The sequence below is a fragment of the Emys orbicularis genome, chromosome 11 (assembly GCF_028017835.1).
Source record: "Emys orbicularis isolate rEmyOrb1 chromosome 11, rEmyOrb1.hap1, whole genome shotgun sequence".
Taxonomy (NCBI): domain Eukaryota; kingdom Metazoa; phylum Chordata; order Testudines; family Emydidae; genus Emys; species Emys orbicularis.
In genome coordinates, this window is record NC_088693.1 from 5,700,809 (window position 1) to 5,844,987 (window position 144,179).

Sequence of the window (144,179 nt, forward strand, 5' to 3'; positions counted from 1 at the left end):
ACTCTCTGTTCTGTGTAGGTGTCAAGTAGGTGGAAAAGGACTTGGAGATCCTCACAGGAAAGTTGCTGTTCAGATATAGCACATAGTTCAAATAAGATGGTAATAGTGCTCGGAAATTCTTAGATGGATTGCAAGGTATACTATTATTGATATTCACAAAGCACTGCACACGGGGCTTTTTTTTTTTTTTTTTTTTTTTTTTTTGATATTGCTTCACCTTGTTCATCATTTGTAGTTCCTTTTTTCCAACTGCATATCAGCTGAATTCACACTGTGACTAAAATATTAACCCCGCTAGCTACAGACCGGTGGATATGAGGGAAGAAAGGAGAAGGCAGAAATGAGAGAGCGCTCCATATCTGTGTATATTGCTGGCCTTTGTCTGAGCAGTAGTAGATGTCCAGGGCCTCACAAACTGGCTCCCCTGTGATGTGGAGTCTGGGTATATGAGTGTAACTTGTTTTATTTGCACGTATGCACGAGTCGTGGGACAGAAACGGTCACAAACAGCATGCTGGTAATTCTTTTTTTTAGGAATCGCAAATGAACACCAATGTCTGGTTTCCACGGTGCAACTCCGCCTCGGGAATTTACTCCAATCTGAGAAAAAAGGCAGACAGCAAATTCTCTGGCTGCTCACACAGCTCCATCTACCTAGAACCTTGCATAAAAAAATAGCAACACACAACATGTCTTCCCAAGACCGAACGTTTGCTCGCATGCTACAAAAAAGAAACGTGGGAAACTGTGTGTAACAGCACCATCTGGTGAAACGTACTATGACAGTATGTAAATTCTTATTTAATAGGGAAGTTGTCAAAGATGGTGCTCAAGTCTACGTAGGATAGCTCCCGGGGTTAGTAGGACAATGCAACCTGCTGTTGCTATGAACAGCAAATGGTTTCCTCTGTGCAGCTCTTTGCATCAGCTCCCAACAAGAGCCTCATTGGGTCCTCACAGCACAGTACCCGTCTGCATTGTGTCTCGCCTCTGATGGTTTCTGGGCAATCGGCACTGAGCCTTTCATTTAATTCATCATCAGCGATTCATTTCCACAGTGCCACAGCTTGCTGCTTTCTGACCCAGGTATAAGCTCCCCTCAGGGCACCAGGGGATGCTTGCAGATACCCATTAGCAAGTAGTTGGATTTCTGCTTAGTGGGGTTTATCTCAAATAATTGATATTTAAATAATAGATGCAAATATCATAACCTGCCACAACTATGTGTTTAACATTCTGTCACTAGCTACACATTTGGTAAGAGGAAATCCTGTTAATACATCCTTCAGTCTCTGCTTTCTGAAACATAGGCAATACCCCAAATCTTCAGGAAGAAGGAGAAATTTAGACTGGAAACTTTTTGAGGCTCTGGCTGTCTTTAATAGATGTTTATACCAGTGTTTCTCAAACTGGGGTCGCTGCTTGTGTAGGGAAAGCCCCTGGCAGGCCAGGCCGGTTTGTTTACCTGCCCCGTCCGTAGGTCTGGCCGATCGCGGCTCCCACTGGCTGCGGTTCGCTGCTCCAAGCCAATGGGAGCTGCTGGAAGCGGTGCGGGCCGAGGGACTTACTGGCTGCCGCTTTCAGCAGCCCCCATTGGCCTGCAGCGACGAACCTATGCCAGTGGGAGCCGCGATCTGCCGGACCTGAGGACGGGGCAGGTAAACAAACCGGCCTGGCCCGCCAGGGGCTTTCCCTACACAAGCAGCGACCCCAGTTTGAGAAACACTGGTTTATACGGTGCCAAGCACTGATCCTGACTTGGGCTGCTGGGTAGTATTGTAATCCAGTTAATAACAATACTAATCAACTGGGTTTCTTAGTAGGACTGTGGTCTGGTGGTCAAACTAAGAGGGACTGAGGGAGGACGACCCCTGGGTTCTACCATCAGCTGACTCAGTGTTTGAATCGTGAAGGCCCAGATTCTCAAAAGTATGTGAGGACCTGAGTCTAACTGCTCTATGCTTCTTTTTACCCAACTGTAAAATGGGCATAAGAGCCACACATAACTACTATAGTGTTGTGGAGCTGCATTAACATTTGTAGCATAGTAGCTGGATGAAAGATACAATATAAGTGCAAAGTATTACTATTGTTGTAGCAAAATCACAGTGCCGGTGATATAACGCTCCAAGGGATGGCTAAATCTGATGCACTCTACACTGCAAAAGTCATTTTCCTTTTTTAAATTTTTCTTTGAAAAACCCATATGAATTTTATTCAGGGTTTCATACAGAACAGAATTCTCCAGGGAGAAAAACCCCAGAGTCCTTGGTACATATTTCAGATACAGATGGCAGCTTTATAGCACATAGTTTGTGGGGGAAAAAACATATTGACGAGACAAGCAAAACATCCCATGCACTCAAATACACTTAAACAAAACCAGATGAAAAACAAAGCAACAACTTCCTGGGACCGTGTAGGATACTAATGAATATTATCGATCAAAGTGCTAGGGGTAGATGTTCTCTCTGTTTGACAGAATCTGCATGGTAGACTTACATCCCTTATTCATGGCAGCTATGGGATTACTGCAAAGAAATAGAAGCACAATTTTTAGAGAGACCTGCACTAACGTGAGTTGTGCTCATATATTGTAGTTATAGGAGGCTAAATAGTGCTGAACCACTAAACTTTTCTGTGGCAGCAAGATTTATCTGGTTTAGGTTGTTTTTATTAGCCTAATACCCACAGATACCCACTGAAGTTAATAGGGACCTCATCTTCCAACATGGGTGAAGAGAGGTAATAACCAGTTTTTCTATCTTTAACCAAAGCTTCCTAAACATCTGGGAGAGTCAACCTGGTCCCCATGTCCCTTGGGCTGAACTGGACTCAAAGGTCCCATTGAACTGAGGATGCAGACCTAGCTGCCTACCATCTAATAAAGGCACTTCAATATTTGCCTCTCCTCAGTTTGAGGGGCAAGGGCGTGGGGACAAGGTGCAGAGAGCTCTTCCTCTTACCTTGTTCAGGGGAGTTAGCCAGGATGCCGGTGCTTGGACTCCAATGGTGCTTGGACTCCAATAGTGCTAGACACCCTGAAAAGTGGGTGTGGTGGGGTGAGACACCTAGAAGAGATAGGAATTACCTGACCAGCTTATAGTCCAGTCAGGGTTGGGGTTGCAATATTCTTAGCATGCTTTGTCTGTAGTTCGTGCAGATCCCAGTGAGAGCCTCATTAAAGAAATGGACCAGGATTGTATGCAATATTCCTTTAGTGCGTTAATTAGTTGTTTAAGAAGCAGTCATCTATGACCTGCATGGGTTACGGATTTTACAATATAACATGCGCTGACAAAAGCAAAGTAACGCAAGGGACAGCAATGAGCCGTTGACATAAAGAGGAGAGTTTAAGAATGTTACTGTAATGGAGAATGTTATGAAGGCTGAAATGCCCAAAGCGGTTACCATGCCAGTTCCATCCCAGCTATTTATGATAAATCCTTTGTGGTGGTATGTGTGTAGGGTCTGATTCAAGCTTCAGAAACAACAGCAAAAAGACTCAATCTACAAGAGCAAGGAAATTCTGAGATCTGCTGCTTCTGGTTTGAGCATTGGCCTGCTAAACCCAGGGTTGTGAGTTCAATCCTTGAGGGGGCCATTTAGGGAACTGGGGTAAAAATCTGTCTGGGGATTGGTCCTGCTTTGAGCAGGGGGTTGGACTAGATGACCTCCTGAGTTCCCTTCCAACCCTGATATTCTATGATTCTATGATACCCGTTGGGTACAGACTTTGCAGAACATGCACTCTTCTCTGTCAACCCTTCTCAGAATTCTAGCCCATAATCCCCTGCATGGATCTGCATAGAATAAAGTCCTATAAGATCAAGGTACAAAACCAGTATGTAAATTCTTATTTAATAGGGAAGTTGTCAAAGATGGTGCTCAGGTCTACGTAGGATAGCTCCCGGGGTTAGTAGGACCAATGCAACCTGCTGTTGCTATGAACCCTAACCCTTTCCCTTGGTAGGTTGTCCCAGTGGCGTCAAGCACACAGCTAATCCTCCAGCCAGGTGGCTTGTTTAGTTGCAAATACTTTCTTTGCATCATCTGAAAATTTTATCGGCAGTGATTTTATATTTACTTCCAGATCATTAACGGCAGCCTATAAAGTCTATGGGAAGATTGACTAGCCTCAGTGGGACAATAGGGACAGGGGGCAGACATTGAGAAAGAAAGAATAACAAATACTGTGTATAGGCCAAAGCTGGAACGTTTAGATTTGCACATCCTCAATTCTGGTGCAGAGCCATTTCACATGGGATGAGTCTGAAAAGCTGGAGGGCTCTTCTAAGTTAATACCAGCTGCTAATGGCCCCAAGGTCCTGAAATGGTCGCTGGTGGACAATGTAGTGTCTTGACCATAGTCCCTATGCTTCGGCACCTCAATGGCTAGAATTCACATATCATTCCAGGCACCGGCCCTGTATGTTTTGGGCTTGGGATGGAAGATTCTTTGATGTGTCTAGGCTTCATAATGCAGTCCCTCCAAGATAAAAAGTTGTAGGGCCCAATCCTGTGAGGTACCAACAAGATTTTGCCTTTCTAATTACTTCTGGATTGATACAATACATTGTGATAGAACAGCTTGTTAATATCTAGAGATATTAAAAGGGTAAAAGCCAAACATCTATTTTTAAAAGTACATTCTCCACATTGGGACGTTCTAGGAATTCCTCTGGTGGCCTGTGCAAACATGAAGATTTAAATGCAGCATCTCACATTAAACTGTGGAGTGCACACAGTTATTTTGTTGAATCAAATTTCTTATACGTCCATTAATGTCTTGTTGCCTATTTATACAACTTAGCTGTCAAGCCTAAAAAGCATGTCATTTATTAGCACACAATTTCTGAACAAAAAGTAAAAATATCCAATCAAAAGTATTTTCCTGCCAAATTTATTCTCCCTTGGTCTGATGTATCTATTGTGGTTTCATACCTAAAGTACCAGTTCGTGTTACACTGTTTCATTTGGAACAAATAGATTCTCAGAACTGAATTGGCATTTATGGTTACATGCTTTCATTAGGACACTCAGGGCCAAACCCTGTTTGCTTCACACCTGCACGTGGCATGGGTTTCATTGGGACTACTCATGTGAGTAAGGCAAGGAGGACTGCTTAGCTGGAACCAACTGGTGATGGGATAGGTTGAAAGACAAGCCACATACACAGTTTATGGGTCCAGGAATTGAACCTTGTGTTAGTCAGCAAGAGGCAGATATTGTAGTAGCACGAATCATGGGACTGGAAGGGACCTTGAGAGGTCATCTAGTTCAGTCCCCTGCACTCATGGCAGGACAAAGTATTATCTAAACCAGACTGACAGCTGTTTGTCTAATCTCCTCTTTAAAATCTCCAATGACAGAGATTCCACAATCTTCCTAAGCAATTTATTCCAGTGCTTAACCACCCTGACAGTTATGAAGATTTTCCCAAAGTCCAAACTAAACCTCCCTTGCTGCAATTTAAGTCCATGGCTTCTTGTCCTATCCTCAGAGTTTAAGGAGAACACTTTTTCTCCCTCCTTCTTGTAACAACCTTTTATGTACTTGAAAACTGTTATCATGTCCCCTCTCAATCTTCTCTTTTCCAGACTAAACAAACCCAGTTTTTTCAATCTTCCCTCAGAGGTTATGTTTTCTAGACCTTTCATCATTTTTGTTGCTCTTCTCTGGACTTTCTCTAGTTTGTCCACATCTTTCCTGAAATGTGGTGGCCAGAACTGGACACAATACTCCAGTTGAGGCCTAATCAGCATGGAGTAGAGGAGAAGAATTACGTCTCATGTCTTGCTTACAACATTCCCACTAATACATCCCAGAATGACATTTGCTTTTTTTGCAACAGTGTTGCTTAGTTGACTCATATTTAGCTTGTGATCCACTATGACCCCCAAATCCCTTTCTGTAGTACTCCTTCCTAGGCAGTCATTTCCCATTTTGTATTATGTGCAACTGATGTTTCCTTCCTAAGTGAAGCACTTTGCATTTATCCTTATTGAATTTCATCCTATTTACTTAAGACCATTTCTCTGAAATGCTCATACAGCTACAAAATTTTTCCTATATCAGGGAACATTTCTCATTAGATTTTTTTAATTACCTTTCCCTAAATTAACTTAAGGCATTTCCCTCTCTAGTCTGTGTGCATGTGTTTGAGTAGCATTTTCTTTTTCTCAATCCCCTTTTACTTGGGGTAGCAATGCAGCTACTAAATCTGTTTTCCTCTCCCTTATCAGAGCCAAATAGCTGGGAAGACAACCCCCTTTTTGAAAGCTTCTCCCCAGCTGAGGCTGTTTGCTAAACAGGAAAGTATTCACAGCTAAACAAGTCACCAGGCTGGAGGATTAGCTGTGTGTGTGCTGGAAGCCTGCACAGGGAGTTAAGTCCAGGTGCATTTTAGATTGCAAACCACAGGTGAGCTGTAGGAGTCTTGCTTTTCTGATGATAGCAATATTCTGGGGAATGCAGTTCAGGTGTCTAGAAACTGGGTTGGATTTAAGAAGCAGGACATGCTGGGTGTTGAGGACCATATATAAAAAGCTTCACTCAAGCTAGGCGCTAGTCTTTTAGGCCCAAAATAACTCTGAAGGAATATTGATTGTCTTTAGCCTAGTGTGTTTTAGATATAAATGAATTTGTTTTGTCTGAGGAGGTTGGTGATTGAAAAGTCCCTTTGTCAGTTTCAACTGTAAAACATAAACCCCTTGTTATCATTAGCCCTACTTGGTAGTGAATATAGACTTTCTTGCTTTTCTCTAGATCTCCCAAGTGTATATACTTAGCTCCTGAAAGCAATGCCTTATACAATGCTTGTTAAATGCACTGGCTAGTTCTGACTCATTAATCAGCAGCTACTGACAGGAGTAGTCCCATGACCTTCAAAGACAGGGCCCAGTTCTGCCCTGGGATGTAATGATCAATGCAGGGATCTTTGGCTTGATTCTGTTCTCAATTATACCAATATAAAGTGGGAGTCACTCTGTCAGAGTCAATTGAGCTATCACAGCATGAGACCAGAATCATGTCCTTTGTGCATCAGAAGACCGAATTGGGCTCTAAGGCATTTTCTCTTCTAAATAACCTTCCCCAAATCACCTTTGGGCTGCAATCTGAAAATCACTTTCACTAAGAAGTGGAAGATAAGCCTATTTTAGGGGAGCTCTGCTGTCTGGTGGCTTATTCATTATCAAATTTAATTTTTGAAAGGAGAAAAAAAACCAGTAGAAAATGAATTCAATGATCTATGTAGTGACTGAGCCTGGTACTTCATCAATACACAGATTGCAAAATGCAGGGGGAAAGATGTTAGTAGAAGACTCTCAAATGTAAAATAGGCTTAAAAGTAACGTCTCAGCCCTGAGGCATTCAGGTTATGGATGAGAAGTTGGACCAAATTTTATTTTCTAATCTCTCGTGGCTAGCATCACATTTTACTAGCTTTTTTTTTAAATCTGCCTGACACAATCCCTGTCTCTGCCATGCAAACACTGGTAAGGATTTCCAAGCATTATAGACCCATCTAATAATTCATAGATCTCATGACTTCAGAAACAGAGTTAAATTACATTGGACCCTTTGTACTTGGCAGCAAGTTAAATGACATTGGATTTTTAATACTGTTGTTTTCCAAAATAATGACCGTGGCAGGAGTTTGGAGTCAAAATAATTTGATTTATAAAACCTGCAATTTTTTTTCTTTATCATTTATATTTCTGGTTTTCCATTACTGGAAGTAAGTTGTTGCTCTTTGTGCCAAAGATCGACTTCAAAACAAGACTGGATGCCTTTCTACAGGATGTTCCCCATTTGGGCTTAATGCAGCAATGGATGCATGAGATTCTAGGGCCTGTGTAATGTGGGAGGTCAGTCTAGAGGACCACAGTGATTCCCTTCAGGCTTTAAAATCTATGACACAAAGCTCTCAAGGGCTTGATCCAAAGCTCTCCAGATCTGCTCATGCTCCAGAGACTTCCAGTGCCTTCCACTACCTTTGGATCAGGCTTCGAAGGGTAAATAGCGCATCAATAAATCATCCCTTTCCAATGGGCCCAAGAAGCCCACGCAAAATATTTTCTATCTAAAGAAGTATTTTCCACTTCATAAACTTTCACAGGCTGATAGGCTCTGGCAATGCAGTTACCATCTCATAGAGCTGGGAGGGACCCTGAAAAGTCATCAAGTCCAGCCCCCTGCCTTCACTAGCAGGACCAAGTACTGATTTTTGCCCCAGATTCCTAAGTGGCCCCCTTAAGGATTGAACTCATAACGCTGAGTTTAGCGGGCCAATGCGCAAACCACTGAGCTATCCCCCATCTTCAGACAACAACAGCCAGCCTGTTACATATGCAAAACTAAAATTACATATATCAAGGGCTTATGTGAAAATTGCTTTGAGTGTTCATTGCCCAAATGATTCAGCTTTATGAGAACCTTTCTTATGCAGTCAGGTATGTCTCATAGCTCCCAGCCTGACTAGAGAGCAAGCTGTGCTGTCTTCCCAGATGTTTGAAGATGATTTCCCCTCTCCCTTCCAAAAACAAGAAACCCTTAAGAAAGTGTTTAATGAAGTAATTCATGCACAATAGTCGATTCTTTCATTCATTCCACTAAAAAGAAAAAAATCTCAACAGAATGCGTGAAAGTTTGTTTTGGCTCTTAATTACCGGAGCAGTTTGTCAGATTAACCGTGCCCAAGAAAGATAAAACAAAAGCCAGAGTTTCGGCAGGTTTAAGACTCTCTGCCAAATATAATTTAGAAAGGGTCCAATGATCTCTGCGTTCAATGGATGTTGTTTACTTGCTGTGCTTGACAGGGGCAGCTCTAGCTTTTTTGCCGCCCCAAGCACGGCAGGCAGGCTGCCTTCGGCGGCGTGCCTGCGGGAGGTCCACCGGTCCCGCGGCTTCGGCATACCCGCCGCCAAATCCGCGGGACCGGCGGACCTCCCGCAGGCAAGCCACCGAAGGCTGCCTGACTGCCGTCCTCGCAGGGACCAGCAGGGTGCCTCCCGCAGCTTGCCGCCCCAGGTACACGCTTGGAGCGCTGGTACCTGAAGCCACCGCTGGTGCTTGAGGCCACCTAACCCTCCAGCCCACCCTTTGCAACCAAAACTGTTGGTGGAAACAGCCATAATCACGTTCAGCCTAAACCCCTAGGTTCAAATACCCCCAAGCTTTATTTATGTTCTGATCCAGAGCTGAATTTTGCAGTAGACTTATGGGGCCGATCCTGAGCAGGAGTAAATCGGTGCAGTGCTTTTGAAGTCAGGGGAGCTCTGTTGAAGTAATGGAGTTATGCCAATTTACACCAGCTGAGGCTCTGGCTCCACATTTCTATAAAGGGCTGAACCAAAGCCCTGCATCTGAACAACAAAGCCCTGCATCTGAACATGCAGTGGAAATCCTCTCTTGCCCTCTAGTTGTAGAAGTGCTAAGTTGGGAAATGTAAAAGGGGAGATTTTCTAGACTGGTGGGGATAAAATGTTTGAGAGCCACAGTTTCGTCTTCACGGAGTATGTCTACACTACGGAACCTATGCCAGCATACCTAAACCGGTATAGCCCCCTAGGATAGATGAACCTACAGTGGCAGAAGGCATTTTTCTGTTAATGTAGGAACTAGTTATACTCTTATAGAATCTGTGTGTAGACAAAGGCCTCGCTCATAGGACAGAATCCCTAGCCCCTGCATTTGCAATGTCTCAGGGCCGTCTACACTTATTAGCGCTGCAGCGGCGTAGCTGTGCCTCAGTAATGCTTAGTGAAGATGCTTCTTATGTTGATGGAAGAGCTTCTCCCATCGGCACAGGTTCTCCATCTCCCTGTGCAGTGGTAGCTATGTCAGCAGGAGAAGCCCTCCCAAGGACATAGCACTGACTACACTGGAAGCTCGGTCAGTATAGCGGTGTTGCTGAGGGGTGTGGATTTGCCCCACCCTTGAACGATGTAGTTATGCTGACATACGTTTGTAGTGTAGACCAGGGGTCATTAACCCTGTTAGTTGTGGCTTCCTGGGTGGCCTTATGAATCTGGGACATTCGGCTCACAATCCTTCTTTAAGGACTGTCTGGGTGTATCCAATATTTCTATGGAGGATTCCACCTACCTCAACAACTCTTCGTGATTGGCCATTGCATAGCCCCTCTGCAGAGCGATGAACTTGATTTGGTAAATGGGAGTCTATGGGGTCTATTCATAAACTTAGGTCGACCTAATGACATTGCTCAGGGCTGTGAAAAATCTCTCGCCCGAACTGTAAAACATTTTGAGAGTCAACCACCTGGGCGGACAATTCCTCTGTGATGAGAATTCTCTCTCTGCTTGCCGAGGTGCTGCTTCTATATTTCAAGTATGCTTCACAAATATTAGGAGGCTTTTCTCCTGGGAAATACTGTTTACTATAAATCAGGATTCTTTGATTTATAGGGAGACAATGGGGAATGGAGCAAATGCTCCAGAGATGGAATGGCAGATTCTTTCATAATGATTTTGCCCAGAGTCGCCAAGGCAACCTCTTTGCTGGAAAATGCTCACCTCCAACACACTTTTCTTATACTTCTCCGTGAAGTGCATCTTCTTTTAATCACAAAGGGCTTTATTGAGCAGACAGGATCTGCGTGAAAGGCAGCATGACAATAAAGCACAGGCTAGCAAAGGTCTCGCATCTGCAAAGGCAGCCATGGTGTTTTCCCTGTCCTCCGAGCTGGGTAAGGGCTGTGTTGGGTTCATGCAATTTCCCGAGCACATTATGCAGCTGGGTGGAGCCTCTCAAAGATGATTTTCTAGCTTCATTGGAATGAAAATTGTTATTTATTAATTAATTAACCCCTGTGGGTAGGAAGGGAGAGCAGAAGGTTCAAATTCTTATTTTAACACTGCTCATTGGCAGAGGAAATTGCCTTAGTGTTTTTAAGAGGGCTGTGTTCTGTTGGGCAAAGATTTGCATTTGTGTATGAAGTGTCTCTTTGCTCCTGACCAATACAGCCTGCGACTGGCTCCTCACCAGAGTATTTAGCCCTTTAGCTCTGTCTGTAAAAGCTCTTGCTCTGAGCTCGTTGGTTCTTCATTCAGGCCTCTGTGCATGGTGGGGGGGGGGAAAGATTGCTTGAGCCCTGAGCGTCACTCACAGTACAATGGTCTGTGCTCCTTTGCCAGTCAGCAGCGAGATATAATCATCTACTTGACTCTTCGCTTTCTGTGTTTGAAACTAAGTTGTGCTGGTGATGGACTGAATAGATGTTAGCTGAGCAGAGTTTCCGAGCCCATCACTGTATTTAAACATAATATTCAGGGAATATTAGAAAAAGCTATGGATAGCCCCAGGCATCACGCTTCGGTTTATAAAACGAGAATTTATGAATGGAAAAGAAAGAGGATATAGGCACTATAAAGAATGTTGTTTGCAGTGTTGTCGTAGCCAAGTTGGTCCCAGGATATTAGAGAGACAAAGCACCAACTTCCTAAAGAAGAGCTCTGTGTGAGCTCAGAAGCGTATCTCTATCACCAACAGAAGTTGGTCCAATACAAGCAATACAAAAAATCTTGTCACTGTAAAAGTGGCAGGAGGTACAGTTTAATAGAAATACAATATAAAGTGCAATTTGGATTAAACTTGACCATTGTAAAAATGCCATTGATCACTCTATTCGGTGCTAGAGGGGGAACGGGTAATCTTTCCTGGTAACATAGAGCATAGTATTGGGTTGCATTTTGTCGGCATGTGTTAAATTGGGAAGGATTCCAACTGATCCTGCTAGCAATTCCCTTGGGAGATTAGATTCTTTCTTTCTAAGATACTGGAAAGCTGAAAGATCCGTTACATCTTGCTGATCATTATCCAGCCGTCAGGAAGTAGTGTACTTCCACTCAGCCAGCTCCGACAAGACCATCTGCGGGAGATTTTTTTTGGTTGTGTTTTTTTAGCTGAAATAGAAACATTAATCAAAAGCTTTCCTGGAAGCAGGTTGATTATTATAAGGTCTGGACCATTTTCTTATCCAATGCAGCCAGAACTTTCCACCCTAAGCCCCCGTCCCAGCCCTAGTGATAGAAGCAGTGTGACGTAGATCACATTCATGTATTAGATGTCTCTTCCGAATTAGCTCCGGGCTGGTGGGAAATCCAGAAGTTGCATTTATTCTGGAGAAGAATACATTTTGCAGAGTTGAATTCTGTTGCTACAGGGGGCCACATATTGTTGCAAAGAGCGGTTTTCAGTTCCTTTCCTTTTGATATTTTTCTTCTGCTTTGTTGTACAAGCCTGGGGTAAGCTTGTGAAAATCAATGGGGTTAAAAAAGGGATGAATTTGGTCCAATGGACCTTTTATACAGTTCCTGGCATACAAGCCACAAACAAGGGGCCAGACTCTGTGTTGACTTACTCTCCCTGCAATCAGGGCCGGCTCCAGGCACCAGCACAGTAAGCTGGTGCTTGGGGCGGCCCATGGAAGGGGGCGGCACATCCAGGTCTTCAGCGGCGAGTCCCTCAGTCCCTCTCGGCGGGTCCCTCAGTCCCTTCCCTTCGCTGCTTGGGGCAGCAAAAAAGCTGGAGCCGGCCCTGCCTGCAATCTCTCTGGTTTCAGTACAAGTCAACACAGAATTTGGCTCCTTGTGCATCTCCAGGTGTAAATTAGGTACCATGAAGATGAGTGATATACTTCAGTCCTATGGGCAGGTACACCCATGGGTAGACGGGGCTTGGTTTGCACACTGGGCTTGCATGTCAACGGAGCATCCAATGGCCACTCTTTGGTAGGAACACTGTTCTTGCACTCTACCAGTCCTGCACTTAGTGGGCAGTGCCTGGAGGTGAATGTCTGGCTGAAGCTAGCGTCATCACACCTTCCCCACTGACTCAAGGGATGCTGCAACATATTGACACCCAGATCTTTCAGACACCACAGCCCACGGAGCGTGACTTCTCCACCTTACCCAGCACAGCTGTGCCTGTGAAGGGCCATCATTTGGCCCAATTAATCTATCCCATGGAGCGATGTGTTGGAGAGAGAGGGGCTCAAAATAAGCAGAGGGCAAACAGAACATATGGTTATGTAATTTCAATAATGTGAACACTGAAGGAAACTAGATAGGCAGACAATACCAAAAATGCAGTTTCAAGTATCTGGGTTCCAGAATCTGGGAAAATGGAGGATGAAATTAGAGCTCAGATTAAAACATTCCTGGCTCAAATGGAGAGAGAGAAGTGGTGTCGTATAGGGCAGGAAAATAGCAGTAAGACTGAAAAGGAAATGTCTATAAAATGGGGGTCTGTCCAGTTTCAATGTCTGACATTGTGTGTTGGGCAACAAAGAAGAAAGATGAGCAAATGATCTTTTCCACAGAGATGCCAATGTTGAGTTGGGTGTAGGTGGGTAAGCAAGAAAGACCACGTGAGGAAAGTGTATGTTAGAGACATGCTCCCAAGAACACCCATAAATGCAAAAATGAGGGTGTGCAGGCTCTGATGGTTTGGTCATGTGAAGTGCAGTCCTGAAAACTATGTGTGAAAGGGAGTCCAGCAGATCAAGACTGAAGGAAAAAGATAGAAGCTGACCCAAGAAGAAGTTATGGAAGGTCATAAAGGACAACATGTTAGCATGTGGTGTGATAGAGGAGGATATGGTATTGAATAGTGCACTTTGGAGAGAGAGTCTCAAAGAGCAGACCACATTTGATGGGAATAATGAGGGGAAGATGAAGAAAGTACCCATGAAATGCCTGTTAGATTCAGTGGGAGTCTTTCCATTAACCACACCAGTCGTTGCATTAAGCCACCTATTAAAGAAGACTTGCATAAAGAAGGCTAAAGTATGTCTCATTACAGATGCATCCTCCTATTAGCCTTTACTTAAGGATATTGCAAATTCACCTTGATATTTTACATAAGGCAGAAAGAACAAAGCAGACACCTTCAGACCTGGTATGGTTTGAGTGGACGGCATGTTGTCCACCACTAATAATCAGTCAGTCACCTTTATAAGCCTGTCTCAGTTGGAGTCTCTTCACAAACTTTTTCAGAATACCTGAGCTTTAGTAAATATGCCAGCATGAATATCCACAGTGACGACATCAGAAAGGTTGTGTTCTTTCTGGTGGCATTATTGGTTGATTTTTGATTTGAAGATTGAATCCTGCTTTAGTCTAAAAGCTTCTATTGCACCAGTACACCACCTCACTCCCCAGCATTCTGTCTCTTGAGTTTGCTCACCTTATTAAAGAGGAAGGCTGTCTTAACTAGAGTTCCTTTCTTGGACTCATAAGAAAACAACATAATTGGCAATTCTGCTTTAGCAACAAACTCATTCTTCCCCAAAGAGTTGCAGATATATATTAAAAAGAGAACAGAAATGTGGAAACACACTCCTTAGATACAGAAAGTGACAATTTTAATTAAAAAGTATACTCTTCGTTTTAAATTTTTTCCCCATTCAAAATATAGTAGATTAATACCAGCAGTTGATTAATAGCTTTGTTGACTAAAAACATAATAGTCTACTTTAACATAAGTATCAGAGATAGCCATGAAGCAGAGGCATATATCAATTAACTTAGATTGTTCTATGATCTTCTTTGTCAGGTTAAAGTAAGGTTTGAATTGCAAACATTTATGTAGATACCACTTCAAACCCTTGCCAGCAGATATATATTCTTGAAACAAAAAAGAGCAATGAAAGAAAACACTAAAATGTCCTGAGTGCTGAGTCGTTATTGTGGTGTTTAGATGCTGCTTGTAATTATTAGAACTGGGAGCACTGGCTGTTGGGAGTCTGAAAGGACGGGGAACAGGAAGGAGGGGGGAGGAGTTGAGGAGGCTGAGTGAGAGTTACCGAGGGTGCAGCAGCCGCTTGGTAAAGAGGTTTCCACTTTAAAAATCAAGTCCTGTTGAAGTTTGTTAGTACCTTGCCTGGTTGATACAACAGTTATAAGGGTTTATCCTTTGATTTAGTGTATTCTTACTGAGATATATAAGGACTATAATTCACTTCCCCAAGAATAATAAACAGAATGGGTGAAATTCTGGCCAGGGACGGATCCCTCTGGGACTCCACTAGAAACACTCCCATAGAATGATGATTCCCCATTTACAATTATTTTTTGTAATCTATCCGTTAACCAGTTTTTAATCCATTTAATATGGGCTACAATCATTTTGTATAGTGCTATTTTTTTTTTTTAATCAAAATGTCATATGGGACTAGGGCAAATGCCTTGCAGAAGTCAAAGCATATTATGTCATCAAAGTTACCTTCATCAATCGTACTTGTAATGTTATCGAAACACAGTAGTATTTGCTTGACAAGACTTGTTTTCCATAAAACCATCTTGACTGGCATTAATTATGCTAACACCTTTAATTCTTTACTGATTGCATCCCATAGCAGCATTTTGATTGATGTCAGGCTAACCAGCCTATAGTTACCAAGTCATCCTCTTTAGCTTTCCTAAATATTGGCATAACATTAACTTTTCCCAGTCTTATTGAGTTTCCTGAGTGTTCCCAGAGTTCCTTGGCCAATGCTTTTAATTGTCTTGGGTGCAAGTTACTTGGTCCTGCTGATTTAAAAACATTTAATTTGAGTAGTTGCTGGTTAACATCCTCTCTAGATATTAATGGAATAGAAAGTATTTCTCTATCACTATAAGACATGAATATATCATTCTGCTTCTTTTCAAATATGGAACAGAAATATTTATTTAATACTTCTTCCTTTTCTCCATCATGATTGACACTTTTTTACTATCCTTTACTAGTATTGGACCTACAGCATTGTTTGGATTTCATTTGCTCCTAATATGATTAAAGAATTATTTTTCATTGTCCTTAACCCTACTGGACATAGATTTTTCATTGATACCTTTAGCTTTTCTTATCAATTGTCTGTGTTTCCTGTCAATTCATACTCATTGCTCTCAGCTTCCCAATTTTTTTCATCCATGCAAATTAATACTGAAGTCAAGGGGAACCTGGAAGGGTTGAAGGACTGGGCCCTTAACTCTTTTTTTAATATGATAACACTTCCCTCTAAGGATCTGCAACATGCTCTGTTTGAAACCCACAGCGCTAATGAAACCTTATTGCTGTGGGTGAAAGGTGATGGGTTCATGCTAACTGAACACACAGCTGCTTATTCCCGAGGGCTAGCTGGGATTCAGATAGCTGTTTGTTTTTTTCTGTGTAAACTTACTTCACTAGATTTTCCTGTGAGTAAATAAATGAAATGTCTATTTTCAGTGACCTGAGCTCTCCTGTAAGGGGGATATAAGCTTAGGAGTGCATTTTAGTACATATGGTTCTGCATATATACCCATTTCAGCTCGGAGGGCTGGTCTTCGTTATTGCACTCAAGTTATTCCACCTATGCTAGACTAGAGCGAGGGAGAGTTACCACATTGGGAAACAACACTCAGGATAGGCGGAGGGCTTGGATTAGTGGCACAGAGTCACTTGATTGGCACTTGATGAGTAGTTGTAAATGTAGATGCTGCATTCCCACCTCATCAGCGGCAGCACTCAAGGGTCAATCCATCCTGCCGGACGGGCCAGCTAGCTCCAGCTTAAAGCACCATTGAACTCAAGCTAGAGGTTTGTGTGTGTGGACAGGAGTTGGTTAAGGGGTTAACTTGACTTATTATAGCTTGAGCTAACAATGCAGTGAAGACAAAACCTTAGATATTGTGGTGATGGGTGCCAGTACCAGCCCTGAAGAAAGACACAAAGGTGATTTATCATTGTTTGTTTTATAAGACCTTGACATTATTGAGCAAGATCCTCCACATGTGTAAATCAATGCAAGTCTACAGAAGTCATTGGAGCGATGCTGATTTACATCCACTGAGGATCTGGGCCCTTCGTTATTTATTTATTCTTTGCAGTTTGTTTTGAAGGAGGGGGAGGTGTGTTGGGAAAAAATATACTATTTGTGCCAGCCATTCAAGACTATCTATGCAATATTTGCCTACATGTTCCATGGTCATGCAGTTAATTAACACTCCAGAAGTCCAGGCTTCTGAATGAAGAAAGCTGCATAAGGTTGGACATTCATCTGCTTCCTTGTTGATCTCATTCAGCAGTCTGGGATATGCACAGGTATCTTGGGTGCTTGGTACCAGCAAGAAGACAATAGGCCGTATCCCTGGCTTGGTACAGTGAGTATAGAGAGAGCTCATTCTTGGCTGGTTCCCCCTCCTTTTTAAAATCTATTTTAACCACTGGTAAATTCAGAGGAACTCCATTAAGTCAATGGAGACCCTGAAGTTAATGGAGTGCCAAGCTGTGTAAATCAGGAGTGAGTGAGAGCAAATGTGGCCAGATGTTTCTCTATGTTGCCATAAAAATACACAGCCTAATCGAGAGTGACAGGCTGCAGGGTTGGTCCCAGAGACGCTTGCAGATATACCATTAAAACAGAGCTAAATTGCACAGAAATCAAATTCAGGGTCTGTAATGAAAGATGAAAAGATCTAAGCAGCAGCAGGTTTTCGTTTTCTAATGTAAATGGCAGGGTGGTATTTAAGCTATGACTGATCTCCAGCTTTTGGCAAGCTTGCAGTTTTCACTCCACTATGATAAAAAATATAGCTAATAGGGTAAATGTGATTAAGTGACTCTGACAAGCAATTCACAGTTATCTCACATGGAGAAGCACAAGCAGGATCCAGTGAGCATTATTTCTGAATCTACAATACAAAGGCTTTCCAGCCTTGTTTATGCCACAGACCAAATTCTGCTCCGTTTACTCTGGTGTAATCCCAAGTAACTGTTGAAATTGGTAGAATAATGGTGGATTTAAATTCATAGATTTTGAGGCCAGAAGGGACGGTTGGTATCAGCTGGTCTAACCTCCTGTATAACACAAGCCATAGAACTTCAAGACTATGGAAGAACCCAACAACTTCGTCACCGAACCCATAACATTACACACTAAGCCCATCTGGAACATAGGAATTGCCATACTATCTGTGAACTGTCTGGTCCAGTGTCCTGTATCCGGTTTGGCCAGCACCACAGATAAGTATAATTTGCCACGTTTATTTGAAACTAGATAAAGGAATGAAGAAAATGGCCGAAAGGTGGCCCAATGACCCAATGGTGCCCTTCTACACTGGAGGCTGGTGACACTGGAGATTGGGTAGGGATAAATAGACACAACACTGCCATTCACACTCACTTTACAACAGTGGATGATGCATGAGTCAAAACAGGGTAGAGATGAAATTCTTCCTTTGTCTGTCCTGAGGCAGCTCCGCTGGCATTTAGTACTGCAGCTATTAACACCTGGATTCTGGAACCTTTTGTGAGTCTTCCAGCTCCCAGGTACTGGACAGGAAAATGTCACAGGCTTTGTCCCTGGCTGGAGACAGTCTGCTTTGCATTCTCCTCCTAATGATTTTGCCTCAGAAGGCATCTCTGGGCTTGTGTGTCTATTTGGCCAGATTGACAATACTGCCCCTGAAGTCAATAGAATTGCATGGGGCGGGAGATGTGGCAGAAATTGACCAACTGCCTAGAAAGAGAATGGGATGCATTCATCTCGGTTGTTACTCCCTCACGTTCACTGATGAAAGTGGGCCAAGGTGCTGGGAACATGAACTATGTAATGAAAGGGTAGGGCACAGCTTCAGTGACAAAATGCTGGCAGATTGTCCCACATTGGCACCGATAGTGGTTGGCATCTGGAAATGCTTAGGTAAGCATTCCCATCAACAGGGGAAGGCAGGGCCGCTAGTTGGACTGAATGCTTATATGGAAAATTCTGTTCTCAGTAGCACCGGTGTAACGCCACTGCTGGTAATGGGGTTACACCATTGTAGCTAAGCACCTGTAATGTTTGCACAGCCCTAGACTAAACACTAGTACAGGGGTCAGCAACCTTTCAGAAGTGGTGTGCTGAGTCTTCATTTATTCACTCTAATTTAAGGTTTCGCGTGCCAGTAAGACATTTTAACGTTTTTAGAAGGTCTCTTTCTATAAGTCTATGATATATAACTAAACTATTGTTGTATGTAAAGTAAATAAGGTTTATAAAATGTTTAAGAAGCTTCATTTAAAATTAAATTAAAATGCAGAGCCCCCCGGACTGGTGGCCAGGACCCGGGCAGTGTGAGTGCCACTGAAAATCAGCTTGCGTGCTGCCTTCGGCATGCGTGCCATAGGTTGCCTACCCCTGCACTAGTATAAGATCAGGTGTTGGTGCCATGTAAATCCAGTAGAGCAACAGATGTCCACGTAACTCACTTTAATCTAGACTAGAGGATGGATTTTGAAAATAGCTTTATTTTTCTTCACAAACAACACAGTGTTTCAATGAGACCTGTTTAAATCTCCAGGGCCCAATCTGAAGCCCACTGACATCAACAGGAATCTTTCCAGACAAGTTTTTCTAATTAAGTTATGAGCCTCATTTCTTAACACTAGCTATTATCTTATTTTTAAAAAAAGCCTTAATGTGTCCACAACAGCATCAGTTTGAAAAATAGCAAATAGTTGAGGATTCGATGCAAAGTTTCAAAAGCACTGAAAATGCATTTTGAAGACCGACTGGTGCTTCCGAACAGAGGCGTTATGTACAAAGTGGTTCCTGCTGGACCAATGACTGTCAGTTATTATAGAGCACTACACCAGGAGTATCTGTACCAAACTAGAGCTGGGCGTGAAATGGTTTTCCTATCCTGTGGAAATTTTTGAGATTTCTAAAAATTTCCCATTTTGCACTGGGATGAAACCAAGACTGTTCTGATTTTTTTTTTGGGGGGGGGGGGGGGACCCAGAAGAAAGCGAACTAGATTCCCCTGCCCCAGAATAGCCTGGTGGTTTAGTCACAGCTCAGGTGTGTGAGACTCAGGTTCAGAAGGACTGTGCTCTGACTGATTTGGAGTAAGGACTTGAACCCAGGTGAATTCAAGCAGCAGAGTATTCTGGAGTGTCTCTGGTTTGGACCAGAAATTCCATCCCGGACCCGAGAAAACTTCCTAACAAAAGTTTTTTGTTAAAACCAACCCTTTCCCACAAAAAGTTTGTTTTGACAAAGCGGCATTTTATGACAGAAAGCCATTTTGTCAAAAAAATTCCCACCCAGCTCTATACCAAATGTATAGTTGGCATTTGCTCATACAAAATGTGTCCTATTTCCTGAGTTGGTGGCTACAGAATAATGGGAGTAAGTAGCTAACTGAAAACTTTTAGTGCTATTTTAAAAAATCTATCAGCTCTTTTTGATCCAAAGTTACAGCCACCCGCCGAGGCACCTCTGTATTGCAAACTGTGTTCTGTTTAGCACAGCAGGTGGCTTACAGAGAGGGAAGTTTTGCAAATTAGCCCTAAAAGTTATGAGAATTTTGTAATGCACTGATTTAAGGCCAAACTGATTGAAGACAGTGGGACTATTGTGTGGGTAGAGGATGAGCGATTGGGCCCTTAGAGCTCTGCCAGTCTCATGATACTGTTAAATGTTGCTCTTTCTTTACAAAGCAACCTTTGATTCCTAAAAAGTCAAACAAAAAAACCCCTCACATCCCTGCTCTGCTCTCTGTTCTGGGTGCGCGAGTCAAAATCGCTGAACTTGAAAGAACACTGAGAAAACAACAACTGAAAACATGACTAGTGCCAAAGTTACTGTTCTAAAATATTCTAAAAGGCTCATTGGTGATGGGTAGACGATGTAGTTATTGTATACTTGGATTGTTCAGCTGGCTGCGTGAATGTGGGGAAAATGGCATACAGAAATGAAGTAACCTACTAAGGAGGGCCATAGCCAAAGATTTGGGGCCTAAATAGTCACATACGGGGCCAGATTTTCAATTGATGTAAATCAGCATAACTCCATTGAAGCCAATTTACCCCACTCCTTTATGACTAACAGCTACCTGATGGCCATCAGTCCCACAACTGGAGATGACTCTCAGACTTGGTTGGCTTGGTCCATCCACCCCATTAATAAATAAAAACACATTCTGGGGTACCTTGTGCAGCTGTTCAGGTATCCCATGGTTCCTTAGTAGCTTAGTAACAATCCTTAGCCTTGAAAAACGATTTGTTCCTTGCAACCTCAGTGGACCTCCCACCACCACCTCATTTCTGCTGTGCGTCCGTCCAGAAGATGGCTGCTCAGATGAGAATTTACTACCGTTCCAGTCAGCTACTAGAAAGGCTTCAAACAAACCTTTATTGAGTAAGTTCTTCTTAGCAGCCATAGCTGGCTGGTGTGGGGCTGGATAGATGCAAGGTAGAAATAAGGGCATATAAGGTTCAGGAAGTTTGCTTTAAGGAAAAGGCTTAATAGGGCCTGGCCCACTAGGCCTCCTGGAAGGTTGTTTTTTTTGCGGGGGGGAGGGGGTTCCCTGGTCTCATGTATGACATGGGGTGTATGTTCCACCCACCCTCACATCCATAGGGAATGTATACATTGTTTCCAGACTGGGTTCCTGAGCCTATCCAGGGCGTAAGCTTATGTATTTTTTTAGGTCGATGAAGAATTTAACTTCATAGTAGATATGTGAATTCTGCACCTTCAAGAAGAGGATGTCCCTTTCCTTCTCCTCCCCCCAGCTCCTTTTCTGGGGATCCAGGCACAGAAGTGTACTCCCGCTGCTAAGATTAATCAATTTCCTCCACCCAAAACAATCACACAAGTTTATTCCTATTTCACAAGCAGTGGTGAAAGGATTCAAATGGTAACACGAATAAAAAAATCAAGTACATAACACCATAACATTTGAATTGTGTTAGTGCTGGACTATTGGATTTTAGTATCATGTGGGCTGATGTATATGATATGGCTATACAATGGTCTGTGGAATTTGGTCCCAAGCTTTTAGTAAGTTGGCATGGTTTTGATTTTCTTTGGTTAAAAGCATACAGCGCAAAGATTCAACATTAGCCAACATTCAATCTTTAGGACTCTCCTCCTACAAAGTCCGGCTCCTGTAGGTACTGAGCGGCCTTGAGGACTTAATTAAAGAGACAAAACTGTCCCCTTCCTTCACCAAATCTACTTGATTCCTCAAGTATTTTCTCCTGGAGATCTAGTCTCCTCTAGTAGTTGTATGGCCAACGCTGGTGAATTAAGCTGGTCTCTAGGAGCCAGTGTCATAAAATGAAGATCTTTGGAGAAGATGAAGCCACCAAGTTGTGAAAGCACAATTATAGATGTTTCTCTATAATATTTTTTAAACAGGAAAACATAGAAAACTATTGATTTAAAACAGGGTAGTTGATCGAAGGCACATTTATTATTAATTGTTCCCTCCCCCCCCCCCCCCCACACACACTCATTTGGGATAATTAAGGGCATAAACCTAGCTGGTGATAAACAGGTGCAGAGGACAATTAATACTATTTCCAGGACTACCTGTTGGTTTCCGTGAGACAGAGAGCTTGCTGTAGTGAAGAAATTCATCACAGTGAATTCTTATGTGATGAACAGGATCTTTCATTTTACAGATCACGTCCATTTTATTTTTTTAAAGAGGTGATGCTCAGTGGAATTTTTTGTATCTGAGGCTGCATGAAAAGCAAGATATATTTAAAAGCTGGGAGGGGCACAAAAGAGAGAAAGATCAATACAACAGAATGGGATTCAAATGGACAAACTGCTCCAGGGTAGCATTACAGTTACATTTCTAACTGTTATTTATGTCTGCGTTCTGACTCAATACCCCCAAATGTCAGCAGGTTTTTGAAAGACTTCTCCAATGTGAAATAAATAAATAAACACCAGGGCCAGAGTTCTCATTCCAAATCTAGTGGAGAGCATTTGTTTCAGAAGGCCTGCACTAGCCAATAACTATTGACTTACGTATGCATGAAAGGAGCCAAATAGCTATTTGGGATCATTTTCTTAAGTCTAGTGGTTATTACCTACTATATACTGTAAATTCTAACACTTTGCATTCCTCAAGTCACCATGCAGAGCTAGCTAAAAATCCTTCACTCTTAAGTGTTCCATATTTTTCCTATAGGGTTTGTGTGTGTCGTGTCCTTGACTTAAAAACAAAGTGGGGAGGGAAGGAAGAGGGCTGGGAAGGAAAAAATCACACCTGGCAAAGTGCACATTTAAAGGGGGGAGGGGAAATTCTGGACTATAGACCAATTTTTGTTCCACTAACCTCAGCTTTTATCTGGTTTAACACTTGTTCTATTACCTCTGAAAATGCATTTTCAGGTAGTTCTGTATAATATCGATGTAGGGGGCATCATTAACGCTAAGAGGATGTTTTCCATTGGCATCTGCTGTTTTGACCAAATGTCAAGGTTTGACATTTGATATCATTAGCTGGTATCGGTTTATCGTTCAGACTGAGATTTTATTTCTTCTGATCTGATACTGAATTCAACTGTGACCAGCTGTGTGGCTAATAAAATCAACAGCCAGGTATCTGGTGTTCCGTTCTTCATGGGGAGTGGGGGGAGGGGGGGTGAGTAGCAGTTCAGTTAGGATGCTTGCTTCTGTCCTTGCCATATCCATATCTTAGTGCTTTCGTTGATGTAGCATTTCTGACCGATTCCCTTGGGGGAAAGAACGACTAAGGCAGTCTTAGTGTGGCTTCCCTTTGCTCTCAGATGAAATACTCCTTTTTGCTCTCATCCACAGCCTCCTGGAGAGCCGGGTCATTTTTCAGCGCAGCGTCTGCACTTTCGGCAAATTCAGTTCCCTTTGCTTCATTCGTGTGGTAGGTGCCCTTGTGCCTGTACATGTATCGGAGCATCACGATCAACAGGCAAATTAGGACAATAGCCACCGCTGCAATGACACCTAGGAGGGAAGAACCGCTTGAATTGCTTAGTGAGTAATCGTATACAGTCTACATTTTACACGGGGACATAATGTAACCGGGGGTATTCAGTACAGGGGAATATGCTCAATATTACAGAAGTCCATAACAAAACCATGAGAGTTGGCAATACTAAGGCATAAGCACGCTTAGTGGGTCTATGAACAATGCAGACCCACGGGGCAATTCCCAAGCAGAGAGGGTGCAGCCCACGTGGCTGTGTCTGTCCCACATTCCAGATCCAAGGCAAGGGGCAGGAATTGGCCTCTCCTGACTTCTGTGCTCATCGCCCCATGCAAAGCTCATTTTTAACCATATTTAGACTGTGTACGCAATGAATGAGCTGTATGAAATCTGTACAACAAACACGAGAAAAGCCTGTCCTGCTAGACCAGTGGTCTCCAAACTTTTTTGATCGCGCACCCCTATCAGTAAAAAATTTTTGAGTACGCACCCCCACTATATGTATATTTATTTATGTATACATTATATACATGTACTACTATACTAATATATTATGTACAATATAAAACATACCAAAAAATAGAAATTAAAAACGGATGAGATAAAGATGAACAATATTTTTAAAATAATTTTGATTGTATTTTATTTATTAACGGTACAAAAAACCTTTTTGCTCTCACAAAAAAAATATTAATAATGTTTTTTAGTGAGAGCAATGTGATTGAATATGCTTCATTATTTCTGAAAATCTTGGTTTAACCCTTTGTGATACAGCGATTCGAAGGTCTGGATTAGGGTTAGGGTGCAGGAGGGCGCTGGGGGTGCGGGGTCTGGGAGGGAGTTAGGGTGCGGGAGGGCGCTCAGGGTGGGGGTGCAGGGTCTGGGAGGGAGTTAGGGTGTGGGAGGGCACTCAGGGTGGGGGTGCAGGGTCTGGGAGGGAGTTAGGGTGCGGGAGGGCACTCGGTGGGGGTGCAGGGTCTGGGAGGGAGTTAGGGTGCGGGAGGGCGCTCAGGGTGGGGGTGCAGGGTCTGGGAGGGAGTTAGGGTGCAGGAGGGCACTGGGGTTGCAGGGTCTGGGAGGGAGTTAGGGTGCAGGAGGGCACTCAGGGTGGGGGTGCGGGAGGAGGCTCAGGGCTGGGGCAGGCAGGAGGTGCAGAGCACTTACCTGGAGCAGCTCCTGTTTGGTGCAAGGGGTGTGCAGGTGGCTCTGCGCAGCGCGGCACCGCCCCCATGGCCACAATTCTGGGAGCTGCACCCCCCGGGCAGGCAGGGCCACCCAGAATGCAGGGGCTTTAGGGGCTGCAGGGCCCTGGGCTAAGGGGGCCCCGGCCTGCAGCTCTAAAGCCCCTTTCGGAATGCGGCCCTGCGAGCACGGGCCGGAGGACTCAGGAGGAGCAGGGGCAGCCGCACAGCCAGCGACCGGAGAAAAGCGGCGCTTTCCTTCTCTCCAGCCGGCTTTGAAGGGGAAAGCGCCGCTTCTTTCCGGCCGCTGGCTGCGTGGCTGCCCCTGCTCCTCCACGGGCCGGAGGACTCAGGGCCGCATTCCAAAAGGGGCTTCAGAGCTGTAGGCCAGGGTCCCGGGACCCCCTTAGCCCAGGGCCCTGCAGCCCCTAAAGCCCCTGCGTTCCGGGTGGCCCTGCCTGTGGGGGGAGGGGGCAGCTTTCCCGCTCGTTCATTCCCTCCCTCCTCCAGCCACCCTTTTTTTCCCCCCCTCCGGCAGCGCTCCTCCTGCCGCGCCCCCCAATGGATCGTCTTGCGCACCCCCCACTTTGGAGACTACTGTGCTAGACAAGCAATCAGGTCATATCTACACAGAGACTTAATATGTGGTAAGCCAGGGAGGAAATCTGCCACACGCTAAGTGCCTGTCTGGGCCCTGCTACCGTGGAGTAAAAGTTTCATAGTGCTCTTTGATATACTGCAGCAGTACGACAAACAGCAATATGTCAAAGCGCACTATGGGATTTTTAGTGTGTGGCCACTTAGTACATGGCAAGCAAGTCTGCTGTAGATTTACATGCTGACTTGCCACACATTGAGTCTCCAAGTAGCCCTAAGATAAGGATATAAGCAGCATTGATTGTCTTAACTCGGGGTGGCGGGGGGAGGGAGACCCTGTCATACTTACAAATTTTATTTAAGCTAATGTTAAAATATTTTATAATATATAGGTTGAGAAAAGCGTCTGTACATCTGGGTATAGTGCTTAGATCAGGGGTTGGCAACCTTTCAGAAGTGGTGTGCCCAGTCTTCATTTATTCACTCTAATTTAAGATTTCGCGTGCCAGTAATACATTTGAACGTTTTTAGAAGGTCTCTTTCTATAAGTCTATAATATATAACTAAACTATTGTTGTATGTAAAGTAAATAAGGTTTTTAAAATGTTTAAGAAGCTTCATTTAAAATTAAATTAAAATGCAGAGCCCCCCCGGACCGGTGACAAGGACCCGGGCAGTGAGTGCCACTGAAAATCAGCTCGTGTGCCACCTTCGGCACGTGTGCCATAGGTTGCCTACCCCTGGCTTAGATTATCCATTCATACAAAGTTTGTTTTTAAAAAGTCATAGGATACATATAGTGCATAATGCCAAAGTAGCAAAAGGATGGATGGACTTTACAAGGGTATCTCATCATTGCAGAGTGAGCCTGAGCTCACTTGTAGGGACATGAGAATGGGGGCGAGTAATACGAGACTATTGGCATGAAAACAATGGTGAGGGGAGAATTTTGGCAACACTTCCAGGATTAAGGAAGAAGACCATTTTAGTTGTACCTAATTATGTTAACTAGCTCCTCCAGCTTTTATGGTGACTGAAGTACTGCTCTCAGAAAGAGAATTGCTCATGTAAAGAAGTTGAGGTTACAATAATAATTTGATTCCACCAGAGGCGCTCTCAATTTTTTAGGACTACATTGGTATCCCTTGACACAATGGGCTTTAATAGGCTTTAGATATGGCACAGTATTAATAAGTCTAAGAGACGAAGCACAATTCAATTTACCTTCCACTGGTTCGCAGGAAACTGAAATTAAAGTTACAGGAGCTAGAACCGGAGGGAAATACATCAGAACCTCTCTAATTTGCACTAATGATTGGGATACCCCTGGTGAATTACTGAAATGAGAGAGTGAGCAGGGAAGTGAACAAACATAATGAAAATCAAATGCCAGGATAATGCATTTCTCCATGTACAGTGCTTTGCGCATTGAGCTTGACAACTGTAGTTCGTTTAAATGTATGCGAGCGCTTGAATAGAACTCTAGGAAATGTGCTGCCGTATATTTTGTAAAAATAATGGGCCACATCACCAGCTGGTATAAATTGGCGTAGCTCTAATCAATGAAGCTACCCTGATTTACACCAGCAGATGAGCTGTCTCAATGAGGTAAGAGTTCACTAGAGTGCCCGACTATTGGTTCTTTGAGCTGTGGGGCGAGCGTCATCATTTGTGGGACGATAACGTGTGTAACTCAGCAAAGAGCCGATTACTGAGGTTCTGACATGATCTGGAATCTAGACACAGATGGATGTGGAAGGTAATAGAGCAGTTCCTTTCGGAGACAAGAGAGGGAAATGGTTGCCTCGTGGCCATACATATCCCTTCCAGATGCACAGGGCCGGTGAAAGACATATAGATACCGGTCGGGGGAAGGCTAAACATCACCGTTTCCACCTCCTCCTCTGCTTCCCAGGGATGGATTTGGGGGTACAGGTGAGGTTGTGCTGGAGCACAAGCAGGGAATTGCCGGCTCAATGGCATTATCCCGCTTCAAGACTGCGGAAATTCTGCCCACATATTGTGCCGAAGCAAATACAAGGCCAGAAGGGACCTTTGCGATCATCTAGTCTGATCTGTATAAGAAAGGCCAGAGAACTGCCCCAACATAATCCCTAGAGCAGATCTTTTAGAAAAACATCTCGATTTAAAAATTGTCAGCGATGGAGAATCCACCACGACCCTTGATAAATTGTTCCAATGGTTAATTACTCTCACTGGTAAAAAATCTACACCTTATTGCCAGTCTGAGTTTGTCTAGCTATAGAAGAGCGGGGTGCTATCATTATCATTAACATATGGACAGCCCCTGTGCATCGAAACCCTAACATCCAGGCAGATCCTGGAATATTTGATTCCTTCCCAGGAAGCATGGCCATCTATTTAAAATTCCCCCTAATTCTGCACCTGAAACGTGATCTCTGTCATAAATTACACACAGGCAATGGCAGGTGAAGTAATTGCCGGTGCAAATGTTGGATTTAAGTGTTCTAATTCTGTTCTCATGCCAGTCTCACACTGGTGTAACTCCATTCACCTCAATGGGGAGTCACTCCTGCTTCCCCCGGCATAAATGAGATCAGAATCAGGCCCCAGGCCGTTAGATGTCTAAATTCTATCACTTTTCTCCTCGGTTGGCCAGAGGTAAAAAATTAGAGGCTGGGCTGAAGCTTCTTGGAAGATTTAACCCTTCAAGTCCTGCTGGGTGGAGAGTGACTCTGTAGAACATAGTAACACCCTGTGTCCTGAGAGAGAGAGAGAGAGCGCGCGCACACTCTGGGGCCCTAATTCAGCCATGTATTTAAGCACATGTTTTACTTTACGCGTGTGAATACTACAGAAGATTTAAAATTAAGCATTAAACATCCAAATTAAGTCTGTGCTTAAGGGTTTTGCTGGATTGGGACTTTTCTGATTTCATTTTTGAATACCGCATAGTATCTGCACAGCGATGTCTATAAAAGGCTGACCAAGCATGGGATTTTATAAGATGACAAGAGCTCTGTTTTCTTTCCTTCTAATGCAGAGGATCTCAAACTTTAGCAACCCGAGGACACCCCATTTTGATTTAAAAATTTTCACGGACCCCTAAACCCCCCACTCAGCCCCAGGCTCCACCCCCACTCCACCTCTTCCCCCAAGACCCCACCCCTGCCCCACCTCTTCCCTGCCTCTCTGCCCCCTCCCCCGAGCGCCTCGTCCCCACTTCTCCCCCTCCCTCCCAGCATCTCCCGCACACCGCTGAAAAGCTGTTCCTCGGCATGCAGGAGGCACTGGGAGGGAGGGGGAGGAGTTAAGGGAGGGAAGAGGTGGAGTTGATCAGCGGGGTCGGTGGACCCCCGGAATACCCTCACGGACCCTCAGCGGTCCACGGACCCCAGTTTGAGAAACGCTGTTCTAATCAAACTTTCAAATACAGTCTAATACTTACCTCCAATGACTGCCACATCTACTGCCGCTGAAGAACCCCCGTGATCTCCAGCTACAAATAGAGAAGAATATAGAAAAGTTAAGTAGATGAAATGGCTTGCATGATGTGTGACTACAGCTCCCCTACTGAAGGGTGCGATAGTATTTTAACCTCTGTAACATGAAATGTAGAACTTAAATGAGATCTCTGATTTAGCATCCATAAAATATCTAATTAAAACTGGGTGCATGGTAGTGGTATTGTATCAATATAATGCTTGGGAAAGAAACAGCCAACACATAGTGCAAATTCTCTTGGCCATCAGGGAAACACACCTACTGTTTCTTATGATCACTTACCTGTAACATCCTCTGATGAATGATGAAATTAAGAGTATCTGGGCAGTGTGATTAGTCTTGGAAAGTCAGTATGGGGGACAAAAAAGCGGTGCCTATTTTGGACAGGATTCTCGTTTGGTATAAATTAGTTTAGTTCCATTGACTTTAATTACCATTATGTCTCAGCATCATCATCGTGTTTTATTTTTTAAATGTATATTTGGAGGAAAGCCAGACCTGGTGTGAATACGGTATAAGTTCAACACTTTCTTGCACCACATCTGAATGTGGCCCTTCGAAGCTAAATTATAGCTTATAACTTCTAAGCAGATAATCTTAGAATTTAAAAGCATAAGAAGATGATGACCATGGCCTTTTAAGTATCTGAGATCAGGAATTTGGTTGAAAAAGTCATAAGCTGCTGGGGGAAAAAAATAGCATTTACTAAAAAATTCAAACCAACAAAAAAACGAAAAATAAACCAAAACACAAAACCACAGGGAGAAAAAAACAACGAATGAAAAGCTGTAGTGTTTGGAGAAAATACAAAACAATGAAGTTTTTCCCTCCTTATCATCTAATACAGGGGTGGGCAAACTTTTTGGCCCGAGGGCCACATTGGGGTTGCAAAACTGGATGGAGGGCCAGGTAGGGAAGGCTGTGCCTCCCCAAACAGCCTGTCCCCCGCCCCCTATCCATCCCCTCCACTTCCTGCCCCCTGACTGCCCCCCTCAGGACCCCCAACCCATCCAACCCCCCCCCGCTCCTTGTCCCCTGACTACCCCCACCCCTAACCGCCCTCTCCCGGGACCCCCCACCTCTAACCGCCCCCCGGGACCCCACCACTTATCCAATCCCCCTGCTCCCAGTCCCCTGACTGCCCCAATCCCTATCCACACCCCCACCCCCTGACAGGCCCCCCGGGACCCCACATCTATCCAACCCCCCCCTGTTCCCCGTCCCCTGACCCCTATCCACACCCCCATCCCCTGAGACTCCCACACTTATCCAACCCCCCACCATGTTACCCATCCCCTGACTGCCCCCCAGAACCTCCACCCCATCCAACCACCCCCTGCTCCCTGTCCCCTGACTGCCCCCTGGGACCTCCCACCCCTTATTCAACCCCCTGGCCCCCTTACCATGCCGCTCAGAGCAGCATGTCTGGCAGCCGTGCTGCTCGGCTGGAGCCAGACATGCTGCCACGCTGCTCGGCAGGAGCATGCAACCCCGCCGCCCAGAGCGCTGCCCGTGCGGCGGCATGGCTACGGGGAGCGGGGGGGGGGCAGCGCGGGAGGGGCCGGGAGCTCAAGGGCCGGGCAGGATGGTCCCACAGGCCGGATGTGGCCCGCGGACCGTAGTTTGCCCACCTCTGATCTAATATGATACTTAATTCAACAGTAAAGTGAGATGAAACTGATATTTCCCCATTGGGTTCCCTGGTTGGACATAAGCCAACGTTACCAGGTATGATTCTGTGCTCCCTTCTACTGTTTTTTACTCTGGTGTAACCCCACTGACTTCAACTGAATTATTCCTGATATTTTACTCGGCTCAACCTGTGTTTATTCTCAGAAGGAAATTATTACCGTGCAGGCCTAATAATTAATTTTGGAGGTAAATTTGTAGCAAGCATTTGACTAGCAGCTTCTACAGTCAAGAAAGATAAGGCAGATGGTAGTAGGTTTTAAGGCCAGCAGGGAGCACTGTGATCATAGAATCATAGAATATCAGGGTTGGAAGGGACCTCAGGAGGTCATCTCATCCAACCCCCTGCTCAAAGCAGGACCTAATCCCAACTAAATCATCCCAGCCAGGGCTTTGTCAAGCCTGACCTTAAAAACCTCTATGGAAGGAGATTCCACCACCTCCCTAGGTAACCCATTCCAGTGCTTCACCACCCTCCTAGTGGGACCCCTAATTCCTAATATCCAACCTAAACCTCCCCCACTGCAACTTGAGACCATTACTCCTTGTTCTGTCATCTGGTACCACTGAGAACAGTCTAGATCCATCCTCTTTGGAACCCCCTTTCAGGTAGTTGAAAGCAGCTATCAAATCCCCCCTCATTCTTCTCTTCTGCAGACTAAACAATCCCAGTTCCCTCAGCCTCTCCTCATAACTCATATGCTCCAGCCCCCTAATCATTTTTGTTGCCCTCCGTTGGACTCTTTCCAATTTTTCCAGATCCTTCTTGTAGTGTGGGGCCCAAAACTGGACACAGTACTCCAGGTGAGGCCTCACCAAAGTCGAATAGAGGGGAACGATCACATCCCTCGATCTGCTGGCAATGCCCCTACTTATACAGCCCAAAATGCCGTTAGCCTTCTTGGCAACAAGGGCACACTGTTGACTCATATCCAGCTTCTCGTCCACTGTAACCCTTAAGTCCTTTTCTGCAGAACTGCTGCCTAGCCACTCGGTCCCTAGTCTGTAGCAGTGCATAGGATTCTTCCGTCCTAAGTGCAGGACTCTGCACTTGTCCTTGTTGAACCTCATCAGGTTTCTTTTGGCCCAATCCTCTAATTTGTCTACGTCCCTCTGTATCCTATCCCTACCCTCCAGCATATCTACCACTCCTCCCAGTTTAGTGTCATCTGCAAACTTGCTGAGAGTGCAGTCCAAGCCATCCTCCAGATCATTAATGAAGATATTGAACAAAACTGGCCCCAGGACCGACCCTTGGGGCACTCTGCTTGAAACCGGCTGCCAACCAGACATGGAGCCATTGATCACTACCCGTTGAGCCCGACAATCTAGCCAGCTTTGTATCCACCTTATAGTCCATTCATCCAGCCCATACTTTAACTTGCCGGCAAGAATACTGTGGGAGACCGTATCAAAAGCTCTGCTAAAGTCAAGGAATAACACATCCACTGCTTTCCCCTCATCTACAGACCCAGTTATCTCCTCATAGAAGGCAATTAGGTTAGTCAGGCATGACTTGCCCTTGGTGAATCCATGCTGACTGTTCCTGATCACTTTCCTCTCCTCTAAGTGCTTTAGAATTGATTCCTTGAGGACCTGCTCCATGATTTTTCCAGGGACCGAGGTGAGGCTGACTGGCCTGTAGTTCCCTGGATCCTCCTTCTTCCCTTTTTTAAAGATGGGCACTACATTAGCCTTTTTCCAGTCATCCGGGACCTCCCCCGATCGCCATGAGTTTTCAAAGATAATGGCCAATGGCTCTGCAATCACATCCGCCAACTCCTTTAGCACCCTTGGATGCAGTGCATCCAGCCCCATGGACTTGTGCTCGTCCAGTTTTTCTAAGTCAGTTAGGGCTTGTCTACATTACCTGCTGGATTGACAGGCACCGATCGATCCAGCGGGGGTCGATTTATCGCGTCTAGTCTAGATGCGATAAATCGACCGCCGAGCGCTTTCCCGTCAACTCCGGTACTCCACCAGGGCAAAAGGCGGAGGCAGAGTCGACCGGGGGTGGGTGGTTATCCCCCCCTTGCGTAGACCAGGCCTAAGTCTGCCCTCCTGCATACCACAGGCCATAGAACTTCCCTGAAAGAATTCTTGCTTTGAACTATAGCAGATCTTTTAGAGCAACGAACAAGGTGATTGACTTTTGGAGGTTTCCCAGGCTTTGTATAGTACAGAGGCTCCCTTCACCTGGAGTGTTGTTGTATTGTTTATATAATTACAAATTCTGTTGGTTGACTAATAAGACAAATTGTATAGGATGGGGGATATCGGTCCATCAGGGTACAACCCGAGTAGCTGGGAAGAGTCTGTTTATGCGGAGAAGGAAGACACCCAAAGCCCAGGTCCTCCTACAGAAGCACCAAGACTATGATAGTTCCCAGAACATCCCAGACCTGTGAAAGGCAATGGTAACGCATTGGCAGGCCCACTGCTTCCAGCCCCTCTCTGTAGCCCACACCTGGCCCCTCTATATCAGAGCACAGTAACCTCACTGGAGCGGAGGCACATACCCCCACAGCCTCAGATCCTGCCCTCCCATGGAGTTGCACCATTGGGGGGGCGGTTTCCAAAGTATCTGCAGGAAGGTCTAGGAATAGGATTCTTCCGAACACACCCTTCCCCGATCCTGTTCAAGCTGTGCGCTGATGAAGGGTTTACCCCATTCCATGCAATCTGCACACTTTTATTACAACCAGGTCCACTCCAAATCCTCATGGCTCAGAATAGATCAATTCCCTGTAGTAGCCTAGCATCGGGGTTCCTCTCCGTCTGGGTCTGTGGGAGGCCACACCACCTCCCTACACACCAGTCCATCGCCCACCATGGGGAATTAGCGGGGCGACAAGTGTCCTTAGCTCAGGCCTGTTTTCAGGGGGCGAGCAACAAACACAGTTAAATAGCCCGGGCCCTCAATCAGGGCAATAGGAGTCTAGGGTTCGGGCCTGTGGTCAGGCCCCAGGAGCACACACAGTTAGATGGCCCAGACCCTGAGTCAGGGCAGGGCAATAGAGGTCTATGGCTTGGACCTATGGTCAGGGCTGAGCAGCAGGGAGCCCGGACCCTTAGTCAGGGTGGGGCACTAAGAATCAATATCTCGGGCCTGTAGTCAGGGCCGAGCAGCAAAGGGTTCGAGCATCCTATCTCCTGCAGATGGCCGACAAACCCTGGCTTCATGGCCTGGAGAGGGGGAGACTGGCACCCCAGGATTGGGGTGGCAGGGGGGACACAGGCCCACCTGCTCCGCTGCATCCTGGCCCAGGGCCCTACCAGTGGCAGATCGCTCTGCCACTGGGTCAGCGGGGATCCTGACCACAACACGCTGACCTACTCTCTGGCAGCACTGCAGCCAGACTAGGGTCGGCTGTCCCTGGGCCATTTCCTAACTCCCCCTCAGGGTGCACCTAGATCAGTAGGGGGTCCTCCAAATCGTCCGGGTAGAAGGCCTGTAATAGTGCTGGCCACTCCTCCGCGGTCGGATCAGCAGGCGGCTCTGGCCAGTACTCGGTTCCACAGGGGCCTGCGGCAGTCTCTCAGCTCGGGAGCAAGCAGGAGGCATCTGACTCCTCCAGCGGCTGCCGCCCAACTGAGCTCCCAGGCCCATCTTTTATACTTCCTGTCCTGCCCACTGACTTCCGGTGGGAGGGGTGAGCATGACCTGGCTCCACCCACCAGGGCTCAGTGAGGGGTTGCTCTCCCTTTGTGTCCATGAGAGGCCACACCGCCTCACTACATTCCCCCCAAGCTCAAACTGTATTGGCCTTCTTTCTGCCTGATGCACACTGACAAAGAAAACTCTTCCATTATATAGCAGGCACCTAAACGTGTGAATCCTGAAACGTTTCCTTAGGTTATTGCAATATCAAGCTACAAAGGGATGCTTCCAAATATTAATTCCAGTTCAAATCCTCCTCGCTTTAATTATAAAAGTATATGAGTAGCTCTCCATCATTCCTGGCATTCCCAAGGGCCCTTCTGATTCAGATAACAAGCAGATGCCTTATCTCCAGCCCTTGACACAGAAGTGCTTTTTGATAAAGTATCTCCGCGTTAAGATTTAATTTTGACACTGGACTTTTTAAGCTTTTGGAAGAATGTGGGCCAGATCCTCCATTGGTGGAAATCGGCATTGCTCTGCTGAAGTCAGTGGAACTATGCCAGTGAACATGGTTATGTGTCTATAATCACCACAGCTCTCAATGATTGCCAATAGGAGAGACTCCACTTTTGCATTAACATGTCCTCCTCCCACAGTGAGCTGGAGTTGTGGGAGGGATAGTTCAGTGGTTTGAGCATTGGCCTGCTAAACCCAAGGTTGTAAGTTCAATCCTTGAGGGGGCCACTTAGGGATCTGGAGCAAAATCAGTATTGGTCCTGCTAGTGAACGCAGGGGGCTGGACTTGATGACCTTGCAGGGTCCCTTCCAGCTCTATGAGATAGGTATATCTCCATATTATCCTTTCATTGGGTAAACTGGAGGTGTGCCAATTTATACAGCAGTAGAAGATCAGAAATTTGGCCCACTTCCCTCCTCACTTTCACTGATGTAAATCAAAAGTAACTTAATTGTGAGGCCACTTCTTCAGCTGCGGATCTCAGCTGGCAGCTCAGCGAACAAGCGTGTGAGGGAACTACCAGACTTGCTATATTAATAGGACTGAGGGCATTATACAAAGTTACCATGACTGGTCAAAGTGTTGGGGCTGATGAGCCCAGTGAGTTTGCACTTATGAAATGAGATGACCTGCTCTGAGTCTGAAAGAGAGGTGACCGCCATCATCTGGAGCAGATGTAGAATTCTAAACCTCCAGAAGTATAATCTGTTAGTTTTGGGCTGAATTCCCTACAGTGGCAAAGACTCCCATGCTCTTCCAGGAGTTTTTGCCTGGGTAAGGACTACAAGGTGTGACACTCTATGAATTCTTTATTCCATTCATCTGCAGAGGACTCAAATGCCTGTGTTTCGTGAGTCTTTTTGTCGTGTCCATTTGGTTATTTTCCTGTGTTTCACAGGGGAGACATTTTCAGGTATTGCCTATTAAATTGCCCCTGCAAAAATGCCTCCCACAGTTACGCTGGCTTGCATGTCTGTTAGGCGCAATCTGGCCCGTTATGTGTTATATAGCACTGTAACTCAAAGACTGCATCTGGGCACTGTACAGCAGCATTGGTTATTAAAACATACAGAAATGAAGAGAGCTGGAAAAGCTCCTGTTCTTCATAAAATTCCTACCCACACCAATGTATTAAACAAATCAAGACAACAATAAACAAACCAAACAGCCAAACTAAATGTTCAGCCAAAAGCCAGTATCTTTGTTGCATTATATGAAACTCATCAAATTCCAGCTCTGAGGGATCAAGTTTCAGAAGATCAAGTTTTGCAACAGATAATGCTTTGCTACCAATCTCATCAAGCCATGTCCCAGAGACGGACAGAGGCTTTGTCCCAGCAGACCTCAAATATCATCATGGAACATAGGGGAAGGGAGTGACTTTCTGAAATATCTGGAGTAAGATAGTGGGAAATGGATCCCAGTACATGGAGCAAGATTATACCAGTCCATAAATACAATTCAGTGATTATATTTTAATCCATGCACTGATTAGGGGTCCCAAAAATCTACAGGGAATGTTGCAAGTCCACATAATGCTCCTGAGGGCTAGATATTGCAATTGGATCTTTTGTTTAGCAGTGTCAAATTGCTGAATACTTTCTAATATATCAAAGTTTGCTCTTCCAATAAGGAAACAGAAACAATCCCATGTGACTTGTGTCCAATCACACAGCTCACAGAACAAATTCCAAATATCAAATAAATGATTGTGCAGACATGTTTCAACCTATGGATTCCTTGCACGCTTTTTGCTGCAAAGTATCAAACAAATGAGATTGATTCATAGATATCATGATCTGTTTAGGTGGACAGGAGAGAGGGCCAAACTGAATGGATTAGTGGCTTGAAGTGAATAATTCAACCAGCTCTGAATGTAAATGAAAGCAGGATTTTCCCATTCTTAATACATGGATCCCTGTCTCCCATTTAAGCCTTTTATAGATTCTTAGGTTGGAAGGCCAGAGCATTTAATCTGAACCTCCAGCATAATACAAGACATCAAATGGAAGCTACTAATACTGCATCAAGCCCAATAACTTAAAAGACTAGAACAAAATGGGAGGTCATATTAAAAAGATATAAAGACTTTGCCTGGGATTTTCAAAAGTGCTCAGCATTCGCCTAACTTTGCGACCATAGAAGTCAATGGTAAAGTACCTCATTGGCTTCAATGAGAACACGTTAGTGAGGCCAACATTGAGTGCTCTAGAAAATTCCTCCATCAAGTGAGGAAGAATCTATCCCTGGTCCAATGGGTAATGACTCTTGGTTATTATTATAATCTTTCTTCTGCCATGAACTCTTCTTCTCTTGTGTACCTTCCTGCATTCAACAATCGCTTGAGCTCCAAAAGTAAGTCCCTCAGTTAGCAGGACTCTATCATCACCAATGCAAAATCCATCCTACCAGATACTTAAGACCCAAGAAGTAACATAGTCTTAACGTATATAACAACCCATTGTTTATGCAATTGCTGTACACCCTTCTTGCCCTTCATGTTTGTGTCTTGCCAATACATCACATTCATGAGAAAATCATTAATCTATTAACCTTAGTTTACTGATGTAATTTGCAAGCTACAGTTAAATCTGGTTTACTGAGGTTCTATGTGTAAGAATGAACAGAGCAAACTTCCTTTAAAAATCTCTCCAAGCAGCCTCTGGACTTGTTTTGTGAAATATCTGTTACATTAGATACATGCCTTTCGAGAGTTAAAAATCTTTATCCAGCATGTGTTTAAATACTTTCTACTAAGCATGTGCTGCCCCACTGGAGCCGGCATCTCCTTTCATGAAGGGTCATCAGTCTAAACTCATCAATCTGACATTCTCCGTTGAAAAACCCATCACCATCTCCCATTAGATAGTAAAAGTCATCAGTGCTGCTCTTTGAAAATTAAGGAACAGTTTCTCATCTGTCAATCTGGACAGGAGACAGAATAATTTGGCTTCCATTTATATGCTAAATTATTACAAAGATAATAGCGGGGTGGGGGAAAAAAAACAAAAACTGCATGATCGTTTAGGTGGTGAAATGGGTTGCATTTAGAATTCACGATAAAAATGTAGATAAGCATGTGATTTGTTCTAAAATTAAAACACAGACAGCCCAATCTTGTACCCTGCCAACTCAATGGGTGTTTTGTCATTGACTCTGAAGGGAACAGGATCAGACCTTTAAATGTTTGGGGATGTAAATGCTTAATCGGAACAATACCAAAATGAAACAGGAAGGAGCTGGCTATGTGAGAATGTTTTCTCAGCTAATGTAGTACAATGAAGCGACGGGGTGTTTGCAGAATTAGTATAATTATGTTAATTGAGTCCATACAATCTCAGCAGTTCACCTTTTGAATCTGAATTGCAGTGGAAATGTCTGAATTTATTTCCTACCCCCCAAAACAAGGTCTTTTAGACTAAATATCCTCACATTTTATAGATTAAAAGAGAGCTCGCAACAACTAAAGGCAGCCAAGACTGCCCGGGTGTCAAAGAACTCATTATCCATCTGGGATCATCTATTGATTGTGAAGGTGAGGCAAACTTGGTTCTTTGCCCCCTGAATGTAGACGTGGAGAGTAATTTTTAAGTACTTGTGCTATTTAGTGGAGGCTGGCTGCACACCAAGAGTGCTAATTCTGGTCACAGTGAAGAAAAGAGCAGCCATTGGGAACAGCAAAATAATACCACTTCCTTAATAACTTTATGGAAAGGAACAGTATGAAAGCCAGATTCAGCATGATCCTTAAGCATGGTCATAACTCAAAGCCTGTGAGTATCCCCATTGACCTCAGTGGGACAACCAATGTTTTTCAAGTGAAGTATGTCTGGGTATTTGATTAGTTGGGACCTACGCGTGTCATCCGGCACCTGTTGAAGTCAGTGGTAAAGGACCAGGCAGAAAATTGGCAACACTGAGAATTTAGGATCCATAAATGTCCTTAGTACAGCTGGGTGACAATTTTGACATTTTTTAATTAAGAAAAGAGATAAATTGTTCACAACACTTTTTCCCATTTATCAACCCATTCTACTCATTAGATACCTGTGCTCAAGGGACATTCCTGAGCATTGTCCTAGGACATTGGTCAAAATAAACCCACAAAGAGCCAATCTCTGCTACCATGTTACCAGGAACTTTATTAGAATAAGACAAATAGTCATATCCCTAAAGCCATTGTGTCTGGCTGTGTCACAGTAGAATTTCTGCTAGAACCAACCCCAGCTGCCCTCCTGCTACGGGTATAAAGAAATTGCAGAGTTATCTTCATCGTCATCTGAATGTCAGAAACAATAACATTAGGAAAAGAGGCTGCCTGTACATAGAACTGGAAGCTTCGTCTCTCCGCATTGCCTGATATTTGCAGTGTGCTTACCACGTCCTTCCAGGTACTGAGAGCCCTCCCATTGCTGTGGCATCTGCTATGTTATTTCCATACAGTGTTATGCTTATGTTTTCTCAGAATATTATCCTAAACTCTGCTGGACTCCTGTGCAACATGAGGTGGGGCTGTGGGGACAATGAATTGCCAGTGACGTTGGATTTTGTCCAGCTGTTATAACATATCGTGTGCTTTTTGCTCCATAGGGCAGGTCCACACTGGGGCGGGGGATCGATATAGGAAACGCAACTTCAGCTACGAGAATAGCGTAGCTGAAGTCGACGTTTCCTATATCGAACTAAATTTACTTACTGCGGGTCCACGCGGCGCAGGCAGGCTCCCCCGTCGACAGCGCTTCCTCCTCTCGTCTAGCTGGAGTACCGCAGTCGACGGCGAGCACTTCCTGGTTTGACTTATTGCGTCCAGACAAGACGCGATAAGTCGAACCCAGAAGTTCGATCGCTCGCCACCGAACTACCGGGTAAGTGTAGACCTACCCTTAGGGTACGTCTTCACTCAAGGGGAGGGTCGATTTAAGATACGCAAATTCAGCTACGCGAATAGCGTAGCTGAATTCGACGTATCGCAGCCGACTTACCCTGCTGTAGGGACGGCGGCAAAATCGACCTCTGCGGCTTCCCGTCGACAGCGCTTACTCCCACCTTCGCTGGTGGAGTAAGAGCGTCGATTCGGGGATCGATTGTCGCATCCCGACGGGACGCGATAAATCGATCCCGGAGAGGTCGATTTCTACCCGCCGATTCAGGCGGGTAGTGTAGACCTAGCCTCAGACTGGTGCTGTGAATGCTAATCCCAGAAGTGCTACAGTGGCCTGACACTTGAGAGTGGCGGTGAGCACCTGTTCAGGATTGCTGGGTACTCTCAACCACATTGGCTTCAATGGGAGTTAAAGATACGTTGAACCTCACAGGTTTGGGTATGTTTCATGCACCCAGTCCTGAATTCCGACCTAAAAGCCTATCCAATGCCCAGTGAAGGACTTCCATTGACTTCAGTGGACTTTAGATCAGGCCTTAAATTCTGAACACTCAGGAAGATCTCCTGTTGACATCTATGGGTGTTCTGCGAGAGTAAGGGAATGGCTCAACATATGGGGTGTGTGTGTGTATATACTTCACAGCCTATATGACTATCGCCTATAGATAAAACAGGGGTGCTGTGGAAAAAATAGTATGTGATCGTGTAATTAAAGACTGTTTCATAATGCATACACAGTGGGAGCAGAATTGAGGTTGCACAGGCAACCTTTAATTCTGGCATTTCCTAACTTTTAAGTACATGTCTTTGCAACTTTAACATTCTTTTAACACAGGGTTTGGTTTTTGTTTGGTTTAGTTTTTGGTTTTTGTTTTATGTAATGTATCCTTGGGGGACTAGTATAAAGAACGAGAATTGTGAAGATGACATCAAAAGAAGACTCGGTGTAGCTTCTACTACATTCGGAAAACTCTGCAAGATCTGGAAAGCTAACGACATTTCAATAAAAGCAGAACCCCATGTATATGAGACAACTGTCATGCAGCTACTTCTGTCTAGGTCAGAATGCTAGAGTATGAAGAAAGCCGATGACCAAAAGATTTTGACTGCAGAAATGAGCTGGCTGAGAGGAATGCTGAGAGTTTCAAGGCTGCAGAAAATAAATAAAATAAAGAGATAAGAAAACAGGCAAGACATAATGCTGTTATAGGAGATTCAAGAAAGAGGGACACATGTCAAGAGTGGACCCCTAAGGGGATACCATAAATAGCGATGCATGCCAGAGTGCAAGGAACAAGAAATAGAGGAAGACTGAAGATGTGTTGGGTAAACATGGTGAAAAATGACATGGAACAAAAATGTTTAAAGATCAATGAAGCCATGAAGCTAGTACAAGATAGAAAGTGGTGGAAAAGCTTCATTTGTTACTGTTGCTGCTGAGCTGACGGATGGGGATCAAAGAGAAGAGGATAGGATACCCTTCTTTTGTTCTTCCAGCTTATTTAAAATGCATCAGCTCTCAAATGGTCAGGACAGGAAAGATTTTAAATAATTCCAGCAAATGCATTTAGCAGCATCTTTAAAAGTAACATTGACAATCAAGGAAATAAAGCATATGAAGGCTACTTTAGCAAAGGGTGATGAATAAAAATACAGAACTTGTCCTTGTGCTCAACTTACAGGTGAGCCCTGGAAAAACCTAGAACCTGATTGAACACTTGTATACATGTATTCCTATAGACATGTATGAGAATCTTTCTATTAGACTTCAATGGGCATTGGATCAGGCTGCTAGTGTGTATATATAAAGCACAGTAGCTGCTTTGCTAAAATATGCACTTTGGTTCACCCCCATAGTTTGTAGCGGAGCTGACCCATAGGTGATAACTCTTGGAAACAGGAATTTCCCCCCCTCCGTGTTTATTTTAGATGAAATTGCATTCAACTACTCCCATGTCCTGTTCCAATTCTCGCCTCAGGCCATGTCTACTAAAAGCATCACAAGTTGAAATATCAGGATGTCTAGCACATGCTCATTAGGGACACGAAATCCTGTCCTGGGGTGCTGACAAGCATAATATTATTAATGAAGAGATCTGTTGTGGAAATAGAAGCTTCTGAATTTTTCAATGTTGAACATATGAAAAGGAAAATAAGACATTCCGAGACACATTGGAAACTTACAAGGCAAATAACAGCTTGAAGCAACAACATTCTCATTCTCCAAGGCTTTCGTAAAGAATGTGCAGATTTCATTTGAATATCTGCTGCATTTGAAAATTGCTTTTATAATCTGAACGGCATTAAAAAGAAAAAAAAAAAAAGAAACCTTTTATTTGACCTTTCTTAGCAAAACTTCTTTAACATCTAGCATTTATTCGAATCATCATATTCAGATTGTGTGATAATTATTATAAAAGAAAGGCCAACTCTAATATTTTTCTTGGACAACTGTCTGGTACTAGCTGTTGAAAACATTAGCAGTGCTGACCTTAAAATCCTGCATCAGCAGCATATATTGGAAGATTTTCAGTGATGGCCTTGAATTGTTGTGAGCACTGTTTTACACCCACAAATAATTTCCCACCCGCAACAATTTGCAAGTGTGAATGGTAGCACTTCGATAGCTAATTACCACGTACTTCAAACACCCATTGAAGTCAGTGGGAGCCTCTCCATTGATTTCAATGTTCATTCATTCTGGCCTTTGTTTGGGTGGTTACATAGATAGACTTGGGTGCCTAAATCTGGCTTAAAAAATTAAAGTGGTATTTATTGGGGGGAGGGATAGCTCAGTGGTTTGAGCATTGGCCTACTAAACCCAGGGTTGTAAATTCAATCCTTGAGAGGGGCATTTAGGGATCTGGGGCAAATTTCAGTCTGGGGATTAGTACTGCTTTGAGCAGGGGGTTGGACTAGCTGAGGTCCCTTCCAACCCTGATAGTCTATGATTATGGAGGCAAAATTATGCCTTGAAAATTAGAGGATGGGTAGCGTCCTAGCTGGAAATGAGCTCCTAAAGTTTAAAAAATCTGAGCAAAGAGAGATTTAGGGAAGTCGATTCCTGTTTCAAAGGAGGGTAGATTCAAGTGCACTGGGAAACTTTTTGTATGCAGCAGCAGGATCCATACAAATAGTGTGGCAGGCTTGGTAGGGAACTTGCCACAAACTTAAGTGTTCGTCTAGATAAGCCCCAGGAATCGTCTGGGAGTGCACAGAACTCACAGCATTCTAAACTATTCACTCCGGAGTAGGTGGTGGTCATGCACTGAATGGTGAAACAAGTTACATCACTGCCTTCAACTGCAGCTGTTTGGGAAAAGAATTCAGAAAATTTTCAGCCACTTTTACTCATGTGGGGAGTGCCTTACTCTGTGAATAGTCTAATTGGGACGCAGTGCAAGAGTGGCAGAATCTGGTCTTTTGTTCCTTTTTGTCCAAGTAATTCACAAAATATAACAAAATTAGCAGCTGTAGTAGGGAAAGGGGTTGCGTGAATGTGCATCTATTCTTTCTTTGACAGTAGATCAGCCTTGTTGATTTCAATGGGGTTCTAATCGAGTAACTTTGGGGAGAATATGCTCTAGTATTTTTTGATAACAAATGCTTGCTAAGGCACTTCTCTCACGAGCATATTGTATAATGCCCAGTGCTGAAAGCCATTGCTTCTTTTCTAAAAGTATTAAACAACCAACATACGATAAAACTGGATAACCAGGGCCCCAGTGAAAAAAATCGAAGAGTTCCTCAACAAGAGTTCCTCTCTACCAAAAATAATAACACAAAATAAAATACTACAAGTTGCTGAATTCATTTGGAATATGGAAACAGAGTGGAATTCTGCCTGTCACATGACTGAATAAGACCAGGCATCATTGATCTCCATTTGTGCTGGTATTACGAAGGGCACTGTTTCAGCACCATTCAGTGGACAAAATGAAATAAATACCAATGTTGTACATGGAAGGTGGGATTTTCCAAAGCATTTTGTGTAGAACTGGTCTTGCTCCCATTGAAAGCAAAGGCTAAACTGCCACTGTCTTGCATGTAGAGCTGGTCAGGGATTTTTCAGTAATTCCCCCCCCCTGAAAAATGCCAATTCATCAACATGGAAACTGTTTGCTAGAAACAGTTGGTTTCAACAAATTTTCCAACCTGAAAAAATGTTGAGACTTTTTTGTTTGTTTGCTTGTTTGTTTGTTTTTTGCAATGAAAAGGTCTGGGTTTTTTGTTTCAAAATGACTTTTCATTTCAAAATTTATGCTAAAACAAGCATGAACCAAAGAAAAAATGTCAAAATTGGAACAAAAAAGTCTCAAAATTATGGGATTTTTTTTTTTGTTAACCCTAGCTGAATTTTTTTCAGTTTGTCTCTTCACCAAAGTTTTTGAGATTTTGACTTTCCATCTCACTGGGAGGCAGGAAAAATTGTCTAAACCTCAACATTTTTCATGGGACAGAAAAATTGTTTCCAGCCCAGCTTCAGTTTAATGTAAGTAAAGTTAGGTCAATGTTGAGGGCTTTTCACAATCCCAGCTGGAAAGATGGCAGAGAGGGGACAGAACTAATGACCAGAAAGCGGATTCTTTGCTAGAGTCGCTAGACTCGGACACTCCCGGTAGTTCTCGCTGACTCTCCAACTCACAGACTAATGGAACACAGCTTGTTCTACCTAATGTTACCACACTGGGTCTCTCTAATCCTAACCATCCATGGAAGAGACTGCACATTTTTCATCTCACTTTGTATCTTGAAACCATTACCATTGCCTCCAAAGAGGACTGCTTTGGAACAGTGTCAGCAGGTTAAGTTATCCCAATGAAACATCTGCTGGGGTGTGGGCGGGGAACACACAGGGCTGCCACAGCTCTGGAAAATATGAAGTCAACTTAGAGTTCAGCCATGCCGTACTGACATTAAAGCTTGTTTACGAGCCAAATTCCACCCTCCGACATGCGTGTGCAACTCCTGTTTACTTCAGTGGTAGCTGTGCTGTGCTTATCTAAGGGCACAGCTTGAGCTAAAGTATTTATCCATTGTGAGTCAGGGTCAAGAACAAACACCACACACCCGCATACCATTTTAAAGCCACATTTTTAGCTCCTTTTACAAGCCTGCCTGATGCTACACCCCCAGGCCTGAATTACAGACCGGGACACTGGGAAGCAGAAGACAAGGTGGTCCCTTTCTGCATGAGGAATGTTCTCTGTGTTTGGGGCTCATTGGTTCCATCCCCCACCCTCTTCTGGTTTTTCGTTGTGTGGGGCTGTTTTCTTACCACAGGCTGCTGCTTTCTAGTTTGCTGCCTGGCTGGTGCACACCACCAAAACCTCCAAGAATTAAGCACAGAGAGAGAGAGAGGCTAGACCCCCGCCCAAATCATGCCATTTATTGAGCGTTTGTGTGTGTGTGGGGGGGTCTCTCTTCTGAGTTATTCACCTGAAGCATTCCCCTGGATTTGCAGAAGTGTTTCGTAATAATGATGGACATAATCATCGTTAATAAGCACCTAGACGGGCATTACATCTTTAGAGCCCTTTCCAAGATGCTTCTATGAGAGTGTTAAGGGTTCAGCGAAGGTGGACAGCTCTAAGCCCCTGCGGGCTGTGTTGATGGGGCCATTCCTCCACCCTGCACAGCTGGCAGAGCGGACCTTCCAGTGTAGAGTGGAGGAGGAGCTGCAGCCCCTGCAAGGGTGTAGCAGTGTCTGTGTCACTGCTCAACTCCTGGGGGCCTCGTGGCTGCACGAGGCTTGCACTGACGGGGCAATGCGCCTCCAAGATACCCCCATCACAAGCTGTGATTCAGAGCCACTGAGAGCGGTAAAGAATGAATTACTGCAATTCCAGGGGGAAAGTGCATATACAAAAATGGGGCAAGCGGGAAGAAGGGGCTGAGGGCTCAGTCCTGCTTTAACTTTAAGCCCTACTGAATCTAATGGGACTGTACGCATGCGTAAAATTAAGCATGTGCTTAAGTGCTTTGTTGGACCAACCCAAACCGCTTGGCACCTTGCAGGATTGAGGCGATGCTGCCAGACCCTGCTCATTGTCATACTCTGCAGAAGAACGGGGTGGCAGGTGTCTTTGGCAAAGGAAGCTGCTGTTCCTGATGGATTGGACAGGAAAATGGAAACAGTCCAGAGACGTATGGGGACGAGAAGGAACATTCCTTTGCCCCTTGTCACCTGAGATGTGTAAATCGTACCACACCAACAGCCAGGTAAAACCCTGCAGGTACGCTGGGAGAGGCGAGGGAATGGAGCAAAGGAAGCGTCTTTCTTCACCCAATGTCCCCACTCAATAGCTGAGCAGGATTCCAGCCTAGTGCTCTCTTGACCAATAAGTTGAGGGTGTATGACCAATTTACCAGCTGGCATACCAGGGCTGCACAGGGGTATGATTTAGTGCATCAGGGATAAGGTTAGGCATCTAGCATAGAGAGCCACATTTGCATAGAGAGCCACATTTCTAGCTGGTGCAAATTGGTCTATAGCTGCCAGGAGAAGGAGGATCCAGCTGAGGGACAGGCCTGTGTTTTCTTTAGCAGCAGACACTGTAGGGAACTCTGGAGCATATTATCCGCGCCCCTTTCCCCCCCCCCCCCCCCGCCCCCGCTGTAAGAATGGCCATACTGGATCAGACCAAAGGTCCATCTAGCCCAGTATCCTGTCTTCTGACAGTGACCAAAGCTATGTGCCCCAGAGGGAATGAACAGAACAGGCAATCATTGAGTGATCCAACCCCCTGTCGCTCATTCCCAGCTTCTGGCAAACAGAGACTAGGGACACCATCCCTGCCCATCCTGGCTAATAGCCATTTATGGACCTATCCTCCGTGAATTTATGTAATTCTGTTTTGAACCCTGTTATAGTATAGTTGAACCAAAGTCATTCTACTTTGTAGCAGTGGGATGACTCAGAGACCCTCCATACAACCATTCCCCCCGTGTCATAAGAGCAGGATTTTCCCCTTGGTTAAAACGACCACATCTGATGCACTAGTAACAGAGGACTATTCAGGTAGGGGCTGAAGTGGCACGTCACGGTTTGTGTGGGCCCTCTGCGCTGGAGTGAATTTCACCCGTAACAAGTAAGGGTCAGCTTTCATCTCACAATCCAAGCCGCTATGAAAGAGCAATCTCACCCTTTGACTTTGAAAATCAGGTCATTTGCATCTGCATCTCAGTTAGGTGACCGACGGTATGTTCAAGGGGCCACAGCTCTCAACCCAAGTACCTGGGCTGGGAGCCGGGGAACGTCCTTTGGGGGGCTCAGGAGAGACAGGGGACTTCATGCCCTTGACAGCAGAGGGAGAGTGGATCCCATCTGTAACTGCTGCTCTGGCCTCAGTTCTGGAATAGTCTTTATGGGGCTTGTGATCCCTGTGCTCTGAGGGCAGGGCCCGGAGAGCCGGTTCTGCATGGCGGTGGGTCCTTTGGCCCTATATCACTTTGCACCCAAAGAGCTGTTGCATATGGCCATGCAGGAAGTCCGCCAAGGAGCAGTGCTCCAGGTTGCACTGGCGCCCTGCCCTCCCCACTAGGCGGCGCTGTTGCAAGGGTTTGTTTCACGAGCCTCCGCTCACACTGAAGTCGGCGGCAGAACTCCCAATAGGGTTAAGCTCAGGCAGTTGAATTGCTCTCACAGTAAATACCTACCGTGTGTGGCTGTACCTTACTGAGATGCCTCCCTTGGAAATTTTATCAACAAAGCTTAAAGGTGCTATTTGGCATCAAGGCAATTGTTACACTCTTAAGACCTACTTCTACTCCCACTGAAGCCAGGGGTAGTCCTTTCCCGTCCCTCCCCCCACCTTATTTCAGTAGCAACAAGATCTGATCCCTTGTTTTTGCTGAGCAAAGGAGGCGCTGGGCCAGATCCTCAGCTGCTGTACATCAGCATAGTTCCTACACCGACATACAAACCAGCAAAGGCTCTATCCCATCATCCTACGCTATCTGCAGTAGAGACTTCAAACACCCTGAGCTCAGCCTCTACACCGAGAAACTGCAAACGGTGGAAAAGAAAATCAGTTGTCAAGCTGGGTAGAAGCTGTCATTAGGAAGGCTCTTGTCAGCCATCCTGCAAACCTCTTCCTTTGCTGTTTGCTGCTGAGTCAGCTAAAAGCTGCAGACTAATAGCATACGTCAACTTTTCTCAAATCTTCCTCCGGTGCGAGCTTTAAAGGAAAGCTACATGGGAAATATGTGCTGGGCTGCTATCCTTTACACAGAGATGCCTTGTACGCTGTCACTTCTAGATACACCCTGGTTGGAATAACTCCACGATGGGCTAGGGAACAGACGTGATGAATGTATGATTAAGGGAGGTAGCGTTGGGTGCAGTTACAGTATCTGCTATATGCAGTTTGGAGTATATTCCCTGTAAGAGAGAGGAAGTTATACACTTAGGTGGATATTTCAAAAGTCACCTGTGGAATTTGGATGCTTATTTCCCATTAAAATGAGTAAGAACAGGCCATCCAAGTCTCCATAGCATCTTTGAAAATCTCCGCCTTAAGGAAGAGGGGCTTGATCCAAAACCAGGGAAATCAATGGCTCTGGGTCAGCCCAAGTTTAGCAAGCGGAGCTGGTTTACTGTAAAAGTTCTATTTTTACTGCATCCTTGAGATTAGAGAGACAAGGTGGGGGAGGTAATGTCTTTTATTGGACCAACTGCTGCTGGTGAGAGAGACAAGCTTTTGAGCCACACAGAGTTCTTCCTCGGGTCTGGGACAGTTCCTCAGAGTGTCTCAGCTAAATGCAAGATCAAACAGATAGTTTCGCATTAGTAGTTAATCCTTGAGATTTGTCCACCAAGGCACGACTTCATTAGATATCCAGTGGTCTTCCACTTTGCACCCACATTGTTGTGCATGTAATCAGCATCAGAATAAATGACACATTTCCACCCAGTGTTGTTTGCACCCGCAAACCAGTTAGCTAAATGCCTCTATTCTTTTGCCTGCACCTGCAAATGACTACATCTTCGAGATTGTGTTCACAGTTGAGTTCACCTGCAAAATTGCAGGTGTAATATTATTTTCTAAATGGACAACCAACCTAATTCTCAATTGCTGAGGGACAATCTCCACTCATTGATATATTTTGCTTTCCACAACCAAATCTCTGCACTTTTCCTGAGTGATGTACCCGAGTATTCAGATTCTAATGTCTAAACTGTATTGTTAAATCTAAACACCTCTATTTGGGTTATTGCTGATTATGTCCTCTATGTATCATATGACTTTTAAAAACTAACTTTATATTTGTGGCTAATCTAAGCACTATACCCAGATGTACAGACACTCTTTTCCCAACCTTTGTATTATATTATTTTTTTAAACATTAACTTTCATATTTTTTTAAAATCTATTAGAAGCCACGTTAAAGATCCTCTGAAAAGAGCGCTGTTAACACAGAATTTTGTTGAGAGCAGCTAGGCACAATCTTGTTCATTTTTAAATTCTCCAGTGGCAGAGGAGTGACTGGTCTGGTTTTATCAGATGCACATCTGTTGTACACAAGGAGTGCTTGCAAGGCTCAGCAGTGGGGGTTGGATGTCAGGAGATCTGAGATTTAATCCCATCTCAGCCATGGGTTTGCTGCATGATCTTGGGTCCTTTTTTGCATCTGGATTTCTCCATCTGTAGAATGGGGTGAATTATATGTATCCAGTATGTTTAAAGAACTAGGAGTAAAAGGTGCCATGTGAATAGAGAAAAAAGTGTCAGAGTAGTTACATATCTGACTCTCCTTCCCGTTGATTAAAAAAAAAAAAAACTACAAAAGAAAAGGTCCTTTTTTGGTGACGAGGACTGGTCTTGTAGTAGGCTGGAACTCAGGCTACATCTACACTACAGGGGGGGGTCGATTTAAGATACGCAAATTCAGCTACGCGAATAGCGTAGCTGAATTCGACGTATCAGATCCGACTTACCCTGTTGTGAGGACGGCGGCAAAATCGACTGCCGCGGCTCCCAGTCGACGGCGCTTACTCCCACCTCCGCTGGTGGAGTAAGCGCGTCGATTCGGGGATCGATTGTCGCGTCCTGACGAGACGCAATAAGTCGATCCCCAAGAGATCGATTTCTACCCGCCGATTCAGGCGGGTAGTGTAGACCTAGCCTCAGAAGAGATGGCTCCAGTTCCTGGCTGTGCCACAGACCTCCTGTGGGTATGTCTACACTGCATTGTAAAGTCAGGCTCAGACTCAGGTTTGAGCCCAAAGCCCTCTTCCATCCACACCAGAAATCAGTCTGACTCAGGCCAGAACCCCTCTGGATTTGAGCTTGCAGATCCTGCTGAGGGGGGTGGGTCAGAGTCCCTGTCTCATTGAGACACCGCTCCACGCCCTGTGTGGATGCAGCTCAAGCCACAGACCTGAACCAGAAGGTCTGCATAGGGCAGTGTGGACATGTTAGCAAGGCTGTGAGACCCAAGTCCAGCAACTGTAAACCCAGGTATACAATGCAGTATGGCCACTCAAGGACAGGCCTTGGTCTCTGTCGTGGCTCAAAGCTCTGAGGTTTTACTACCCATAGGCATCTCGTGCCTGTGTTATACTCCGCAACATACCCATTCACTGATTCATGCTGATGCCTTTCTATTCCTGTTTTCAAAGTTACTTCTGACTTACAAGGACACTATGCGCGACTCCTGTGGAATTAATCATGAACACAATCTTTAAGTACAGGCCATGTGCTGTGGGTACCCAGCTATGGTTGCAATTACACCCCTGACAAAAATAGTCCTGTAGAAATGCAAAGAGACGGCTAGGATTTCACCTCTGCGGGCTGCGATTGGCCACCTCTGGGTAGCTGCCACCATGTGTAAGCCGCGGTGCTTATCGGCAGACCGGTTAAAGAGAGGGCATTCGGTGGTGCTGCCTCATTTATTTGGGAGACGGTCCGCTGAAAAGCAGCACAGTTGAGCAGACACATGGAATCCATGCTCCCATCTGCTCAGTTAGTGCCTATAGGGGAAAACATGACACAGGGTCCACTTCCTGCATAGATAATGTTGTTAACAACCCAAGGCAGAATGTATGACCCTCCTCTTAAAGGAAATGTAAGCCAGGAAGCGGGGAGGGGGCGTTTTTTTTTTTTTTTTAAACCAGCACTGCACAATGGAACTCAATCTATTCCTCTGCCTCTCCCCCATCCCCCAGCATTCATCCATTCTGTATTGACTCAGCGAAGCAGCTCTCCAAGCAGCCACCAAGCCCCCTCCTTGTTGCTCCAGCCAGGCACGAGTCCTATGACCTGAGTCGGAGGCTATCAGATCAAAGGCTGTATTCATCGAGAGCGAAGCTGATTCGGGGAGGTAACCAAAGCGCAGAGGGACTTGGCAAGCAGTTTTGTCCTCGGGTGTGTGTGTGTGTGTGTGTGTGTGTGTGTGTGCAGAGTTCAAGAAAGTCCTGAAGAGCGTGGGAGGAGGAAGACAAGCCTTTGACACAGTTTCAAGCAGCATGATGGGTTCCAGAAGGGAACGCAAGGGTCTTTTACAAACGGGAGGTAGTGACGTGCAGGAGGAATCTAAAATCATTCATCTCCTAAGTGCCATTCATTCCGGCTGATCCAGGGAGGTGAGATTTGCTCCTCCATGCCCCGGCCTGGGCTGCAGGGAACATTCACCCACAGGGAGAGCTGGCTGGGGTACCAGAGCCATCCTCTCTCAGTGGGGAAGCATCTCTAAATCTCTGTCAGAGCCTCCCCCTCTTGGACTGTGCTGGCCCCTGGCATGTCCCCCACAGCAGAAGAACAGCCCCAGTTAGCCTCCAGAACTCTTTCTGTCTCAGCCAGGGCCTGGCGGAAGGCAAGTAGGCCTTGAGCTGAATCTAGCCCTCTGAAGCAAGCTAACATTAAAAGGGAACCAAGATTCCAAATCAGCCAGACCCTGATCCAAAGCCATTGGGAGTCAGCTCAGAGTCCAGGAGCTGATCCTCAGCTGGTGGGAACTGTTATAACTGCACTGACGTCAATGGAGTTGTAACAATTCCCCAAGTGAACATCTGTGTAGACTTAAAGGTTCGACCCTCTCTAAGCTCGAAAGCTCGTCTCGCTCACCAACAGAAGTTGGTCCAATAAAAGATATTACCTCCCCCACCTTGTCTCTCCAATATCCTGGGACCGACACAGCTACAACAACATGGCATAACCCTCCCTAATGCCTTTATTTACCTGCCAAGACCTCAGGATAATGAGCCTAAGCTTTCCCTGGTGGAGACAGAGCTGTGCGGAGAACGGGACTTCCGTTTTGCAGAGGATTTTGATATTTTGAAATTTGGTTTTGTTCCAATTCACAGTGAAAAACACTAAAAATGACTGTAATCAAGTCAACCCTTAACCTTCTCTTTGGCCTGGTCCACACTACCCCCCCACTTCGGACTAAGGTACGCAAATTCAGCTACGTTAATAACGTAGCTGAATTCGAAGTACCTTAGTCCGAACTTACCGCGGGTCCAGACGCTGCAGGCAGGCTCTCCCGTCGATGCCGCGTACTCCTCTCGCCAAGCTGGAGTACCGGCGTCGACGGCGAGCACTTCCGGGATCGATCCCAGAACATCGATTGCCTGCCGTCGGACCCGGAGGTAAGTGTAGACGTACCCTTTGCTAAGCTAAATTGAGCTCCTTGAGCCTATATTATCTATATGGTCTAGGAAATATTTAGCCCTGCCATGAGTGCAGGTGGTTGGACTAGATGACCTCTTGAGGTCCCTTGCAGTCCGACGATTCTATTGGCATAAGGCATGATTTCTAATCCTTTAATCGTTGTCAGGGCCCTGCTCTGAACCCTCTCCACTTTATCAACATCATTTTTGAATTGTGGGCACCAGAACTGGACACAGGGTTCCAGCAGTGGTCACACCAGTGCCAAATACAGAAGTAAAATAACCTCTCTGCTCCTACTGGAGAGTCCCCTGTTTATGTATCCAGGGATCCCATCAGCCCGTTTGGCCACAACATCACCCTGGGTACTCATATCCACCATGACTCCCACATCTTTTCTAGAGTTACTGCTTCCCAGCATAGGGTCCCCCATTCTGTAAGCATGGCCTACATTCTTTGTTCCCGGATCAAACCTTTACATTTAGCCATATTTAAATGCATATTGTTTGCTTGCGCCCCGTGTACCACGTAATCTAGATAACGTTTTTAACCCATTTACTGTGTGCCGAGTTGATTTTATCCTGTTCCAGTTATTTAAACAAAATGTCACGTAGCTCCAAGTCAAACACTTTCCAGAAGTCTACGTATATAACATCAGCACTATTACCTTTATCATGCAAACTGGTAATCTCTTCAAAAAAAGATAGCAGGTTAGTTTGACAGGGTCGATTTTCCATAAACCCATCTTGCTTTGTTTTAATTAAATGACCCTTCTTTAGTTCGTTATTAATTGAGGCCCATATCAGCTGCTCCATTATCTTGTCTGGGATTGATGTCAATCTGACAGGCCTATAATTACCCAGGTTATCCCAATTACCCTTTTTAAAAATTGGCACATTAGCTTTCTTCCAGTCTTCTGGGTCAACATCTGGGAACCACACCTGGACCGACATAGCTAGGCAGACCTACCCCCATGTAGACGCAGCTATGTCGATTGAAAAAATGCTTTAATCGATGTAACTACCTTAGTTCAGGGAGACGGTGTTCTTACAGTGCTGGAAAAACCCCTTCCATCACTGTATGTGTCTACACTAAGCGGTTAAGCCAGCATAGCTACACCGATGTAGCCAAGCTGGTGTATTCTCCTTAGTGTAGACACTGAATCACAATTTGTTTCCGGGTCAGTTCTGGGGTGATGCAGCTACTTACCACTCTTTACTCAGCACAGACTGTAGTTACAGTCGAATCCTACATGTATACTGCAATATGCAGTACTATAGAACTTCTGCCTCCATATGCTTATTTACCAGAATGTCAATACCTTACTGCAGCATGGCTGTGTGGCCTCATGGTTAGAGCCCTGGATGGGGGCTCCAGAGACCTGGGTTCTAATCCCAGCAATTTCACTACCTTGCTGGGTGACTTTGGACAAATTAACTCTCCCCCGTGCCTCAGTTTCCCCATCTGTAAAATGGAGTTAATGATTCTTTGTAAACTACTTTGAGAGCTGCTGATGAACAATGCAATAAGAAAGCTAGGTATTATTCTTATTTAAAATAACTAAGCGTGATGAGACTAGGAAAAGCAAACTAGCTCAAAGTGCCGTTTAGAATCCCGAATCCAAAAGCAAAACCCGCTGGCAGGCAGTGAAAATGAAAGGGAGCCTGGTCAAGATGAACTCTGTTAGTCCTGCAACACAGGGAGTAAAAAATGCCCCAGAATGCAAAGGAGAACTCCTACCTTACTGCAGGAAGAAAGTGGAGATGGAGAGATTTTCTGCTGTAGAGTAAACTCCAGAGACCAAGACAGAAATCTTTGGAGAAGGGAATGGAGGCAGGAGAACTCCCAAATGAAAAGAAATTCTAGGCTGAAAAAGGAAGATTTATGTCTTCCCAGCATCTGGTCTTGGCTTCCCTTCCTTTCTTCTCACTTCTGAACCTATGGAATGCCCTTGAAGGACAGGAAGAAACAATTCTTCATTAACAGTTATGATCTTCACAAGAGCCCCCAGTTTGGATGTGGCAGAAGTTCCCTAGGAGCTAAGAGAGGATGAGATTAGAAAAAATGGGAGGCTTACAGGGGAGCAACAAACCTCAGTCGACTGGACAGGCAAATCAGTGGTAGGGCTAAATCAGGAAACAGATGGTTCAGAGATCACTTGAAACTCCATGTGGTCACTCCATGATGAACACGATGAAAAATTAATCCTCTGCTGCCCTCAGCCTGCTATGCAATGGCCAACCAATTGGGGAGCAGTAATAATGCCAGCTGACATAGGTGACCAATCACAGCCTGAAGAACAAATCCTGATATTCTAGTTTATTCTGGTCATTACAACGTTTCCAACTCATGATTTTATTGCAAGGCTTGCAAGCACCAGCTCCTGGAATAAACAGATTGCAGAAGAACCTCAGCTTTCATTAAAAAATGAATTTCTAGCCCTCCTGGTTGCCAAGAAAAGCTTGAACGTGGGCCTCAGCTGAACCCTAAAGACTCCAGAAGGAAAACCGGCAGGAAAATAAAAATAATTCAACATTTATTTTTCGAAAAAAGTCTCATGATTTTCAAGCCAATCTCCTAATTTGTTGAAGCCTGACTCCTAATATTTGACTGCTTGGAGTTGGTAATATTATTCTTATATCAGGGGGTAGCCGTGTTAGTCTGTGTCCACAAAAACAGCGAGGAGTCTGGTGGCACGTTAAAGACTAACAGATTTATTTGGGCATAAGCTTTCGTGGGTAAAAAAAACCCACTTCGTCAGATGCATCTGAAGAAGTGGGTTTTACCCATGAAAGCTTATGCCCAAATAAATCTGTTAGTCTTTAAGGTGCCACCAGACTCCTCACTGTTTTTATTGTTCTTGTAATGTGCTTTTTGTCAATGAGCTCATATAGTAACTTCGGGACCTGCTTCAATTATCTGGCATGAGTTGTTCAGCCACAAAGCGAAGCTATTAATCATATGTAACCTTTCAACAAATATTTAGACATGCACATTTCAGATGCTAAGTTGTTCATAGACTGTACACCTGGACTACTCATTATTTGCTTTATGTGATAGTTGGTCACATGGTATTGCTCCTGCTTCTTGATTGGATAACTGAAAGTTTTGAATAAGTAACAGAAAACAAGCATTCATATTTGCATGAAAATACAGATGTTGGCATGGACAACACAACCCCATTTGTGCAAATATTTGTGAATAGGGAATAAGGCCTTGTCTACACAAGGGAAACTGACTGACAGATATTCTGGAATAACTATTCTGCTATAGCTATTCTGGTATAATTTACCTTTTCTGGAATAACTTCCCTATGTCGATACTCTATACCAGAATGAAAGTGATTTCATTCCAGAATAAGTATTTTGCTTCCAAAGCAATTATGCTGGAGTAAAGTCAGCTTTATTTCAGAACAGAGTTTCCAGATGGGAGTTATTCCAGAATAGTTATTCTGGAATAGTTATGCTGGTCAGTTTCCCCATACAGACAAGAAGCAGCATGAATTTGGTTGACATAAACAGCTGTTTGAGATATCCATGTTCAGAAATGCTCTGTGTTCCATGGTTTGTAATAGCTCTCTAGGGGTCATAACACAAGCTGGCGATCACTAGAGTGCCGCATGGTCAAGCCACACCGTCTCCAACCACTGATGCAGCCGTGGTGGTCACCAGTCTTGTGACTGGTCCACAAACAATTTCCATTAACTTCATTCAGAGTCAAGCATGAGCGTGACCAGCACTTTCTAATCCATAATCCTGGTCTTTGACTTCTGCTGAGGAAGAAATTATTTAGTCTTCCTCAAGTCATTTCCATTTATTGCTCTTCCTGAGGCCTTTTTGTTTGGAGGCCTAGAGACTGTGCTATTAAGGATGCTAATATACAACTGGCTCATATAAAAATGTTTAATATTTCCATGTTATTTTCTACTGTCTTCTTTACACAGCCTAGAATCTGATTTCCTTCTTGCTGATTTTTTTTTAAGTGACTGTTCATTGACCAGATGACATCTTCTTATTTTTTACCGTTTTTTAGAGGCATCTAAGCTATAAAAGGGAAAGGTGTGAGCATGTGGACGTTGGGTGGCAAATAGTGTCATGAATAGGGAAATAAAACATGAGAATTGAGAAGGATACACACATACATTGAAATAACAGGAGTACTTGTGGCACCTTAGAGACTAACAAATTTATTAGAGCATAAGCTTTCGTGGGCTACAACCCACTTCTTCGGCCATTTGGTAGGTTCCATGTACTAAGTGACTAAAAGATATTCTCTGTTTAAAATCAGTATCTATATCAGAAGGCTTTGTAGGTCTTCTAGCTTAGAGGGAATACACACACACACAAGAGCTGGTATTGACTCTGCAATATACGGCCTGTCACATGTTCTCTTTTATAATGTGGACTGTCCCATAAAGTAGGACATTTTAAACATGAGCGCTGCCATTAAGAAACTGAAACAGTCGCTTATCAGTCACAGGATGTCATGGAGCTGTCTCAGGGTCTGCTTGAAAGCCCCCCTGCAACTTACTGATAAAAAGCTTAACTCCATCTCAGGGCTTATCTGAAGAAGAAAGAATTAGACCCTCATGAAATAACAGGGTTTTTTATAAGCTAAAAATAAGAGAGCAAGAGAGAGAGAAATCACTTAAAAACTTTATAATACAGCCGAACGAGTTTAACCCATTTGCGATTTTCAGCTAAGTTTTCTGCTTCATCAGGAAAGAACCCCATTGTGAAACAGATGTCAAAAGAGAAAAGATGTGAGAGGCTGGTCTCTTTCGTAGATTAGAAGATTAATTAAAACAAAATCACTTAGTCAAATGTCTTACTGGCGAAAACACACACAAGGCATACCACTGCGTGTATGCAATATGAGAGTATGAAATGGATAATCACTTTCGATCGGACTCTGGTGTGAGCTGGATGATGCTGATTCTTGGAGAAACTCACGGAATATGGATCTTATTTCTGCCACACAATGCGATCTGCCAGCCAGCTGTTTTTGCACTGCAATATCATTGCTGAACGTGGTTGAATTATTGGTTGCAAATAAATTATCCAGCATAGCCTTTAATTTTTTCTATTCATAAATCATTTGCAAACCAATCCTGATTTCTGCAAATGTCATCATTCCACTACCAGATAGTTTGCAGGAACAGCTATCAGCCTGCGGGTAAAATTTTCAAAAGTACTTAAGTGACTTAGATAGATAGATAGATCCTATCTATCTAAGTCCTCTTTTCCAAAGTTTCATGGGACTTAGGAGCCTAAGTGCCTAACTCACTTTTGAAAATGGGACCTCAATTTCTATCTATCTATCATCTGAGCAGTGATGGATACACAGTATTCCATGAGAGCCCAGACGGAAAGATGCAGTGATAACAGCTATGTGACAAGGTTACGATGTGCCATGCAGTAGTGCTAATAGGCCTATGAATTTAGCTAGTTATAACCTGGATCATTCAAATCTGCTGTATAATATTTGTTTTAATTGTCGGGTGGCAGAGTGATCCCGATAAATGTCAAGGGTCATGCACTTTAAAAAAAGCAGAGTGTTATTTGCATGGGTATTTTTTAACCTACATTTGTGTGTCCAATTACTGCAATTTCGTACATATATCAAGTCTTTGCATTTGCACATTTCCATATAGATACCTATGAAAATGGGCACAATATAAGAGCCTACATAGAATGGACTAGGTATATCCAATTTACATGCAGAGTCATGATAATCATAGAATCATAGAAGATTAGGGTTGGAAGAGACCTCAGGAGGTCATCTAGTCCAACCCATTGCTCAAAGCAGGACCAACAAAATCATCCCAGCCAGGGCTCTGTCAATCTGGGCCTTAAAAACCTCAAAGGATGGAGATTCCACCACGTCCTTAGGTAACCCATTCCAGTGCTTCACCACCTTCCTAGTGAAATAGTGTTTCCTAATATCCAGCCTAGACCTCCCGCACTGCAACTTGAGACCATTGCTCCTTGTTCTGTCATCTGCCACCACTGAGAACAGCCGAGCTCCATCCTCTTTGCAACCCTCCTTCAGGTAGTTGAAGGCTGCTATCAAATCCCTCCTCACTCTTCTCTTCTGCACACAAACTCAGGCACTCAATTTCACATGCAGTTGTGGGTGCATTTTGGGCCTTCTCTTTTAAAAAATGGGGTCAGTGTAATCCTCCACGGTTCCTGACTCATTAAATACTTGGTGCTTAGCAGAGAAGTACCAGGGGGTAGCCGTGTTAGTCTGTATCCACAAAAACAACAAGGAGTCCGGTGGCACCTTAAAGACTAACAGATTTATTTGGGCATAAGCTTTCGTGGGTAAAAAACCTCACTTCTTCAGATGCATGGAATGAAGTATGTTTCCTTACTCAATAGCCTCCATTCTTATTTAGAACTTACTGTTCCAGACAGGGCCTCCACTGATGAGAGGCAACAAAATCAAGTGTAGGTCCAAGTCAGCAGATTGTCCAATGAAGGTTCGTCAGGGACTGACTGTGGCTTTGCCAGAAGCCCCGAGTGAAGGGCAAGAGACCAGCTGGTGACTCTGGTCCTTGAGTTTCCCCTGGCTCCAGAAGGGAGTTCAGGCACTAGCCCTTTGCCTAGCACTTCCCCCTCCAATCTGTGCTGGATGGTGCCTTGCATGGCAGCACCAAGGCTCCAATCACTCTACACTCAGCACAGGATAGGAAATAGCCTCATGGAAGTTGTTCTCCCCTTTCTGCTGCTCCACACAGCCAACGTGGGGCATTAGAGGCTGCACCCTTAGAAGCATACACCAGGCTGGTGCTCAAGGGCCTGTCCCTGCTGAACACCTTCAGCTCCCGGTGAAGGAGATGGGACCGGACAGAGTTCAGCAGCTTCCAGGATTGATCCCCCATTCTGCAAACCCTTACTCCTGCGAGTAATCCTCACTCACACGAGCAGTCATAGAATCATAGACTATCAGGGTTGGAAGGGACCTCAGGAGGTCATCTAGTCTAACCCGCTGCTCAAAGCAGGACCAACCCCAACTAAATTATCCCACCCAGGGCTTTGTCCTTCAACTCCCCTGAAAAAGTTTAGCAGGCCCGGGCTCTACCGTGGAACTGGACATCTCCAGAGTCCAGGTTAGGTTTTCTAACAACAATCCACATGGTGACTGTCTACACCCACTGCCTTCTTGGGGGGTGGGGGAGGGATATGGGGAAATCTCATGGGCTGAGTATAATAAAAATAAGCATAAGATAACCAATAAACCGATGCAGATGAAATACACCGTTGCAGGGATGTTCACAGCAGTTCAATAATGGCTTCACCACGTGGCACGTAAAGGAGCCATGATCAGAAGAAGAGAGGTAGAGGAATATGGGAGGAAAATAAATTCTCTACGTTCATAAAGCTGGGAATTTTAAAATGGAAACATTCCTCTTTCTGTTATGCTCTTTCAGGACCATCAAGAATATACTTGTATACAAAGAAAGAGTGAGTAAAAATCCTGTATCATTCATCAGTAAATGCAAGAGGATCACCAGAGCACCCTAATAATTAGGTTACCCAACACCATTCTAGCAACCTCACAAAACAGCTGTTACCTGGCATCCCCAGCCAGTATCAAAAAATTAGTATAAGATTAGTCGGATGTATTGCTGGTGCTTTATGGATATTTGCACCAGCTTCAGTACTTTTTATTTTGCTTATCAAGCCATACAACTTTGCTTTGCCAGACACAGTCCCTCTCTGCTAAACATCTGTTGTCTGTGCTGTACAGGACCTCTCAACACATTGAACTTTAACGTCTCCTTGATTAGAAACTGACTGGTGCCAACGCTACTGGATTTGTGCCAGGAAAACAAAACAGGCCTGCATGGAAATAATGCACTGAACTTGCATATGTAGTCACCAGAAGGCTTCCCCTTTAATTGAATTTGGTTCCTATTTTGTTTTTTAAACAATGTGGATCACATTTACCATGATGCAAACTGAAACAGGATACAGGAACATCCTGTCTGAATCTGCAGGAGAAATTGCATTCAGAGAGTTGGAAAGCAGACAGCGACATTATTTCAATTCAACACTAGGTAAAGGGGCGCAAGTTTTGTATGTAACCATCTATAGTGTATGGTTGTAAAAATGGTTTGCAGAGTCTGACATGGTCAAAAACTGAGAACTCCTTCCTAGATGTTACCGAAAACTAAATGATTTGATGTATACAGTTGTTTTCTCATTCTATACTGTTGTGAGATGCTGACACACCGAATTAACGCTTTAGATAAGTCAAATGTCAGGCCTGATTCTTGAGTTCACTTTCGCCACTTTTAAACTGGTGTCACTCCTGATCTACACTAGCACAAGTGAGATCTGAATCATGGCCTGAGAGTCCACTCCTGAACGCCTTAAGCAGGCAAAACTCCAGAGTTAAGCTTGGGCCTTGGGGTTTCTACATAAGCAACAACACTGCCCAATCAATAATGTGCATTTCAGCTAATAAGTGTAACTCCGCCATCCCACAAGACATTTGAGGGCAATAGTTATAAGTCAAAAAGAACAGGAGTACTTGTGGCACCTTAGAGACTAACAAATTTATTAGAGCTCTAATAAATTTGTTAGTCTCTAAGGTGCCACAAGTACTCCTGTTCTTTTTGAGGATACAGACTAACACGGCTGCTACTCTGAAACCAGTTATAAGTCATTTACATGTCTGAAAATAAGTGTACAGAAGCTCCCAGTCACCGTAGTGTCTTCTAAAGTGCCAATCTTTGTTTTTTCCTTCTACTAGCAGTGAATAGGCTTAAATCTGGTCAAAATTACTGGAACCAAAAAAAAAAGATGGAGGTGATTTTTCAGCCTTTAAGTTGGTTTCTACTTGTAAAAAGACCCCGGGGCCAATAAAAATCTTTGGCTAAAATTCCAGTGATTCTTTTCAATATAACATTTCTGCTCAATCCATCTATCTCATTCAAAGCTTGAAAACCATTGTCAATTTCAAATTTCCTATAGACCAGTTCATCCTACAGCAACCCTGGGACCAAGAGTTGAGGGTGGATCTTTTCCCAGCACTCCCCTCTGTGTTGTGCTTTTTATTACAGGGATCTACTGTGAGGAACAATTCCGTTTTGGTGGGTTCATTACAAATATGCTGTGACGTTACCAAACTGGTTATATTTCAATTAAAACAGCAAACCTCTTCCAAAGCCATTCTCTGGACTGTGGGTCACAGTCTGCTGTCAGTTACACCATTGAAACCCAAAATGTTTCCATAGATGTCGCTGGAGTTACTCTAGATTTGCACCAGAACAGAATCTGGCCCTCAATTTTTTAATATTACCCCAAAAATATTCTACCATGGGGTGATTAAATGGCATGGTCACTTGAACTCCCTGGGCCAAATTCTCTCCTGCACCACTCACTGAAATCAACAGAACTATGCCAGCATTGAATTTTCCCTCCTATAACGTTACTGTGAGAAAACCATTCAGTTGCCCTAAGACTGTGTTTCTAAAGTTCCCAAAGCAAACATGCATTGTAACTTTAAATATAGACTGACAGTTTTTGGCTTGCATCTCATATTACATACAGACAGCTTGGTGTCTCTAAATACAAGCTAGGCAGCACCATTAATATCTCAGAAGAGAGACACTAAGCCTTCTGAATGCTCTATATTTTCATTCCTTACGGGAAAAGCATTTACTTTATATTTTCTCTAAACTTGCACTTAGAATGAAATGTAACAAATTTTCATATGCTATATTCAGGAATTAAACTTTGCAGAGGTCTGTTTCGATTCTCTCTGTAACTTTCAGACAGACAGACAGACACAGAGAGAGAGAGAGAGTGTTTCATCGATATCTCTTTCCTTTAAGGAGACCCCAGGCAATTTGTTGCAGAACTTGAACTGTGTTTAAAAATCATCTGGTTAAACAACAGACTTGTAAATTCACTGTTACTGCAGGGAGGGGAAAAAAATAGGGTACTCACATGGTGATGGTGTCACATTGTTTTGGTCACTCATAATTTATGCCTTCAGAAATGCCTTATTTGTGCTGACTGTTTTTTCCCCCTGTTCAGAATCGCCGGCTGGATTAAACAGAGCAGCTAGAAAGGCAGGGAAGAGACCAAGGACCCAGGAGAATGCAACACTTGTTCAGACACTCCTTGCCGAGTTCCTGACCCCTTTGCAACTGGAAAAGGAAACAGCACATGTGTCATTCTCTTTTGCCTTTCCAGCTCACATGAGCGGGGAGGGGCCCCCACTTTCAGATAGCAGTAACTGTTTTCAAGTTTGACGTATCCCAGCCCCTCTGCCTTCCAGGAACTTTGAATCTTCAGCAACAAGTAGAAAGAAAATGCTTTTAAAAGTGCTTGGTTTCAATCACAATCCAGCCTAGCGTCCCGGGCCAGTTACCAGCCCCATGGATATTAACCCAATGGTGGATAAGTCACTGCCAAAAAAGTGGAGGAATGCAGGGATGATTTCACAATGGGGTTTTCAAGTTCCATTCTGGCTTGCAAGCCTCTGCCCTGATATTCTAATTGTCCCTCTCATTTAACTGGTATAAATCAGGAATATATCCACTGAAATCGAAGTAGTTACACCGGTGTAAATAAGAGGCAGGATCAAGCCAGTGATTAAGACACTCGGCTTGGTATTCAGGAGAGTGGGATTTAATTCCTGCTTCGGCCACACATTTCCTGTGTGACCTTGGACAAGTATCTTAGTCTCTCCCTGCCTCAGTTTCCCATCTGTAAAATGGGGGTGATAGTACTTCTTACCACCTATACCTTTTCTTTCTTGTCTATTTAGATTATTAACGCTTCAGGCAGTGTTTTTTTACTGTCCGTACAGCACCTAACACAATGTCTTATCTGGGTTAAGGCCTCTAGGTACAAGGAATTCTTAATTAATTATTATTATTAATAATAATAGTTCATTAGAATCAGACCCAAGTGGTTTTGTCAAGAACTGATCAATCCTCAGTTCTCATGGACCGTGTGGGTCAGTATGAATTCACAGCATGCCTTCGATGTCAACAACATAGTAACAGTTTGACTCAAAGTCGGGGGCAGGAAAATCAGAATCAAGACTGAAACGCCCCCTGTTATGCACAGGTGTTGCAGCTTGTTTCTGTTAAGCCAGCAAAGTGCCTTGCTGCTAAATGCACTGCTATGTACTTGGCTCACAATATTTATTCTATAACGGTGGAGTGGGACGTACATGACAAATCTAAATAACCCAGCCTTGTTTGCGTGCACCGATACGGTAAACAACTCATATCAGCAGCATTTGCAACGGACTCTCACAGTGTTTAGAGAACCCTCGAATACTCCCTGGCATGCAGATCACAGCAAGGCGAGGGCCAAAGGGACAAAAAGTCCTGATGTGACTCCACTAGCTTCCATAGAGGTACATCAGTTTATACCAGATTAAGGTCTGATATAGTGTGGACGGACACCTGTGAATGAACGGAAAATACTGACTAGAATTCTGTTTGCCATTGTGTTCTGCTTCCCCATTCTACACCTCAAACACGCGGCATGCACAGAGCATTCTGGATCTACACAGAGGGAAGGAAGGAGGCTGAGGTGCTGACAGGCAGGGGTGTGTCTACACTAAGGCTATGCGGTAGCATCATAGTGTAGATGCGTCCTACGTCAGTGAAAGGGGTTATTCTGCCAGGGTTGCTAATCTGCTTCTCTGAGAAATTCTTCCATCCCCCTGCCTACACCGGGTGGTGAGTCAACCTACCTATGTCACACAGGGCGCAAACGTTTTCACAGCCATCAGCAACGTAGCTAGAGCAATCTGATTTTAACCGTAGATCTGGGCTTAGCTTCAGATCCTACCTCAGTTCCCATCCTGAGTAATATGTCTGGACACGGGGGAACTCTGTTGTGAGGAAGGAATCTGACCTGCCAGGCCACAGCTAAGCCAAAGGAATGGAAGATCCCGATATCTATCTAATTTTAGGCACTTACCGTTAATCATGTTTATTACAGTAGTGCCCCAGGGCCAAACAAGAGCAGGACCCCATTGTGCCAGGCACTGTACAAATAGAGTAGTGGACGGTCCCTGCCCTGAAGGAGTGATATGGTCCCCATTACTGTAGTATCTCACAATGTTCTTCATCATGTTTGCTCTAGTTATCCTCATAACACCCCCGTGAGGAAGGGACCTGCTATTATCACCATTAATTTTATAGATGAAGAACCGAGGCAAGACTAAGTCCTAGATCCTCAATGTATTCAGTCTCTGAACTACCTCTGAAATCCATGGGAGTCAGGTACCTTTGGAGGCTCTGAGCATAAGTGACTTCCCAAGGGGGCACACAGGAAGTCAGTAGCAGAACAATGAATGCAATCCAGATCCTCTAAGGCAACAGAGGTCACCGTAACCACTAGACCAGCCTTCCTTTCTAGTGGATTTTCTAGCCCCACTTCCTGCTTGTCCGCTGTGCTGGGATCCCCTGTAAGGGTGCGGGGCCCACTTTGCAAGGCCCCTGGTGCCCTGTTCTCAACCGCCATGGAGCAGAACCTCAGCGATTCTGCTGGATGATGGACCTTTTCCATCCACCAGTATGGGAAGGGTCTGAGCTTTAAAGTGGAGAGAGCCCGCCCAGTTCCATAGCACTTCCCGAAGAGTCTGGGAGAAGAATACTGAACATAGAAAGGCATAGTGTTCTCTCTCCCTCTGACCCCAGAGCCAACGGCTTGGAGGGGAGCAGAGGCAGCGGGGAAATAAGAAGCATGGAGGGTAGCGGGGGGAATCAAACCATATGATTGGCCATTAATGTCTCCCGTGTCTGAACCCCCCTCTCACCCTTACATCCAGTGGCTGCTGTAGGCAGTGAAAACTATATGGAAGAGGGCAACTAAAGAGTAGTTTAAAGCCTTTTTTGGTCAAAGGTTACAGTATTTGTCCAGAAGCATCCAATCTATCCGATAGCAAAGGGATGTTGAGAAGCCTGCATGACGGCCTTTCATTGGCCGATACCTCAGCCGCCTTGGCCCACATTGTCTCCATTAACCCAGAGAGGAAAGGGCAATTTAACTGATTTTTTTTGCCTCGGTGGAGACATTTGTTCATCTGTCCATCTCTGAAGCCTTCAGATCCTTCCTGAAAATATGGAAACAAAATTCCCTGTTTGCCTGTGTAGCGCTTTTATCCCAAAGGATCATAGAGCGCTTTACAAACTATGTGCCACTCTATTGTAGAGGGGTCACACTGGTATGGCAGTGGCGAAACACACACACACATCTTTGACCATCTCACCTGCACTCTGCCCACTAATCTACCGGCATCGGAACTACTCCTAATAGTCCATACCACCAAACAGCTTCATTTGGCCTACATTGTTTTAAATTCAGTCTCCTTTATACCACTGGGAAAGAGAGACCACAACTGTTCCTATTTTCCAGGGAGCTTAAATGACTTGCCTAAGGTCACGCAGGAAATTTGTGGCAGAGCAGAGAATTGAAAATAGATCCAAGCTAGCACTCTAACCACTGCACCATCCTTCCTGTGTTTCATTCACCTAAAATAAGCCCCCAAATAGCCAAAGCATGCTGAGGACTCTGGAACATGTCTGGAGACGGGCACTTTGCAGAATTCAGGAGTAAGTTGAGGACTACATTTTTATCAAGAATATTTCACGCACAAATGAGCTGTTAAATCAGAGGCCGAGTTTTTCAAAACGGTGCTCATGGAAGACAGTGAACATCTCACTAAGTCCATTTTATGTGGCTGTGCAGCTTACTGGGGCCTTAAAATGGGAGCAAATGGTCCCCTAAGAATAGCTGCCACACGGAGGGCCATCCTGGCTGGTGCAGAGAGGCAGTAAGGGCTGCAAATGGCCATGCTCCCAGCCCTCTGGTATAGGGTGCAGCTTAGGGGTGGGGTGGGGAGATTGCCAGAGTCCACTGGACTATGAACCTCTCTTCTTCTCAGGGCCCAGAGGAGGCCATGGGAAGCACCACATCAGCTAGAGCAGCCTTGAGGCTGTTCTAATTTACCCCAGTGGCCAAACAGGCCCTTGCAGGGCAGCAGCTCAAAGCCACTTTTGCTTCCCCCCCGCCCCAGCCCCTCCTCCCTGTTCCAAGTGCAGCAAAAGAGTAACCTGAGAATCAGGCTATCACAGGCCAGCTGGGGATCAGGGGATCAGGGCTCAGCCTTGCCTGGGGCATAGCAGTTATCCGCTGGCTGATCCTGAGTGGGTGGCTTAATTACATTAGTGATCCTAGCTGTGAAAGGGTCAGGGTGGCCAGGGGAGTTCCCTCTCTCTGGGAAGGACTTGCAGAAGGTCGGCAGGCAGGCTGGGGAGAACCACATGGGGCAGGATAGGCCTGTAAAAAGCAGAGAGGTTCCTGGAAGAAGCTTATAGCTTCATAGATTCTCTAAGCCTGGAAGAGACTGTTATGTTCATCTAGTCTGACCTCCCGCATAACACAGGCCACAGAACTTCCCTAGAATAATTCCTGCCGAGTTCCCAGGGAGGGGAGGCATTGGGACTAGAAAGCAGGGCCTCCTGGGAGACTGGAACTCTGCAGTGCCCTGGAGTAGGGGTGTAGAGTCAGGGACTTCATTGTCATCCGAGAGGGGCTAAAGGATCATTTGTTTGGATGTTAATTTGGATTCTTTAGCTGGACTTTCGTTAGTCTGGAAGGGGACTGAACTTAACCGTGACATGCCTGGAGTGCTGGGCCTTGGAAGTTTTAAACAGGGGTCAAGGCAAGCAAGTAGGATGAATGTAGGTGTAGACGTGGTACATTTCAAATTTCTCTCTGTGCCGCCCCGATCAGCTCCAAGGAGAAATCGGAGAGCCAAGTTTGGTCCATAGAGTTTAAAATGAAGGATTGGTATAATAGTAACAATAAGGCGCATATTCCTGGGCTACTGAAGAACTTTGGAGGTGGCTGAAAGAATGACTTTTGATCTCAGACCTCACTAATGTATCTCATGTGAGTACCGACAGCCTGCACATCCTGATATGGTTTATTACGTGAGAGCTAAATTGTGCCTCCAAAAGGCACAGCCCAGCTGGAAGAAGGCACCAGTTAAGGTATAATCAGGGCCGGTGCAAGGATGTTTCGCGCCCTAGGCGAAACTTCCATCTTGCGCCCTCCCCAAGCCCTGCGGCAGCTCCCCCCCCGCGGCAGCTCCCCACACACCCCCTGGCCCGGGGAGCCGTGCGGCAGCTCCCCACCCCAGCTCATCTCTGCTCCACCCCCTTCCCGAGCCCTGCGGCAGCTCCCCCCCCCCCCCCGCCCTGAGACACCTCCCCCACGGCAGCTCCCCACCTCCCGCCCGGGGAGCCGTGCGGCAGCTACCCACCCCAGCTCACCTCTGCTCTGCCTCCTTCCCGAGCATGCCGTCACTGCTCCACTTCTCCCGCCTCCCAGGTTTGCGGCGCCAATCAGCTGTTTGGCGCCGCAAGCCTGGGAGGGAGAGAAGCAGAGTGGGGCGGCGTGCTCGGGGAGGAGGCGGAGCAGAGGTGAGCTGGGGCGGGGAGTTCCCCTGCGTGCCGCCCCCCCCTACTTGCTGCAGGCGGCCCTCCCCGCCCCAGCTCCCTCCGCCTAAATGCCGCTGCCGATCGGGGCGGCCGAAGATCCGGCTCCTGCGGTCGCCGCCGAAGAAAATGCCGCCCCCCAAATGCTAGCGCCCTAGGCGACTGCCTAGGTTGCCTAATAGGTTGCACCGGCCCTGGGTATAATGCCACCTCGGTACTGACTATGACTCCACCTGCCTCCTATGCTCCTGTATTGGGGGAGAGGTTCCTTCCTCCATTCCCCTCTCTAATGCGCCTACCACATCCAGCCTCCAATGAACTCCACGCAGATGCCTGAAGGATCAGGGCATTAATTTGTAGTTATATATCAAAGCAAACCAGGGCTTGAAATGCTTCTGATAATTTTTGCAAGGATTAGATTAACATAACTGTGCCCAGATATACCAATCATATTTGATGTTTGAACTCGCAGGCATCTGTCTTGGTACCTGTCTGCCTTTCATTGCTTCGTATTCATCATGAAAGCAGAGATACTTCAGTGCAAATGTTACTGTCACACCCCACCGTCCTAACACAAAGCCTGTCTGTGCTAAAATAAGGACTTAGTTACAATGGATAAAAACAAAGCACTGAGTGAATATCTGTAGCGAACCCCAAAGCCCTGTTTCTTAGCACAATTCCTATTATTAGAGTTTTCATAAATAACTCTGTGGTAGCCCTAACTCAGTGATGTCTGAGTGGCATTTTCTGCACTGCTCATAGTTGTATTATTAAAAAAACTCACTTCACTTGGATTATTTTTCTTCTTTTTATAGTAAAATTTCGGATCTAATCAGTTGTTTAATGTCAGGAAAAGCAAAATATGATTCAGACTCCAGTCTTGCAGACACACAGATGCTTAAAGAACGAGGAGTACTTGTGGCACCTTAGAGACTAACAAATTTGAGTATAAGCTTTCGTGGGCTAAAGCCCACTTCATCAGATGCATGCAGTGGAAAATGCAGTAGGAAGATGTGTGTGTGTGTGTATATATATATATAGATATATACAGAGAACATGAAAATATGGGTGTTGCCATACCAACTCTAATGAGACTAATCAATTAAGGTGGGCTATTATCAGCAGGAGAAAAAAAAACTTTTTTAGCGATAATCAGGATGGCCCATTTCAAACAGTTGACAAGAAGGTGTGAGTAACAGTAGGGGGAAAATTAGCATGGGGAAATAGTTTAGTTTGTGTAATGACTCATCCACTCCTAGTCTTTATTCAAGCCTAATTTAATGGTGTCCATTTTGCAAATTAATTCCAGTTCTGCAGTTTCTCGTTGGAGTCTTTTTCTGAATTTTTTTGTTGTTGAATAATTGCGACTTTTGGATCTGTAATAGTGACCAGGATGGTTGAAGTGTTCTCCGACTGGTTTTTGAATGTTATAACTCTTGACATCTGATTTGTGTCCATTTATTCTTTTGCATAGAGACTGTCTGGTTTGGCCAATGTACATGGCAGAGGGGCATGTGCCAGCAATGCAATCCATCTGATGAAGTGGGCTTTAGCCCACAAAAGCTTTTGCTCAAATAAATGTGTTAGTCTCTAAGGTGCCACAAGGACTCCTCGTTCTTTTTGCTGATACAGACTAACATGGCTACCACTCGGAAACCTGTCACAGATGCTTAACTCAATCACATGATGGTCTTGTTGACTTCATGCATGCGTGTTGTCCCATTGATTTCATAGGGACTACTCCCATTAGTAAAGCTAAGCCCGTGCTTAAGTGTTTGCATGATCAGGGCCTCAGGAAGGTGGGATTATTAAAGACAAAAATGGGAATCAGGCATCCAACTCCCAGGGACTTTCAGTGGAAGCTGGGGCCCAGATCCTTACAGGTAATTTTATGCCCAGTTCTCATGGATTTCAATTCACCTAAATTCCTTTGAGGAGCTGGGTCTGGGAGTCTAGTGACTTCTGTGCGTTGGAAATTTCTCCTTATTAACTTACTGTAGTTTGCTCAAGTGGCAAAATTTCCATTGAGCTTAGGCAACATTCAGAACATACTGATCAAAAGCTAAAATTCTCAGGCCATTCTGGGGGTGGGGGAGGGAGAGATCCTCTGTGTAACTCAGCATAATGGAAGTTGCAGGCCTTGAGCACTGGTTCCCAATGGGTCCAGCTAAAAGTATATTATGTTTTTAAAACTGGCTAATCTGTTGTCTCTTTTCCTTTTCCTTGCTCAGGAGTCAAATAAGTTTAAAAAATTGGATATATGTCTCTGCCGTGATGTGAGTAAAGATTTAGCCTGGTCTGTTCTAATAATAAATTGCATGCTGAGCATATTTTTACTGCAGCCAGGGCGTAGTTTAGCTGTATCTGATTGGCTCTAATTCAAGATTTTTGACTTTCAGCAGGAGAAGAATACACAGTGGTAAGAAAAGCACTGCAATGAGCCCATGGTTATTATATCCACCCATGACAAATTGGGCTCCAGAAAACACAGAGACAAATATTTGTTGACCGATATACACACAATCGAAAGCAGCTTTTATAATGGCGATCTGCAGATCTTTGCTTCTAGAAACCACATGCTTCATTGTATGTACAGGTCGCTTTTAAATTAAGATCATTAGACCGAATAATGAGACACAATAACGGTCATATATGAGGTTTATTGATCATTTCTGCACTGACTAAATTCTCAAAGTCCTGTCCTGGCATTTAAACATGGTTTCATATTGGGCACAGAGGCAGCTAACATGGAAACAAAACCCAAGACCTTCCAGGAAACAGACATTTGTTCAGAGATCACTCTGCCAGCATAAATAGATCCAGCCACGTCCATTCCATTCCTTGTAACAAGACACTAAGGTTCCTCTTACTATAAGCATTCACCTGGCTCAGTGTAAAACCTGGGTTGGTTTATTTAGAAACAGCTTCTTCTTTGGTTTTCTCAAAACCCTGGTGTGGAAAATGGAGGGGATGTTTGTGGGACAGTATTTATCTACAAAAGAGATAGTCATTACTGAATTATCCTCTGCCAAGAACCCTAACGTAAGCTTCCTCTAGTGAAGTTTGGTGAAAGATGATGTAGGTGAGAGAGACACTGTTCAGGTTTGACTCTGGTTTAGGGTTGAGGTGTTCTTGGGAAGATTTTGGCCCAGAAATGGCAGGAATCTCATAAGATTATTTGATCTTGTGAGGTTTCAACCACACCCAAATCAGAACTGGAGATGTACTGGGCTATGTCTGCACTACTATGGAAGCCCAGGGTTTGAATTCAGGCTCAAGCCTAGCTCCTCTTCCATCCACACACAAATTGCACTAACCCAGGCTCGGACCCAGAGTCCCACGCCTGAGTCTGTTGTCCTGGATTTGAGAGGTGAGTGTACCCCAGATCGTGATCGAGCTAATTGCAACCATATTGTGTGCATTTATCCATCATGAATTAATAAAATAGAACACCACCTAGTTAAGGATTAATTGAAAGCAGGGTTTATGGAGGCAAGGTCAAAACTAGCTGTGGGCTTGCAGTTTCTGCTAATCAGAATGGGAGGAGGGGAGAAAAGAGTCAACAAATTGAAACTGATGGAAAATAAGTGGATGGAGACCTTTAATTTGGGTGCCTTTGATATGCAGAAGCTTATGAAGGCTAAAATTGTTAGGCATGTTTGTTGATAAGCAGTTTTTAAGTTAGGAGAAGTGATGACCCAGTAGGGGTCACTGTGAGCTGTGTGGTTTATAAAAGTTAATTATAAAAAGACTAGATCAGTGGTTCCTAAACTTGTTCTGCCGCTTGTGCAGGGAAAGTCCCTGGAGGGCCGGGCCGGTTTGTGTACCCGCCGCGTCCGCAGGTTTGGCCGATCGCGGCTCCCGGCTAATGGGAGCTGCTGGAAGAGCTCTGTTAGATAATCAGGAGTATACTGTAACCAGTGTTTGCAATATATTCTAAATCCCTCAGATGCAAGGTGGTATAGAATCTTTCTTTCTTTCTAGTATCTGGATGTTTCTATCAGGATCTGGGCCGCGTCGTGCTAGGCACTGCGCAGACAGAGGTAGACACGGTCCCTGCCACAAAGAGTTTACAGTTGAAGAAGATGAGCAGCATACTTTAGTTGTGATAAGAGTCTATCCAATACATATTTTAATTCCTTTTAAAGAATGTGTAAATCAATACTCTGCCCCCCTCCACTCCCCATCCCTACTGAGCTGAATTTCAATGTTCTACCTACTGAAAACGGAACTGTCATAATATTGGATTGTTCTTTTGAACTACAAAGGGAGGTTTCCTGACATCTTCCATAAATGCCCTCCCTACAGCTTAATCTAAATGACATTATACTTAGTGCTGTAAAAGCTTTCAATGCCAACAGAATAAATTAATTACAGCCCAATGAATTCTGAATTTTTTACTCATTCTTGGGTTCTTTGACACTAATTCAAATCCCGACCTTTCTCTGAAATCTTTTGCTAATTTTGTCACTTGTTGGCATCTTTGTTAATATTCCCATGAGTCAGAATGGTTGTTTCAGGACTAATCTGTGTAGAAATGAGCTCAGTCGTGTTGTATCCGTAAAGCAGGTAGCACGCCACCTTGTCACCTACACTGTTGGAAGGTAAGATGAGGTTAGAGATCTTCTGACCAAAGCCCATAAATTCTCTGAACAAACCAGTTAATTTCCAGAACAAAGAGTAACTGCCATTATGAATACTCTCTCACGCTCTTTGATATACTAAAAACTCAGCCATCCTCTTTCAACTACTCACAATCAGCCCCAACATGCTGCATCTGGAGAAGGATCCCAGAGAAGGTCCTCGAGAAGGATCTGGTGGTCTGGAGCAAGCAGAGCCAGAGTGGGTTCCTTACTGGGGAAACTGCTAGTCAGCACTGGCTGCCCGGGTCCCATGAGGAAGTAGAGGGATTGGCTTTTCTTTCCTTTTCTTTTTGGAGTCCTGGGGCTCAACCGTGGCTGTTTGGAGACACAGGGGATAAGGACCTCAGATCTCCTCCTCCCTTACACTGCATGAGACCCTGGGCACCTGGTCCTTTTTATGGGCTGTGGAAGTACTTTGCCTTTTTTTGTTCATTTGAACTACTTTACAGCCTGAAAAGGGGAAAGTTGCAGTTAGAGGGCTGCACCCCAAACTCTGAACTCAAACCATAGCGATGTCATTACCCAGGGAAGGATGGCTGGAACAAGAGAGGTCCCATCCTCACCCCAACGGGGTGCGAGAGAGGTATAACCTATTGCAACATCACACTTTTAACATTTTTGCACAGTTACCGTACAATGCATTGTTATGCCCATTTTACAAAAGGGGAACTAAGGAAGAGACGGCAAGAAGTTTGTGCAAGGGCACGGAGAGGAGTTAGTGTCAAAACTGGATCTCAAATGCAAAGGAGTCTCTTTGGCACAAGTATAATAACAGGAATTAAAGGCTGAAGCTTTCGAAGCTGTCCAGGGGATTTGGGCACCTAATTCTCATTATCAGGCTTTGAAAATCTCAGACTTGGGTCACGTTTCCAAGCTTTTCTCCATAACCATGAGGGCTAGAAACTTCCTGGTTTTCAAAATGGAAGATGAGATGCTTACATAGTAACTTGACTGCAGCCGTTGGGGCTTTAACAAAAGCACCAAGTATCATAAGACTTGCAATAAACTAATGAGAATTGGCAACACTGGGACTTCTAAACTAAGTTTTTTCTGTAAGTGGGGCCTTGCAGTGGTAAAGACTATGTACAGGAAACCATTTGCAGGGCATAACAACTATATTGAACCAACAAATGTATGAACAATACAACATTATTATTCTTATGTACCACTAGATGGAGAACTTTATATATGTTCACTTTTATATATATATAGAGAGAGAGAGAGAGAGAGAGAGAGAGAGAGCGAGCAATGTATAGTATATATATACTACATGCATACACAGATGGACACATCCTTCTTTTTATATACAACTCTTGTAAGACTCTACCTGTTTTTATTTCTCTGAAGTGTTGGAGGCTGGGTCTCACAGGGAAATAACACTAGTCATCAATGGAAGCTGGTATTAGAGGGAAAGGCTGAACATTTAATGCAACTCTTCTTATTCTTCGCAAACGCTGGCAGTCTGCTAGCAACGGAGCTAAAATGAGAGTTTGGGACTCATTAAAAAAACAGAAGAAGATCTGCGATATACCCAATGACACTGATAGAGCCTTTGATGAATTTGTTAATAATACCTAGTGCTTTACATCAGTAGATCTCAGAGCACATTACAAAGGTCAGTATCACAATTGCCATTGTATGGATGGGGAAACTGAGGCACGGAGAGGCAAAGTTCTGTTGCCTGCGTTATGCAGGTGGTCAGAATAGATGACCACCGTGGTCCCTTCTGGCCTCAGAATCTATGAAGTGACTTACCCAGCAGCAGAAGCAGGCATAGAACCCAGCTCTCCTGAGTCCTAACACATTGCTCAATCCACTAGGCCGCGTCTTTGAAATCAGAAACAAGCCCATCCTCCCCACTGAAAAGTCTCTAGAAGGAATAAACCTGCTTGTAATGGCCCAGGATTGTATCAGCCAGGAAGGGTTTGCCTACGTACACAAGTTGCACCAATTTATCTTAAATCAGTTTAAAAACCTCACTTAGTTTAACCACTGCAATCCCCTATGGATCCTGTGGTATCCGTTTAAAACGGGTTATGCTGGTTTTGCTTATGCCTGTAAATTTACCAATAGAAATCTAAGCCACTCATCCTGGCACTGAGTCCCCCTCTAGTGGTGGATGGGTCACAGATAGCAGTTGATGAGTCTGCTACAGCTTTGGCTAGCAGAGGGGGTTCTTTTAGCTCAGGCAGTAGAGGTTCATGCATTAAGACCTTGAGGTTCTAGGTTTGATCTTTCCTCCCGACTACCCACCCAGGGGCACAACGCAACACAAACTAAATGGATGTGAGCCAGGTTTAAACCAGTTTAAGATGTCCACACACAAGATTACTGGGTTAATTAAATCAGTATAAAATCACACCTTTTTAACTGAATTGGTGTACCTTTGTGATAGACCAGGCTGGAGGCAGCAGGCACAGAGATATTTCCCAGGAAGGTTACTCTGTTGTAGTCTTTTCTGAGATATCACACTGCCTGCATCACAACCAGATGTGTCTCTCTGCTCAGCCTCCTAAAAGCAGTCCACTACACAATCTGCCCTGGCCTGGATTCCTTTCTGGAAGATACACTTTAGCCAAACACAAGTTATTGGGCTCTATACAGGAGTAACTGGATGGAACTGGATGGAATTCCACGGCCTATGTTATATGTCAGACTACATGATCTAATGGTCCCTATGAATCTCTGAGTGAAACTCTATGGTCTGTGTTATGCAGGTGGTCAGACTAACTGGTTACAGTGATATCTTCTTTCCCTAAAAACTGAGTTTATGAAACTATCTTTACTAAGGGCAGGTCTACACTATAGGGAAAAGTCGATCTAAGCTATGCAATTTGAGTTACATTAGTAGCATCACTTAAGTCAACGTAGCTTAGATCTACTTACCACGAGGTCAACACCGTGCTGAGTTAATGGAAGAAACTCTCCCGTCGACTCCCCTTATTCTTCTCGTTCCGGTGGAGTACTGGAGTCGACGGGAGAGTTATCGACCCCCGGTGGATTGATCGCCGTAGCATCGATCCCACCGGTAGTGGAGACCAGCCCTAATTCACACCAGAATTCTCTATTGTGTCAATGACCAAGAAGTCTCCATAAATTCAGTATTTAAAGCAAACTATCTTTGTATGTTTCCTGTGTGTTGAAAGTAAAGCTGAGACTTTTAACTTAGTCCCTGAGAACAGAGGTCGAGGAATGTCACCTGGCAGGCTGTCAGCTCATAATCTGGAGTGACATTTTAAAGCTGTTAACTGATTCCAAGTGAGGTGCAAGGATATATACATCCTGTATATGGGCTAGGGGGCAAATATTAGGCAAAATGGCTGGCACATCAGCAATGCGAACTTCTACTGGAAAAGTAAAATAGGTTGCAATACCAGGCTGAGAATAGAGTGTTCATCAAAAAAAGTCAGGTTTAGCTTCTAAACACTGTAAATTCAGAATCCTTAGTGGTTGTATTTGGCTATTTCTCAGGAATGACAGGACTGGCCGGGCTCATTGTTTTCTCAGCTAATATTCAGGTTTCTGATTTCCCAAGGATACCAGCTTCAGGCAACCTATTCTCAGATGGTTTTGTTTGCACTACCAGCCGCTGTCAGTCACTTTTTCAGCATAAGGAGGAAGAGTTTCCCATTAAATGATGAACTCAAATTTAAATAAGTAAATACAAGTAAAATGTTTTTTAAAACTCTGTTTTAGGTCTTGGATCTATCTATCCCTTCATCTATCTCCAGTGGAGGTTGTGGAATCCCTGTCATTGGAGATTTTTAAGAACAGGTTGGACAAACACCTATCAGGGATGGTCTAGGTGTACTTGGACCTGCCTCAGTGCAGGGAGCTGGACTAGATGACCTCTCGAGGTCCCTTCCAGCCTTACATTTCCATGACTTTATGATTTATGCAACATTAACTATCTATGAATCTGTTTATGTATCTGGCAGCACATCACCTATCCATCCTACTGTAAATGTCATCTTTCTATCTATCTTCTTCTAACTGCACCCAAGAACAGTAGCACTTATGGCAAGACATGAAAGAATTCAAGCTGAAAGGATATCCTCTGTAGGCTGCAGTCTCTCTCTGGACACGGGCTCACACACTCTGGAGTAAAGTAATTTGTGTAGTTATTGTTTTAGCACCTAGTAAGTGTCATAATCACAAATGCTTTAGCCAATCTGATGTTCCATTCATTAGTGGACTGTTGTGAACCACATATGGTCTTATGGTCAATGGACTTTTGATTGGGTCACTTGGTCCAGTGCTGAGAGGGGAGGGACACTCTTGAGATTAAAACACCGGACAGAAACTTCAGAGTCATAGAAGATTAGGGTCGGAAGAGACCTCAGGAGGTCATCTAGTCCAACCCCCTGCTAAAAGCAGGACCAACACCAACTAAATTATCCCAGCCAGGCTTTGTCAAGCTGGGCCTTAAAAACCTCTAAGGATGGAGATTCCACCACCCTCCTAGTGAAATAGTGTTTCCTAATATCCAACCTAGACCTCCCCCACTGCAACTTGAGACCCTTGCTCCTTGTTCTGTCAACTGATACCACTGAGAACAGTCTAGATCCATCCTCTTTGGAACCCCCCTTCAGGTAGTTGAAGGCTGCTATCAAATCTCCCCTCAGTCTTCTCTTCTGCAGACTAAATAAGCCCAGCTCCCTCAGCATCTCCTCGTAAGTCATGTGCTCCAGCTCCCTGATCATTTTTGTTGCCCTCCACTGGACTCTCTCCAATTTGTCCACATCCTGTCTGTAGTGTGGGGCCCAAAACTGGACGCAATACTCCAGATGTGGCCTCACCAGTGCCGAATAGAGGGGAATAATCACGTCCCTCGATCTGCTGGAAACGCTCCTACTAATGCAGCCCAATATGCCATTAACCTTTTTGGCTACAAGGGCACACTGTTGACTCATATCCTGCTTCTCATCCACTGTAATTCCCAGGTCCTTTTCTGCAGAACTGCCACTTAGCCAGTCGGTCCCCAACCTGTAGCAGTGCATGGGATTCTTCCATCCTAAGTGCAGGACTCTGCACTTGTTCTTGTTGAACCTCATCAGATTTCTTTTGGCCCAATCTTCCAATTCGTCTAGGTCACTCTGGACCCTATCCCTACCCTCCAGTGTATCTACCTCTCCCCCCAGTTTAGTATCATCCGTGAACTTGCTGAGGGTGCAATCCATCCCACCATCCAGATCATTAATAAAGTTGTTGACCGACCCCCTGGGGTACTCCACTTGATACCGGCTGCCAACTAGACATCGAGCCATTGATCATAGGGCTGTATGCATTATCACATAGACCCTGTGGCGATAAACACCCGCAGGAAGTACCACCTTGGAAGGCTGGACTGAGAGCTTCCTTCGTGGCCCCTGCTTGGTCCAGGCACCCTATTTAAGCCCTGGAGGAGCTCCAGGAAGTGTCTGTGCAACAAGATGGACTCCCCTGCCAGTCATAATGATGGACCTGCCTCTCGGCCTCTGACCCCGCCTCTGATTCTGGGCTCTGACTCTTGCCACTGTTCCTGGCCTCTGACCGCCACTGCGCTGACTACTAGGCCCGAGCGCACACACCCCGGCTGACAGCTGAGATTTCAAATATTTGCATTAATCCAAATATTTACTTCAAGGATTAGTTCTTTCACAATATGTAGCTTTTTTGGCATAGAGCACTGGGCAGCACCAGGTTCTCTGCTATCTCCGTGTAAAACTGGAATAAATCCACTGGATTTACACTGGGTTATCTCCACTCAAAACAATGGAGTGACTTTAGAATCACAACTGGTGTAGCTGAGAGCAACACTGGGCCGTAAATTTTAAATCCCTAAAAAGACAGATGCTCAGATCCGCAGCTGGTGTAAACGGACCTACCTCCAGATGAGGCTGGTGCATAAGGTGAGTAGAAAGGGTATAACTGTGTGGTTCAAAATAAGCGACAAAGAGTCCCGTGGCACCTTATAGACTAACAGACGTATTGGAGCATAAGCTTTCGTGGGTGAATACCCACTTCGTCAGACGCATGCGTGGGTATTCACCTACGAAAGCTTATGCTCCAATACGTCTGTTAGTCTATAAGGTGCCACAGGACTCTTTGTCGCTTTTTACAGATCCAGACTAACACGGCTACCCCTCTGGTTCAAAATAAGACATTCATATTATTTATTAGGACTCTGGTGATTAGACCAGTCAAATGTGTGGTTCCCTAGTGCTAGGTGTTGAACAAGCAAATACAAGAGACAGGAGGGAAAGGGGAAGTCACTAAACCATGTACGAAACAAGATCAGCTGAAAATTGGACCTGCGATATAATCTATCACACGGCCCACCATGTTCCCCATTTTACAGATGGGATTTGAGCCACAGAGAGCCCTAAGGGTAAGTCTACACAGCAATAAAAACCCCACGGCAGCGAGGGGCAGTGAGTCTCAGAGCCCAGCTCAATTGACTTGGGGCTAAAAATAGCAGGATGGATGTTGGGTATGGGCTGGAGCCTGGTCTCTGAAACCCAGCAAGGGGGGAAGGTCACAGAGCCTGGACTCCAGCCCAGCCCCCAGGCTCTGAGAATCAGTACTGCAATTTTTTTATTGCAATGTAGACATACCCTAAGTGACTTGCCAAGGTCCCACCAGGAGTGTGGCCCTGAACTCAGAACTCCCGCGTCCTGGCCCAGTGCATTAGCCATCCTGTCATTTATTGCACTTGGATAATTTTGTTTTACGTCAATCTGGACCCAAACTTCAGGGCCGGCCCATCTCTCTATAATGAGTAGAGCTAAATCTCCAGATCTTGGATACCCCTGCACTATGAGGACTGGATTCTTGCATCTCTGGTCCTAATCCCTTGATCGCTAACTCTACATTCCCTTCCCCCTTTTCTGTATAACGACGCAGCTTATAAGAAGCGTCTAGCCTCGCTTGAAAATCGCCGTCATCATATCCTCCAGCACTGTTAGAAATGCTTATCTCACTAGTAGCCCATGGTTAGGGCCCCTATGCACTATGGTAATACAAAATAATAATAATTTCATTAACTTCCACACAAATTGCTTTCTTTTCTGTCTAATTCTTGGGGCGGCAAAGAAAGCAAATACTTTTGAATGATAATATTTGAACGAAAACAAAATGAGGGTCCCAAGCATCAGAGAATCTTGAGGAGAGGAGGGGGAAAACTGAGGTCAGCCCTGATGAATATGTCATTGAGCGTATTCTGGCAGTAAGGCAGCTGATTGCAGTGCTAACAGTGGGACTAGGTATTCTTTCAATGTACACAGCAGTTGGTGGAAGTTTTAAATAGAGAATGGCTCCTTTGTACAGCGCTGGCCAGACATTTGTTTGTTCCCTTGAGGGAAGGATCATCTTTAATTTCTCTTTGATTTCCGCTGGTTATTTAGATGCACCGATGGAAACCAGCCTGGCAAAATGCCATCCTTATAACTAGCCCTTTTGAATGTCATCGATTCCTCTCTTTTCATTATAAATAAACACGTCTTAACATTTTCAGGCCTCTCAGAGCTGGGTATGGATATACAAGACAGTTAGAAAAATCCCCCAAATCCCCATCTACTGTTGCATGAAGATACAACGAATAAATGAGACCCAGAGTCTTAGGAAAGCTGGGTGTGCATCTGCACATACAAAGCATGGGAATAACATAGCAACTTATCTGCACGATCACTTGCACTGATAAATTTGGTTAGTGCCCTGCCCAGATAGGCTAATTCCGCATGGCCTCTCTGCAAGCAAATGCAGTCATTCTGCGTGCCAGTTAGTCACGCAACCACATCTCCTGCTTGTCTGCAAATGTGGTCCTAGAATTATTGACACACATGATGGGGACTGAGTTCCATTTTTGTACCGAAAGAGACCAGTTCCCTCTTGACTAGAGCTGGGTGAAATGTTTTGACTGAAACTATTATGGGTGGAAAAATGCAGATTTGGTGACACCAAAATATTTGGGGAATTTGTGTAGATTTCGCTGAATAGTTTTGGTGGAAAACCCCTTCCCCTCAAAAATTTTGTGAAAAAATCTAAACCTTTTGCATCAACATTTTTTAAAAAATGAATCATTTTGATTTTTTCCCTCCATTTGATGTAACTTTTCCATTTGAAATTTCCTTCAGTTTTGTTAGTAACATTTTTGTTAAAAAATATAAACATGCTCAAAATCAAAACAAAAGGTTGGATTTTTTTGCGATTGAACAAAATATTTCATCCGATCCAAAATGTTTTTTTCTTCACTTTGAATTTGCTAAAAAGTTGGAAGGTTTTTGGTTTTGGTTCAACCCAAAACAAAATTTTAGAAATGCCATCAAATAATAATAATAATAAAAAATCCATGATTTGCTCCACTCTGTGACTTCATAGGTGTGCAGGCAGGAAAGGGATTTTATCCAGCATTCTCCGGCATGCACCTAAAGATGTGCCTCCAGATGAAACTCTGCCTGTATTTCCCTGCCCCAGATCATGGAAGAGACCCTATATTCCTTCAGTCAGTACCCCGACAAACCTCCTATTGCCTTTAATGGCATCCAAATTCAACAATGATGGGCATATTAAAATATACAGACAGGCAGAGGAAAGCTAGCCCGCTGAATAGGAACTGCAAAATTCTGCCTTCAAATACTCGCTCATAACTCCTATTGGCATCACAGTGGTGCACCAGAATGTGAGCATGAATCTGGCCATGAATGTCCTTCGTTTTGGAGTAAATATTTGTAATAGCAATAGACTATACTTAAAGGGGCAGAATCGGATCCTCAGCTGGTATAAATCAGTGTAGCTCCATTGACTTTAATAGTGCCATGCCAATTTACACAATCTGAAGCTCTGGTTTTAGTATATTAAAACATGTTGCCACTTGAACTGAGTCCGCTTCCAGTTCTGTTGTAGGTATTTGGGTCATATTGCATATGAAGGGACCATCCAATGAATGAATGCAGACGTTTTTGGTGTGCGTCTCTTGGATTTTGTGATGGTCTATCCATCTGTTAAAGCAAACTCTGCGTGCTTTGCTGCCCCTTGTCAGGATATCCTTGGGAATGAGCGGAGCTCTCGTTTGCTTCCTGCTGAAATAGGCAAACTCAGAAAGGGCAGACTCCCACGTCTGCTGTTTTATTGCAGCTGGCCCATCAAAGGAAGGAGAGATGCTGAAATGGGAAATCACCTGGGTCATTTCTGAGAGAACTGCGCATCCCCTTTCTGTATTTGAAAGCGGTAATGAGCTCACTTTGCTGTCTGCTTCCCAAGCTCAACATGTTTATCTTTTGGAGCATTTCCTCCTTTCATACCATGCACTGGTCCTTCCTTTGACATTTCTCCACTCATTCATCATCAGTTGTTTACTGAGCACGGGCTGTGTGCTGCACGTAAAGGAAGGAACGGTCTCTGTATCTAAATCAGGCACTGAATATACAGACACGGACAGCACGATCTAGTCACGTTAGTGCGCAGTGTCACCCATGAATCCGTTTCTTCGCTCTCTTGTCTAACTTGAATTCATTTGAAAAAGGCTTGGAGTTTCTGTACTGGATCTTTTTCCTCTTAAAGTTTGTCACCTTCAAATTTAGGGTCTGACCCTGCACCCATTGATGTCAATGCAAAAGACACCATGGACCAACGTATGTCTGCCCCTCTTCCTTTTCCCAGGCCCCCGGGGTTATGGAAGCTTAGGATCAGCATTGACCTTGTGGGTTACCCCACAAGTTACTGCTATGAACTCAAACTCATTGATCCCTACTCGGATTGCCAGCTGTCCGGTTTTTGACCAGAAAGGCTGGGTTGAAAAGGTGACCTGGAAGTGTCCAATCAGATGTACTAACCGGACAGCAAAAGTCCGGTTAGCCTGGGTGGGGAGGCGAGGCACCGGGTGATCAACCTGTGCCAGCCTCTGCTTAGTCGGGGCCGCCTCCTACCTGCATCTCATGGGCGGGCAGGCAGCAGGCTCCACGTCAGGCTTCAGCTCCTGGCCGGGCCCCATAGCAGAGGGAGCCCAGTTGTGGGGGAGTGAAGTGGAGAGCAGCGAGCAATGGAAGGTGAGGGGGGGAGGGGAGCAAGCGAGGCGCAGGGCCTTGAGTGAAGAGGCAAAGCAGGGAATGTGGCTTTGGTGAAGAGGCGAAGCAGGGGCGGGGCCATGAGGGAAGAGGCGGGGCAGTGGGGTACAATCCTCAGAAATTAGCAAATTGGCAATCCTACCTGCACACTAACACTTGAAACTCCTTCCTATTTACATTTGTCTCATGTTCCCCACCTGCCTGTGCATGGCGCCTTACCAGAGATCCCACTGAAATCCAGGAGAATTGCATCACCTCCTGTGCATTTGTGAGGATTCTTTTACTCCATCAAAGGCATTAAGCCGGTTTGTTTAAAACGATGTATTTGTAGGGACCCCACTCTAACTGCCTTCGCTTTCCTGGTAACTCATCATTTGACCTCAAGTTAACAACTCCAGGATTGTCCCTGGCACAGAATTTAGACACGTGCCGTTGTAATTAACGTTTTATCCTCTGCAGTACAGTGGGGAAAGCTGGAGCAGTCCCACATCCACTGTTGCGTAGTCCACAGCAACCTCACCCGTATCCAGTGATATTCTGCACAAGTTTAGGAGTCTTAGGCCGGGTCTGCAGTAAAAAGTTAGTCACCCAGGAAGGCGGTCGCGGTTCTCTCCTCATCCATCAGGGTAGGAGACCACGCCCCCTCACTACGGAGCTCTTCGGTTCAGAGGAAAATTAGCTGACGGTTAGTGTCCCAGGCCTGCAGTCAGGCGGAGCAGTGAGAAGTCTATAGCCCGGAGCCCTGAATCAGGACGGGGAGACACACAGTTAATGGCCCTGGCTTGTGGTCTGGGAGAGCAGCGAGTCTGTCTGCTTGGGCCCTCAATCAGGGCGGGGCAGCAGTCAGTTCAGGTACGGGGCTCTGACCGGCAGCCAGGCAGAGCAACACAGCAGTCTAGGGGAGATTAGCTCTCTGGTGTGTGAGTCAGCAAACCATCTGGCGCCCTAGTTCAGGCAGGTGCCAGACCACTGCAGGCCTCCTGACCACAAAGTGGGGAGACTGCCACCCCTGACGGTGCGGTGGCAGGAGGTAGGGGGACGCAGGCTCTCCCGCTCCACTGCATCCCAGCCCAGGGCCATAACAGTGGTCTGCCAATGGGTCAGCAGGAAAATCCGACCGCAACATGCTGACCGGCATGCAATCAGTCACACAGCTGAACCCTATTCGGCTTCCTGGGACTCCTTCCTACCCTCACAATCTGGGGGTACCTGGGTTGCCATCGGTCTCGCTTGGGTAAATGGCCAGCAGTAGCCCCAACAGCTCATCAGCGTCCCCGGTGTCTGGCAGCTCCGACAGTCCTTCCAGGTCTCTGGCACTGTAGCAGACTCCATCAGGTCCAGGCTCCAGCAGCGGGGGAGAGACGTCCTGCTCCGCTGGCAGCTCTGCCCCAACTGAGCTAGAGGGCCGGCCATTTATAGTTCCTGGTCCTGCCCCGCCCCTCTGCTTCTGGCGAGGTGGCCACGGGTATCCCGGTTCTGCCCACCAGAGGGCAGTCACGGCTCTCTCCCCATCTGTCAGGGAAGGAGGCCACGCCTCCTCGCTACACCCCTCTCCCCAAGCGACATAGTTAAATTGGGTGGGTCGATGGAAGAATTCTTCTGCATCTCAGGAAGGTGGATTAACTACAGCAATGGGAGAACCCCTCCTTTGCCGTAGTGAGGGTCTACTCTGAAGCTGAAGCATTTTAAGTGTAGCCCTACCCTGAGTTGCTTATTTCTGCAGACTCTGGCTGAGAGGTTGAGGGCTCAGGGGTTCTATTCTTGGCTCAGCTACAGGTCTGCTGGTGACCTTGGAAAAGTCATTTTCCCGCTTGGTGCCTCAGTTTCCCTATATGTAAGATAGGGGTCATGATACTGACCTCCTTTATAAAGTGCCTTGCAATTTATTGGTAAAAAGCATTATGTAAGAGCTAGGCATTATTAGGGGCATTATTGCTGTTATTATATCAACCCCTCATGACCTGGGGTGAGTGCCCTGGCCCTATTTTCCCCTTCTTCACTGCTCCTTAAGCAAACCCAATATAGCCCAAAAGAAATTAAAACATTTCCCCCACCTGGGGGCCACTTTATTCAGGCCTCAGATATGCACTGGCCCTCCTGGCCCCAATCCAGTGCCAGTCTCCCAAGAGCTGGGGAAGAGTTCAACATCTCTGCAAGAGCCAGTCTCCATCTGTGTCCTGCTGCTGGCCACCTACAGCTTCTGTTTCCTGAGCATTCCCCTCTCCCCCCAGTGCAGCCACCTGCTGGTCTTTCTAAGGAATCAGCTACTCTCCCACAGGTGTAATCAGGGTCGGCTAGCCCCAGGCCCTCCAGCCATTAAGGGTGGAACCACCCTGTTACACCACCCATAACTGTGGTCTTAGACAGCAATGGCTGGGTGGGACTCGAGCCTGCCTCCGTGGGGGTGCTTGTGCACTCGGGAAGAAATAAGCAGACTCCATGCTGGTGGAAAAATGAAAGGAAATGATTCCGTATCTGAGATGCTTTATAAGACTGCCCTGCCCCGGGTACCAGGTGAAGCACAGAGCCATCTTGTGGCCTCTGCATGCACCTCACTGTGAATGCTGGGGCAGGAGAAAGCAAGCTAAGAGAGGTTAGGGACTCCAAGGGCTTCCTCATGTCAGTGCTCTTCCTGCTCCTACTTCCGCCCTGCTCCATTGTGGCACTGCCATGAGACCACAGAAAGGGACATGCATTGTAGTGCCATTCCAAGAGCAGCCTGGGAGGGAGATCCTGACGCCTGCTGATTCCCTCACTGCTACAGGGAAGGAGTAAATTGCTCCAGGTCTATTCCCGATGCAGTGCTCACTCTCCAGTGTACCAGTGCAGTCAGCTAGCTGGCACATTGTGGGTAGAGTCAAGACCACGAGGCTTTCTTCTGGCAACTAGCAGAAGTTGCTAGATCGCAGGCCCTGGTTCTCATGGGAGACTTTAATCACCCTGATATCTGCTGGGAGAGCAATACAGCGGTGCACAGACAATCCAGGAAGTTTTTGGAAAGTGTAGGGGACAATTTCCTGGTGCAAATGCTGGAGGAACCAACTAGGGGCAGAGCTTTTCTTGACCTGCTGCTCACAAACAGGGAAGAATTAGTAGGGGAAGCAAAAGTGGATGGGAACCTGGGAGGCAGTGACCATGAGATGGTCGAGTTCAGGATCCTGACACAAGGAAGAAAGGAGAGCAGCAGAATACGGACCCTGGACTTCAGAAAAGCAGACTTTGACTCCCTCAGGGAACAGATGGGCAGGATCCCCTGGGAGAATAACATGAAGGGCAAAGGGGTCCAGGAGAGCTGGCTGTATTTTAAAGAATCCTTATTGCGGTTGCAGGAACAAACCATCCCGATGTGTAGAAAGAATAGTAAATATGGCAGGCGACCAGCTTGGCTAAACAGTGAAATCCTTGCTGATCTTAAACGCAAAAAAGAAGCTTACAAGAAGTGGAAGATTGGACAAATGACCAGGGAGGAGTATAAAAATATTGCTCAGGCATGCAGGAGTGAAATCAGGAAGGCCAAATCACACTTGGAGTTGCAGCTAGCAAGAGATGTTAAGAGTAACAAGAAGGGTTTCTTCAGGTATGTTAGCAACAAGAAGAGAGTCAAGGAAAGTGTGGGCCCCTTACTGAATGAGGGAGGCAACCTAGTGACTGAGGATGTGGGAAAAGCTAATGTACTCAATAATTTTTTTGCCTCTGTCTTCACAAACAAGGTCAGCTCCCAGACTGCTGCACTGGGCAGCACAATATGGGGAGAAGGTGACCAGCCCTCTGTGGAGAAAGAAGTGGTTCGGGACTATTTAGAAAAACTGGACATGCACAAGTCCATGGGGCCGGATGCGCTGCATCCGAGGTTGCTAAAGGAGTTGGCAGATGAGATTGCAGAGCCATTAGCCATTATTTTTGAAAACTCATGCGATCGGGGGAGGTCCCAGATGACTGGAAAAAGGCTAATGTAGTGCCCATCTTTAAAAAAGGGAAGAAGGAGGATCCGGGGAACTACAGGCCAGTCAGCCTCACCTCAGTCCCTGGAAAAATCATGGAGCAGGTCCTCAAGGAATCAATTATGAAACACTTAGAGGAGAGGAAAGTGATCAGGAACAGTCAGCATGGATTCACCAAGGGGAAGTCGTGCCTGACTAACCTGATTGCCTTCTATGATGAGATAACTGGCTCTCTGGATGAGGGGAAAGCAGTGGATGTGTTATTCCTTGACTTTAGCAAAGCTTTTGATACGGTCTCCCACAATATTCTTGCTGCCAAGTTAAAAGAAGTATGGGCTGGATGAATGGACTGTAAGGTGGATAGAAAGCTGGCTAGATCGTCGGGCTCAACGGGTAGTGATCAATGGCTCCATGTCTAGTTGGCAGCCAGTTTCAAGCGGAGTGCCCCAAGGGTCGGTCCTGGGGCCGGTTTTGTTTAATATCTTTATTAATGATCTGGAGGATGGTGTGGACTGCACTCTCAGCAAGTTTGCCGATGACACTAAACTAGGAGGCGTGGTAGATACACTAGAGGGTAGGGATCGGATACAGAGGGACCTAGACAAATTAGAGGATTGGGCCAAAAGAAACCTGATGAGGTTCAACAAGGACAAGTGCAGAGTCCTGCACCTAGGACGGAAGAATCCCATGCACAGCTACAGACTAGGGACCGAATGGCTAGGTAGCAGTTCTGCAGAAAAGGACCTAGGGGTCACAGTGGACGAGAAGCTGGATATGAGTCAACAGTGTGCTCTTGTTGCCAAGAAGGCTAACAGCATTTTGGGCTGTATAAGTAGGGGCATTGCCAGCAGATCGAGGGACGTGATCGTTCCCCTTTATTCGACATTGGTGAGGCCTCATCTGGAGTACTGTGTCCAGTTTTGGGCCCCACACTACAAGAAGGATGTGGAAAAATTGGAAAGAGTCCAACGGAGGGCAACAAAAATGATTAGGGGTCTGGAGCGCATGACTTATGAGGAGAGGCTGAGGGAACTGGGATTGTTTAGTCTCCAGAAGAGAAGAATGAGGGGGGATTTGATAGCAGCCTTCAACTACCTGAAGGGGGGTTCCAAAGAGGATGGAACTCGGCTGTTCTCAGCGGTGGCAGATGACAGAACAAGGAGCAATGGTCTCAAGTTGCAGTGGGGGAGGTCTAGGCTGTATATTAGGAAACACTATTTCACTAGGAGGGTGGTGAAGCACTGGAATGCGTTACCTAGGGAGGTGGTGGAGTCTCCTTCCTTGGAGGTTTTTAAGGCCCGGCTTGACAAAGCCCTGGCTGGGATGATTTAGTTGGGAATTGGTCCTGCTTTGATCAGGGGGTTGGACTAGATGACCTCCTGAGGTCCCTTCCAACCCTGATAGTCTATGATTCTATGATTTAGGGGCAGGCGGCCGCCTGGGATGCTGGGCATGGGGAGCGCCAGGCTCGGGGTGCTGTTATTGTTGTTAGCGACAAAAGGGGAAATAAAATGTTTGAAGTACAATGTTTCAGGTATTCCGTACGTGGATTCATTTTTCACTAACCTCCTTGAATGTTCTGGACCTTTGTAGAATCCCCTGGACCTTCCAGACTTTCTGAGAACTACATTTTCCTTGAACCTCCTAGAATGTTGTCAGCCAGGCCCTGTACACTTCAGTTATTCTTAAAATTAAAAAATTTCTATAAGCTTAAAAAAATGTTTCCTCTATTTGCTTATATATGGCATGAATAAAGACAGATTTACATATCCTAGTGTGCGAATTTATCATCTTATATGACAGAGATAAATCATGCATGCAAACTGTGCATCCAAGTTGTGAAATGGGCTACAAATACAATAAAAATAAGGTATTCAAAAGTTTAAAACATGTAGAAGGGGACTCTGAAGACACTTCTCGTCTGATGTGCCATTTGATCAAGACTATGCCAAGTCTTTGCCACACTCTGCCCCCTCCTGACCATGTGTGTGATGGGTGGGATGTATCATCTTGAGGGGAGTGAGGCCAGATGATGCTCTTGTACCTCCATGCTAGCTGGGCCATGATTTCACCCTGAATCTGGTTTCATCCATTATGTTGATGTTGTAAACAAAAAGCCTTTTGCTGAGACCTGGGGCTCGCTGCTTCTTTGAGAACACAACAGTAGCGGTGAAATCCTGGCTCCACTGAAGTCAATGCCAACAGGGCCGGCTCTGACTTTTTTGCCGCCCCAAGCGAAAAAAAAAAACAACAACCCAGGGCGCAGGGTGGCCGGACCCAGAGGCAAAGAAAAAACCCCCCCAACCCCTGGGCGCAGGGCGGCTGGACCCGGAGGCAAAGCGGAAAAAAAAAAAAAAATAGGGCGGCCATGCTGCCCTAAGATTGGACGGAATGCCGCCCCTTAGAATCTGCTGCCCCAAGCACGAGCTTGCTCGGCTGGTGCCTGGAGCCGGCCCTGAATGCCAAAACTCCCATTGACTTTAATAAGTCCAGGATTTCAACCCAGGCATGTAAGACTTGGGACTGTTAGCAAAAATGCCTCCATGGATTTCAGCCTATGGGGAAGGCGGTCTCTCAGATAGCCAGTCATGTTGGGTTTCATGGACCACTGGGGACACCGTGACTTGCACCAAGATAGAAATAAAAAGAGACTGAAGTCTTCTGAGAATCGGTGCAATATCCATCCTGAAGGACAAATACATGTATCATGAATTGGGCCATTGTCCATGTCATGGGATGATGATGTTGATGCCATGGTATGATGACACTATATGGACTCCAAGGATACGTTTACATCACAGATTAAGATGGGTTTATAGAGTAGATAGGCTTTAATCAAGCTCGTGTGGGTAACCATAGCAGTGAAGATGTAGTGGCATGGACCCTAGCATGGGCTAGTGACCTGAGTATGTACTGAGGGTCCCAGGCTGGCTTGTACTAGGGCAGGTAGCCCATGCGGAAACTCACACTGCCATTGCTTCACTACTATTCTTACCTATGCTAGCTAAATTAAAGCTAGCTAGCTGTGCCTACTCATACTACAATCACACCTTAATTTGTAGTGTAGAGGTACCCTCAGAGACATTTCAGGACCCTTAAAACACTGCAAGCTGATATCATGATAGCTTTTCATATATAACATGTGATATCTCTAGCTGAATTAACAACCTGATTTTGTCTGCTTATATGTATAAAGTGTAAGCTTTTGGGGGAAAGGCTTGTCTTTTTATTATATGGGTGTATGTACAGCATCTACTTAGCAAAATAGCCTGCTTTATATAGGTTCTTATACCAGGATCATCATTTAAATAAATAGGTTTCTGGTCCCTGAGTGGGATCTATAGTCACCATCGTGGAAAATAATACTACATAATAAATAAATAATCTAGCTAGACTGAAATCAAGATAGAAAAATATAATTTTTCAAGGTAAATAAGTTTTCACCCACATGTGGGTTTTAATGAAACAAAATGAAACTTCCCCCTCAGGCTGAATGCAAAAAAATATCCAGCTCAGAACTCAAGCTGGTCAATTTCAAAGGAAGGAATTAATTACATATAGATTTAATGAATACAGTGTTTCTAGGGTTCAGTGGACATTGAAATTGCTGAGATGGGTTCGGTATCTGATATCGCAGGAAGTCATTGTGCTGGGGAATCTATTAGGAAGAAAAAAAAGCTTTTTTTTTTTTTATTAAAGTCTCTGTAAAGAGTAATTTTGCAGCCTTAAATTAGAAGCAGGTGTCTCTCCCATGGGCTGTCATTTGCATTAGTTAATTCAGGGGGTTGCAAGGTGAGACTGGGCTATGTCTCAGACAGCAGAACCTTCAAAACAAAGGCACAGCAAAATCCTCTGGCGGTGAAGAGATAAAATTAATATTGTGTATGTGGAAGGTCTGCATGTCAAGCAGGAAAATGGGGTTACAGTTGGAGGCCCTGGGGTATATATTGAGGGGTTTGTAAGGAGAAAACCCCACAGCCAAAGCAGAGAGCCTTGGAAAAAACGCTGAGATGTATTAGTCCTTGGGAATTAAAAGAGCGCTGAAATATATTTCCTTCCCCTTTTTGTGATAATTGGGCTGACAAATTCACCCTACTTGTGAGCTCAACTGTACCAAGTAGATAAAAGTTCATAAGATGTCACAATAACCTATAATAAGTGTTGACGGGGAAAGGTATGAAAGGGAGACAGACTGAATTAATCTACATTAAAAGGCCTCTTGATAGAACTCAAGGGCTGTTGAATATAGTTGCTTGCTAAAAACAGAAGATGTGGAACTGGAAATTAATGAAAATTAGTGTGTCGAATATTAGGTCTGCTGAAGGGATAGGCTGTTCCACCCTTTGCTCCTTTTTAGGGTCCTCAAATAAAGACACTTTTGTTTGGGGGGAGGGCAGGAAATAGGGAAGAACAGACAGAGACTGGAGTGAGCTTGACCCTCACAGGGTCCCAGAGCTCGAGCTCCAGCCCCAGTCTAAACATCTACACCACAATTTTATATCCCCGCAGCTTGAGCCAGCTGACAAGGGCCGAGCGCGGGTGTTTAATTGCAGTGTAGACCATTAGTGGCTGTATTGTGGTACTAATGCCTTTCAGGGAAAGAGAGGGCAGGAACAGAAGAAAGTTAAACGAGGTTCCCTAGTGTGAAGGGGTTCTCCTACTGGGGAGAGTTTCGGGCAGGTGGCGTTCAAGACACACATCCTGGTGTTTGGGAGATGACTTCACTGCCCAGGACGTGAAGAGGAAATTTCAGTTCAATAAGCAGAGATGGCAGGACAGGCACTGTGCACTCACAGCCCAGGGAGAACATTCCATGCTTATCACACACCCACCCAAAGCCAAGCATTTTTTTTACAGGAAGGAAAGTAAATTCCACCAAGGCCCTGATTCTGTTACGCTTGCTCATGCTGAGTAGTACTTGCTCGCCAGAGTAATGGTAAGAGAGAGGAACACTCCTTGGGTCTTATCCCACCCACCGACCCACAAGGGACAGTTACAACAAACTGCCATCCACTTTGTGCTTTCTCCCTCTTAACAAATGAACGAATGCAGAATCAAATGCAACTGTTGAGCAAACAGGAAAGCAAGTGACCAGAAAGAGGACGAAAGCTCTATGGTTTGAATCAGACTGGGCAGAGCACTGGAGAATTTACTGTTGGGAACAATCCATCCCTGGCAGAGGGATGTGTGCAAAGTGGTCTCTTCACAGGAATGACTAGGAAATGAGAATTCTGGTTTGCGAAAAATTTCAAGGTTTCCAAATTTGTTTATGTTCCTCAGCACAACGAAAACTTTTGAATTTTGTTGGAGAAAAAACAAGTGTGAGCGAGACACCCCAGAATAGCTAAGCCCGGCAGTTAGGGCACTCAGCAGAAATGTGAGAGACAGGTTCAAATGCTGTGGTACTTCGTTTGGAGCAGGGATTCAACCTGTGTTTCCCACCCCCCTGGTTATTCTGGGGTGGGTCTCTCTCTTCTCCCACCCCAGAAATTCCATCCTGGACCTGAGAAACCTTCCCAAAGAAAGTTTTGTCAAAATCGATATTTCCATTTCGAAAAATCAATAGTCTCCAGTGGGGAAAAAAGTCATTAACACGTCATTAACCAGCTCTAGTTCTGTGCTATGATTCTAACATCAGGGTTTCATCAATGTATTCATTTTAAAGCAGCTGTATTCAGGCAGTTACACCTCAGCTGTTAACATTTAGTCAGGCTTGGAGTTTCATGTTCAATCTTTACCAACAAAAGAAAGGTCAAAAATATTTTTTTCTTATTTCCAGGTTGAGGGGTAGGCGGAACCGGCTGGTTCAGGGGCTTGGCAGTGGGAATGCAGACTGAGCAGGCAGGGACCAAAAGGCGTTAGCGCCCGACACGTTTGCTGCTCTACAGGCAACAGGTTTCTCAGCCCAGTCACTAGTGGACTGGTGGCTACAGGTCCGAAACATTCTCTCAACTGGCACTTTGTTGGTGGTTTCAGCCTCAAGGCCAAGGGATGAGTGAGCCAGAGCGACTGAACTTCACTCTCCTCTATAGAAGCAGTGCCTTCGGATAAGCCGCATCAACAGGAGTGATGTGAGAGAAGATTGCGCCGCCAATTCCCGCTGCTTTCATGCCTTTTTTTTTTTCTGGTTCAGTGGTGGTTGGCTTCAATCTGCAGGGCTGTCAACGCAGCATCTCTTTTCTCAGAGCAGTGGGCTTGCCCAGGATTCTCTGCTTGGTGTCTTCGTCCGGTTCCCTTATTTTATACCATTAACCCTCACTCCCATTCTTGTGTTCTTCTGTTGTTCTCCCAAGCAATCATTTGACTCCGGAGCTCTGTGGCCCGTCCCCTGTTGTTCTGGTGAGCTCCAACCACCATTCTCAGGAATCAAATAGGCCAGGAGTGTTCACTTCTCAGAGCAGCAGCTCCTGTCTGGGATTCTCAACTTGGCATCCTCCTCTGAATCCCTTGTTTTGACCCTTTGGCCTATGGCCTGTTTGTTCACTTTTTGTCCTTCCCACTTAGCTAAATTCTGGCCCTTCCCTCATTCTGTAGCTCCACCCACCAATTCCCATCACCAGGTTGGCTGGAATCACTCGCTTTTCAGAGCAGACAGTGTTGTCCATGGTTCTGCGATCAGGGTCCCCTTCCGGATTCCGTGTTTTGACCTGTGGCTTCACTCCCATCCCTACTTTCCTTTTATTTGTCTCATGACGTTGAGTTGAACATTGTATTTTTGTGGCTCCTCCCCTCGGCACTGGGAGAAACCATTGTTGTTATGGGTGGAGCCCCCTGTGGGGTCTTTGCCCAAGTCACAGAGTTACAATAGGCTAGCTTCTCCTGCTTCTTTGAGCACTGTCCAGCATTCTCTGCTCAGCATCCCCTTCTAGTGCCTTTTTATTGTGCCCACTCCCATCATTATCACTGTATAGCTGAACTTTGGTTTTTGTGGGCTCTCCCCTCTCCATTGTTGGTTGTTTGGTAGGATCCCTTCCTCCTTCTCAGAGGTCAAAGTGGCTGGACTTTCTCACCAACGCTAAATTCACTTCTAAAAATCAAGCGTCAAAGAAAAATAGAAGGTGATAAGCTTAAAGAGGCTTCTTTTGAGCTGCATATCTCAAAACACCAGTGGGCCTGTCTCATTTGATAGGTATTTTGACAATAAAAGGCCTAGACTTGGAAGTTAAAACACAACCACTGTGGACATGCATCACTTTTTTCCCTTCAGAAAAAATATGACAATTTTACTACATGGGTCTATAGAGTATTCAGTGAGTCAGGATTGACCTGATATTGAGTCAATGATCCGTGAACTCTCCCTCGTGAGCATAGACGCTGTAGTGCATATGTTATATGGCACATTGATTCAGGATGAATTGAAGATAGAAGGAGCAACGACTTGAGCCCAGAGTTTCTGCTTTAAACTCTAAACCTTTTGTTGTTTATAAATTTGTGCCCCATCCATGAGGTCCTTTAAAGTCAATGTGCTATGCCTTTTTACCGTTAATTTACATTAACAGCTCACTTCTTGAGTCATGTTTGCCTCAGTCCCACTTACAAGACGTCTTCTTCAGGGCAAACCCCAAAATACAAACCACAAAGAACTATACAGAGAGAAAGATCCTCCCACCGTCTGTTTATTAGCAGGGACATTGACTTCTGATGTGTGTCATGGTCTCAGACGGCTTACACACAATATTGGTTGGTATTTAAGTGGGTGCAGAAATGTTGGGTGTTAAAAGTCTTTGAGTGTTGCTGCGATGAGTCAGACGCACTTTAGAATTTATTTTTTAATCGAGGTTGAATTCTGGCCTTCAATCTGAATTCATTATTATGGTTTTTTAAAACCCGTTTATTCCTTTCTTCATTATTTTCCTCTTTCTGTTATAATTGCCAGGTAATACTGGATAGATAAGGGATGCTAGGAACTAATTACTTGACTACATTTTTGTTCACTGTGAGGAAGAAAAACCAGCCTCGCTTGCTAACTTCCAAAGTAGCATATTATTTTTTCTATCAAATACATCACCATCATGCACACAGAATTGTCTTACATTAATGCAAAGATGTCTTTAAAAATAACTACTTTAGAGGGGAAAGTCTACAATATAAAGCACACATTCATTGATGTATCAAGATATATGGTATAACATTGATGGCACCCCTACCACTGATGCATAGAAAACGACTGAACAACAGTTAATTGGATATCAGTGAACCATTCTGCATTGTCCTGCATGATTCTTCCTTATAGAATTGTCTACTGTGCTCAGTGAAGTTCTGCAATCAGTTTATTATTATCAAGAGGTATGTGGTCTGTATGCACATGCCTCTAACTGGTAGGGATGCTTCTATTTAATTGGTGTTGGTCCTGCTTTGGGATTGGACTAGATGACCTCCTGAGGTCATTTCCAACCCTAATCTTCTATGATTCTATTCAGAGATCTTCTATAGCACCTGAGCTAGTTGCCAGCAGACAGATGGTTAACATGTAGTTCTCCAGAAACAAGAGTATCAGTGCTGTGAACTCCTGCTTAAAGGAAAACCCTGCACTTCCTGATGTAACAAGTGTGCTTCCTCCTGATAGCCCTTTCCTGCCCATCCCTCCCTCAGCAGCATATACAATAACATTCAGGGGAGCCACTTCCCCTTTATCAAATGAGTACCGTTTTAATTCATTGCACAAATTGCACAGGGATTTCGATGGACTTTCATTGAGCAGGTGCAATCCAGCAGCTGGTGTGATCTGGGAAGGAGCAGAGCTGCAAGGAGGCAGAGGAAAAGATTTTTTAAAACCCCACACTTTCAAGGGTTTGTTCCAAATCGCACTGAAGCCAAAGGAGAAATTCCCATAGTCTATGATGGAACTAGATCAATATTTATGAAATGGTATGAGATCTCCATATGGAAGGGGCTACATGAGTGCAGAGTATTATTTTAAAAAATGATTCATTATGCCAAATCTCGAGATTCTTCCTTATTTTTTAATGCAGTTTTCATTCTTTCCTTAGGCAGTGTTGTCCGATGTGTAGGGCTTTGCTCTGAAACTCAAAATATCTGAGCTCTATTCCCAGCTCTGCTACTGGCCTGTGGGGTGACCTTGGGTAAGTCACTTCCCTGCCCTGTGCCTTAGTTTCCCCACCTGTAAAATGGGGATAATGATACTGACCTCCTTTGTAAAGCACTTTGAGGCAAAGGGATGAAAAGCACATGATAATGGCTAGGAACTATCATCATCCCAGGAAAATTCACATTAAATCAATGGGACTGGTGAGCTTTGTGTCTGTAACATTAACCTTCACTTAAAATGGGGAATGAGGTGAAGTAACGAGGAAGGGTCAGTCATGGTTCAAGTGAGGCTGGGGCTTATGAATTATTGTCGGGGTAGGGGGAACGCCCCAGGCCACACATTTAGGCAACCAAGTATGGATTTCGAGCTGATCCTGCAATAAAACATCCATGGGGGCAGATCCCTGAGGAGCCACAGAGCCCCTGTGAAACTGGTGGAGCTCTGTTTGAAGGCAGGGGTCTCCCTGTAGTCAGCCATGGCTCAAACCGGGCTTGGCCTTCTTCTCTTTATGTCGCCCGCCCCTGGGTCCCCTGGGGGCAAGCTCACTGTTCCCTGTGGGACCTGAGCTCACTCCAAGGGTCCTTTCTTGGTTTAATTACCTCCAGTCCTTGGCTGCTCCTCAGGCTTAGCTACAGGGCACTGAAGGCAAGCAGACATCCACACCCCCTCTCAGGGCTGCAGTGTCTGTTTGCCATAAACAAGGCGGGGCAGGGGAGGCTAGTCACTGCCTCGGGCTGGGGTCCCTGGGCTACTGGGCTCTCTGCAGTCTCTAGAAGCCTTTACTTTTGGGCAAACATCCCCCCACCCCACCCCAGCCCAGCCCAGCCCTGAGTTCTGTGGTCAGCTTCACCATTATAAGCTCCCCTTCTCCCGGTAGAGCATGCTCTGCAGGTGCACCTGATTGGCACTGCCTGAGCAGAGGGATCCTCCCTAGGCTTGCTGGTGGCATGTCCCCTCACAGTGCGCACATGAACCACATGGGGTAAGCTCAGACCCCTACAGTACATCAACACTGTGATAAAAGTCTACAGCATGGCCGTGGCTGGCCCCTATCAGCTGACTCGGGCTTGCAGGGCTCAGGCTGCCGGGCAATAAAACTGCGGTATAGACATTTGAGCCTGCGACCCCGCGAGAGGGCGGCGTGATCTCGAACCCAAAGCTTCAGCCTGAGCCCGAACATCTACACTGTAATGTTACAGCCCCGCACCCCAAGCCCCATGAATCCAAGTCAGCTGACCCAGCCTCTGAGACTTGGAGCGACAGGGTTTTCATAGCAGTGCCGACATAGGTGCTTAACTTTTGGCAGCTAAGTTAAAAGATGTCGGTCTTTGTTTCACTCCGGGAAAGAAGTGCACCAGAAGGCTTTGATCCACTGAAGTGAAGGGGAGTTGTCTTTGCACTAAGTTTTGGATTGGGCCCTAACGGTAGCAATTGTAAGGAACCCAGTGAATCTTGCTACCTGTAATGTTGCTAATTAGCCTTCTAACTGGAAAGCAATTGCCCTAAATGTGAATTAGGCGTGCCTCATTGTTTGTGAAGTTTAACAAAAGGAACCAGAAAATCTACTCTCACCAAAATAATAATAATAATAATAAAATCTGTAAATAACAGGCCTCATTTTAGCCAATGGGTTCCCCTCAGTTTTTTAGTCCTTTTGGAGCAAAGAAGGAATGTTCCTTTTCATCTGTCAGTCACGCATTTTGTGGCGACAAACTGGCTCTGGAAAAAACGATTACTTGATTATATGGCAGCATAATCTGATGGCTTTTCTCTCACTGGCATATGCTTTGCATTATGTCTCTATATGCAAATACATTGAATAAATTGTTCATGCTTAAAAAATATGGGATTCTGACTTTTTCAAATACATCCTTTAAATCCTCTCTTTTTTTTCTGCAAGAAGGGCAACACTTTTCCATCTACGGGGGGAATATAAAAAAAATAAAATGGGCAAGGCCTGAAGTTAGGATGATGGAAGACAGAACAGCTAAGAATCTCCTGTAAGAACAACTATATAGTGCCCAACATTGTGGCTAATTAAGGAGAACATGGAAGGATAATATTAAGGAAGTCCTAAGACCTCTTAATGACCTCTTAAAGACCTCTTTCTCAGGGGGTAGCCGTGTTAGTCTGGATCTGCAAAGAGTCCTGTGGCACCTTATAGACTAACAGACGTATAGGAACATGAGCTTTCGTGGGTGAATACCCACTTCTTCGGATGCATGTAGTGGAAATTTCTTCACACAGTGCACAGTCAACCTGTGGAACTCCTTGCCTGAGGAGATTGTGAAGGCTAGGACTATAATAGCATTTAAAAGGGAACTGGATAAATTAATGGAGGTTAAGTCCATTAATGGCTATTAGCCAGGATGGGTAAGGAATGGTGTCCCTAGCCTGTTTGTCAGAGGGTGGAGATGGATGGCAGGAGAGAGATCACTTGATCATTACCTGTTAGGTTCATTCCCTCTGGGGCACCTGGCATTGGCCACTGTCGGTAGACAGGATACTGGGCTAGATGGACCTTTGGTCTGACCCAGTACGGCCATTCTTATGTTCTTATGTAATGTGAATTATCATAAATGACAAAAATATGCCCTCGACCGAAAGAAATAGGAGAAAATTATGAGTCAAGGACCTCTAAAGTCTATAAAGCTTGGAGGAGGAGGAGTTAATTCTTAAAGCACAATAAAATAAATATATATAAAAACTAACCCATGTCAGCAGTTACAAATAGAGGAAAAATCCACATAATATGAACCAGCGAGGTTCGTCTCGAAACCTCAAGTCCCTCTCAAAAGGATAAAACAAACCTGAAACTACAACCAAACAGAAAGAGAAATGAAATTCAGTTACGTTTGGTCGTTCAATTCTTTGAACACCCAAAGCTTTATATTTCATTTATGGTAACACCTGTACCACCAGCAATGCACACACCTGAAAAGTGAAGAATCAACACACATTTTAGGGTAGGTCGACACTTGTGGCGGCATGTACAGTATGGACACTGCACACCCAGCTAGCAGGGATCTAAATAGCCGCGCAGACAGTGGGACACCGCTTAGGCGAATAGAGTGGAGACATGGCAGAATCTTAGGGTATGTATCCCATGGCTCTCTACTCACCCAAGCAGTTCCTCCTATGTCTACTTTGATGTTTTTAATAGGGTAGTGTCCTGCTGCCTCCCCTCTGCCTGAGTGAGCCCTTCCCCGCTGCCTCCCCCCGTCAGAGCCTTTCACCGCCGCATGTGGCAGCCTGCTTTTCATTGCACCGGACAGCTACATGTACCCTAAATGCCACCGCAAGTGTAGGGGTGGGAGGAGGCGGAGCAAGGGCAGGGCCTCAGGGCAAGGGGCGGAGTTGGGGCAGGGCCTCGGGGCAGAGCACCCACCCGCAAAAATAAAAGTCAGCGCCTGTGGATGGGGCTCAGCCGCCTCTGTGTCAAACTTAGCCCACTCCCTCAGGTGAGGGGCATGACACCAGTGCTCGTGTGGTGGGCGCAGGGTGGGGAATATAAGGGCAGCCTGAGCCTGGGGGGTGGGAGGGAGCCAGCTGAGGAGAGGAGAGGACAGATGATGCTCTGGTGCTCCCAGGCAGAGGGACCTGCATGGAGCAGGTGCCTATTGAGATATAAGGCTGGGCGAAGGACTTGCTGGGAGAGAAGCCCCAGCTGGGGGGACCGCAAAGGACTGTGAGCCCAGAGAGTGTGCTAGAAGCAATGGGAACTCTGATAAAGGACTGGGAAGACTTCTGAGCCTAGAGGGAGGGCTGAGTGGATGCTAAAGCCCAATTATACACTGAACGCCCCAAGTGAGCCTGGAGAAGAGGGGTGGCTGGGTTTGAGTGTTATCTTATGGGAACGAACCACCCCCAGGGGTGCAGCAGTCTTGGGAAAGTGCCAGATGGGCTGTGTAATGAGAGAGAGAAGGTAAACTGAGGCAGTGGCCGGGCCGGAAGCCAGATTGTCTAAGGCACCTTTGGAAAAGATGTCAGGGTGGCTGTGCTCCACTTTGGATCCCCGGGCATTGCGCACAAACGTCGACTTGCACCCTTGTAAAGCTTCCCCGTAAATAACCAGTGGCTGAAGAGCTAACATCTGGCCTAAAGTGACTTGCCCTGGGCCATACAGAGTAGAGCCCTGACTGCTAGATCGGAATGTGAACTGCAGGACCATCCGTCCCCTCCCAGTCCCATTCTGCTTCTGCTGCACATCCCGAGTATGGCTGCACGAGGAGACAGAATTCATATCCCTTTGAGGAAACGCATCTGTTGATGCCAGTAGCGTTGCACCTGAAACAGTGGGGAAGTTGCTTGCAAATCTATAGACGCTTTATCTCCTGCTCATCTTTTGTCAGACAAGTTTAGTATAAATGGAGCTTAATATTGCCTGGCTGTTCCCGGCTCCCCCGCCATGTTCTTTGTTTCTATCGTCTGTATTTTCTCCTTCTTTATAAATGAGGTTTCCCAGCTGTGCGTCCTGATATCTAAGCTAATAGAAAGAGGTGACGTACAGGAGGAAGACAATCTATCCCTACGCAGATGTTGCTCATAACTTTGAATCCTCAGAGCCTCTGAATGTTTGCTAGTCCCTCAAGGCCAGGCTGTTCTTGGCGCAGGCTCTGTGGTGCTCACGCAGCCTGAGTGTAATGCGGTTTGGCTTCGGAAATCTTTTCCTCCCCCTCTTTTGTGCTAGGCATTGTGCTTCTCAAAGCACTTTCCTGGTGAAACGAGGACAGCAGAAAAAGGAAAGCCATTCCCAACCTCACTGGGACCCATCAGAGCAATGTCTCTCTGGGATGGGGAATACGCTCTGCCAAGCCAACCGCAAGAGGAAAAAGAGAGGCCTGATTCTCCGGCACTTCCGCCTGGGTGTAAACCAGGAGCAGTGACACTGAAATCAGTGGCGTTACTCTGCCGTAGGTGAGTGGGAAAATCAGATCATTTGTTTACCGGTCTAAGTACAAACACAGGTGGCATTTGCAGACTTCCATATGGATGCTTTCCTTAGTCGGGGTTTAACAGGGGTCCTGTAGCACTGGCCTCAACAGCTAAGATGCAGCGTGGACCACAGAGTGATGCAGAAAGGGCTGATTGCTACACAACAGCCAGAAGTTTAGAAAGCACAATATTTTGTATGGATGATTCAGGTTCCAGAAGCCATGTGGCATAGCACTATCTTGTGGGCAGGGATCTACCAGGAGCTGGCTAGAGAGAGACATGTAGACAGATACAGTTTTTGCACACCCTTAGTAAGATGTGGAATCCAGGCTCATCCATTCATGTAACAGGGAAATAAATCTTTCTTCTGCAGTCTGAGCCTTCCTGCTTCCTTGGGGATACCACAGCCTGACTGCAGTTTCTGACATGTGTGACAGACCCAGACCAGTGGGGTACAGGAGTCTGGTAGAGGGCAAATATACTGGTCACTGGATGACTAGTTTTCTGTTCCCTGAGTGACCAGAGCAGGGGCTGCACTAGAGTAATCAGGAACCTGCTAGAACCAGTTAAGGCAGGCAGGCTAATTAGGACACCTGGAGCCAATTAAGAAGAAGCTGCTAGAATCAATTAAGGCAGGCTAATCAGGGCACCCGGGTTTTAAAAAGGAGCTCACTTCAGTTTGTGGTGGGAGTGTGAGGAGCTGGGAGCAAGAGGCGCAAGGAGCTGAGAGTGAGAGGGTGTGCTGCTGGAGGACTGAGGAGTACAAGCATTATCAGACACCAGGAGGAAGGTCCTGTGGTGAGAATAAGGAAGGTGTTTGGAGGAGGCCATGGGGAAGTAGCCCAGGGAGTTGTAGCTGTCATGCGGCTGTTACAGGAGGCACTATAGACAGCTGCAGTCCACAGGGCCCTGGGCTGGAACCCGGAGTAGAGGGCGGGCCCGGGTTCCCCCCAAACCTCCCAAATGACCTGGATTGTGGGTTCTTCCAGAGGGGAAGGTCTCTGGGCTGTTCCCCAACCCACATGGTGAATCTCTCAGGCAAGAAAATCCGCCAATAAGCGCAGGACCCACCAAGATAGAGGAGGAACTTTGTCACACATGTTAACAGGAGGACGGCAGCTAGGCAGAGTGACCTTACAGATAGGGCACTGGACTGGGACTCAGAAGACCACGTTTTTATTCCTGGCCCTGGCACTGGCCTGCTGGGTGACCTTGGGCAAGTCACTTTCTCTCTTGGTGCCTCAGTTTCTCCACCTCTAAAATGGGGACAATGACACTGATCTCCTTGGTAAAGTGCTTTGAGCTCTGCTGATGAGAGCTCTTATAGAGCGCGAGATTATTACATAGAGCAATATTGCTTTGGTCTCCAGTTTGTTTTAACCTGTAAGCTCTTCACGGCAGGTACTGGCTACTTTGATTCCTGGTCAGAGCTCATCTATTGCATAGTGCCCTGGCGATACCATTTAGAGAAGAATTATCCAAAGAATTCAGGGGTGAATACATTTTGAGTCATCCAATCCCATCAGACTTTGGGAATATTGATCGAGTCAGCAGGAACTCCAGGGGAATTCTTCCCACACCAGTGTGGCCATTATTTGTTTGAAATAATGTTATCTATTTATTTAGAGAGATTTAAGCAACCAAGAAAAGCAACCAATGAAGAAAAACTGTGGCAGCCCTAACAATTCATTCAACTTGGTGGTGACCACTCAGCACTGCAGCATTAAATAATCAGGTGCAGATAGCTAATTAATACAGTCAGACCATAAATCAAAGCAATGGAAAGACATCTCTCTCTCACTCACACACACACACACACACACACAGAGGCACCTATTCTCAGCTACTTCATAGAATATCAGGGTTGGAAAGGACCTCAGGAGGTCATCTAGTCCAACCCCCTGCTCAAAGCAGGACCAATCCCCAACTAAATCATCCCAGCCAGGGCTTCGTCAAGCCTGACCTTAAAAACCTCTAAGGAAGGAGATTCCACCACCTCCCTAGATAACCCATTCCAGTGCTTCACCACCCTTCTAGTAAAAAAGTTTTTCCTAATATCCAGCCTAGACCTCCCCCACTGCAACTTGAGACCATTACTCCTTGTTCTGTCATCTGCCACCACTGAGAACAGCCGAGCTCCATCCTCTTTGGAACCCCCCTTCAGATAGTTGAAAGCAGCTATCAAATCCCCCCTCATTCTTCCCTTCTGCAGACTAAACAATCCCAGTTCCTTCAGCCTCTCCTCATAAGTCATGTGCTCCAGCCCCCTAATCATTTTTGTTGCCCTCTGCTGGACTCTTTCCAATTTTTCCACATCCTTTTTGTAGTGTGGGCCCCAAAACTGGACACAGGACTCCAGATGAGGCCTCACCAATGCCGAATAGAGGGGAATGATCATGTCCCTCGATCTGCTGGCAATGCCCCTATGTATATACTTCCTCACAACCCACCAAACCTTATCAAATACATGCCTTTTGTAGCATGCCTGGAAGATGATCAATAGTCGGCTATTTCACACCAATGTGGGGAGCAAGTTCCAGATCCTCTGGCCCTTGCTGAGAATGCCCTGCTGAGTGACCCCCTCTCTTTTATAATGAGGGGAAGCCAGCTCCAGCATCCCATCCCCTGTTGATTGCATCTGCGGCATTATCTCCCCAGGGGGTCTCTCAGGTAGGCAGGTCCCAGGGCTCTGAATACTTCCCGGTTGTTGCACTTTTAAATGATCGGGTTTTCTTCAAATCAGCCCCACCTTAACTCACCTTCAGGATCATGCAGTTCAGACATGGTTCTTCTTGTGCAAGTCTGATAATCCAGGAAAGCAATGGCTCAATTTAACCAAGCCACCAGACAGCGAAGGACCGGAGAGAAATGTCGGACTGTTTTCATGCAACGCTGAGCATTTCCAAAGGTTCGTTTCCATGAGTAATGAAGGGGTGGTTTAGCAAACGTCAGGTCGGAAACAGCTATGTTCCTTGGAGAGACAGGTTCAAATGCTTGCAATGGGGAAAGAGCCTTTTATTTGTCCAGGAAAGATACAGTATCAGACTGTTCACAATGTGTGGTTCTGAAAAAGTAACGTGCTGTTTGTACCGCATGCAAAGCGAAGGTCCCAGGACAGTTTTCTTAAGAGGTTTGCCCCAGTGGGCATAATTTCCCCTACTCCCACTATTGTGCAGTGTGGTGGATACTGTTTGGTGGTTGCTTCCATCACCCCAGAGGTGGCTGACTTTCTGAGGTGCTGTATGTACATAGTTGTAAAGTGCTTTGGGGTCAAAGACACTCTAGAAATGTCAGAGATTAATTAGAAATGGCCCTGAGATACAAAAGTCTGTATGCAACAGTAGCAGCCTCGGGTGGGTTCTCAGTAGGAAGGATCAAATCTGGGACCATTAAATCATGCCAGAAGGAGGGTGGGATGGTATGATGGGATAGCCTAATTTTGGCAATTAATTGATCTTTGTCTACTAGCGGTAAATATACCCAATGGCCTGTGATGGGATGTTGGATGGGGTGGGATCTGAGTTACTACAGAGAATTCTTTCCTGGGTGTCTGGCTGGTGAGTCTTGCCCACATGCTCAGGGTTTAATTGATTGCCATATTTAGGGTTGGGAAAGAATTTTCCTCCAGGGCAGATTGGCAGAGGCCCTGGTGGTTTTTTGCCTTCCTCTGCAGCGTGGGGCACGGGTCACTGGCTGGAGGATTCTCTGCACCTTGAAGTCTTTAAACCATGATTTGAGGACTTCAATAGCTCAGACATAGGTTAGGGGTTTATTACAGGAGTGAGTGGGTGAGATTCTGTAGCCTGCGTTGTGCAGGAGGTCAGACTAGATGATCATAATGGTCCCTTCTGACCTTAAAGTCTATGAGTCTATGACAGGGGATGGCTCACGGGATGATTTCCCTGTTCTGTTCACTCCCTCTGAAGCACCTGGCATTGGCCACTGTTGGAAGACAGGATATTGGGTTAGATGGACCATCGGTTTAACTCACTATGACCGTCTTATGTTATGTTCTTATGCATGAGCTGCTACTACCTGATCCAACACACCCAACTGTTAGTGGGGGCTGTAGCAGGCTCATTAATCTCTAGCTGGCCTAGCTACTTCTAAAGGGGACAAAATGCCACACGGAGTGGGCCTGACTTACACGTGTTTGAAACCCTGCAAAGCACAGCGATGCTCGGAGCTGGGCTTTTGAGTTTTCTGCATTATAGGGGCAGGAGCCAGCTGTGAAATTTGAATCCCGCTCTGCCTTGGGATTCCCTCCCTCAACATCCAGGGCATTCAGCTGAGGAGCTTGGGGTCAGGCCCATCTCTCCTGTTCAATCGGAATGAACTGGAAACGTACCCCAGGACTTCCTAATGGAAAATCAGGGCTGTCTTAAACAAACAGCTCCACAGTCACATGGTTCTTCCAAGTAAAGGAGTGACACTCTCTGTCACCCATCCCTGGCTAATCCTCTTCGGAAGGCTGCCTGAAATGCCTGGCACCTACGCTACCAAGTATTACTGTGAAGCTTTTTGCTGGGTTTGACTAGGTTTATGAGCTTTTTACAAGTCTCCAAGTTTCCAGGGCAGCATACATTTGATACCTTGACAATTCCAAAATGATTCTGTGTCTCACACCAGCACCCGGGCATGAAAAGGCAGTTTCAATTCTTGCCCCTCTTATAGCCACGGAGCTGTAACACTTGAGCTGGCAAGCTGGGTGAATTCCATTGAAAAACACTGAGCTCCTTTTAAAAACAAAAAAACCCCACCGCTTTCTTGCATGACAAGAGGGACTGGAGATCTCCAAGGCTGTAGTTTGCGTGGACAAGCATATTTACTCTATGCCCTGTGTAGCGGGGTGAACACCCTGCTCCAGCCCTGACGGGATGGGAAAAGCCCTGCAGAGGGCTGGGGCTGCGGAAGGGAGCAAAACCCCGGCTGATTGGCGGAAGTGGCTGCAGCTGGGGCCACGCCCCAAACAGAGCAACTCGGCCTTATAAGAAGGCCAGGGCAGCCACAAGCTCAGGCGTCTCCCTCTGACAGGAGAGAGAGACAGGCCTGGCTGCAGGGAGCTCACCCGAGACCTAGCGTGAGGCAGGGCTGGGGAAAGGCCTTGGGGGCTGGGAAGCCCTAGGCCAGCAACTCCCCAGGCTGCAGGGCCTGGTCCTAGCCCCACATAGGTATTGGGGTTGCACAGGGGCAGCCCGAGGGTGGGTAAAGGCAGCCAGTCCAAACCCCTTGTTGCCTGTGATGATTGGCTGATAGACTGCAGTCCGCCCCAGGGTGCGGGAGCTAGACGGTGACTGGCAGTAACTATGACTGAGGCGATGTGGGGATAGGGGGTGGGGGTTCCCCTGGGTGGGGAGACCCAGAGAGAGTGGGGTACTGCCAGGGGGGCAGCACCCAAGACAAGGGCACCAGGGTCCAGGAGGGACACAGGGGCCAACGACAGGCATGACACCTGGCTTGCAGAGGGCACTCCGATGACTGGTGAGCTAATTCCCGAGATGACCAGCAGGAGGCGCCAGCGGGTGAGTCTGCGCCTGATTACACCCTGTGTCTGCTTGTCTGCCTCTGTTTTATTAGTGTTTATTAATTATTAGTTTTATGGTACTGTCTGCAGCCTCCGGTGAGGATTGGGGCCCTGTTTTGCTAGGTTTAGCATGCACGCATAATCATCATTGTTTATTTCGGTAGCACCTGGGAGCGCTGGGTGACAGAGCAGGATCCCATTGTGCTAGGCACTGTACAAACAGAAGAAAGAAATAGTCCCTGCACCAAAGAGCTGAGAGTCTAATTCCTAAGAAACAGTCTCTGCCCTCAGGGGTTTATAGTCTGAATAGACAAGACAATGGAAGTATTATTATTCCCCATTGTACCTGAGGCACTGAGAGACTAAGGGTATGTCTGCACAGCAAAGAAAAACCCATGGATGGCCCATGGTAGCTTACTCAGATTTGCAGGGCTCAGGCTGCGGGACTGGGTTCGGGTTGGAACCCGGGATCTAGGACCCTGCAGGATGGGAGGGTCCCAGAGCTTGGGCTGAAGCCTGAGCCTGGAAGTCTACACAACAATTAAACAGCCCCACAGACTGAGCCCCACGAGCCTGAGTCGGCTGGCACAGGCCAGCCGTGGATGCCTAGTTGCTGTGTAGACATACCCTAATGGACTTGCTCAGGGTCACCCACGGAGTCTGTGATAGAACTTGGAATTGAACCCAGACTTCTGGAGTTTCGGTCCGGTGCTTTAATCACAAGAGGGTCCCTCCCCTCTCAACACTGGACCAAGTGACCTGATCAAAAGTCCATGGACCACCAGACCGTATGTGGTTCACCACAGTCCATTAATGAATGGAACATCAGATTGGCTAAAGCATTTGTGATTACGACACTTACTAGGTGCTAAAACAATAACTACACAATCTACTTTACCTCAGAAAGTGTGAGCCCATGTCTGGAGAGAGATTGCAGCCTACAGAGGATATCCTTTCAGCTTGAATTCTTTCATGTCTTGCCATAGTGCTACTGTCATTGGGTGCAGGTGGAAGAAGGTAGTTAGAAAGATGACACCACCAATGGATGGATAGATGATGTGCTGGCATATACATAAACAGATTCATAGATGGTTAATGTTGCATAAATCCTAAAATCATGGAAATGTAAGGCTGGAAGGGACCTCGAGAGGTCATCTAGTCCAGCTCCCTGCACTGAGGCAGGACCAAATAAACCTAGACCATCCCTGATAGATGTTTGTCCAACCTGTTCTTAAAAATCTCCAATGACAGGGATTCCACAACCTCCACTGGAGATAGATGAAGGGATAGATAGATCCAAGACCTAAAACAGAGTTTTAAAAAACGTTTTATTTGTATTTACTTATTTACATTTGAGTTCATCATTTAATGGGAAACTCTTCCTCCTTGTGCTGAAAAAGTGACTGACAGTGGCTGGTAATGCAAACAAAACTCTCTCAGAATAGATTGCCTGAAGCTGGTATCCTTGAAATCAGAAACCTGAATGTTAGCTGAGAAAACAATGAGCCCGGCCAGTCCTGTCATTCCTGAGAAATAGCCAAATACAACCACTAAGGATTCTGAATTTACAGTGTTGTTTGGAAGCTAAGCCTGACTTTTTTTTGATGAACACTGTACATTAAAAAAAATTGATTAAATGGAGTAAGTTATAAATATCTTTCTTGCCACACTCAGATCAAAAGACTAGAGCACATAAAGAGTTATTTATTTCCAGTCCATTGTAACGATCACTGAATTGGCAGTGACAACCCTTTGGAATTGATTTGTAGCGGTAAAAGACTAATTACAAATATTTCAAAACAATTTTTCCCTTCCAGATAGACCTTATCCAGCACTAATCACAGGGAAATAAAAATAAAAAAAATCAAAGAAAACCACCCGCCCTGTAATCTATTCATTATTTGTATCCGAGGTCTGAGCTGGAGCTCCATTGCGTTAGGTGATGTACAAACGCATAGGAGAGATCATCCTTGCTCCCAAAACGTACACTCTAATAGTTAAGACAGATGAAAAATAGCAATTATTATTTCCATTATAAAGAGGTGGAAACTAACGCACAGAAAAGACTATGGGACTGGCCCACGGTCACACAGGAAGTCTGTGGCAAAGCCAGGAATTGAACCCAGACTGCTGATATTTCCTCACTGGCTTCATGGAATTCTCACAGAAGATCCCGCCAAGTTCAAAGTTTGGGGCCTGACCTGCGGAGCGCTCTCAGGGATTGACCCAAGAAGCCCTCCAGGGAAATGACTCCGCAGGACAACTCCATTCTCCTCAGATTGCAGCCACAAGAGCTTCCTCAGCAACTGGTCCACAACTGGAACTCTCTTCCAGAAGGGAGCAAGATGGTCACAAACAGCAGCACCTTCAGGATGAAATGTAGGATGCATGCCTGCAGTCTAGCTTGACTTCCAGAGCCCCACCAAAACCCCGTAGAAAACTAATCTAAGGTCTCCCTATACCAAAAGGGGGAGAAGAGGAGGGAATGATGCTGAGAGCTTCTTGTGTCCACTTTAATACACCTGGAAGGCATTGATATAATAGAATGACAGGCATTGTAGAAGAACCTATAGAGGCAGAAATAGTTTAAGAGAATTGACCAGGGTGACATAGGGCCTGACTCTGCAATGGGCTGTCTGCCTCTAGTGAAATCTGGGCCACCTCAGATCCCACAGAAGTCAATGGGAGTGGAGGACACTCAGCACTTCACAGGAAGTACTCAGTACCATGCATCTCTGAGCCTACAGTGAGTCCTTGGTAGAGCTGGGATTAGAACCCAAGAGCCCTGATTCTGTGTCTCCGCCTCACACCACTAGACACCACCCATTCCCTACTTTAAAAACATCTTTGTGGCAAAATTATTATTAATATCATAGTAGGGTCTCAATGTTCCAACCCAGATCAGGATCCTTTAGTACTAGGCATTGTACAAACACATAGTAAGAAACAGACTTACTTTAAAATCTTAATAGGCAAGACCACCCAAGGGTATTTGTACAGTGCCTAGCACAATGGGATCCTGGTCTGCGACTGGGGCTCATAGGCACTATGGTAATACAAATAATAAAAATAACCCAGACCAGTTAGTTTAACTTCTGTGCCAGGGAAGATAATGGAGCAAGTAATTAAGGAAATCATCTGCAAACACTTGGAAGGTGGTAAGGTGATAGGGAACAGCCAGCATGGATTTGTAAAGAACAAATCATGTCAAACCAATCTGATAGCTTTCTTCGATAGGATAACGAGTCTTGTGGATAAGGGAGAAGCTGTGGATGTGGTATACCTAGACTTTAGTAAGGCATTTGATACAGTCTCGCATGATATTCTTATCGATAAACTAGGCAAATACAATTTAGATGGGGCTACTATAAGGTGGGTGCATAACTGGCTGGATAACCGTACTCAGAGAGTTGTTATTAATGGTTCCCAATCCTGCTGGAAAGGCATAACGAGTGGGGTTCCGCAGGGGTCTGTTTTGGGACCGGCTCTGTTCAATATCTTCATTAACGACTTAGATATTGGCATAGAAAGTACGCTTATTAAGTTTGCGGATGATACCAAACTGGGAGGGATTGCAACTGCTTTGGAGGACAGGGTCATAATTCAAAATGATCTGGACAAATTGGAGAAATGGTCTGAGTTAAACAGGATGAAGTTTAACAAAGACAAATGCAAAGTGCTCCACTTAGGAAGAAAAAATCAGTTTCACACATACAGAATGGGAAGAGACTGTCTAGGAAGGAGTACGGCAGAAAGGGATCTAGGGGTTATAGTGGACCACAAGCTAAATATGAGTCAACAGTGTGATGCTGTTGCAAAAAAAGCAAACATGATTCTGGGATGTATTAACAGGTGTGTTGTGAGCAAGACACGAGAAGTCATTCTTCCGCTCTACTGTGCTCTGGTTAGGCCTCAGCTGGAGTATTGTGTCCAGTTTTGGGCACCGCATTTCAAGAAAGATGTGGAGAAATTGGAAAGGGTCCAGAGAAGAGCAACAAGAATGATTAAAGGTCTTGAGAACATGACCTATGAAGGAAGACTGAAAGAATTGGGTTTGTTTAGTTTGGAAAAGAGAAGACTGAGAGGGGACATGATAGCAGTTTTCAGGTATCTAAAAGGGTGTCATAAGGAGGAGGGAGAAAACTTGTTCACCTTAGCCTCTAAGGATAGAACAAGAAGCAATGGGCTTAAACTGCAGCAAGGGAGGTCTAGGTTGGACATTAGGAAAAAGTTCCTAACTGTCAGGGTGGTTAAACACTGGAATAAATTGCCTAGGGAGGTTGTGGAATCTCCATCTCTGGAGATATTTAAGAGTAGGTTAGATAAATGTCTATCAGGGATGGTCTAGACAGTATTTGGTCCTGCCATGCGGGCAGGGGACTGGACTCGATGACCTCTCGAGGTCCCTTCCAGTCCTAGAATCTATGAATCTATGAAAACCCTGGTTTGCCCAGGGTCATATCAGAGGTCAGTGGAAGAGGCAGGAATAGAGAACCCAGTTTTCCTGATTCAGCACCTTATCCGCTGGACCAAACCACCTCCCAAGGTGGTCCTTTTTCTTCTTCTTCATCGTCCTCTTTTAGAGTCTTTTTACTTATCATGGATCCTGGCAAGTGACACTCTTGACTGGAAACATGAGCCTGTGTCTCAGCTGTTTGCAGACGACGTTGCCAGGACTGCATGCCAATGAGTTTTAATCCACAAGGATTTGCATGTGGAAATATAGCCACGTCCAGAATAACCAACTCTCAGTAGTTATTGAGTCTCTTAATCACCCGCAGAAACACGTAGACTAGTGGTTTTGTCTTGCACTGGTGTTTTTAACTGTTCAGTACCAATATTTTGGCATGGTCTCACTTTCGGGAGAAGCAGCGAGAGAGGCTATAGGACAACGCTTGACTGGAGAGAGCCATTCCACCTTATAATTTCTCAGTTAAAGGGACACTTTAAAAAACACTTGACTCAAATTAGACACTGTCCCCGCACACTTTGCCAAAATTAAATTAAATACATGGCAGCCGCTTGTATTCCTAGCAGGGAAAAGACTGTTGTTTTCTAGGACAAGGCCTGTAACCATTTTAAAATTGGAGGATACCCTCACATCCCAGGTTGACCTGCACACAAAATGCAGGAACGGTGGAAACACAAACATGTTCAAAAAGCAGCAATGGATGTGGAGTGCGTAGTCTAGGCACCAGACCAGATGATAGGGCTATAAGAAGTGTATGAAAGTGGGACATTGCCCCCTTGTGGCTGGCCTGCAGAATAGATAAGAACCTTCTGGGATACTGCTACCAGCTAGGAGAGATGTTGCTCAGGATTTTCAAATAACACGTCTCTCGGACCCATTCCTCCCTGCTTTCCTGAAATGAGTTTTAGACTGAAATTCCTGAGAGAACATTGGGTTCCTTGTGGTTTATATAAACTCTCATTATTTAATCAGCACTGTGAGTGTTTCCCAGCCTGCACTGGGAACCACAGTCCTTAGTACCCCAAAGGGACAGTATGACTCATCCATTTATCACACACAAGGGAAGAATAACTTGCTCTGAGTGGAGTTGAATGACCCTGCAACAAGCTGGGTTTCCTCACACACAGATGCCTTAGATGGGATCTTCATGTTCATTGTGTTTAAAGTAGAGCTGGGAGGGAACTGGAATTTCCATTGAACAGCAAATTCCGTGATTTCTAGATTTGCTTTTGTTCAGAAGAGGAACAAAGCATCTAATTTTGAACTTCCTCACCATGTGAAATTTTTGGGTCCATCAAGACATTTTTGAAACCGGCAGAGTGTTTTGAGATCTTATCAAAGCTTGTTGTTTCGATTATTTTAAAATGGAATTTTGTTGAAATCAGCACGCTGCTGCTGACTTCTAGACACCACTACCCTTCAAGGAACAGAGCACTCTTCACACCCCCAGAGGAGCCTGACAATTATTGCACTCACCTGGGATGTGGGAGACCACACTGTAGTCCCTGTTGTGAACCAGGAAGAACTTGCATCTCCCACATCCTAGGTGAATGCCCTAACCACTGGGCTATTGGCTATTCTCGGATGGCTTGCTTTCTCACTCTGGTGTTTTCTCACAAAACATTTTGAAAGGTTAGGTGGAACCAAACCAGATTTTGAAACCTCAAACCTTTGTGCGGGCCAGAATGCTTGTTGTCCAGCCTGTCCTAGCACAGTGGCTTCTGCTTTTTCCCTGTGTCCAGAGTCACAACCTGAACAGGAAGTAAGTGGGGAGTGGCCGCACAAGGCCGCCACAATCTAGCTTGATGGGAGCTGTTGGGCTTCGAGCACAATTTGACTTTTAAATGCCAACGTTGTTAAGTATTTCACTGATGATCATTTTAGTAGAAACATTCCACTAATATGCATCTCCCTCAATCCCGAATAGCCTCCTATGCCTCCCCAGGTCCTAAAACCCTCAACCGTCCCTTACCCTGCTGCCAAGACCTCTAGGCTTGCCCCTGGCAACTTGCCCAATGCATTTCTGCCATGTCAATGCAAACGTTTGAAGCTTGCTGGAAACTGCAAATGTGGGGGCAACATTAAATAAGTATGGGGCAGGACTACCCTGATTGCATTATTCATTTTCGCATTCAATTCATTTAAAACCTCCATGAGGTAATTTAATTGAGGTGTCCCAGGATTGCCATCCAGCTACATTGGAGTCCTGTAGAACCTACAGGTCCTGCTTATCACAGAAGATGTGGGGCCTTGGTCAACTGCTTGTCTTCACTACGGGGGTAAGTCAACCTAAGTTACGCTACTCCAGCTATGTGAATAACATAGCTGGACTTGACGTAGCTTAGGTCAACTTACCCCAGTATCTTCACTGTGCAGCATCGATGGGAGACGCTCCCTGGTCGACTTCCCTTACTCTTCTCGGAGAGCTGGAATACCGGGGTTGACCAGAGAGTGTTCTACCGTCGATTTAGCAGGTCTTCACCAGGGCCGGCTCCAGGGTTTTGGCCGCCCCAAGCAGCCAAAAAAAAAAAAAAGCCGCGATCGCGATCTGTGGCGGCAATTCGGCGGAAGGTCCTTTGCTCCGAGCTGGAGAGAGGGACCATCTGCCGAATTGCCGCCGAATAGCTAGACATGCCGCCCCTCTCCGGAGTGACCACCCCAAGCACCTGCTTGACAAGCTGGTGCCTGGAGCCGGCCCTGGTCTTCACTAGACCCACTAAATGGATCCCTGCTGCATTGATTGCAGCAGTGTCGATCTCCCCATAGTGAAGATCAGCCACAGTCCCTACTGCAGGAGAATAGCACCCGTTGATCAAGAGATGGACCTGTTTGCCAATTAACTAAACAAATGGCAAGCCATTGGATTCATGGCAAGTCAGAGGTCTGTAGTACTGGAACCAAGCAAGCATTATCTTAATGAATTAACTACAAAGGAGACCAATTTTTACCATGGGGGAAACATCCTGCTAGAGCAATCTTTTAGCCAATAGGTAGTCTCCTGAGATAAATAGTAGAGGTGCCATTGCTTTGCACATTTAAAACTGGGCTAGCCAAAACACTAGCATATGAGCAATAGGGAAGAATCTTGCCTTGGCAGTCAGCTGGACTAGTTGACTTAATGAGTCTAAATCTCCACACTCTATGATTGCCTAGATGTAAACAAAAGTCTGTGCTGGAGAGACCAACAAAAATAAATGATTGCAACATCTATAAGGCATCTGTAATGTAAAATACCCATTGATATCAATATAAATATCAGACACAAGAATGTTCTACTGTGTCTTGTTATCCTGTCAAGCTAATCCCTGCAAGTAGTCTTTATGTATAACTGTCTTATTCGGATACTTGGCTGTAATCCATCCAACACTTCTCATCCATTAAATATAATTCTATGCTTTGTTGGAATAACCAGATGTTTAGTGCTGAGATGAGCAGATGTCTATGCTTCATACCGGAAGGTTGTAAACCTATTTACGCTAGCAATAAACGACAAGTATTTAAATGCTGGAGGAAGTGAGCAGTTGTTGCTTTCCCCTCCCCCCCCTTTTTTGGTAAATTGCTAAATAATTCCTTGTCTTTTGGATCAGTGTAAGAAAGGCATAAACTGTGCTGTGGGGTAGGTTTGATGTAGGAGTTCCCAAGACCCGGCTGACTTTTGTAATGAATGTAATGACGATTTTTCCATTGCGTAAATTTTTAACAGTAAGGACAATTTGGAACAATTTGCCAGAGATTGTGGTGGATTCTCCATCACTGGCATTTTTGTGTGTGTGTGGGAGGGGGAGGAGCTATAGTTGAAACTGGAATTGTTTTGGGGAAGTTCTGTATGGCCTGTGTGATACAGGCCATCAGATTGGATGACCACAGTGGCACCTTCTGGCCTTGGAACGCATAGATTTATTTTATCTTCCAATGAATTTGTTTTTAAAGACATGGGAACGGATGTTAGCTAGTATCTTTGACAGAGCTATACCCATTTATACCAGGAGGATCTGGCCCATATACCCAAAACAGTCATGTGAAATGCGACAGATTCAGCTTTTGCAAGTCTTACCTTCCATTTTGCTTCATGTGGGTTCCCACCCTCCTCCTTGAAGTTTGAGTTCCAGATTCTAGCAAGCTCACTGCAAAAGTCAGCTGAGATGACAACATTTTGCTTGATTTGAGATTGAACATGGGTGAGGCCACTGAATTTTGTGGGTTGCACCCCAAATAAAAAATACTACCTGACCCACATTAATTGTCCACTAGCCAGAACAATTTGGTGGTTATAGCCTGAATCGTGGCCCAATATCTCAAAGTTAAACTTTTTTGAAAACATGACTATTGGCCTTTTAAAATGTCAGAACAAGAGCTGAGTAAATAAATTGCCACAAATAACGTACCTGCTGTATTATGCCCCCAGTCTAGCAAAGCATATAAGCCATTATGCATACAAATATAAGCACTTATGCATATAAATAGTTTCATTGAAGCCACTCCAGTGGGAGTACTCAAAGGCCTGCACTAGTGAAACATGAGATTAATCCATAGCTAGTTTGAGGCCTTAGCCTCTTTTTCTGTTTGTGGAATTTCTGCAATTCCTTTCAATTTGTTCATTATCCAAATTCCTTGATGACTTTCTTTCATTTAACTATATGGATTGAGAGTGACCATTTCTTTGAGTTTTCAAAGTTCATTATTTGAGCTTCATTGATTACTTCTGATTATAGAATATCAGGGTTGAAAGGGACCTCAGGAGGTCATCTAGTCCAACCCCCTCCTCAAAGCAGGACCAATCCCCAGACAGATTTTTTGCCCCCGATCCCTAAATGGCCCTCTCAGGGATTGAACTCACAACCCTGGGTTTAGCAGGCCAATGCTGAAACCACTGAGCTATCCCTCCCCCACACAGTCATACAGCATTGTTTCTGTTCTCTAATTGGCTGAACATGCAGGTGCCTCTGTTATGAAGAACCACACCTGCATTTTAAAAACTCAGTTTTCACAAATATTTTCCCAGGCAGCTTTGAAATCCATTTTCCATGACATTCACGCCTGTGAATCTTGATTGTGTGCTTGGTTATTCACACCAAGAGTCTCACCACAGTCTCCGAGTGTAGCAGAACCAAGATTAGAACCCAAGAGTCCCAGTGCCCACCTCTACCCACTAGACCACACTCCCTTCTTCCATTGAGTCTGAGGCGTATAATTAGGCTTGGAAGGATTTGAGTGTTATTTGTAAAAGTCGGTAAAAGTCGATTTCACCGTATGCACACAAACTGATTAAAAAAAAAATATATCCATCGATAATAATCAAAATGTCTAGACAAGCAAAGTGTGAAAAATGAGAGCTTATTAGAGTTTGATTGAAAGATATTTACTTTGTATGTTTTGCATGTGATGTTGACAATTTGTCTTTTAATGGTTATGAGGCTTTAACTTTATTGAACCTCAGGGCAGGTCTACACTACAGCTTAAGTCGCTGTAACTTACGTCACTTAGGGGTATGAAGAAGCCAGCCCCCCAAAGTGACGTAAGTCACAGAGACCTAAGCGCTGTCCGCACCAGCGCTATATCAGCGGAAGATACTCTCCCGCCGACATCGTTTCTGCCTCTCATGGAGGTGGAGTAATGATGCCGATGGGAGAGACCTCTCCCATCAGCATAGTCCGCACCAGATGTGCTACAGTTGCATCTATGCAGCTGCGCCGATATAGTGCATCTAGTCTTCAGCATCTACTGTCATTAAATAATTGTCTGACCCATGCTATTGTCTGATCCACACACACACACATTATTTCCTGCAGCTTGAAAATTTAAAGAGATACAATTGAAAAAAAAATGCTTAAAAATAAATACCAATATCATCTATTGAAATTATAAACAAATAAAATTCTTCCAGGCCTACGTATATTAACCTTTTTTCAAGCAGTGTCAGACAGAATATCATTCCATATTACCTGAAATGTTACGAATATTGAATCAACGATTACCCGGGTAGATGGAGAGTAACGGAGACATTATGAGGGATCAGAGTTCACTAATACAAGTTCTCGTTTTAATAAACTAAAGCTTTCACATGCCTTGTTGTTATTGACAAAGGTTTTTCACTTCTCCTGGACTCAACCTTTATAAATTGGCTGACTCCATTTTCCCATTAAAGGGCGTCTGTAATTTCAATATACATAACCTCAATATAACAGCAAAAGAGCATGGGGATAAATTATTAATCAGTGACTATCACCACTCAGTATTAGTATTTGGCTTTTAGCAGTACTATCTGAGAGTGTCTTTGGACACCGGCTATTTTTGATCTATGCTTTTTTTTGCAGTTTAATTTCTTAGTCCATTGTTTGATATATGGGATTAGTTTATATTGCTCAGTATTAGGTAACAGTTGATCTGAAAGGAAAGGTAGTCTTATGGCTCAGGAGTAGCACTCCGGAGAGCTAGATTCAGTTTTTGGCTCTGCTACAGATTTCATATGGGACCTTGGTCACGTCATTTAATCTCTCAGGGCCTCTATTCCTCATCTGTACAATAAGGACAATACCACTTCATCTCTCCCACATGCTGTCTGTCTTGTCTATTCAGATGACAACCTCATGGAGGGAGGGACTACAGTATTGTCAATACCACGTGTTCAAAAATCACAAGTCATATAGATAGTGGGGGTGGGGGGGCTATATTTTTCCTTCTGGTGTTGAAATGTTTCGGAGTCACATTTTCAGGGTTTATTCTGCAGCCACTGGGGCTAGAAACATACATTTAAAAAATGAAAGCTGAGATTCTCAGGTACTGTTCTGGGTTTGAGATTTTTATTATTAATAGTACTAATAATAGAGGTCAGTGAACAGGCTCAAGTGGAATTCATTTAACTGAAGATTATTAGTCAACGATTAATACAGCACAATACAGAATACAGAAAAGAAGGTTTTATACATTACCCAACCGATCTGAAGACTGGAGAAGTGACAGCCACTTGATTCATTCCTCACTAACTCCCTAAAACTTTCTCCTTATATACTGTTTAGGACAAAGACATTCCTTTCCCATGAGTGATCTTACCTTGGGTTCTAGCCCACATATCTCAATTTACCTAATCAATAAGCTAAAGACATCTGCAACTGACCAATTATTACAGAAACCATCTGTGACAACACGGGATTCTTAGTGGCCTAAACATCAATCAATGGTTCATTATTTCATCAATCACAGAACACATCTGTGATAACAAACATCCCTTGTCAACCACCAGTGGTCCCTATGAACATCTGGATGCAATTATTATGGATCAACGGGGTCAGAGCATGGGATTACACACATTCCCTTTTTGATTACATACATTCCATCGTGTGGTCACCAACTAAGGTTCAACCTAAGTGCAGAGAACTTTGCAGTTCGATAGGTACAGAGCACTAGATTTGTAGATACAAAACATTTTGGTTTATGCACAAAAAGGGATTTTGATTTATATATAATCCCTTTTTGTGTGTGTGTATGTATGTATGTATATATGTATATATATATATTGCAGAACTGACTGCTAGAAACTAGGACTGGACGACAGCAGATGGCTCGCTCAACAAATTGCCTGCCTTATTCTGTTCACTCCCTCTGAAGCATTTGACACTGGCCACTGTCCGAAGTCGAGATACTGGACTAGATGGACCATTGGTCTGACCCAGTATGACAATTCTTATGCTAATATTTAGTAACAGTAATAACCTGGTTTCAGCAGCTGGGCTCTAACAAAAGCACTGTATATTGCAAGACTTGCAATAAATCATGGGAGTTGGCAATCCTGAGAGTGTCCCTTATTATGTGTCTATACACAACAGGGGCATGATCTCCATTGAGAACTCTAGGAACCAGCATCATGGTAATAATCTGAAATCCCAATGGTCCATCTTATTCAGTTGGGCCAAATTCATCCCTGGTGCAACTTTATTGACCCCCCTCTGGATGGAACTGTTGGACCCCCATCCCCAGATGGATGAGTTACTGCCAAGAAGTTTATTTCTCTGTTTTAATAGGAGTGAGGTGAGTGATCAATTAACAATCCTACTTTCCATGCTTCTGCACAGGAATGATGTTAATTGAGGAAAGCAATCATCACTTCTATTTAAATGTATATAGAATATGTGGAGATATACCTATCTCATAGAACTGGAAGGGACCCCAAAAGGTCATTGAGTCCAGCCCACTGCCTTCACTAGCAGGACTAAGTACTGATTTTGCCCCAGATCCCTAAGTGGCCCTCCTCAAGGATTGAACTCACAAATGCTGGGTTTAGCAGGCCAATGTGCAAACCGCTGAGCTATCCCTCCCCCCATTGTCTGATGTGGCACCATAATAAATGGCTCCTATGGTGTGCAACTAACAATGCTTTGCACATATCTTTTCACGTTTATTTGATCATTAATATTCCACCCATTGTGACAATATGTGGGCATGTTTGCAAGTGCTAGAACCATCCGTAACTATTGCCAATGACACAGCCCTGACAAAGGCCTTGCATTGCCATTGTCACTCTGTACCCAAGCCACCCACTGACAACAAACACCTGCCCTACAATTGACCCAAATCCACCAAAAGACATAGGAAGAAGATGAAACAAACGTGCCCCCAAAGCAATCAATGCAGCTGTTTCTAGAGGTGAAATTTCACTGCCCCCGGCCCCAAGGAAATAGCACCAGGACCCCTTCCTATGGATGTCACTGTAACAGGATTCTAGCCATTTGAAAGTGCCTTAGTGGAAAAGGCCACCTCTATGATGGCTGGATCCCAAGTCATTAGGGTCTTATATATATCAGTACCATAAAACTCACTCAAAAGGAAATCACAAGTAATTGAAGTCTATGGCGTGTGCGTATTAGGCACCTACATAGACTTAACCTTTTGAAAAGATAGGTATCAACTTTCTGCTCTAGCTGGAGTTTCCAGGAGGTTCTAAGTAGGGTGGGTAGTGCCTCTCAGAAATGACAGAGGCAGAGAGAGCTGTGGGAAGGTTGCAATTCCAGTGGTCACCTGGAAATCAAATAGTCTCCATACTGCACATCACTGAGAGAGAAGGGCCCTCTGAAGAGAGAGCAGTCACATCTCCCATTGAGATGTCCTCACTCATAACCCCTCCTTCTTGGCTGAAAGTGAGCCTTCCTTTCAGGTAGCCATCTATCTTGGCCAAAAATTGGTCTCTCTAACAGGGAAGCATGAGGCTCAATATCATTGACATACTGATACCACTTTTGTAGGTAATCAACAAGTGATCCATCCCCTGTCGCCCATTCCCAACTTCTGGCAAACAGAGGCTAGGGACACAATCCCTATCCATCCTGGCTAAGAGCCATGGATGGACCTATCCTCCATGAATGTATCTAGTTCTTTTTTGAACCCTGTTATAGTCTTGGTCTTCACAACATCCTCTGGCAAAGAGTTCCACAGGCTGACTGTGCACTGTGTGAAAAAATACTTCCTTTTGTTTGCTTTAAATCTGCTGTCTATTAATTTCATTTGGTGACCCCTAGTTCTTGTGTTATGAGAAGGAGTAAGCCAAAAGCATCTCACAATGATTATTGGCAGCCTCACAGATGTTGAACAAGCTGGGTCAGGAGAACCCGACTCCCTGCAACCTACACTCAAGAGCTCTCAAAGAGGATTTACAATTGCTCAATATGACCCTCTGGATCCTCCCTGAAAGATATGAATGCCCTATGGCTAAATCCACAGCGCTTCATGATCAGTGGTGTCACTGAAAGAGCTAATAGAATCTGCCTGGGCACCTACTCCTCTCCATCTCCTGAAAGAGATTATCAGTTACAAATGTCAGCCGAGTCTGCATGTTATATCCCCAGTCTAGAAAACCAGGGAAGCAGAGGGAGCTTCTTTTTTCTGTATCTCTAATAAAAGGTTAAAAGGATTTGTAATGGTGTGTTTGCCATGGTACTAAGCAGGCGCAAGGTTCTGTATTCCCAAGCCTAGTTTAACTATTAATGTTGTACAATGACAGGATCGTGTTAACACTGTTGACTCTCTGAACTTATTTATTCCATCAAATATATACCACAGTTCCAATGGACACAATGGGAATTTATTGGCATGGGTAAATGTATATATGTAGTTGGGAATCAGTTATCCAAACTGCAATGCAAGTTTTTTAGTTTGTTTTTGTTTTTATAAAGATTCATTCAACAATTAATGCCCGCCTGTTGCAATAGGATTAAATATTGCTGTTGCCATGTATTTTTCATTAGGGATCAGACTGACACCATTTTACTCACATATCACACAAGTGTCTGAACAGCCTGTGCAAAGTAGAACAGGGATTTGCATAATGAATGACTATGTCCTTTTCTAATTGCTGGTCACGTACTCCTGTAGCTAGATAATATCTGACAAGCATATGGCACCAGAGGCCAACCAAAAGGTCAAACCTTTTCCACTGATTTCCAAGACACTTTCCAAGACACTTTTCATTTCCATTTGGCCAATCTGAGTCCCGGAGTCTGATTCTGCTTAAAATAACCAGAGGATTTGCTTTAAACAAGCGAGCTCGCTTCCAGAAAGGCAGACGCACAATGCTGACTCTTGCTAATGAGCAGTGCAAACATAAATGATTCTGTTGAGCTATAAGTAATGTTCATTAAGCAGAGATCTGATATACCATCCAGCCTAAGACTTTTTAGGAGCTGGATGTCTAATTTGTTTGTTCTGCCAGCTATTTGCCATCTGAACTATAAGTGATGAATGTTTTCCATCTTTTGATTCTACACCTTATGTGCATCTCCAAGAATCTTGGGCTTCCTGCTTCCTTGGCTGCGTTGAGTCCATATTCTATTGATCTTGGCTTTCAGAGGGCTATGGATCAAAGGTGGTGGGAAAAGGCAGTATGTGTTGGTTGATAATAGCTCATCATAAAAATCTGCTCCCCGCAGCTGCTCAACTATATAGACCAGCTGGAGGCTTAAGATTCATTTGAGAATACCCCCCAGCCCAAAACTGTAGGACAGATAGAAAAACCTTCCAGCCACTTGAATAGAACATTCACTGGTCTCTTTAACATTTAACAAGGGCTAAAATGGAGAATCCACTCTTGTAGCCACTGCATCACAAAGCAAATCACAGAGATTTGAACAGCAATTTCAATATGATGTGTTATTTACTGTGCTCAGCGCTGTATGCAATACAGAGGGGGTACATGGTGCCTTCCTGAAGGAGCTTACAATCTACATTCATCCGAGATGACTCGGAGCCACTAAGGTCAGCTCCAGATCTAGATATGGTTCTGAATTATGCAAAATTTTGGATTCTCTGTCACCCAGTGTGGAGACAGTGACCAGCTATAACATTCAGATTCAGATCTGCAGCCCTCGAAGTCTGGGCGAATTTGGATCTACAGGTTTGGCTCAGGCCCATCTCTTACCATTCTGTATGGATATTCATTGAGGAATGCTTGTCAGTACAGCACCATTGTGCTTTTGGGTTTCCCCATGTGTCAATCCAGGAGAGCCTCTGTCATAAATATAAAGGGAAGGGTAACCACCTTTCTGTATACAGTACTATAAAATCCCTCCTGGCCAGAGACACAAAATCCTCTTACCTGTAAAGGGTTAAGAAGCTCAAGTAACCTGGCTGACACCTGACCCAAACAACCAATAAGGGGACAAAATACTTTCAAATCTGGGGGGGGGGGAAGGGGAAGGCTTTGTTCTGTCTGTTCCGTATGGCTCCTGCCGGAGACAGATCAAGAAAGCAAGCAATCCAACTCCTATAGAATTAGTAAGTACTAGCAAGGGAATGCGTTAGATTATCTTTTGTTTTGGCTTGTGATTTTCTCTGTGCTGAGAGGAAGGTGTATTCCTGTTTTTTATTTTGTGTGTGTGTGTGTGTGTGTGTGTGTGTGTGTGTGTGTGTAACTTTAAGGTTTTGGCTAGAGGAAAATCCTCTGTGTTTTGAATCTGATTGCCCTATAAAATTATCTTCCATTCTAACTTTACAGAGGTGCTTCTTTTACCATTTGTCTTTCTAATAAAGTTCTGTTTTTTTAAAAATCTGATTGGTTTTTTTAGTGTCCTAAAAAAACCCAAGGTTGGTATGTGCTCATCTTGTTTATTCTCAAGCCTCCCCAGGAAAGGGGGTGTAGGGCTTGAGGGATACTAGGGGGGAGATAGGGCTCCACGTGGCCCTCCCTAAATGTTTGTTTAAATCACTTGGTGGTGGCAGCATTTACCTAATCCAAGGTACAAGGGAAAATTTGTGCCTTGGGAAAGTTTTAACCTAAGTTGGTAAAAATAAGCTTTGGGGGTCTTTCATGCGGGTCCCCTCATCTGTACCCTAAAGTTCAGAGTGGGGAGGGAATCCTAACAGCCCCCCTATATAATTGACTAAACATAAAAACACATAATGTGATAGCAGCCTCCTAAACAATTACACAGAACAGGGACATAAACTCAGTTTTATTGGAGGTCACTTTTCTCTGAGAGATGGCCAGAATGAATCTGATTCAATCCATAAGAATCCAAACCTGTTTGGCTGCATTTCAAGAAAGGTCTAGTTTGTGAGTTGGCAGTGTCCTTATGTGAAATGGATTGCTATGGAGTGTTTGATATAGATCTAATAATCAGTTTGTTCAGGTAGGAGAGATTAAGGACTGCCCAGAGTCTTATCTGCAGAACAGGTTATTTTTTTACCCGGACAAGTGCTATATCTCCCTGATATTTTTGAGTGGTTGTAACTTTTTCTTTCCTTTAACAGTGAATGTAGAGCATGCATGCTATTGTGAATTAAAGGGGAGTTTTCATACAAATTTTGAACATCTTTTCCTTTTCTTTCCCTATCCGTTTATAAGTAAGGTTGGATCCAGTCAATACTTTCATGGAAAACACGGGCTGCTACAGTAAGCAGTGATGATCCTGCAGTAGCCAACACTTATCTGTCTGAGTTCTGAAGGGTTGTCCCAGCATGGCATCAGAGGGTACCATGCCACCAAAGGTGTCCTCTTACCAATGAGATGTAAAATCAGCCCATGGTAGTGAAATCTAGGAGCCGATTCTGCCCCCTTTACTCACACGGAATTGTACTAGTACTGTACTTTGTAAATAGTTCCGTTGACTCTAATAATACCAGTCATGGATTAAGGTACTATTCAACAGAAGTCAACCTGACTGAATGAGGCTCATGGGGCCAGTGTATGAACTCCTTGGAGGCTGGTGAGCATTTACCCACGCAAGTAATCCTAGGGAAGTCAGTGGGGTTAGACCTGTGAGTAACTGCTCACCAGGGTGAATGTGGGGTTCCCTTTCAGGCTCATGGTTTGGAGGATTCCTCTGATATCCTGGAGAGCAGAGAAATTGTCACTGTTAATAGTCTATGCTATGGGCTGTCTTCTCCCACTTGTGCTCACAGCGGGATAGATTGTGACATTAGGTGCAGCCTTAAACAGGGGGTGGTGTATAAACTGCATCACCCCAGGAGTAGCCCTGTGTGTGTGGGAGGGGGGGCTGTGACTCAGAGACATTCCTCTGAATCACAATTCACATCCTGCCCCCTTCCCTTGTTCTGGGAGAACAATCAATTTACCAGGTGATCACAGTGGTCCCTTCTGTCCTTAGAATCTATGAGCAGGGGATGCAGAACCTGGATTCCTCCCACTCTCAGCCCCCTCTGCCTTCCACTTCCCCAACCTACTTGCTCTTTGCAGAGAGCATTGGCTGGACAGCCTTTGTTCTCCCCACCCAAACCAGAGTCACTCTCTGAGTCGGGCCCAGTAGGGTAGTAAAGGGGCATGGAGAGCTCACTCCAGCAGAATCTGGCTCTATAAGAGAAAGATCACAGGGGTCTCAGCATGGGGTAATGCTCAAAGCATACTACAGACAGTCACACTAATCACTGCAAGCAGATCTCTTGGCTTGTTGGGTTATAATTTACACACACACCAATAATAAAATGAAGAATTTAGTTGATATTGGTTTCTTCCTTTATTTGCCTGCCAAGATCTGAATTCCAAGCTGTTTGCTGATGGCATCTTTGACATGAGCAGCAGAGCACGGAATACAAGGAGGGTGGGATAATGTGCTGTCAATGCCAGCAGCAGCTTTTGCAGTAGAAACACAGAGAGCTGTCCTTGTGTCTTGGCAGGGAACTAGCAAGGATGGGCAAACCAGTTCAAATGCAGTAAGAAACTCTCTGACTCTCCATCGCAAACTTGAACCAGGCTTTGAATAAGGCTTGAAAAAGGTCAATTTACTTTTTCTTCCTTTTTGGTTTTCACCGTCACCCCTCAGTGGACTCCCAGATTCAGGAATGGGGGCCAAAGTACCATAGAATCATTGGACGGGAAGGGACCTCGAGAGGTCATCTAGTCCAGTCCCCTTCACTCATGGCAGGGCTAAGTATTATTTAGACCATCCCTGACAGGTGTTTGTCCAACCTGCTCTTAAAAATCTCCAATGATGGAGATTCCACAACCTCCCTAGGCAATTTATTCCAGTGCTTAACCACTCTGACAGTTAGGAAGTTTTTCCTAATGTCCAACCTAAACTTCCCTTGCTGCAATTTAAGCCTACTACTTCTTGTCCTGTCCTCAGAGGTTAAGAAGAACAATTTTTCTCCCTCCTCCTTGTAACAACCTTTTATGTACTTGAAAACTGTTATCATGTCCCCTCTCAGTCTTCTCTTTTCCAGACTAAACAAACCCAATTTTTTCAATCTTCCTTCATAGGTCATGTTTTCTAGACCTTTAATCATGTTTGTTGCTCTTCTCTGAACTTTCTCCAATTTGTCCACTTTTTTCCTGAAATGTGGCGCCCAGAATTGGATACAATACTCCAGTTGAGGCCTAATCAGCATGGAGTAGAGCAGAAGAATTACTTCTCATGTTTTGCTTACAATACTCCTGTTAATACATCCCAGAACGAAGTTCACTTTTTTTGCAACAGCGTTACACTGTTGACTCATATTTAGCTTGTGGTCCACTATGACCCCCCAGATCCCTTTCCGCAGTACTCCTTCCTAGGCAGTCATTTCCCATTTTGTATGTGTCCAACTGATTGTTCCTTCCTAAGTGGAGTACTTTGCATTTGTCCTTCTTGAATTTCATCCTATTTCCTTCAGACCATTTCTCCAGTTTGTCCAGATCATTTTGAATTATAATCCTATCCTCCAAAGCACTTGCAACCCCTCCCAGCTTGGTATCATCCACAAACTGTATTTGTCCTCTCTATGCCATTATCTAAACCATGATGCAGTGAGAGAGGCCGTTCTTGTGGTATGTCCTGCTTCCAGTTGAGCCAGACATGGTGAAATTTCACCCCCAGTCAGGGACTAGATCACCATTATGCTGGGGGCTATACACATAACCAAAGGATGATCCCTACCCCAAATCTAAGTCAGGAGCATACAATCTAAATAGAGATCTGGCAATTTTGCAGCCCCAAGAGGTGCATCAGTTTTGACTAATGTCATAACCATCGGAAATCTGGTTGCTCAACTGCACCTACAAATTTTGCAAAGTCTGAAAATTATAAAGCAAAAGTACCATCTAAGATTAGGATTGGAAGAGACCTCACGAGGTCATCTAGTCCAATCCCCTGCTCAAAGTACGACCAACCCCAACTAAATCATCCCAGCCAGGGCTTTGTCAAGCCGGTCCTTAAATACCTCTATGGATGGAGATTCCACCACCTCCCTACGTAACCCATTTCAGTGCTTCACCACCCTCCTAATGAAATAGTTTTTCCTAATATCCAACCTAGACCTCCCCCACTGCAACATGAGACCATTGCTCCTTGTTCTGTCATCTGCCACCATTGAGACCAGCCTAGCTCCATCCTCTTTGGAACCTTCCTTCAGGTAGCTGAAGACTGCTATCAAATCCCCCCTCATCCTTCTCTTCTGCAGACTAAATAATCCCAGTTCCCTCAGCCTCTCCTCATAAATCATGTCCCTAATCATTTTTGTTGCCCTCCGCTGGACTCTCTCCAATTTGTCCACATCCTTTCTGTAGCGGGGGACCCAAAACTGGATGCAGTACTCCAGATGTGGCCTCACCAGTGCTGAATAGAGGGGAATAATCACATCCCTTGATCTGCTGGAAATGCTCCTGCTAATGCAGCCCAATAGGCCGTTAACCTTTTTGGCTACAAGGGGACACCGTGGACTCATATCCTGCTTCTCATCCACTGTAATTCCCAGGTCCTTTTCTGCAGAACTGCCACTTAGCCAGTCGGTCCCCAGCCTGTAGCAGTGCATGGGTTTCTTCCCTCCTAAGTGCAGGACTCTGCACTTGTCCTTGTTGAACCTCATCAGATTTCTTTTGGCCCAATCCTCCAATTTGTCTAGGTCACGCTGGACCCTATCCCTACCCTCCAGCGTATCTACCTCTCCCCCCAGTTTAGTATCATCTGCAAACTTGCTGAGGGTGCAATCCATCCCATCAGCCAGATCATTAATGAAGATGTTGAACAAAACCTGCCCCTGGACCGACCCTGGGATACTCCACTTGATACCAGCTGCCAACTAGACATCGAGCCGTTGATCACTACCTGTTGAGCCCATCGATCTAGCCAGCTTTCTATCCACTTTATAGTCCATTCATCCCATCCATACTGCTTTAACTTGCTGGCAAGTATACTGTGGAAAACCATATCAAAAGCTTTGTTAAAGTCAAGGTAAATCATGTCCATCACTTTCCCCATATCCACAGAGCCAGTTATCTCATCATAGAAGGCAATCAAGTTGGTCAGTTATGACTTGCCCTTGGTGAATCCATGTTGACTGTTCCCGATCACCTTCCTCTCTTCCAAGTGCTTCAAAATGGATTCCTTGAGGACCTGCTGCATGATTTTTCCAGGGACTGAGGTGTGGCTGACTGGTCTGTAGTTCCCGGGATTCTCCTTCTTCCCTTTTTTTAAAGATGGGCACTATATTTGCCTTTTTCCACTCGTGGAAAAGTGTTTATGTTCCCGTTTTCAAGTGGTGGCAGAGCCATCTACTGGACACAAATCCTAACCAGAAGTTTCATTTACTCCCTGTGTGCTTTATCTCTGCACTGTTTGCTTCATATTAGCACTCATCTTTATTCAAGAAAGATAATGTTAGACTCCATCTAGCCATTCCCTGATGCTTCTGCTAGAGCAAAAGACTCTGTGCCCTAGTCTTAAATTAGAATTAAAAACACTTTACAATTAAGATGATGCAATTTATTAAACTGACCAGCAGTAGCTCGGTGTTTTAATTATACACAAATATTGTCGTTAATCTCTTCCTTTCCATTATTTATCACCTTTGCCCAGTAGACTGCTGTCTATTTAATAATTATTAAATCCTACCCAAGACTTTCTATATATATTTTTATAAGCATAAAAGCAAGAGCTGCTTCAGAATTGATACCAGCATCACTAGTTTGACCATGAAGCAGAAAGTCTCATATATATTTATAGCTGGATTCTGTGCATCATGCTCTTAGCAGTGTATGGGTTTGCCAATAGAGGTAATTTCCATTTATTATACTTAGTGACTCTTGATAATTTCCCATCTGTGCACACACACGCACAAAATGGGATTCCTAATAGATCATTCACCTTTCTCTCAGGTAACAGAGTGAACTTCATAGACACTTAGAACAAGCTACCATAAAATTTATCAGGTACAAATGTGGCAATGACATTGTCACGGAGTCACCGGGCCAATGCTCTGGAACTGCTCCGTATGAAACCCAGTCAGGACTCTGGGAGAGCATGCCACCTCTCTCTGAGCATACTGTCGCCCGGGCAAGAGGCTTACATAACTTCGACCTTCCTGGATCTGACCTCAGAGTATTCAGCATCCCCTTGCACACCATGCGCTTCCCACAGCAAGTCCGCCCATGTGGGGCTCCTGGGGAAGCCAGAGAGCCCTTCACTCCATCTCCGCAGTCAGCAGTGAGTTTCAGCCAGCCGGTAAAACAGAAGGTTATTAGTCGACAGGGAACACAGCGCAGAACAGAACTTGTTAGCACAGAAGTCAGTAACTTTCAGCCAAGTGCACCTTGGGGGAATCCCGGGCCAAACGCCCTGGACTCCCCGCTCCAGTCCCCCCAAGCAGACTGCCCAGCTTCCAGCAACCAGACCTCAGACACTACCGTTGCTCCTCCCTCTGGTCTTTGTCTTGCTTCCCAGGCAAAATGTCACCTGGTCATCACCTGGTCGCATCCCCCTCCTGGGTCTCAGGTTACGAATGGCATCGGCCATAGCCTACTTGCAGGTAGCTGGAGGAGCCTCCCCTTCCCCTGAGGGGCTCAGCCAAAGTCACACACCCTTATTCCCACCACTTAAGCATTGGTGCAGCACACAGGGAAACTGAGGCACACCGTATTCATGAAAAACAGTAAAACTCACATAGGCTCACATACAACATAACAAGGAAAAATCCCCACTTCGTCACAGACTTATGCATGGGTTTAACATTCTAAAGAGTCCTATTAGAAACACCTAAAAAAAACCAAACCTGGGCCAGATCGTCAGCTAGCGTCAATTGGTGTTGTTCCATTTACTTTACTGGAGCTACATTGATCTACACCAATGGAGGATCTTTGCCTCTTGTCACTAATCCACTGGGGATGCTACTGCACAGTCCAGCTCCATTACGCCAACGGGAGTTCTGTATGCTTTCCGAGGGCTGAATGTTCAATACACATCGCCGCTGTAGATAGAATCCTCCATCTGCACCGGAGAAGAGAATTTTGACCCACACCTTCGGAGCATGGAGAGTGGAAAGGAAGTATGGGCCAAAGATGCAGGCCAGAAACAGGTGATTGGGAAAGAATGAAGTAATTCCCTCTTACAATGTACCTGTGTCTCTTCACCTGGACATCTTTGATTACACATTTCTCATCTCCTCCACAGTTCCCAGGTCATCTTCTTCACTCATTCACGCTGTGGTGACCCATAACATCAAAACACAAAAGTGACAAAGCGTTGTACTCATCAGATGCAGATGCCAGAGGAAAGAGGTAAAGATTTAGCTTTACTCTAGAAGAGTCACTAAGAGACAAGCAGCGCTTAGGTTGTTCTGTTTTCTGCAAGGCTCCAGGATGAACATCTGCTAGATCCAGGATGGGGGAGACAAAGGCAATTTAATGTCCCCTTTAACTCTCCCCCCACCTCTGTCAAGGTTTGCAGTGAGCACACTCAGCTGGTCCATATCCTCTGTTTGTGACACAGTCACAGTGGCTTGGTGGGCAAGGTCATAAACGGGATTATTGTGATGACTTCATAGACATCAGGAGCAGATGACTCCTAAGGAACAGACCCTTCCCTCTCATGTGTGTCTCTAAGAACAAGAGAAGATAAACCCAGAAAATATTTAATATACTGAATGAGCGCAATTGTCTCCAATTAGGGAATGTTTTCCATGAGTGATTATGAGCCCTGCCCCCTTTAAAAGCAATTAGCTAAATAAAGACACTAACACTGTGTCCTTCATTACATTGGGTTAGACTGTGATTTTCAATGGGAGTTAGGAAAGGCATGGGATTTGGATGCAAAATTCATTTAGAGCCCTTTGAAAATTTCAGTCTAATCTCCTCCTATTGCTTGGGTCACAGCTATGGGTGGCATCTCTGAACCCCACCGAGAGGCAGGGTTGATCCTGGGTATGTACAAACAGAGATGCTGCATATCGTGCCCATCGCTGGCCAATGGGCTGAAGTTGGCAGTGGTGTTGATTATGTTTGTGGTCCTGTTTTCAGTGGAGGGAAGGTGGAAGGGGTGCGGCAAAGGGGAGGGAGAGAGGTGACACATGCTTGGCTCAGGGGTGGAATAGCCCCTCTGCTCAGAAGATTCTCAGATTGCTCTAAAATGGAGTGTTGACAGGAGTCTGAGCTCCCAGCACTATCACAGAGGAAGAGAATATTATCAGTAATTTCAGTGTGACCACACCAATTGATTGACATCCTTATTTACAAATTGCGCCATCTGGGACTGGCCTCATGACAACTCCTTTGACAAAGGCTGGCTTCTGTCTGTAGAAGGAGAATGGTTGAAATACTTATCTTGAGGGCAAGATAACAAGTCAGTCATTTTTTTCTGCACAGGGTATCGTCTGAGAGATCTATGCAAGCGGTTAGTTTAAATGCCATGGACTTTGTCGCGATTCGCGCTGGCAGCTAAATAATAAAGCTCCGATTTTTACATGTCTAATAAATTAGGGTGGGAAAAAAAATCAAATGGAAATTTATCACTAAAAACTGAAAAATCACACTCGTTCATTGCTCATTGAAACTAGAAAATGTACTTCAATGTTCTCTAAACTGATGAGTCAGAGACTTAGCTTCTGTAAATTGGAGTCAATGGAACTGTGCTGATATATACAGGGCTGGATTTCCCATTAGGCACAATAGGTACGTGCCTAGGGGCACCTACAAATTAAAATGTTGCTGCTCCCGGGTCCTGGCAGAGGATGGGGCTGGCTGAGGGCGAAAAAGTCCTATGAGCACTGCTGGAGCTCTCCTCACTCAACCCAGCGGACAGAGTCACCTCCCAGTGGGGCTGGTGAGTATGGCTAGGTGGGCAGGGCTTGGGAGAGTGGGTCTCTGGGGCTGTGTGTGGGGGACTCTTGGAAGTGAGGGGGTGGTGGGCACTGGGCAGTGGGTGGTTTGTGGCGGTGCTGGACAATGGGGGGTGGGAGATGTTTGTGTGTGTTGGGGTGCTGGGCAGTGAGGGGCCTGTGTGGGGCACTGGGAAGTTGTGGTGCGGGGTGCTGGCAGTGGGGGGGTCTATGGGTGGCGGGGCACCTAAAAGTTAAAAGTGGCAGGGTACCACCACTACCACCACTGCCCACAGTTAGGAGCTCCAAGTCATAGTGGGGGGGACCCTGCAGCTCCAGGCTGTTGAGGACAGGGGGAGGGGGCTCCGAGCCCCTGCACCTAGGGGCGCCCAAGGTGTAAATCCGGCCCTGGATATACAGCAGCCAAGGAGCTAGCCTTGATTCTACACCATTCCACCTGAATGGCCTAAATCACCGGGTTTACAAGTAGGGAGGTCCTTTACTCAGGTTTTACTCCATCCTTACTCCAGCAAACTCTTCAATGTCAATGGGAATTTGCCTAGAATACACGCTGAGGGTCAGATTATCATACTCTTACCTGCGTTTCCTTTCTGCACAGGTAGAGCCACTGGCATAAATAGGCGTAATTGTGGGGGAGGTGCTACGCCGTGTGAGTAAAAGTTCTGACTATTGACTCTTTTATGGCCTTGGATGTTGACCTCAGACTTGGCCCTATAATAGTACTGTTGTACGGGTAGGTGTTTTGCATCAGTACTAAAGTGGTTTTGCATTTACCAGGCTGGTAATTCACAAGTGCTGATAACGAAATCCGTACCAGCTCTAGCAGCATATTGGTGCACACTTGGCTCAGGTCAATAGTCATCAAAAGATAATACCAGGTGAGAGCTCTTTGGTAGTCTGTGTAAATAAAGAGAAGAATCTTAATCCGGAGCCAAACAGAGAAGGGCTAGGCTCTGTGGAATGCTCAGTGCCTCTTGCATGGATCTACAACCTACACTGACTTCAGTGGGAGTTGATAGCATGCAACTGATCACATCTCTAAACCAAACCATCAAAGTCCCCTCATTGGGAGTCTGGGCAGAGAGGCTAACTACTGAACTGCCAGTGGAGGATGAGTTATCCCTTCAGCCTCTAGAGCACGCCCTGCCGGGTCAAAGTTGGAACACTTTGGCGAGGCAACCTGGAGAAGTTTGCACTGCCACCACTGATACCTCAACTGTTCTGTGCAGAAATAAAGATTGACTTCAGTCTTCAGGGCCATCCAGGCAGCACCTTTTGCCAGCTCTCAGCTCACTTAGAGTGAAAATATTAAGCTCAATTTTAGAAAGGATTTGAGCTTCTTTTTATATTTTCTGACTTAGCCAACAGTCCTCTGGTGCCTCATCAGCTGCCATTGTAACTGAAACAGCTAAGCACCATAGCAACCAATGTGATAATCTCATTGTCACGAGATAAAGTAAGAAAGAAATCGTACATCCCCTAAAACTGTATAGATCTAGTCTCGCCTTGTGATCGATGCTAACAGCTACCGTTAATGGGAGTTATGAAATATCTATGGGAGACAAAATAAGCCCTTTCATATTAAGCGTACTTCCCTCTCTGGGCCTAAAGAATAAACAAAGGAAGATAATCCACATAATACTGAATTAAGAGCTGTTTCTAGGCATCAGCAAAGGGAACTGCAAGGGTTTGAAACACAGATTTTCAAAAGAAGTCCTAAGTTGTAAACACAATCCTGCATGTGTGCATCAAAAATGGGTAAGTCTGTGCGCCAGTGGCCAATGCAATGGGTATATAAGGTCATCCACCGACAAGCCATCTGTGCAGATTGAATCCAGGACCTTGAGTTATAAGAGCATGGACTTTTACTGCTGTGCTAAAAAAAACCCCAACGCCTTTAGCTTGGAGACAGTAACAGCCTCCTCAGCCTCTATAGGTATTTCTTCACTGCAAGCAAGTTCTTAATTCGGGTTAAATTAGCAGAAAAGACACACACGGCTTTTAACTGAGGTTAGCGGCCTAAATTTAACCACAGGCTCCCAAATAGGCTTTATTTCAAGCTGCTCACCCAAGTGAAAAGCTAAGTTGATGTGTCTTCACTGCCATTTTTTGCAGCGAAGACATTCCCTAAGTCATGTAACCCCTAGAGGGGTTAAAGATTTATACTGTGTTAGCAGAGGTTACATACTCCCCCTATAAAATTGATTCATATATAAAAATAAAGTCGCTGCATTAACAAGCATCATTATGCATGTGAGTATGAGGTAGCCAATAATTTCATCAAGTCTCATTTGGAAACTACAAATTGTAGCAAATAATTTACTTGATGAATTTCTCCTTTTTTCTGTTTGTGTGAGTTGTCCACAATTTTCTCAGTTCCATTGTATTAACCATTTCCTGCAAATGACTCACAGCCGGTGTGGCAGAAGGCAGAAAGCTAAGGACTGTTCGTCTCTGCTTAGATGGATGTCCAGGCGGCTCAGATCCACTTCTTCCAGCTTCTCCTCCGGCTGAGGTTGCTGGATGATTCCTCTGCAAGTACAGCAAATAACCCAGGCAAGAGCCATCACTGCCCAAAGCTCGATTGGTGCGCAAGATCTCGCCCCCCCCCACGCCTCCCATCTGCTCACTCAATGAAAAGTGACCGAGTCAACACCGACGGTCACCTCACCATCACCACTGTCGCACCCAATACCCAGCATGATTCTCTTCCTCTCCTGAATTTTGAAGGCTCTCAAGAACAAAGGGAGGGGGGTAGGGATAGCTCAGGGCTAGTCTAACTACCCGCCCGGATCGGTGGGTAGAAATCGATCTCTCGGGGATCGATTTATCGCGTCTCATCTAGACGGATAAATCGATCCCCGAATCAACGCGCTTACTCCCACCTCGTCAGGAGGAGTAAGCGCTGTCGACGCGGGAGCCGCGGCGGTCGATTTGCCGCCATCCTCACAGCGGGGTAAGTCGAATAGGATACGTCGAATTCAGCTACGCTATTCACGTAGCTGAATTTGCGTATCTTAAATCGATCCCCCCCCCAGTGTAGACCTAGCCTCAGTGGTTTGAGCATTGGCCTGCTAAACCCAGGGTTGTGAGTTCAATCCTTGAGGGGGGGAATCTAGGGCAAAATCAGTATTTGGTCCTGCTGGTGAAGGCAGGGGACTGGACTGGACTGAACTTGATGACCTTTCAAGGTCCCTTCCAGTTCTATGAGATAGGTGTATATCTCCAACAAGCCTCTGGGGATACACACCTGGCAGCCTGCCCATATCCTATGAAGGGAGACAATACAAGAAGAGGGAGACATTATGGCCAACACATTAGAGAAGACACAGACTGAGGAAACATAGGAGCGAGGAAAGCAATTCAGTGCCTGGAATTACCCTCCTGGATAAAACCTTCCACTGGGGAGGACACACCACTCCTGGCCAGAGAGAGATGAGCAGCCCCCAACCCAGACACTTATCTCACAGGCCGTGAGAAGCTCCTCCACTCCCAGCAGGATGGCTCTTGCCTGGCACCAACTGTGCTTGCTGTCTCACTGCTCTCGCTCGCTTTCCATGTCAGAGTGAGTATCCAACAGCCAATGAAAACCAGTTTGAATTGGGGATGCATCATACACGGTATGGTTTCTGTTCCCCACATAGATGAGCATAAGCCTGAGAATCAGGGTTTCCAATGGGAATTCAAAATGGGAAGTTTGTTTACTGTGGACTGGCTCCATGAACTTTCTAGTCCCAGTATATGCAAAGTGATTTATAAACCACCCCTTGTTCTAAGACTATCTTCATATTTCCTTCTGGAAAAGTAATTGCATCCCTTGGGTATGTCCCCTTGAGAAATAAGCAGTATATTAATATATCACTATTAGAGATATCCCTGAATCAAACACAAGGATTCTAGTCCCAGGGGCATAGCCACGGGTTGGGCTGGGTGGGCCACGGCCCACCCACTTAGCATCCAGGCCCATCCAAATCTGAGCAGGGGTATAGTGCTGCCACAGCAGCCTGGAGAATCACTCAGGCCCCTGAAATCCAGGATGGAGCTCTGCACCTGCCCTTCAGAAAGCTACGCTCCAGCAGCTCTGCCGTGCCATTTTCTGAGATGCCGCATGCACGTGCGCAGCTCGGCAGGTGAAGCCCTTTGTCTGGGGGCACCAGGGCTAGGAAGAGGGCATGGCATCAGGGGAGAAGCTGAGCTAGCAGGTGCTCGTGGCTGCCTGTTGGCCAACGGCGTTCTCCGCACGGCTCATCCCCTGCATGGCTGGAGGCAGCGGCCAGGCCGGTCTCGCTGCAGCGCTCCCAGGAGAGGATGCACTTTACTGGGCCATTCAGTACAGAGTCCGGGCCACGTTGTGCACCAGGCAAGCCCCTGTTCATGCCCCTGAAGCGCAGCCGGAGCTGACCCTGCACAGGGGCCATACGCAGGGCCGGTGCTACCATTAAGGCAAACTAGGCGGTTGCCTAGGGCGCCAAGATTTGGGGGCGCAAAAAAGCGATGCCCCCAATTTTTTTTTTACAGCGTTCCTGAGCTGGGCTGCCGGTGGCGCGCTGACACGTGCAGCTCAGACTCCCTATCCCAGTGCAGCGGCCGCTCCATGCAATTATTGTCATTGCCGGCAGGGGCGGTGTGCTCGGGGAGGGGGCGTAGCAGAGGTGAGCTGGGGTGGGGAGCCCTGCGGCAGCTCCCCCCCCTGCGGCAGCTCCCCACCCCAGCTCACCTCTGCTACGCCCCCTCCTCGAGCACGCGGTCACCGCTCCACTTCTCCCGCCTCCCAGGCTTGCGGCGCCAATCAGCTGTTTGACACTGCAAGCCTGGGAGGAGAGGAGAATTAGAGCGGGGGCGGCGAGCTCGGGGAGGAGGCGGAGCAGAGGTGAGCTGGGGTGGGGAGCTGCTGCACGGCTCCCCGGGGGGGGGGGGGGAAAGCTGCTGTGGGGGAGGGGTGCCTCAGGGCGGAGGGGGGGCGGGGAGCTGCCACAGGGCGGGGGGGGGGGGCGCAAAGTGGAAGTTTCGCCTAGGGCGCGAAACTTCCTTGCACCGGCCCTGGCCATACGGCCTGTAGGAGACAAGCCCACAGCTGAACGGCAGCTGCCCATACCCCGCAACGAGGCAACGGCTCCCTCTCTTCCCCCGCTGCAGAGTCAGGGCGCAGCCAAGGGGATCAGCGTTCCCCGCCCCAGCCAGGCTGCACTGCCAACCAGCATGGGCAGTGAACAGCACAGTCTGTCATTGCCCGTCCATCCGAAAGTCGGGACCCACCCAAATTTCCACTCCTAGCTAGGCCACTGGGTCAGCACACTGGACTGTTGAGTGTTTTGCCTGAGGGTTAGCTTCTAGCACCCTTCATGGAAGTAGCACCCAGGGGATTTCTTACTGAAGACAATGGGACAGCGCATGAGTAAGGACTGAGTTAACAATGAGTACGGGCTTTGGGATTTGCCTTTGGGACAGCTGAAGTACTGGAATGAATAGTAAGTGGGGAAAATACTATTATTACAACAAATAAGCAAGTGATTATCTTCCCTGGAAAGGCCTCTATTTAATGCTGCCTCTAATCTTTTCTTCCCCTTCAATAATTATCCTCTTCATTGAGTCAAACATGCAGAAACATTATCCCGCTGCGCAGCGGCTCCGATTTCCAAATCAACACCCGGGAGATAAAAGCTGCCTTCACTTAAAACTGTCTTTACTTTTCATTCCTGAGGCTGGGGCAGAGTTGTCTGAGGCCAGAGGTGGGGTTTAGCAACCATCTCCTGGCATAAGTGCCATCCTTAAAGCCTTTGATTTGTACCAACACCTAGTGAGTGAAATTACCGCTGGGCATTCAGTTGAGGAGAGCAACAGGCTTCTCACTGCTTAAAGAGCAGCTGACACTTCAGAGTTTAGCAAGACATGCTGTTTAGGAGCAGTTCTGCTTACCACGGCTATATTTTCTCTGTCTCTTTCTAAGGCCATTTCCGGATGCCAGAAATTTAGGCTCCAGCCCTGTATTCTGAGCTGTGCAATAGGCAGCCAGCATGAGGTGGAGTGGTTTATAATGTGACCCATCTCCAGGGTGGAAGCAGATCCTCTACCTTCCCACCCATGTCTTGTCTCTACCTACATACTGTGGTCAGGTTCTTTTTTTTTTTAAGGGTTCAGTCCTTTGGGCTGGACTCTCACTGACTTCAATGTGAATATCACCTACTCGGCCTCCCATTATGCCACAGGTGGTAGGTATTTCTATTCTTGTCTTAGGCTCAAGCATGGAAAGCCATGCCAAAAAATAATAATCCCCTAACAAAACAGAACTGCACTTAGACCCAAGTCAGTGCAACAATCAATCATACCAGTTTGCATAGGAGCCTATTTTCCTGATTTAAGGCCGGATTTCTTTTTATTTTAAATGTTGCTCAGTGAAACCAGCTTTGCCTAGAGGTTATGCCCGGTCAAGATGTTCAACCAATCTTGGACCTTTTCAAGTGAAGCGTTAGGTGTTTATCTCTTGCTCTTTGCAAAACTTGCTTACAATTTCATTGTCACTTGACATTCTGGTCAGAAATGTATGCACTGTGGCCTCGATTCAACAAGCTGCTTGAGCATGTAACGAACTAAGCATGTGGGTCAACAGCGCCATTCAGCTGCTTGGGGCGATACAAACTGAACTGCCGTGCTGAACCAGGGCTTATATCTTTTTGTCCTTTAAATATTTAAGTAGAAACTCTGGGTGAAGTTCCTGTGGCTTCCCAGGTGTGCTGTGGCAAAGTGGTATGTAGAGGGTGTTAGGGTTCCACGTGATGACCTCATGGGGATAGGGCATGAGGTTCTACAGGAATCCTAGGGGTGCAGTAAAGTGACCTATAAAGTGTCTTGATTTTAGATGCAAAAAACTTTGATGGAAAATGTCCTACTGATGGCATTTTCATGGTTTGTCACTGAGATGTTACAAGGTGGAAACCAGCACTTCTGTCCTGCTCTTAGTGAAGACAACATCTCTGGGCATGGCCCCACCCCAGACACAAGATGATTACAGTTAAACAAAAGGATCACTACTGTAATTCATGATCTGTTTCATGACAACACTATGCTTTTCCTTTGCAGAATGGTATGTCAGTGTGCAGTACTACTCAATGTGCTCATGCCTTTATCTAGAGAGAGACACTCAACAGGCCCCATGGCATATTTCATGCAACCGATTCCCTGATACTGCAGGGGCCTCGGGCATTGGTGGCACCTCAGTCTCCTCTGTTCTCTGCCTGTGGCACACAGCACGTTAGTGTGAGGATTGTGAAACTTGAATTTAACCCAGTTGATTGGGCTAAACACAGGAGAGGGTGGGTGAAGTGTAACAGTCTGTGGTATACCAGAGATCAGACTAATCTAAGATCCCTTCAGGCATTAAACTCTATGAAATAGATGAGAGAACAGTTCACACTCCATGCTTATGCAGCCACTTCCAACAACCATGACAATTAGTGCAAGTTATGGTGGTGGTTTCTGTGAAGTGGATTCCTATTAAGAACCAGAACACATGTTTGACACAGAGGCCATTGAAACGAGAAAGCAGTGCAAAGATAGGTTGGATTGTAACTAGTGTTTCTAGGAAACTTTCATGGAAAATTTCAACTTTTTTCATGAAAAATTGAAATCTGACAAATTTCAGCCAAAATTTTTCTGCTGAAAACCAAAGCGTTTGCTTTGGCAGTGCCACTCTGGCGCTGCATGGGAAATGTAATTCAGCTGCCTCATGTCCCCCTTTCTGCTGTGTGGGTCGGCTGCATAATCAAGCTGCAGCTCCCAGAATTCACCGTGGTCTTCCCTCTTGCTGAGTCACTGTGATGCATCATTTGGGTCACTGGACGCAATGCATCATGGGAGATGTAGTCCAGCTGGTAGACAAGAATGAGGACATGAGACATTACAACTCCCATGAGGTACTATGCCATCATTTCCACATCAAAAGTCAAAATATTCCATGGAAGGCAGACTTTTTCCAAAAATATTCATTTAATCAAACCAGTTTCTATAGAAAATTTTCAATCAGCCCTAGTTATAACCCAGTCCAAGGAGCTGCACTCCTAGTACAGTTCCCAAGACTGATCTTTTTCCTCATGAGTCCAGATCCTAAGCTCATAGAAAAACATCACTTGACTTCAATCGATTTCAGTGGGCTCAGGACCCTAATCCTTTGTTAGCCCAATTTGATAGGCTCAGTTTTGCACACTCAATTCTGATTTCTTCTTTAACATCTCTGGGAAGCTCACTTACATTGTACAGAATGGCTGTTTGATTCCCACAGTCATTCCAACCAATTGCTCTTTTTCTTCCCACTAGGCATAAAATTGGCCTGAGCAGTGATTTGTTATTCGGACACCCAACGTGATAGAGCAGTGTCCTTCAAACACCATCTTCCTCCCAGTGTTTTCCATCATCATGCTCAGATTCCAATTGGTATCTGTGGCGGAGCCATATAGCCTTGAGAGCCTGTATCAAAAGTGGCATATCAAACACAGCAGGCTACCTTTTTGCTGGCCTAAACTGGCATAGCTCCAACAAGTCAATAGAATTGCACCAATTTACATTAGCAGAGAATAGGCTGCATTATCTTTGGAAGATAGCACACTCTTACAACCTTTCAGACTGATGCTGCTCCCCTTAAAGTCAATGAGAATTTTGACTTTGGGTTGGAATCAGTACATGCATGTAAAAATGTATAGATCTGGAAAGGAACTTAAACTTTTGGAGAATTAGGTTTAGGGAGCTGGTTAATGAACCGCTTCTTTTCCCCAGCGAGCTGGGGAATGTTGCTGGATTATCACAGACCTTCAAGTTTTCAGTATCTTTTCTTATTAGAGAGATGGTTAATGAGCTCCAGCTAGTAGAGGAGGAAGAAGTGACCCCTCAGTGCAAACATTAAGGCTTTCTAGTCAAGGTGGCTTCAAAGGTACGTTTCTCCCCCTGCATTGAACCCCCGAGAGATCCTGCCACTGAGCAAACTTTTGCACACTAGGTGCTGCTTAAGGTTCATGGCAAAGAAAAGCATCCCAGAAAAGGAAGAGGGATATAATCAGAGTGGGAATAGATTAGAAAGGTCAGGCAAGGTAAGGATGAGATGTGAGAGGAAAAGTCAGATATTGCTGAGAAATAGGTAGCAACATCAAGCACTGAGATGCAGCCTGGAGGTGGCAGGGGGGCCCCCACTGAATGTATTTCTATACATCCCAGAATCCTATTTGGAATTAAGCTATAGATAGCAATGCTGTTAGGTGAAATGTGTAGGGCTGGATTCATTCCAGCCCCAGAGCTGTACATGGCCCAGGAGAAAGGGGTGGGTGTCAGAGAGCTGGTTACAGCTGAGGGGGGCGACCTCCAGCATCATTTAAAACTGCTGCTCGGGAGCTCATAACTACCGCACCCGCCAAGAGTCCTTGATGGAACTGATGCCAGTGGAGGATTGGCATAGAAGAGCTCTACTCAACCACACCTCTCCAGCACATGACACTCTCATCACTGGCTGCAGCACAGTTCAGAGTGTCAGGGAGTTCCCTCGCAGCATGGAAATCTGCAGCAAAATGATGGTCCCTTTACGGCACTTGGATGATGTAATGGAGTTGTAATGCACAAGAGAATCTGGCCCATATCATATAGATGTGCAATAAAAGGAAACCTATGTTTTCCGAAACACTGAAAATAAATCTGATCCGTTCCCATGTCGCTTGTCACTCAACACAAGGGTTGGGTGAAACAACTCACATCAACCTTTGCTTGTTTCTGGAATTGAACCAGAACCAAATTCTCTGTAACATACAATAGGCATTTTGCCACTGGCTTTCATCTTCATGTGCCTAGTTTGGACGCAGACTATAATTGCTGAAATAAGGTGAGAAAGGTCCATTCTTGTGACATATCTGGCTCTAGCATTAATTGAAAGTACTAAAAATCTTGTTACAAGGCAGCTTCTGCTGACTTTTGGAGACCCATAAGGTTTGGACAGGTTCAGGTGTTTCCAATAATCTTCCAAAGATTTGGAGCGCATATCTGAACAGAGCCTGAAGCGCAAAACATTTGAGGTTCATCCCATGATTACAGGCCATATTCTGTCACCTGATACGCTCATGCAAATCCCATTGCTGCAAATAGGAGTTTCCTGCAGTGTTCACAAGGACAGAAAATGGTTCTGACTATGGGATCCATGCCAGCTTGCAAAGCTGAGTGGCATGAATCAGCGCTATCACTTACATAGCACTTTATCTTCAAAATGCTTTGCAAACAATAACTTATTACTTACATAGCGATTACCCCATTTTAGAGATAAGGAAGCCCTGGCAGTGGCTGAGTGACTTGGTCAAGTCTATAGAGGGAGCCAGTGTCAGAGCCTGTGTTAGAATCTGGGAGTTCCTTGCTCCCATTCCTATACTCAGACCACTATATCATACCATGGTGAAGGACATATTAAAATATCTTGGAGAGACCAGAGATAAAAGGTTAGCCAGACAGAAACAAACTAATTCATAAAAGTATGGCCTGCTTTTAGAGACAACTTTCAGAGTTAGCAGATTGACCCCTGGAAGATTTCCGCTGTGTTGAGAGTCAACATCCCAGTTCCATCCTGGCCTTTGTGTCGTGGCAGGAGACCATTCTCCTGTGACAACTGCCACTTCCAGTTGATGTTATCCTGTAAGTGATCATGATACTTTACTGAAGTCCCAAATTCCAAGTTCCCAGTCAGCCTCCATTGCAAAAAAACATGTTTTTCTAATAAATGCATATTATGGTTTTCCCTTATTTCTAACTAAGGCAATACCATCTGTTCTGGATGAAAGCAAGAGATATACCTATCTCATAGAACTGGAAGCGACCTTGAAAGGTCATTGAGTCCAGTTTTCCTGCCTTCACAGCAGGACCAAGTACTGTCCCTGACAGATTTTTGCCCCAGATCCTTAGATGGCCCTCTCAAGGATTGAACTCAATCCTGGGTTTAGCAGGCCAATGCTCAAACCACTGAGCTATTCCCCCCCCCCCAATAAGACCAAGGTTTCCTTGCATTATACAGGAAGAAAGTAGTTTTTCACCCCAGATGGGACTTGAACCCACAATCTCTGACTTAGAAAGCCATTGCCTTATCCATTAGGCCACTGGGGCTCCTGTAGAAAAAGAAAAGATTTATGACTGATTAATGTCTATTTAATGTGAGTAAGTCATCAAAATTCTTACTCTTGTTTTGGTCTGTGCTTGCAGATAGAACAATTAAAAAAGGGGTTCTCTGTTCAGCTCTGCACTGCTCTAGCTGCATCAGGAAACCATAGGAGTTAAAAACTGTGGTTACACAAGGCTGTGTACAATATATTTCTTTCCAGATACTCCTGTTTAGTCATAAATGAGTATAAATGAAGCATGACAAGCAATTTGCTGCATGGTAGGCGATATTAATGACATGACACATTTGTACCTACTTGTGTGATCTGATTTTTTGAGTGTGACAAATTACAGTAGCGAGTGCCTTGTGTCAATAATGACCTCTTCTGTACTCCGTTATGTTGGGTTATCCATTTTTGTCCCTACAGTTATAGCTGGGTGTGACATTATCTGATTAAAATAGGACCATGTAGATCATTGTTGCTACAATTGCAACAAATCTTATACAAAGTTTGTCAAGTAAGGGGTCAATAGAAAAGTTATGATTTGCAGAATCTGATTATGCTATTTGCATGCATCTATCATTTTTGTATCTGAAGTTATGAATATTAACTATGTACCTGTATTTTAAATGCTTGCTCCTGTAGTAACACCAACAAGATGTTTAGCCAGCACATTGTGAAATAACTATTCAAGTTGAATGGCCCATCAACAGGGCCGGCTCCAGGGTTTTTGCCGCCCCAAGCGGCAAAAAAAAAAAAAAAAAAGCCGCGATCGCGATCGCAATCTGTGGTGGCAATTCGGCGGGAGGTCCTTCGCTCCGAGCGGGAGTGAGGGACCATCCACCGAATTGCCGCCGAATGGCTGGAAGTGCCGCCCCTCTCCAGAGTGGCCGCCCCAAGCACCTGCTTGGCAAGCTGGTGCCTGGAGCCGGCCCTGCCCATCAAAGAACACTTAACACACAATGAAAGACGCCTATCTACACGTAATGGACTTTCCTGTGAACATTCTATCTAGAGTATGGGTAATGGCCTTTGCTATGACTAAGCGAAGTCGGCATAGACACGTGACTTGCCCACGTGACTCCAAAATCCATCTTGTTACCTGTATTTTTCCTGTGCAGAGGGCTTTCTTGAAACAATGGGTTTCTCTTCACTTGGAAGAAGCTATAAAAGACCCTGGGAACATCTCCATTTTGCCTCTTTCCTGCTCAAACCTCTGGACTATGAACTTATACTAATGGGAGTATTATAACCAAGGGACGGAGGACCTTCCAATGATTTGGAAACAACCAGAGACTTAACAAGCCAACAGTTTATTCCATCACTGCTACAAGCCTGATCCAAGAACTTTGCCTTTATTGTATGTATTCGATTCCTTTAGCCAATTTTAACTCTCACCTTTCTTTCTTTTTATAAATAAACCTTTAGATATTAGATACTAAGGGACTGTCAACAGTGTGATTATTGGGTAAGAGCTGAGTTGTATATTGACCTGGGTATGTGGCTGATCCTTTGGGATCAGAAGAACCCTTTGGTTGATGAAATTGGTTATAAATAACCATCACTCATTAAGTCTAGTGTCTTTGGCGGTGAAACAAGGACCAGAATGCCTAAGGAGACTGCTTTTCTGACTTCTTGTTAGCCAGTGTGGTGAAACAGAAGGTTACTTTTGTTGCTGGTTTGGTATATCTTATGGGACAATAACCACCAGTTTTGGGGTGTGTCTGCCCTATTTCTCAGCAGTTTGTCCTGAATTTGGTATTCTCAGTTCTGACCCACTGAGGCACGGTGACACTGGTCAATCTACTGATGGAGAAAACTTTATTCAATGGATTTTATTCTTATCAGTTTGTGAAATGCCTGCAAAACTATGATTTTCATGAACCTGCTCTCTATTCATAATTTTTCAACCAATAGTTCTAGCCTACACTACAAGGGCCTTTAGGTTCTCTCCACTGACACTGATCCAAAGCCACTGTCGTTAATGGAAGGACTCCAACTGACTTCCATGGGCTTTGAATCAGATCTATATTCCAGCATTTGGAGTTATTTAATAATCCTGAGAGATGCTGGGTACCTCTGGTCTTGAGGTCAGAGAGGCTGAACTAGAGGTGCTAGGGACAGAGAGGTACAATGACAAG

The 144,179-nt window shown here is 45.2% G+C and overlaps 1 protein-coding gene and 1 non-coding gene across 2 annotated transcripts; both read right to left on the reverse strand.

Moving 5' to 3' along the window:
- Positions 1–21,619: 21,619 nt before the first annotated feature.
- Positions 21,620–62,666, reverse strand: GYPC (glycophorin C (Gerbich blood group)). The gene is made up of 3 exons (XM_065413432.1): positions 62,268–62,666; positions 28,947–28,997; positions 21,620–23,755 (listed from the first exon to the last, which is right to left on the reverse strand). The coding sequence occupies exons 1-3, from the start codon at positions 62,299–62,301 to the stop codon at positions 23,559–23,561; spliced, it is 282 nt and encodes a 93-aa protein (XP_065269504.1). The 5' UTR covers positions 62,302–62,666; the 3' UTR covers positions 21,620–23,558.
- A 79,303-nt stretch (positions 62,667–141,969) lies between these two features.
- TRNAR-UCU (transfer RNA arginine (anticodon UCU)) lies at positions 141,970–142,042 on the reverse strand. Its single transcript has one exon. It is a non-coding gene; the product is annotated as a tRNA-Arg (tRNA).
- Between the last annotated feature and the right edge of the window lie 2,137 nt (positions 142,043–144,179).

Coding starts and splice junctions, on each gene's coding strand:
- GYPC (XM_065413432.1), bottom strand. CDS start 62,301: ATGAGTGACCAAAACAATGTGACACCATCACCAT. Junction 28,998..62,267: donor CAATGTGACACCATCACCAT/GTGAGTACCCTA, acceptor CTCTATTTGTAG/CTGGAGATCACGGGGGTTCT. Junction 23,756..28,946: donor AGATGTGGCAGTCATTGGAG/GTAAGTATTAGA, acceptor CTTCCCTCCTAG/GTGTCATTGCAGCGGTGGCT.